The sequence below is a fragment of the Mastomys coucha genome, unplaced genomic scaffold (assembly GCF_008632895.1).
Source record: "Mastomys coucha isolate ucsf_1 unplaced genomic scaffold, UCSF_Mcou_1 pScaffold22, whole genome shotgun sequence".
NCBI classification, from domain to species: Eukaryota; Metazoa; Chordata; class Mammalia; order Rodentia; family Muridae; genus Mastomys; species Mastomys coucha.
The window spans coordinates 92,809,910-92,914,156 of NW_022196905.1; the positions used below are offsets into that span (position 1 = coordinate 92,809,910).

The window sequence follows — 104,247 nt, forward strand, 5'->3', positions numbered from 1 at the left end:
ATGAAAGCCCTATAAAAGCTGAGTATGGCAGTGTGCATGGTGGCACGTGTAGGTGGATCCTAAGAGCTCACTGGCCAAACAGCCTAGCCTATTTCTGAGTTCAGCTATAATGGTGAGCTTCCTATTTCAAAAAATAAGGTGGACAGCAAAAAGAAGATGAAATCTAACATCAGTTTCTGGCCTCCAAAAAGAACACATGTACATACTTACACACACACACACACACACACACACACACACACACACACACAGCATGGCCTAGCTAGCAGTGGCATCATGTGAAGATAATTATATAATTTCAGCAGTTGGAGAGTAAGGCTGGAGGACCAAAAGATCAAAGTTATCCTCAGCTATTACAAAATTACAAATTAAAAGCCAACCTGGGATACAGGAAATCCCAACACACACACAAAATAAAATAAAATAAAATAAAATAAAATAAAATAAAATAAAAAGAACCACTAAAACCAAAAAGAATATATTGGTGCTAGGGAGATTTCTCAGTGGGTAAAAGTGCCTGTCATTCAAACATGAGGACCTGAGTTCAAATCCACAGTCCCTTGGGAGCAGAGACAGATGGATTACCAATTGGCCAGTCAAAGCCACTTGGTGAACTTTGGGTTCTGTGAGAGGGCCCTGTCTCAAAAAGTCAGGTGGAGAGCAGTAGAGACACTAGCACTCACACTCACACACACACACACACACACACACACACACACACACACACACAGACATAGACAGAAACAGAGAGAGACAGATCAACAGAGAGACAGAGACAGACAGAGAGTTTTTAAATCTGGAAAAGAGTTTTTAACTTGGAAATGGCCAAGATACATCTTCAGAACCTGGGTTCATTTAATACCAGATACCCCTACTTCACCACTTGACCCTAGTGATACCACAGTGGTGTGTTTGAGGCACACCCATGGAGACATCTGTGCCACATCTTCCTGAACCTCCAAGATCAACCCCCCTGTATTTGCTTTCCTAAAAAAAAAAAAAAAAAGCCTGGGATGACATCACCAAGGTAAACAGTGACTGGTCAGGTCTGAAAAATACTGTGGGACCAACCATTCTAACAGGCCTGGACGGACATCATACCTTCTCAACATTCTAACAGGCCTGGACTGACATCATACCTTCTGCTTCAGCCTTCGTCATCAGAACCTCAAGGAACAACTAACAGATAGAAATAATAGAAATAAACAAAACATTCAACAGAGTTGAATTGTCACTTTTGATAAGACGGTCAGCATTATTTGCTGTCTATCCTTAGCCAGAGAATTCTCTAAGAGCAGCAGATTCTGGAGGCTTTCAAGTCTGTGGACTAGAATGCTGATGTTTGCCATCCTAGGTAATTAGAAAAGAGATCCAAAATGTTGCAGTGGAACATCCAGGTGGTTCACTACAAAGGCAAATGTTTAAAGAAAGAATGTTCAGGGGCCCGGAGAGATGGCTTAGTGGTTAAAAACACTCCAGAGGTCCTGAGTTCAATTCCCAGCAACCACATAATGGCTCACAACCATCTATAATGGGATATGATGTCCTCTTCTGGCTTGCATGTATACATGCAGATAGAGTACTCATATACATAAAATAAAGAAAGGAAGGGTGTTGGGGAAGTGCAAGAAAGAAAGAATGTGAATATGTTGAGTATGGAAAGAACCAGCTAGAGCAGGTTTAACAATTATTTCTAGAAAGAACATTGGGCATCAGGAAGCAAACTCTTTGAACTTTCTGAGTATTCAAAGAAATGACAGTAAAAACAAACACAGGAAAGCATTTGATCGTTCAAGCCTTAGTGAACTCCAAAGAATATACTCACCGGCCACTTAGTTACAGTGACTCTTAATTTCATCCAACACCATATGCTTCTACTACATCACACACACTTGGCTCCAGTGAGATCATGTGTCCTGTTTGTGATACACAAGTGTTGAGGTTTGTGCCACAACTTCATTATTCTAAAATGTTACAGGGAAAATTTCAGGAACCAGCAATCTCTAAGTTTTAAGCTGGGCACTGTATTGATGATGTCTGATGACTTCTCTAGCCGTTCTTCTCCTCACGTTTTAGGGACTGGACCAGCCTCTTTGCTCAGTGACAGGGCTGTGTGTCTGCTGCTCTTCTGGAAGTCACTTGGTAGCGCTCCTGACTATCAGATCTCAGATCTGCTATCGTTGTTGTCCTTACCTTCAGGTAATCTTTTTGTACTTAGCCATACACAGAGTGCAAAGGCCAGTCATGCTGCCCATCCTGACTTGCAAAGAAAGGTTGCTTATGTGAAAAGTGAGCTCCCAATAAGAAATGAAAATTAATCACATGGCGGTTACTAAGCTCCCTAGAAAATTAGAAACACTGAAAGTGTTGCTATGGTTGTTCTTTTATACCAGTGTGTGAATTTGAACTTCTCCATGCATGCACACGTGGAGGCTGACAGCCTTCCTACATCTGTCTCCACCTTATTTTCATGAAACCGGAAGCTTGCTCTTTCAACTAGACTGGTTGGCCAGTGAGCCCTCAGAACCTACTTGTCATTTATATGGGTGTAGGCATCCAAACTCCTTCTTCTCTTTACACACTGAACTCTCTCCCCAACCCTACATGCTGTATTTTAACAATTGATTTTGAAAGACTTACTATTTTTATTTCATGGGTATGTGTGTTTGCTTGTGTGCATTGCTGGTTGTGTACTCCTTCTGTTTGTGGGAGCTCCAGCAGGCCAGAGAATGGTATCGAATTCCCTGAAGTAGAGTTAAGGGAAGTTGTGAGCCACCATATGGATGCTAGAAATTGAACCCAGGTCCTCTGCAAGAGCAGCAAGTGCTCTTAGCCACCAAGTCATCTCTCCAGTCCCTCAAGAGGTTTTTTTTTTTTTTTTTAACATCCTGAACTTTGAGCTGATATAAAGGTGTCAAATAAAATTACAGGAGCCTATTGCTTCAGACCAAGCTCCTACTGCTGCCCAGAAAGACCAGGCTATAATTGTAAAGGGCATGACTCACATAACATACACCATCAAGCTGTTTATTTCACCTTCAGAGAAACGACAATGGAAGAGGATTTTTTTCAGTGAGCACACTGATGACGTTCCTTCAGCCTCACACTTTCACAACCACTAAGCAAAAATCCAAGATGAAACAAAACCCCAAAGTAACTTACATTAACCTAAAGTAACCTAAAGTAACTAAATTAGTTTTTGGTCCTGGTCCTGTCTGACAAAGAAAAAGGAACTGGAACAACCAGACCACCTTTCCTTTCCTTTTGAGACAGGATCTCAGTCTGTGTCCCAGACCGATCTGGAGTTCCAGATGGTCCAAGATGCATAGTCCAGGATGGCTTTAAACTCGTATGAGTCCCCTTACCCCAAGAGCCTGAGTCCTGGGACCACAGATGTGAGCCACTGTGCCACGATCACTGTTCCTTGTTCCAGTCCTTCCTTTTTTCTGCCTATATAACTTTGTCCCTCCCCTTGGAACATTTTCTTTACTTTGAGAAGTGTCTGATTCTGAAATAAAAAGTATATCCAACTGAAGATCTTCAAGTTGTTGTGATCTTATTTTTGGCAACACTGAATGGGAAGCTGAACTTTCCTCCTCAGAGAAGGCGGCTATCTTACTGCAAAGAGGGGGCACAGATATTCACATGGTGGGACGGATGGGCTGTGGGAGGGAAGGCATCTATCCTACTACAAAAAGGGGGCACAGATATTTATATGGTGGGACGGATGGGCTGTGGTAGAGACTGCCAATTCCCTTCATCCTACATTCCCTGTGTCCATCTCTTTGTCCTGCCCCTTATTCCTCTCCCTCACTCTCTGACTAGCAATTTAGTCCAGGACCCCTACACAATAGGCAAATGCCTACCACTGAGGTGTAATGTGTAACCCCAGCCTTAAAGAAAAAGATTTATTTATTTTATTTCGGTGAGTACACTAGCTGTCTTCAGACACACCAGAAGAGGGATTGGATCCCATTGCAGATGGCTGTCACCATGTAGTGACTGGGAATTGAACTCCGGACTTGTGCAAGAGTAGTCAGTGCTCTTACCGGCTGAGCCATCTCTCCAGCAACTCCTAACCCCACCTTTTTTATACTTTCTATTTTCAGACAGGTTCCACTAAGTTGTTCAGGCAGGCCTTGAGAGGCCTGTGCCCACAGATTCTGTGGACACAAAGGCTGCCCAACTGGAAAGTGAGCTTCCAGGCTCACCACTGTTAGGTATTCTTGCCAAAAGAACATGATTTGAACAGTGCGGATAACCTCTACTTTACTTTGTTTGCCTTGCTCTGTCCCCTTCCCCAAAGAGAGGACATGCCATTTGTAACATGCCAAGATGGCAAAATGCTTCAAGTTTAGTATTTGTTGTAAGTAAGTCTGCAGGAAGTTATCCTAAATATATCTAACTGGAGGGCAAAATACTAGAATTCTCCTGTTAAGTGTGATTTGGAAATATCTGCTAAAAAATTGTATGCACCTTGACTCACTTTGGGGAGTGTATTTTACTTACACACATCTTAAGCATGCACATATAAGGTCATTCACTGCACCATTGGCCGCTTTATAAAAAAAGTTCTTAATATGCCCTGTATGTTATAACATACCATCACTACTTTAAAAATAATAGTTAAAAAGGGACTGGTCTTATATGGCTAGGTCACCAGAAAAAAAGAGAAAACTTTAAAGGAGAAAAATAAGGCATGTTACTTTCTGTGAAAAGAAGAGAATACAAAAAGAAATTTTGTATGAATAAGAAATGGAACCATGCTGGGCGGTGGTGGCCCACGCCTTTAATCCCAGTGCTTGGGAGGCAGAGGCAGGTGGATTTCTGAGTTCTAGGCCAGCCTGGTCTACAGAATGAGTACCAGGACAGCCAGGACAACACAGAGAAACCTTTTCTTGAAAAACAAAACAAAACAAAAAAAACAACAACAACAAAAAAGAGGAATCACATGTAAGTGTAGAATGACCACATAACTTGTCACTAGAGTAACAGGTTCTAAATCGAAGGGCAGTATTACTAATTACTTCAGAACAATAGATAAAAAAACAGCATTGTCTGAACAAAGAGGTATGTATGGCTAATACTTTAAAAAGATACAGATGTAACAGGAAAAGGGAATACACAGATATAGTCCAAAGGTATCTGTGTATATGTGTGTGTGTACATTATATCTATACTACATCTTAGAGTTTTGTGGGACATGTCTCTAATAATCCCAGCTGGCTTCCAAGTCCATAGTAGGTTCATGTGTATAGACTTGAACTCCTGATCCCCCAGCCGCCACTTCTGGAGTGCTAGTATTATGGTGATCAGCATCAAGCCTAGCTATTTATTTGTTTATAAGGGGAATATGGCAAAAGAAGTCCACTAATATCATAAACTGTGCAGATGAGTTTCCTCACAAGTGGAGAAACGCAGACATCAGCACACCTAGATGCTAATGACTCATCCTGGGAGGATCCTATTCTTGATATATTCCCTCCCAGGTAAATTATCTGAAGAACCAGCTTGTCTCCATTGCAGACTTAGAAACCATCTTATAGTAATGACAGATTAGGTTCCTTTCTGTTTATCATTAAACCTCTGTTCCAGACAAGCTAGGTTCCTTCTTGTTTATGATTAAACCTTTGTTTGTCAAGCATTGGGTTATTCTCCACCTGTAACCTTATCTACAAAATGTTCTGCACTGCCTGTTCTAGGAATAGAAATCATGTCTTTGCATCTAGAAGTGGCTTATAGCCAACTTGCTGCCTTACCTGCTGCATAGGTTACATGACCATCAATGACTACGTTGTTATGGCTATCTGTTGTGATTACCTTGTTTTGCCCGCCGCCTAATCCAAATCCCCCATTTGGAACCCCTTACCCCTGAGCTATAAAAGCCTTGTCTTCCCTGCATCCAGGGCTGACCTATCAAATTCCACCTTAGGGGAAGGCAGCTCGTGTATACGAATAAAAAAGCTTGCTTTCATTAACTGCTTGCTTTAATTTGGCCATGATGGGTCGGTTGTATTTTTCCTCGTATCTTTGGAATTGACATCCCGTGTGTGTGTGTGTGTGTGTGTGTGTGTGTGTTATTTGGTTTTTGTTTTGTTTTCCTTCAGTGTTGGACTGTAGTGAATTGGGAATAAATCTTTATATAGGTAGTTTAGGAGATGCCTTAAAGAACAGAGCGGTAGCCGGGCAGTGGTGGCGCACGCCTTTAATTCCAGCACTTGGGAGGCAGAGGCAGGTGGATTTCTGAGTTCGAGGCCAGCCTGGTCTACAGAGTACAGAGTACGTTCCAGGACAGCCAGGGCTACACAGAGAACCCCTGTCTCAAAAATACAAAAAAAAAAAAAAAAAAAAAAAAAAAAAGAACCGAGTGGAAAACGACAATAATCAGACCCGGAACTTAGGGAAAACGAGGTCATTTGACTTGCCGGGCCCCTACTGAAGTTGCACAAAGTACACGCCTTCAAGTTCTTCAGCCAATCCCAGGTCGGAGCGTGAGGGCCTGCGTCTCTCGGGAGACGTGGGCGGCCCTTAAACCAGAGGAGAGGAGTCTTGTGTCACTCAACCCTGAGGGCGGAGCTAATTCGGGCTCCCGTATCCGGCGCTCTGGCCGACAAAGGCGCTACTCTATGGCATCTCGTGTCCCCTCTGCCTGCCTTCTGGAGGACCACACTTGTTTTCTTCTTGGCAGCGAGAGGTCCCGCAGCCGTGGCTGAGCTGGAAGAAAGATGGCGGCTGCCGTGCGACAGGATTTGGCCCAGCTCATGAATTCAAGCGGCTCTCATAAAGATCTGGCGGGCAAGTGAGTATTTCTTAGGAGTACAGAGGTAGGAAGGAAGCCACAGATTTACCTTCCTAGAGGCGACGGGCGCCCTCGAGTGTGAGGCTCGAGCTAGGCCTGACTCAGGGGGGCGGGCCTGAAGTCGGCTGTGGCGGTAAATGCTGGGAGCAGCGGAAAGCTGTAGGGACCGTGTGCTGGGGTCCTGACTGTCCTATGACCCGGGGTGACTGCCAGCTTCTTAAGTCCTTGATAACGCCCTCTGCGGGTTCTTTTGGCTTCTGGAAGCGTGGTAAGAAAGATGACGGCTCCCCCGGCGGTGGGCGCCCTCCCTAGTGTCTCTTCGGCGAGCCCAACACACCGAGTCTGACTTCTATTTGCTGCCGCCTCCGCCCTCGCCTTGTTGGAGGTAAATTTATATTCTGGACTTTGATGCAGAGTTTTATTTTGAAGAGATGGCTTTCCAAGATAGACAGGGGCTGGGAAGGTATAGATGCTGTCATGTGGTCCAGAACTTCTCAGTTCATTGCGTGTGTGGGTCCTTACTTTCTGGATACTCTCAGTCCGTCACCAGCTCTGTAGAGGGGAAACCAGGCAGAATGTCCTCGGGCTCAGGATGTCTAGAACAGTGATATTTCCAGGAGCTGCTTAGGAATTTTGTCAAAACCTAAGGGTGCTTACATCCATTCCAGGTCAAAAACCGAGACTTGTTTCAGTCCCCTCAAGCAGTTGTTGAACAGCTTTAGTCTTCTTTTTGTAGATTTCACAGTTTTGCTTTCTAATGAAAGTATGCCTTCAATTGACGCTAACATTTACACCTCACAGCTGAGAGCACGTTGATCTAATTGATGAAATATTCTTGCTCAAACCTGCACATTGAAATGGTGCATGTGTTGTGTGGTCGCTGTGCTGGCTTCTCTGTGTAGAAAATACAGTTTACTTTATTAGTGGGAAATTTAGTTGTATCCCCTGGGCTTAACTACATCATTCTTCATTTTTCTGCTTTAAAAAATGGTAGGGTAATGGTGAGACTTGGTCTTATCTGATTTCAAAATGAGCATGTGTCTGTGTACTAATTACACTTCAGTAACTGAGCACAGTCCTCGGTGTATGGAAAATGTCATAAAATTATTATTAAGCAGTCAGTAAGTACATACAACTTATTCCAGGAGTTGGAGATAGTTGACTTATGTCTTCATTGTTTGTTTGTTTTTTTTTTTTTCATGTATTAATACTTTTATAGATTTGGGTAGAAGTAAAACTAGCTTATGTAATCCCTTATATTTCCTTTGATTTTTTTTCTCTTTATTACAGAAAATGTAAGTTCATTAGTTATCAGCTAAGGTACACGTGTTAGAACTTGAAAGTTTTCTGGAACTTCAGTTACTGTTTACCTCTTTAGCTCAGAATTAGAGATGAACAGTAGCATGTCTCCAATAGGGTGTTTCTCTTGCCTATTGTAGCTAAATACACAATTTAGTAGTATAAAAGTGACCCCACTCTCACCCCCGCCCCCACTCCACAAGTGGTGGGGAGCCACCTGGGTAGGTGCTGGCAATTGAACTCAGGTCCTCTGGAAAAGCAGCACACATTCTTTTAACCACTGAGCCATCTCTAGCCTTCAGTGCTTTTTTTCCTGAGAATATTCTTAGCCTTCCCTTCAGGTATTTACCTAGTACTATCTGGTAAGAATGTGTCAGAATGTTTACTCTCATAACACAGTTCTGCAGACCACATTCTTTATGATGGACATATGTCAAGTCATCTGTTTTTTTTTTATATTGGGAACTGAGAGACAAAAGCTTCCACCTTAAGGAATTATAGAGTACAAGATTTCTAATACTGACACTTTCTGTTCCATATAGTGTGTTGTTCAAGAAATGTTGGTTAAATCAGTGAATAGCCAAGGGCTAGGGCTAGGGCTAGGGGTCATAACTTCTATTTGAAGCCAGGTTCTTTTCAAAAGCTCACTTTTAACCATCCAGACTGTATTTCTTCTCTTGTTAAAAGCTCATTTAGACATGCTTTCTGATGTTATCTAAAGTTAGTATAAGAAACTAGCCATATAAATAGGATTTTGTTGTGGTTGTTGTTGCAGATATAGACTACTTTATACACACACACACACACACACACACACACTTATATATATGTATACACACACATACAATATATAATTACATATAGGTTGAGGTTTTTGGTTTGGTTTGGTTTTTAATCTCTTATAAAGGTTTAGAAGAGCAGACTGGAGCAATAGCTTAGCTGTAAAGAACTTCTGGAGGACCTGGGTTCAGTTCCCAGCATTCACATAGTGACTCTCAAACATTTATAATTCCAGTTCCATGGGCTCCAATGCCCTTCTGACCTGAGGACACCAGACACACATGTGGTGCACAGATACACATGCAGACAAAACACACACACACATAAAAGTAATTAAATCTTTTTTCAAGAAAAGTTTTAGAAGCCAGGTGAAGGCCTTTGATTCCAGTACTTGTGAGTTGGAAGCAGGTTAGTCTCTGTGAGCTCCATACACAGACCCTGTCTCAAAAAAAAAACCAAATGGAACAAAAAGCCCCCAAATTTTTAGAAAGACTGGAGAGGGAACATGTGAAGGTAATTGTTGTGACAGCCTGTCTTGACTGTCTTGACTAAACTACTTGGTTCTTTTTTTGTTGTTGTTGTTTTATTTTGTTTTTTGAGACAGGGTTTCTCTGTGTAGCCCTGGCTGTCCTGGAATTCACTCTGTAGACCAGGCTGGCCTCGAACTCAGAAATCCGCCTGCCTCTGCCTCCCAAGTGCTGGGATTAAAGGTGTGCACCACCACCCGGTAACTACTTGTTTTTTGAACATTTGATTCAGATGTGTCTTCCTGGAAACCTGGTCCACATGCACACACACGCAGACATTCATGGCATCCTTACACTGCAGTTGGTTAGTTAGCTTCCTGTGTGCAGCTGGAGCCTATTTTCTCATGTACATAGATTAGGTCGTTTTGTCTGTTCATTTCTTCATTTCCCTGACCAGAATTCAATTTATAAAAAAAAGTTATTTCTTTGAGGGCAGATATTGGGCATGAGTTATAGGTCTTTGTTGAACCAATCTTATGGAAATACAACCTTTAAAACTTCTTCTCAGCCGGGCAGTGGTGGCGCACTCTAGTCACATAGCAGTCAACATAGCAGTTAAGCCAGGCTACAGCCCATGTCTTTAGCTCCTAACTAAATATAGCCACAGTTTTGGCCTTAATATTATTTTGACCAAACTTGGCTATGTTTTTTTGTTTGTTTGTTTGTTTTTGTTTTTAGTGTCTCATTCATACCCTAGACTGTCCTGAAACTCCTTATATAGAGTTTATAGTCATCTCAAACTCATGAGAAACTTCTTGCCTCTGTAACAGAGAATGGACTTCTTGTTTTTGACTAAAACTTGGAGATTAGCTTCCCCCAGTATTTCCCATCACCACTAAATTAGAATACAATGCTTAAAGAACAAGAGATTATTAGAGATTACTTCTCCTAAAAATTGTGTTAGCACATACTTGCTTTAATTTTGGTCACTCTCTGTGATGCATCTATGTAAATAGTAGTTAGCTTTTATTGTGAAATAAGCTGCTGAAAAAAGTCACCTAGTGACTTAAAACATAATGTATTTAGTTTACAGTTTTGGAGGTTGACAGTTTGTTTTAGGCTGAGGTAAATAATAATCTGCCCCAAATGGTCTTGGTCTCCCACATGCATCTACAGTGAGCTGCAGACCAGGTACAGGGACAGCTCTGATTCTGTGAGGTGCTTGGCTAGTGTGACAACAGGGTCCCAGAGATAATGACACATTCAAGGCCGCCTTGGTCCAGGCTCAGAAGTGACATTTCATCTCTGCTACATTTGAGTGGTCAACAAATTGAGAATGGAGGAGACATAAACTTTTTTTATGTGAAGAGTTACAAAGTCAAATTGCAGAGTGACATAGATACAGGGAGTGAAAGAAATGTGGCCGCTTGTTGAAAGTATTTGAAGTTTCTTGGCTGAGCTTGCTTGGGAAGACAATAGATAAGATTCTCTGAACAGTTCTGGGAAGTGTCTGTTGTGTTGTCTGCTTACCTGCCTGCCTCTGTTCTTGGACGTTGTCTTATTCTGTAGCTCAGACTGTACTCTTCCTGCCTCGGCCTTCTAAGTATTGCGGTTATTGGCATATGCCACCATTCCTGGTCTAAGTAACGCCTCCTCCTCTTTATGTGTGTTCTGGCTCTCGACTCCAGTGAAACTCTGTTCAGAACAACATACTGGAACTTATTACCTTCTCTCTCGGGTGTTTTCCATTTTTGTGCTTCATTCTAGTTCTTCAGACCTGCTCTCTGGGTTCGCTGTCCTTCAGCTGTTGTGTATTTAAGTTGGTTATAATATTTTTCAGTTCTGTAACTTCTGGTGGTTGATGTTCCAAGTGACACTTCACAGTTCATAAGTTTCTTGTTGAACTTCAAAGCTCGCCTTATTTCCCCAGGAATAGTTAGTTGTATTATAGTTTTGTGGCTTCAGCATCAGTTCCTAGATTGTTGCTTTGGTTGGTACTAGCTAATATCATGTGCCTTTCTAGTCTTTGTTTATTAGCATGTTATTTTTAAAGCACTTTTTAAGAGACAATTTGAAGCCTAAGACACTGTGTTTCAGACAGAATTTTCATTCCCCCTGTCAGCACCTGCTAACAGTCTAAGACAAAAGGCTTCAGGTTTTCTTTTCTAGATAACGCTTGGTATTGAATTTGTGACTTATTTCAAAGGTGCTTGTCTTTCCTGGTTTGTCATGCAGATCACATCCCTCCAGCTCTGTCAGTCTCCCAGAAACTGTGACTTAACCTTTCAGTGTTTTCAGCAGGGAGGCTTCCTCTTGTCTGTTCTGGAAGTGTCTTCATCACCCCACTTCTCCACTGCCTTTGAGGGCTAGAAATTGTCTCCAGTAAGAGGTTGTGGTTCACTTAAGTTCTTATTCTTTCCCTGCCTCCCCTGTCTTTTTATTTACTTATTTATTATATCTGTGTGTGTGCATGTGCATGTCTTCAGGTGCATGTGAGGTCAGAGGACAAATTTCAGAAGTTGTCAGTTCTCTCCTTCCATCATGGCTGTAGGGATAGAAATCAGGACATTAGCTTGTGTGGCAGGTGTTTTCCCACGGAGCTGTCTCAGTGGTGTTCTTTTTTTTTTTTTTTTTTAAAGATTTATTTATTATTATATGTAAACCCACTGTAGCTGTCTTCAGACGCACCAGAAGAGGGTATCAGATCTCATTACAGATGGTTGTGAGCCACCATGTAGTTGCTGGGAATTGAACTTGGAAACTTTGGAAGAGCAGTCAGTACTCTTAACCACTGAGCCATCTCTTCAGCCTCCTCTCATTGGTGTTCTTACAGTCTTCTCACTCCCTTTTCTGTGATGTTCCCTGAGCCTTAGAGACAGAGATAGAGAAATCCTATTTATTGATGATTATTCAACAATCATATATTCTAATCACTCTAACCAGTGGTTAACCTTTTTTGTTTGTTTTTCTTTTTTGAAACAGCATTTCTTGGTGTAGCTATGGCTGTCTGGAACTCACTCTGTAGACCAGCCTGGCCTTGAACTCAGAGATCTCTTTGCCTTTGCCTCCCAAGTGCTGGGATCAAAGTTATTTACCACCACCACCACCACCACCTGAGTGCCCAGTTGCTAGTCTTTAAAATTATCATTGCCTACTGAAAAAAAAAGAAGTTTCTCCGACCACAGCTGATGGTAGCACTATGTATAAACGTAAACATAATTATTTTAAAAGCTATTTGATGTCTGCCCATTTAGCAAAATGCCTAGAGCAGCTTCCCTATAAGGCCTGGAACTTCCCCAGCCATGGGATTTTTGACTCAGTATTTATATCAGACATGAATCCCCTCCCATGGAGCAGAAGTCAACTCCAGTCAGAAAGTGGTTGATTATCTTTTGTTGACTTGGCATTATTACACCAGTGGGCATACTTGGCTGGACAGTCCATAGTGTTGAATGCAAGATCCACAGCTAAGTAAGACTGTTGTTGAAGGTTCTTCCTTCCCAGTACTTTCTGGTACTATGAGGGTTAACCAGCAGGGAGGAAGCTTCCAGCCCAACTTGATTTTTCTGTCTTATAGTCAGAGCAGCATGTGTAATCTTCAGAAGTAGCACCTTACCACCTAATTCTAGTGGGCAAACCTCAGCAAAGGTTATCGCCTGTGTTCTTTGGCAGGTGACTGCGTCTGTGTATATATGTGTATGTGCATCAGATCTGTCGCTACTAGAGTTATATACAGATGGTTGTAAGCTGCTGTGGAGGTGCTGGGAACTGAACTTGGATCTTCTGCAAGAACTTCCAGTGCTCTTAACCACTGAGCTGTCTGATGCCTTCTTCTGGCCTTTGTGGTCTACATGCATGTCGTACACCAGACATCAATATAGGCAGAACACCCATACACAAAGTAAAAGTAAATACATTTAAAAAAAATGGTTTTTTATATTTTTTGAGTCTGGGTTTCTTTTTGTAGCCCTGGCTTACCTGGAACTCATGTAGATCTGCCTGCCTCTGCCTCCTGAATGCTAGTTCTAAAGGCATGTGCCACCACCCATAGCATCATAACTTTAGGCAGCAAATTTGTCAAATACTTATCTTAGTTTATATATTGTTAGTTTGAATATTAGTTTGTATAAAATACTCTAGGAATATGTAAATGTAAGACTTAGGTATAACCTTGATTTAATAGAATGTAATCAAATTTGAAAAATCAATCAAAATGATAAATGACCATCATTAAGTATAACCTATCTGAAATGTGTCCATATCAATAAGTAGGTAAATTTGGGCATAAGAGAAATGCTCCTTTCTGTAGCTGTATGTGTGTACATACTGTAAGTGAGGAGGCTAGAGTGGGCTACTTCAGAGGAATGAGTTCCTCATACAGTGTTACCCCTTAAAGACTCAAACTCATTCATAGGAAAAGTAACACCTTGGTCTCAAGGCTTTCTGTTCCCTTAACTGTTTTTGTCCTTTGGAATTTGCTGTTCCCTGCCAACACATCTGCTTCTGTTGTGGATTTACGGAGCTCTCTGTAACCACGACTGAGGATTTTAGATGAGTTGGGAAAGAAACTGGATGGTAGCTTTGAAGATGGGCCTTACAAAGCATGCCACTGATCTGAATGAGTTCAGGCCCTGTTTGTGCAGGCTTTACTTTTGGACTTCATTCTGGACCACTTTCTGAATAGCTGAAAGGTTGTTAGGTTAGCAGATATATTTAAGTAGTCAGTGTGATGGCTCATACCTGTAGTTCAGACTCAGGGGAAACTGAGTTCCTGACCAACTTGGACTACAAAGGGAGAACTTATCTCAGGAAACAACAAATTAAAAAAAAAATTTAATGCTTTTTAAAAAATATGTTTAAGGTAAATTAAAGAGTGATGTTGTCTAGATGGATTGTGGGTAAAGATACTTACTAGGGCACCTGGAGGCCTGGGTTTGATCCCTAGAACCCATGTATAGGTAAAGGAGGAAACCAGCTCAGCCAAGTGGTCCTATGAGCTCTATGTGCACACCATGGCATTTTTGCCCTCACCCTCAGTAATGATTTTTGTAAGTTGTTCTGTGTGTATGGACATTTTGCTTGCGTGTATGTCTGCATTGTACATGTGCCTAGTGTCCACGGAGGCCAGGAAGCAGTGTTAGATCCTGGGACCAGAGTGCATCTGTAGATGTTTGTGAGCCACCATGTGGATTTTGGGAATTAAACCTTGGTGCTATGGAAGAGTACCCAGTGTTTTTAACTGCTGAGCCATGTCTCCAGGTTCAGTGATAAATGTTTTTAAAAGAAGAGAGGGCTGGAGAGATGGGTCAGTGGTGAGAGTGCTGATCAGTTACTTCTCCAGAGGACTGGGCTTGGGATTCCAGCCATGCACATTTTGTGGCTCACAACCATCTGTAACTCCACCTCCAGGGAATCGGATTTCTTGGCCTCTGTGGGTACTCAGATTCATATGGCAGATGCTTACCCATAAATAAAAGTAATAAATCTTAAAAATTAACAAAAGGGGCTGGAGAGGTAGGTCAGTGGTTAAGAGCACTGGCTGCTCTTCCAGAGGTCTGAGTTCAATGTCCAGCAACCACACAGTAGCTCACAATCATCTGTAATGGGCTCTGATTCCCTCTTCTGGTGTGTCTGAACACAACTACAGTGTCCTCATATAAATAAAACAAATAAATCTTTAAAAAAAATTAACAGAGTGAGTTCCAGGACAGGCAGGGATATACAGAGAAACCTGTCTCGAAAAACAAAAACAAAACAAAACAAAACAAAATTTAACAAAAGATAAAAAGTAATAAAATTTAGCCCCCCTTTACTGAAATAAAATGTTACCAGTGTTAAATCATTGCTTGTTTTGTTCCATGTACTGTTTAAGACTGTGCATTTCAGTGAACAAAGCAGAAAAAAATGTCCCTGTCCTCTTTGAACTTGTGTTTTAGGAAGGAACTTAGCATTGCCTGGTAATGGTCACTGTTTATTTTTAGCATTTCTCTTACTCTTTTTATAGCGCCTGTTTGCTGTGGTGATGGATATGTGGTGGTGGAGAGCAGACCAGTTGCTAGAACTGAGTGCAGATGTCTGATAGCAGGAAGAACATTTTGTTAGTGCATTCGCTTGGTGGAATTGGTTTTGTACATGTGGAAAACATTCAGTCTTTAGTAGTGGTTCTGTTCTCTAGGCAGTATTATGCTGTGGTTGATGATCATGAAGTTGGCAAGAGGAAAAGCCAATCAATTCAAATAATGTACTTGCATGTCTGTATAACATACTGTTGAAGAAAAATGTAGCTTATTTTTGAAAAGAAATTTCAAAGGAAGTTGGAATTTTAGTTCTGGTTCAAAATGAAAGTTCTCAGGAAGGCGGCACCTTAAATTCAGTAACATAGAGTTATGCATTTACTCCTCTTCTGATGGGTTTTTAAAGTAAAAAAAAAAAAGAAAGAAAGAAAAAGAAAATTCTGGTACTCAATATTCAGTATGGTGGCACAGTCCTGTAATCCCAACACTTGGAAGGCAGAGGCAGGCAGGTCTCTGTGAGTTCGAGGCCAGCCTGGTCTACAGAGTGAGTTCCAGGGCAGCTAGGGCTACACAGAGAGACCCTGTCTCAAAAAACAAACAAGCGTACATACAAACAAACAAAATACAAACAGAATTGCAGGTTTAGTATTTATTTTAAAAATCGTTAAGATTGTATCTGTTTATATTTATTTATTCAGTTAGTTATTTGGTCTGAGAACAACTTCTGGAAAAATCACTTCCCACATTCCACTGTGTGGGTTCAGGAATGAAACTCAGAAGTCAAAATTGGCAGAAAGTGACTTTATCTGTTGAGCTATTTCACCAGTCCTGAGGCTTAGTGTTTTTTGTGATGGACTGGAACTTTTGAAAATACATTATTTTATCAATGTGCTATAAAGAAAACTGCCAACTAGAGATTAATGGAAGAGATTAGCGTAAATTGAAAAGACAGAATACATGTCAAACTTAAACTTTGGAGTTTACATTAGACAATATATGTTTTAGGTTCAGTTCTCTTGCTGCTAGGCAATACCCTGACAAGCCACTTAGAGGGAAGGGGATCTTTTAGTTCACAGTTCCAGGCTTCTATCCATCATTGCTGGGAAGTCAAGGCAGCAGGAGCTTGAAGCAGCTGCTCAGATCATAGTCAAGAGCAGAGAGAGAATAAGAGCACGCATGATTACGCATAGCTTGCTTTCTCAGTTCTTCTGTTGAGCATTCCTTGCCTGGGGAATAGTGCCGCCAACAGTGGGTAGGTCTTCACCCTTAAATTAATTGTCCAAAGGTGAATCTGATTAAGGTAGTTCTTCATGGAGCGTCTCTTCCTCAGTGATTCTAGATTGTTTCAAGGTGACAATTAGAACTAAACATTCATTATTCTTATTTGATACTGTTTTAGATATCGTCAGATTCTGGAGAAAGCCATTCAGTTATCTGGGACAGAACAACTAGAAGCATTGAAAGCTTTTGTGGAAGCGAGTGAGTAGAGTGGAAGAGCCACGCTGGATGACTGGGTAGTTCTTTAAAGCGTTGTCAGCCTGTTTTATACAATCAGTGTTAAATGTGCTTTGAGATGAACTTACTCCACACTTTTAACCACTTATAGTTGAGTTACTTTTCAATTGAATTGTCTTCAAAATTGAAATCCCAATTAAGGTTTTATATAGATACTCTGCTTTACCATTGCACAAAAATAAAGAAAAGGGAAAGTAAAATTTTCAAGGCATTTCCCCCAATCTCTTCTTAGAAAAGTTACTGTATTTTTTCCTGCTTTGCTGTAGTAAAGAAATCAGTAAAATCTAGTATAAAGAAACTAATTATGTAACATGAGAAGAATATGGAAGTCTCTGAACTGAATGTATTAAGTGGTAATTTTAAGTAAAATTTAATTGCTTAATGGAAACTTATGGATTATTGATGTTTCCTGTGTTTTGCTTTCTCACCAGTGGTGAATGAGAACGTGAGCCTTGTGATCTCACGGCAACTGCTAACAGACTTCTGCACACACCTCCCTAACCTGCCAGACAGCACCGCCAAGGAGGTCTACCATTTCACCTTGGAGAAGATCCAGCCTCGGGTCATTTCCTTTGAAGAGCAGGTAAAAGTCTAGAGCCCTAGATGTTATTGTTGTTGTTTTGTTCTGTTTTAAAAACCAGGAACTGGAAACTCCTAATTCTTAGTAATTTTTTTTTTTTTGAAGAAAGTTTTCATATAATATATTTTTATTATGTTTTGTCCTCTCCCACTTCCTCTCAGATGTTCCCCATCCACTTAGCTTTATGTTCTCTTTTCTCTCTTTAAAAAAAAAAAAGCAAACTTTGAGACACAGAGGCAGGTGGATCTACACATACACACATACACACACACAAAATAATAAATCCACAGAAATATCATTGAGTTGAGTGTGGGGCCTGCTGCCCTTGAGTGTGGCTCATAGACCAAGAAAGACTAGTCACCAATCCTGTTGTGTTAAAACAGTAGGTTTTGAGCTTAAGACAACACATTTTTATGGTCTTATGGTATTAACTCCTTAAAGAAGATAATTGCTCAGTTTCATATTTTTTATAAAACTGAATCAACAGCATTTACAATGTAAAATCAAGTAAGTATTAGGACATAGCAGCTCCAGCTGGAGCCTTAGTAAAGATTTTCTATTCAGTTTTACTTTGTGTATACAAACATGTAGCACTGTGTACAGATGGAGGTCAGAGGACAACTCTGTGGAATTAGTTCTGTTCTTTCATCTGCGTATGTGTTCTGCTGAGCAAACTCAGGTTGTAGGCTTTTGTAGCATTGTATGTTGAGCAATCTCAGTAGTCCTAGTAAGACTGTTAAAATTAAAAACTTAGGAAAACTCCAACATCAAGTATGTAGCAACACAAAAGCAAAATTTAATATTGAAAAAAATGTTGCCAAAATGTACAGTGTAGAAATGTGTTGTTTCAATTTTCTATTTTCATATTCTGTGAATACAAACTTGATAGAAGTAAAAAATGGGTGATTGTACGTAAACCTGCAGCTTAATATATTGTATGAGAGCACTGAGTAATATCTATGTCTGTCATTCTAGGTTGCTTCCATAAGACAGCATCTTGCATCTATTTATGAGAAGGAAGAAGACTGGAGAAATGCAGCCCAAGTGTTGGTGGGGATTCCTCTGGAAACAGGACAAAAGTATAGTAAATAGTGGACTTGGATGGACTTGGATGAGTGTCACTAATGTGTTTTCTTAAATCCTAACACAGGAGATACAAATATTTATATAGTGCATTAGATGGTAGTAAATGCTTCTCAAAGACTGACCGAGTTGTCTGAGGGCAGACAGCTCTTTTAGAAAGGGTGTTAAGACAAAGGTCTGCCAGGCAGTGGTGGCACACGCCTTTAATTCCAGCACTTGGGAGGCAGAGGCAGGTGGATTTCTGAGTTCGAGGCCAGCCTGGTCTACAGAGTGAGTTCCAGGACAGCCGGAGCTACACAGAGAAACCCTGTCTCAAAAAACCAACCAACCAAACAAACAAAACCAACAACAACAAAAGAAATCAGTCCTAGGGATATTGTCACTTGAGTATTGAAGCCGTTGTAAGGTCTTCAATTCAAAGAAAAGTGAGTGTCAGGCAAGGTGGTACATGTCTTTGATCCCACCACTCAAGAGTCAGAGGCGGGCAGATCTCTGTGAGTTTGAGGCCCACCTGGTCTACATAGAGAGTAACAGGTTAGCCAGTGCTACATACTTTAGACCGTGTCTCCAAGAAAAAGTGAAATGAAAGTGAGCCAGTGTGATTTTGAGCAGAGAAGTGACATGGCATGATGATGTGTTTTAAAGAACCACTGAGTACCAGGTGGGGACTCAAGTGCTGGCAGCAGCGGTAGACGTGGGTTGTACCACCACAGTTGGGGGACCTTCTCAGAGATTCAGTCTGCAGAGTTCCCATGTGAACTACAGAAAACAGCTGAGTCCTGAGGTTTTGGCCAGAGTACTTGGAAACATGGAGTTGCCCTGCCTTGTGGGGAGTAGATTTTGAGGGAGGATGAAGCGTACATTCTGGAATGTGATAAGTGAAGAGACCTAGTAGTGAGCAGCGTGTTTTGTCTGGAGGAAGTAGAGCAGTTTGGGCTACAAGGAGACATTTGGGAGCCCTTGCCTACTAGACCGGATTGACCCTTCCCAGGGGAGGAAAGGATGCAGATGGAGAAGAGGAGTGTGCGGAGTACTGGGGCAGTGCGTAAATGGGAAAGGCAGTTAATTGTAGCAAGTGGGAAGGATTGTCCATTGAGGTAAGATTGCCAGAATAAGGTGTGCTCCTCCCTAGAACCCATGTGAGGGAAAGAGCAGGGATCAGACCTGTGCTGAGGAGTGGGTAATAGTTGGCTGATTAGCATTCATGAGGTTTGGAGGCAGAGTGATCTGACAGGAGCTTTCGTGGTGAGCTGGTGAGATCTGAAGCTGACTGGAAAGAGTGAATGGAGACAGCTTGTTAGAGTTTTCATAGCACCAAAACCAAAAAAGAACCAGAGAGAGACAATAATTAGTGTAGGATAGAAACCACAGCGAAAGTTAGATGTTTATTTTATAACCCATTGGAAAGCAAACATTTTGATAATTGATGCTGGGTATAGTGGTGGTTGCCTTTAGTCCCAGCACTTGGGAGGCAGAGGTAAGTGGATCTCTGAGTTCGAGGACAGCCAGGGCTGCACAGAAAAACCCTGTCTTGAAAATCCAAATAAATAAATAAATAAATAAATAAAATATACATTTAAAAAATTCAAAGTATAATGGGAGAGTTAGTTGCCAGATTGGTCTCCAGGGAGGCTGAGCCTGGATGCAGTTCTACTATACTGTCTGATAAGCCTGAAACTTGGAACTTGTGTCTGTTTCATTTGTTTGTTTATTTGTCCTAGACAGTACAACGTAGATTATAAGCTGGAGACTTACCTGAAGATTGCAAGGCTATACCTGGAGGATGACGATCCTGTCCAGGCTGAGGCTTATATAAACCGAGCATCCTTACTTCAAAATGAATCCACAAATGAACAGTTACAGATACACTATAAGGTAACAAGTGAGCTAATTTGGAATTTTTTTTTATATACATGAGTTATATACCAAGATGTTGCAACATGTGATGAATGTTAATATGTTTCAGAAACTCTCTTTGCCTCTTTTCTTTGACCCTCCAGTTTTCCCTAATTGGAGCATTTTCCCTTGGTAGGTTTGCTATGCACGTGTCCTTGATTATAGAAGGAAATTCATTGAAGCTGCCCAAAGGTACAATGAGCTCTCTTACAAGACAATAGTCCACGAAAGTGAAAGACTAGAGGCCTTAAAGCATGCACTACACTGTACCATCTTAGCATCAGCAGGTAAGCATGTGACTTAGGCTTCAGTGAAACTCGATGTCCGCTCATAATGTTAGGTGGCAACAACTGGGATACTTAGCAAGGAACTCTTCTAGGGGTGTCTCAGTACAATTAAAGTAAATTTAAACAAAAACCAGGAATAAAATGATTTATTCTAAAGACGTAAGTGAATGTATCAGCTTGTTACCCACACATTAAGAATAGTTAAGCCGGGCGGTGGTGGCGCACGCCTTTAATCCCAGCACTTGGGAGGCAGAGGCAGATGGATTTCTGAGTTCGAGGCCAGCCTTGGTCTACAGAGTGAGTTCTAGGACAGCTGAGGCTACACAGAGAAACCCTGTCTCGAAAAACCAAAAGAAAAAAGAAAAAAAAAAAGAATAGTTGAAAGAGGTAAGTTTATTTTTAAATTTTCACAGAAAGAAAATGGTTCTTAAATGAGAACTACCGAGGAGGAAACAATGATTAAAATCTCCAGATTGGGTCAGTAAAGTACCTCATCCTGTAGAGGTGCTTGTTGCCAAGCCTGATGAGCCCATTTGACCCCCAGGACCCACGTGCTGGAAGGAGAAAAGTGATTCCTGAAAGTTGTGCCTCACCTTCACAGGTGTATCACAGCATGGGTGATTCTCTCACTACACAAAAGAAATAAGTGTTCTACCATCTTTAAAAAGATCTAAAGTATTCTGCTTTCAGAGTTTTTTTAAAACCTTTAAGCTTCAGTTTCAGACTAGCATTCATTCTTTTCCTCAGTATATATAAAGTTTTTACTAAATTCTAGCATAGAAAACACACAGCTTTTAAATAGAAAAGACCTTTGTGAAGTATTGTTAATCATAAACCATGGCCTTTCTCAATCATTCTGAAGTCCTCCAAGGTCTGTAGTCAGCTGAGAGCTCATGACATGTTTAGTACTCACACCTAACCCCTCCCCACTTTTTATTAATTTTTGGACACAGGGTCTTTTTATTTCGTCTTGGCTGTCCTGGAACTCCATATATCAATCAGGCTGGCCTCCAGTTCACAAAGCTCCTTCTGCTTCTGCCTCCAGAGTGCTGGGAATAAGGCTTGGACCACTGCTTACATTTCTTTTAACTAAGTATTATACAGGTTCGCTTTGATTTTCTGTTGTTTTACTTTATCATCCAGGCATATCCAACCTGTGGCCCATCAACTGTATGCAGCCACCATGCATAACTGATGTCCAATGTAAAACTACAAATACTCCTAAAATAAGAAGGGATTTTTTGTTTGTTTGTTTTGTTTTTTTTTTTAACTCAATTACATGGTTCTCCATTGTGAACATTGTATGTAATTGTTAAGATTATTTCAGTCTCAGAAGGTTGGACATACCTGGATGCATGGGGTTATTTATAGACATGAATTTATGTAGATGTTAAACGCCTAGGTCCAAAGATACATACTTTTAATATTTGGATAGAAAGTATACATTGCTGTAATTTTACACCACTCCAAACAAAGATGTTCTTGCTGTAGACCATGGTAACCTTGAACCCAGAGATTCTCCTACCAGCCTCTGCCTCCCAAATTATTACTCTTTTTGATGCCCACATCTTCTCAGTATGACTTGGATATTGTCCCAGCAGGGTTTCAGTATTTCTCTATAGTCTAGTGTAAAAAGATAACCTTTCTGTGCACTAGGAATACATTAGGTTCCCAGTACTGGAAAACAAAATGAAAAATATGCTAAAAATGATGTCTTAAGATGGATTTTATAAATATTCTTACTCTTTTAGTAGAATACTCTTAGGATGTTTTAAAAAGTTTTTGTTTGTTTGTTTGTTTGTTTAATGAGTCTGAGTGTTTGTGCTGCATGTGTCTGTGGACCACATGTGTGCTTGGTGCCTACAGAGGCCAGAAGAGAGTATGTGATCTCCTGGAATTGGAGTAAATAGACTTTTGTTAGCTGCCATGTAGGTGCTGAGAATGTAATCAGGGTACTCTGGAAGAGTAGCTCTTTTTTTGTTTTTTGTTTTTGTTTTTCGAGACAGGATTTCTCTGTGTAGCCCTGGCTGTCCTGGAACTCACTCTGTAAACCAGGCTGGCCTCGAACTCAGAAATCCGCCTGCCTCTGCCTCCCACGTGCAGGGACTATATGGCTAGCATCTTACTGATTTGCTTCCCATGGCTTACTCAGCTCGCTTTTTTTCTTTTTCTTTTTCTTTTCTTTTCTTTTCTTTTTTTTTTTTTTTTTTTTTTTTTTTTTTTTTTGGCTTTTTGAGACAGGGTTTCTCTGTATAGCCCTTGGCTGTCTTGGAACTCACTCTGTAGACCAGGCTGGCCTCGAACTCAGAAATGTATCTGCCTCAGCCTCCCAAGCGATGGGATGAAAGGCGTGCACCACCACCACCTGGCTTCAGCTTGCTTTCTTACATTATCTAGACCCACCAGCCCAGGGGTGGCCCCACCCACAGTGAGCTCAGCTTCCTACAGTAGTTACTATCAAGAAAAATGCTCCCCACAGGCTTGCTTGCAGGTCAGTCTAGTGCAGACATTTTCTCAGTTGAGGTTCCCTCTTCCTAAATGACTGTAGCTCTATGAGTTGGCATAAAACTAGCCAGGACACATTACCAGGATTTAGACACTGGATGTTCCCACAGCTACTAGGTGTAGGTGTCTTTGTGACAGAAGAAAGTGGCTACTGAGAGCATTGTTTCCACTCACTTGGTATTAGTTACCAGGTGTTTAAAGGCTCTAAAATGTATACATTGAGACAATAGTGTTTCTTAGCAGAGAAATATTTGATTTTGTTTTCTGTTTCTGAGACACAATCTTTTTGCTCAGTTTTGCTGGCCTACAATTTGCTGTGTAGTTCAGGCTGGCTTCAAATTGGTAAACCTCATGCTTCAGCCTTCCTGGTTCTGGAATTACAGAAGTGGATTCCATGCTCAGCATATATCTTTTTTATTAACTAAATAATGTATTAGTATAAATATACAAGAAGAAAATAGAAATCACCTGGGCTTACAACCATTTTGACCTCTATCCTGGTCCATTTTGTGAATATTCAGTTACTCTCATGTATCTATGTTAGTGAACATATCTAGTGATTAAAATTTATTTTGAACTAACCCAAACTCTCAGTTTTTTCATCATTTCCAGATATGTGCAGACTAAGTAGCAAAATGAGTTACCCAATTCCTGTCTCCAGGTGAGAGTGATCTCATAGTGCTCTGCCTCTTTATAGCCCAGCTTTTAACCTAGAAGCAAGCATTCTTTTGGGGGCTCCTTCTCCATAGTTTTGTGCCCTTTATTGGTGAGTTTGCTGTTAAAATGGTCCGCTGATGGACTGCTAGATGCTCTAGTGCTCTGTGTGTGTGTGTGTGTGTGTGTGTGTGTGTGTGTTTAGGTGTTGGTGTTCGTGAGAACTAGGGGTGGACAAAGTCTTTCTGTGTAGTCTTGGCCGACCTGTGACTCTCACTGGCTTAAATCACAGGCATGCACCACTATGCCCTATACTTAAGTGTTCATAAGTATAGACAGTCTGATGTGGATATTTTTGTGTGACCAAATAGTTTCCTGTAAGCTATATTTTGGCAGAATTGCAATGTTAGCTATGAGTTCAAAGTTAATGAATTAACCATATATGTTAAGTAAGGCTCTAAACAGAAGCACATGAAACAAAGTTGCAGATTGATTGACGTTGACAAAGAATTGATGAGGGGCTTAGAAGAACCTAATTGTGTCTTCAATAGAAGCAGCAGCTCAGCATTAACTGTGTGGTACAGTGACTTTCTAGAACATACTACAGATTATAGGACATATATATTAATGGGGATTGTCTGTATTTTAGTAAGCAAAAATGGGGTCATAGAATGTGATTCTTTTTGTCACTGAAGAAATAATTTAGAACATTTGACCCTCTGTTTCCTAGGACAGCAGCGCTCTCGGATGCTGGCTACTCTTTTTAAGGATGAAAGGTGCCAGCAGCTTGCTGCGTATGGGATCCTAGAGAAAATGTACCTGGACAGAATCATCCGAGGGAACCAGCTTCAGGAATTTGCGGCAATGCTGATGCCTCACCAAAAAGCAACGACAGCTGACGGTAATGATCATGCCTGACGTGTATGCACAGGCAGGGAGTACTCAGGTGTTCCTGATTAATAGAAAGAGGACTAATGACCGATAACATTGAACACTCACATAGGTTTGTGGTTTAATCTGAAATAATCCCTATTGGAAAGCATTTTATGAAATAGTGCATTTTTTTCTTCTTTTTTTAAAATCTTGCTTGAAACTTGTGAAAACTGAAAAAGTATAGCATATACCTATGGCACCTGGATTTTTAAAAGTTTAAGCTATCGATAAATGAAACTAAATAACAGATTGTATTAGAGCATAATTATTCATTCTTGATTAAGAATAAAATTTAGCTCAGTAGCTTGCCCAAGGTTCCTTGGGGTAAAGTGGTACAAATAAGAATAGAGTTCCTCTCATATTTTTTGGTTAAATGACATGTTTGCTTAAATCGGAATGTTTTTGCCAGGAAAATGTCTTTTTAATATTTTCTATTTCATAATAGTGACTATTTTATGTACGTTTGTCTGAGATGTTTTAAAGTCTCTTGTTAACATGACCGTGATACTAAACACAGAGGTGTGAACCATGCACAGAACAGTGTCAGCGTGCGTGCCAGCTAGGCTGGCTGCCTGGGTCACTGTCACTCTGTACCAAAGAGCAGTTAGTTGTGAGTACTCGTGTGTACTGGGCTAGCTGAAAGGTGACAATTTTACTCAGTCTTAACTTTAAGGATTTTATTTTTATTTATGTGCATAAGCGTGTGTCAGTATGAGTATGTGCTGGGTGCGTGGAGGTGTCCTGGGAGGCCAGAAGAGATGAGCCAGTGTTAGGAGCAATGCTGAGGCCCCCAGTGTGGCTGCTGGGAACCAAACTCAGGAACAGCCAGTGCTTGGAACATGCCGACATGTGTCTCTAGGCCAAGATTTTCTTTTTCATAGAATTTTCTTAAGCACCTCAGGAAAATTTTCTTTATGGTTGTAGGACTATTTCTGGTTCTTGTGAGCAATTCGTTTTTGTCTTAGTTAAACATATTTTGAGTTGATAAATTGATTCTCTTATTTTTCTTGACTTCTAGAAAAATTAAATTTGTAACCCAACTGTGAGTCAAGTATGTATGAGCTTTAATTGAAGCTAATCCTCCTGTTCTGTTTTGTTTTAACTTTAGAACTTTTAATTCTCTATAGTCTAAGCAGCCATGATTTAGAGAACAACTCTGATGTACAAATTAGTTAAAAGCTAGGTTGAAAGTTTCCAGAATTAATATAGTTGATCTTCAGATTTGACTTTGAGCTTTCTAGCCATGGGAAAAAAGTAGAAAAATCAGCTCCCTGGGTTTTCTGAAGAGAGTATGACTCAGATCTGTGTGGGGAGGAAGCTTGTCTGCTCCCCTCTCTGAACCAGCCCTGAGCTAGCAGTCCTTTTTTTGTTTTAGATCACAATCTCATTTAAAAACAAAACAAAAAACATTTCATGTATGTGAGTACACTATCACTGTCTTCAGACATACCAGAAGAGGGCATCGGATCCCATTACATATGGTTGTGAGCCACCATGTGGTTGCTGGGAATTGAACTCGGGACCTCTGGAAGAGCAGTCAGTGCTCTTAACCACTGAGCCATCTTCCTAGCCTCCTGAGTTAGCAGTTTTAAGACATGGTGTCTAGTTTGTTTTTAAATTTAGATATGTTCATTGGTTTTTACTCTGTCTCCAATCATGTAGCATTACTACTGGTACATTTCTTACTCTATAGAGTTGCCTGTTCTGGACATTCCACGTTAATGGAATCATAATGCTGTTGTTATGGCCTGTTAAAATTGGCTTCTCTCACTTAGTGTCATGGCTCATCCATGTGATTAGTATTCATTGCCAAATAACATTCTAGTATATGAATGCAAGTTCATGGACAGGATGATTGTTTCCACTTGAGGGCTGTTAATATTGCTGCTGTTTTGTGTTAAAGTTTTTACATTGTGTGTTAATGTGAGCGTGTGTACAGTCTTTCCCTTTTCCGCCATCTGTCCCTTCCTCCTCTTTTCTTTTGTGCTTGAGATTGGTTTTGTGGTCTTTAATGGCAAACATTCTACTATTGGACAAGTCTGTATCCCTATCCTTGGGCAAATCATTTTTTAATCTTCCTTCCTTCCTTTTTTTTTTTTAAGTGTGTTATAGTGGTGAGCAGTTATAAGAAAGGGTTTTGTAGAATACTTCCTTGAAGGTCTCTCTTCATGTCACAGTAACTGGTCTGTCGTTAGATACTCAACACAGTCATCACAAGAGAACTGGGTGAGGCCAGTAGTTCAGGGTGGGTCGGAGACTACTTTGTAAGGATTAGATTCCCTAGTGTACAGGAGGATTCTGTTTCTGAACTCCTGAAAAGAGTAGCTGACCTTACCTCTGGGATATGCCCCATGTTTGCCTCACAGTAAGGTGCTTATGGATGACCAAAAGAATGAGCTAAGGAGCAGTAAGAGTGTGCACTGCTCTTCCCACAGCTCCCACCTCTCACACTACCTGTAATTGAGCCACACAGAACATGATGCTCTGCATGTGCCTTGCCTACCCCAGGAATACACATAATCAGAAATCAAATGAGCCCTAGAAGATTACCATGAGGCTGCCAGAGCACGATGCGTGATTGTTGCGCTGCTGTTGCCAATATGTTTGTGTTTGAAGCAGAAAAAGGAAAGTTAGTGAATTTGTCAGCTAGAAGCAGAGCCCCAGTGCAGAGGGCTCAATCCATCCGTCCCTTAGCAATTGTTCACCAGCTACTCATTGTGTGTGTTACCTCCCGGACATAATCCCTCCCAGAAGCAGCTGGAGTCAGGTTGATTTGGCTTACAGTGTGAGAATACAGACCACCTTGGTGTGCAGGGCGTGAGGGCAGGTGTGTGAGGTGGCAGGACACACAACAATGTGGATGCTCCCTGGCTTTGCCCAGGGAATGGCATGCCCACGTCCAGGGTAGCCCTTTGCTCTTAAATTAAACCTGTCTGGGAACACCCTCACAGACACATTCAGAGGTGTGTTTCCATGGTGATTGACTATCACACTCAATTCTCTAAACACTGTATTTGATTTATCTGTATATAAATTATAATTGTAAATATAGCCTGATATATTAGTGCTTGCCTTTAATCTTAGCACCTGGAAGGTGGAGGCAAGCATATTTCAGTTTAAAGCTATTCTGGTCTACAGAGTGTGTTCGAAGATAGCCAGGGCAACCCAGAGAAACCCTGTCTGGAAACAACAACAACAACAATAATATCAAATGTAAGTTTTAGTGAAGTGTTGATTAGAGGTATAAAGCGGATTATTACATGGCTAGAAATAAAAGTAAAGGTCTTATCTTTTTAAAGTATAAAACTAGTTTCAAACATGTAATGAGTTTCTTTATGCTTATTCAAGGTTCCAGCATCTTGGACAGAGCTGTTATTGAGCATAATCTGTTGTCAGCGAGCAAATTATACAACAACATCACCTTTGAAGAACTTGGAGCTCTTTTAGAGATCCCTGCAGCTAAGGTATTTTTCTTAATTCGACACTTTACATCAGGGAAATTGAAACCCCAAACTCCTGAAGTAATGGAAAGATACATACTTGGTAATGTTCATCAGCACAACAAAAGCTACATGTTTTAAAGCCTCAAGGTAGTGGGAGGAGACTGGTTAAATACTGTTGCCATGAAATTTAATGGCTTTAGCCTTTTTTTTTGTATTTTTGAGACAGGGTTTCTCTGTGTAGCCCTGGCTGTCCTGGAACTCACTGTGTAGACAAGGCTGGCCTTGAACTCAGAAATCTGCCTGCCTCTGCCTCCCAAGTGCTGGGATTAAAGGCATGTGCCACCACCGCCCAGGTGGTTTTAGCTTTTTAAAGTGTGTTTTATGATAGTTACTTAGAATGGAAATCTTATAGAAGTACCGACTTTGTGTAGTGTCTTAAAGACACTGATTTAAGACAAAGTTCCTGGAATGTTAAATGGTGATTCATGTTGTCCTTGTTGCTCTGCCCTAGATGGACTCAAAGGTTAAATGCTCGTCTCTGACCCTAAGATGCCCTGCTGGGACTTTCTGGGTGTGGTTTAATTTAAGGAGTTGTTAACCTTCTAGGGAATCTTACTTTGTTTTTTGGATTTGGTTGGCCATACACAAATTCCAGCACAATACCAATTGCATTTACACTGTTATCACGTCTGAAACATCATCTTAATTTCAGATAATACTGAGAGTAAGCAATCAATATTTCACCTTAATTAAAGTCATATAGTTTATCTGATTATGAAATTTTAACTTAGGATTTTCCTTGTTGTTCTTCTTTTGAGACAGGCTTTCATGCACTCTAGACTGGTCTCACACTCAGTAGGAGGCTGAAGCCAAGGATGACCTTAGACTCTGGATCCTCCTGCCTCTACCTCCCAGTTGCTGAGATCACAGGTGTGTGTATACCAGGCTTAATTTAGGATTTTTGAATAATTTCATTGCATGTATACATTTAGTAAAGAGGGTGAATTGATTTGGGAACTGAGACTACAGTTGCCATTTAAAAGATGTTTTCTTAGCAAGCATGGTAGCTCACACCTATAATCTCAGCACTTTAAAGACTGGGAAGGAAGATGGCTGCAGAGTAAGAGAAATGAACCAAAAGAAGCTTTCTTCTTAGGGTTGGTGCTTAACTGCTTGTGAAGACTAAGGGACATAAATACTTTTGTTAGTAGTGGAATATAATCAGTCAGTAGGAGTGATGTAGCATTGATTTTAAAGATGTCAGTACAAGGGCTGGAGGGACGGCTCAGCAGTTAAGAGCACTGACTGCTCTTCCAAAGGTCCTAAGTTCAATTCCCAGCAACCACATGGTGGCTCACAACCATCTGTAATGGACATCCTATGCCACATTCTGGAGTGTCTGAGGACAGCAACAGTGTACCCACATACATGAAATTAATAAATCTTTAAAAAAAAAAGTATTGACTTTTTTCAGTGAGGACCTGGGTTTGATTCCTGGCACCCAAACAGCGGCTCACGAGCATCTGTAACTCCAGTTCCAGGTGATCCATTGCCCTCTCCTGGCCTCCATCAAAAGAAAGAGCAAAAAGAGAAACAACTTTTTGTTTTCCCCAAGAATCTTAAGGCAATTTATTATTTTATTTAAAGATTTTTGATTATTTCTTTATGTGTATGGATTTTTAAAAGCTTTATTATTTTTATTTATATGTATGTGGGTATGTCCTTGTGAATGTATATCTCTGTGTGTTTATGTGTGCCCAAGGAAGCCAGAAGAGGAAGTACTTCTGGTCTCCTAGGGCTAGAATTAGTCAGTTGTGAGCCATCAAGTGTGGACGCTGGGAACTGAACTCAGAACCTCTGCAGGAGAAGTGCACACGCTTGACCACTGAACTGGTTCTAACCCCATGTATTGGGTGTGCTTTGCTTGCCTGTGTGTCCATACATCACATGTGTGCCTGGTGCCTATAGAAGCCAGCAGAGGGTGTTGGATCCCTGGGACTAGAGTTATGGACAGTGGTGAGCTGCTGTGTGAGACTCAGACCCCAGTGCTATTAACCACTAAGCTCATTGAGGCACATTGCAGGGAAGCAGTGGGCAATGATAGGAACAGAGCTGTGGGCCTGAAGTTTTTCCTTCCTTCCTTCCTTCCTTCTTTCTTTCTTTCTTTCTTTCTTACTCTTTTTTTTCCAAGATTTTGTGTATATGAGTACACCATTGCTCTCTTCAGTCATACCAGAAGAGGGCATCAGATCCCATTACAGATGGTTGTGAGCCACTCAGGACTTCTGGAAGAGCAGTCTGTGCTCTTAACTGCTGACCCATCTCTCCAGCCCCCGCTTTCTTGCTTCTTCTCCTCTCCTCTCCTCTCCTCTCCTCTCCTCTCCTCTCCTCTCCTCCCCTCTCCTCCCCTCCCCTCCCCTCCCCTCTCCTCCCCTCTTTTCCCCTCTCCTCTCCTCTCCCTTCTCCTCCCCTCCCGTTTCCCCCCTTCTTTCTCTTTCTTTCTCTCTCTCTCTCCTTCCTTCTCTGCTTGCTTTCTTTCTTTCCCTCTCTCTCTCTCTCTCTCTCTCTTTCCTTCTTTCCGTCTTTCAAGATTTGGGTCCTAGTGAACTTTTGAGGCTCGTTTTGTAGCTCAGTTGGCGAGTGTCTGCTTAGCCATACTCAAGGCTCTGGAGTAAATTCCCAGGGCCACATAAACTGCACTAATGCTACACTGCTGTGATACTGGCACGTGGGTAGCAGAGACAGGAGGATCAGAAGTTCAAGATCATCCTCAGCTACATAGGGAACTTTAGGTCAGCCAGGGATACATGAGAGTCTTCATCCAAAAATAAAGTGAAATAAAATAAAATTTTAGGCAGAGGAGAAATTGGTTGGGGGGGTGCTAGATTCTTGTCTAGCCAGTCTGGCATATCTGTGTTCTTAGCACTTGGGAGAGAAAAATACAAGACATGTTCCTCAACAAGCAACAGGCAAGCATAGTAGCAGCAGGGGCTAAGCCAAAGGCTTTCACTTGGTTATACATGAATGGTTGCTAAATGTGATTTCTCAGTTCCTGAGATTGTTTTGCTTTTATTTTTAATAGGCAGAAAAGATAGCATCTCAGATGATAACGGAAGGACGCATGAATGGGTTTATTGACCAGATCGATGGAATAGTACATTTTGAAAGTAAGAGCTTTTATGCATTCTCATCAAGTGAAATGGCAGTGAACTGTTACATGATTTAAATATGTTGAATTATTGCTTTAGACCCAGAATTATATTACTTAATGAGCATATGTCCAGAGGAAATTATTTAAAATAACTTTAAAAGGCTATATTTATGAATATTTTTTTCAACATTTCTAAGCTAAGGAAACTGTAAACTCACGGCTAATTAGATGTGCAGGTAAGTGACCTCCCACTGCCTGAGACCTGCAGCTCTTGTTCCCCATTCACATCTGCGGTGGAGCACTGATCACTGTGAAGATGCTGCTCAGACCCTGGGCGTGTGCTGAGCTCACTGGTCCATTGCCATTACTCCTGCTTTCTGTTCCACTCCTCTCTTATCACAAGAGCCACTGTTTGTTCTCTTTCCCTCCTCTTCTGCTTAGGTGGTATCCAGTGATCCCTGCTCAGTTCTGTTCTCCCTGAGTCCCTAGAACAAGTTCACAGCCTCCTTTTTCATTGACTGTTGTGATATGCATATATGGATATGTACACATATATTTCTAAATACAATCTCCTCAGTCTGTGTAAGGTTACTTATCTGTGTTTTCAGGGCTGACCTTTTGGAGTTGGATAAACAATTGCTGTGTTCTTCCCTGCGAAGACTGGTTCCCCTCTCATCTTTCCTCAGTTGTCTGTGAGACAGACACTATCAGAACCTTCTGACCTTATGCACCAGCTGTGCATCCAGACCCTCCTCCTCTGTCCAGTTTCACTTAGGCTAGTCAGTGTGCTGGTGGGCAGTCAGGAACCAGACAACACTGTGAGTTCAAGATCACAGGTCCTCGTCACTCCCTGGATTCATGCTTCGTTTCTCTACACCATTCTGTTTCCTACGTAGTAGTATTCCCTTCAGATTTGAGGGTTTTTGTTTTGTTTTGTTTTTTTAACTTTTCTTTTTCTAAAGAGAAAACCGTTTCCCATTTCAAAGGTTTTTTAAAACTGTATTGATCATATTTGTGAAACCCTAAATGTGAAGTGTAGGTGGCAATGTCTTATCTTCTATCCGCCCTTTCTTTGCTCCAAGGGTCCCTTCCCTAGCCTTGCTCTTCACACGCTTGCCAAAAGGAACTGTGTTAGGAGCCCCAAGTTTGTTTGCTTTAGCTTTTTAAAATCCTGCTGACTTCTTTCTGTTGGTCTGAAGCACACATAGGTCTTTTCTTTTCTTCTAAAGTAGAGTCTCTGCCACCCACTAGCCCAGGCTGGCCCCTGATTTGGGGAGCTTCTCCCATCTCTGATTCCTGAGTGCAGAGCTCATGGGTGTGCTGGCAAGCCTGCTTTAGGCTTTATCTTGGTTTTAATAAAGCGAATATTGCTGGTCACTTGACCTTGTGTGCAAGGCACCATACCGTGGCCATCCTGATGCTGTCAAGTCTGCTGCCCTCTCCTGCCCCTGCCTTCTTTCCTGCGTGCCAGCTGTTCTTCATGTCATCTTTACGGACTCTAATGCCCTTAGATTTAATATCAGTTACTTACAGCTTAATCCCAGGCCTTTCCTGCCACCGGCATTGAGTCTCCATGGGTGATCTCTAACCCTTGATTCAGTTAGCATGTGTGGAAATGGCTGGTTTTGCTTGTCCCAGTCCCTCGTTCTCAAACCTGTAGCTTTAGTTCACACCTAAGGTGTCTATAGCAGATTGCTTAATAGGGATTTAGGATAAACACGGGCCCAAAATCTGCTAGTTAGCCATTTAAAAGCTACATCTTCACTTTTTTCCTTAATTTCTTCTTAACTCCTTCATCTTCCATGTCCTATAAGTTACAACTCCTAGTATTCCTAGGAATCCGTGTACTTTTCTTATTTTTAAAAATTCAAATGTTTATGTATGTGTGAGTGTGGGTAAGCATGTGTGGATGCCAGAGAACTCTTTGCAGCAGTCAGTCCTCTGTCTGAGTCCTAGGGCAGGATTCAGGTCATGCTCACAGGCCAGGGCTTTACCTTCTGAGCTGCCTCGCTGCCCCTTCTGTTCCTTTGTATTCTCTGTGACTTGCCTAGAATGCTGCTGTCACAGCCTGTGAATTTTCCTCTCGTCTACACTTGCTTTCTAACCTACTTTCTCCAGTATAGCCAGAGTCTTTAAAAAATGAAAACAGGGCAGAGGGAGGAGAAACACATTAGATCAAAGGGGAAACAGGGCAGAGGGAGGAGAAACACATTAGATTAAAGGGGAAACAGGATGGCTCCAGATTCTCGCAGGGGAGTCAGGTTGAGTTCTCAGCACCATCTGTAACTTGGTTACCCAGTTCTCTGGCCTCTGTAGGCACCAGGCAAGGTCCTGGTGTGTACGTACGTACACACACACACACACACACACACACACACACACACAGGTGAAACAGTCATACACAATAAATGTGGGTGGGTTTTTTTTGTTTGTTTGTTTGGGCTTTTTTTTTGTTTGTTTTTTTGAGTCTTCTTAAAATAAATGAAGTTAGGCAGTGGTGGTGCTTTAATCTGAGCCCTCGGGAGGCAGAGACAGCAGATCTCCATGAGTTTGAGGCCAGCCTGGTCTACACAGTGAGTTACAGGACAGGCTATACAGAGAAACCTTGGCCTCAAAAAAAAAAAAAAAAAAAAAAAGGTAGACTCAAGCTAGTGTTTCAAGTAGATTTGACGTTTTCTTTTCTGTTGTATTATTTTTTGGTGAGGTAGACATTCTCATGTATAATCCAGTGCTCTCCCAGTAGATGGCAGCATTGCCCCAGCAAGCCCTGAGGCCTGGCCCTTGAGTTGAGGCTGCTTTGTGGTCATCTTGCCTTGTTAGGGCTTCAGTAGCTGATTTTGTTTTCAAGGGCATTAATAATAACATTTTTATTGGGTTTGATTTTATATTTGCTGTTAGTGGTTTGTGTTCTTTTTTTGAGATAGTGCCATTGTGTAGCTCACTTTGTAGACCAGGCTAGCTGCAAACTCACAGAGAAACTGCCTACTTCTGTCTTTTGAGTGCAGAGATAAAAAACATGCTTGGCCTGATCTGAGTTCGTAATGATTGCTTAATTAACATTTTTAGCCAAGAGTTCCAGAATAAACGTCTTTTAAAAATTAGCACTGTTAGAGGCAGGCGGATTTCTGAGTTCGAGGCCAGCCTGGTCTACAGAGTGAGTTCCAGAACAGCCAAGGCTACACAGAGAAACCCTGTCTTGAAAAAGCAAAAAAAAAAAAATTAACACTGTTGTAATTTATCTTGTAGCTTTGATTTGTGAATAATTCCTATTTTTCCTATTATTTTATCCCTTCCTTAGCACGTGAAGCCCTGCCAACATGGGACAAGCAGATCCAATCACTTTGTTTCCAAGTAAATAACCTTTTGGAGAAAATTAGTCAGACAGCCCCAGAGTGGACAGCACAAGCTATGGAAGCACAGATGGCGCAGTGAGTCCTCAGCTCCGTGCGTGCTGCGTCCATGGAAGCGCAGATGGCGCAGTGAGTCCTCAGAGCTCCGTGCGCACTGCATCGTTGCCCCTTTGTGCGGATGGATTCACTGCCCCTCAAAGCATTTGCATCGTGACCTTAGACATTTCAGTCCTTTTTGCTGGATCCCACTTGAAGAAGATGCTAGAGCAAGAAGTACAGCATTTAAACATAGTAGCTCCCGTGTAATCTGGGTCTGTGTCCTGAACTAACTCAGACATTTTGAAAACTTGCTCTTTAAGTGGAAGTGAAAGATCTGAAGTTTGGGATCACTTTGTAGTCATGTAAAGCTTAAGTGCTTTGTGCCTCTCCAAATGTGGTTACTCTAATAAATGGAGCGCTGAGCCAAATAAAGGTACAGCTTGGTTTTTAGTTTGTGAAGTGCTTTATTCCTTTCCTTTGAATTTAGAAAAGTTCATTTCTATATCTTGTGCTACAAATTCAAGAATAAGTTTGGGTGCTTGCCTCCAGGTGTTCTGAGCCACAAGCTAAGGGCGTGAGGTGATACGCTTAGGGCTGCACGCCAAGGGGAGCTCATCACTCATTGTTTAGCAGGAAGCCAACAAGGAAGGCTTCTCAGATGGTGATCTCTCTTTTTTTTTTTTTTTTAAACTTGGATGTTTAAGAAACTATCTGTAGTGGTTTGAATAGATATAGCCCCTAAAGGTTCTTTTTTTAAAAGATTTTTTTATTTATTTTATGTGTATGAGTACACTATAACTGTACAGATGGCCATGAGCCATCATGTGGCTACTGGGAATTGAACTCAGGATGGGCCTGCTCACTCCAGCCCCACTTACGTAATTCACTGTAGTTGTCTTCAGACGCACCAGAAGAGGGTGTCAGATCTCATTACAGATGGTTGTGAGCCATCATGTGGTTGCTGGGATTTGAACTCAGGACCTTCGGAAGAGCAGTCAGTGCTCTTAACCACTGAGCCATCTCTCCAGCCCCCTCAGATGGTGATTTCAAATGTGGTTAGTAGAGAATATACAGAAAAGAACTTCCTTGGGGCTGGAGAGATGGCTCAATGGTTAAGAGCACTGACTGCTCTTCCGAAGGTCCTGAGTTCAAATCCCAGCAACCACATGATGGCTCACAACCATCTGTAATGAGATCTGATGCCCTCTTCTGGCGTGTTTGAATACAGCTACAGTGTACTCACATACGTTAAATAAATAAATAAATCTTTTAAAAAAAAGAGAGAAAAGAACTTCCTTTTAGGCCCAGCAATTAAAGAGCTTTAAAGGGACCCACCTACTTAAAACTTTAGGCAGGTTGAAAGTCAATGTCTTGTCTTAGATCCCTCAGAAAGATGAAGTGACAAGATGAACTGCCTCCACCCTGGACCAGTGAGCAGGATGCAGGATTGTAGTTCATTAGCTAGGAGGAGGTGATGCTGCTGAAGTCAGTACCTGCTTAGCAAGTACAACAAAACTGACCTTCCTGCAGACCAAGAAAGTTGGGCATATCCTGTTCTGTCAAAGTTTCTCTTGATTCATCACTTTGCCACTCAATTTACACATTACTTTGAAACATGGATACTTCCTTCTACAAACTAACTTTACCTTTGTTTGGAATTAAAGGTGTGTACTAAGAGTATGTCTTTGTTCCAGCTAGAGGAATTAAAGGTACTAAGGGCTGAGCCACACCTCAACTAGAAACAGGTTTTTTCAGTAAACAATACAGTTTTAGGGTTTACACTGTGATCAGATATCCTCCAACAAAGTACACCCCCTTTTTTGGAAATATACTGGAGGACAGTAGCTTACTTTGAAATAATACCCAAATTATTTTCCACAAGACAGTCTTGACTTTTAAGGGAAATTACTTTGCCTGGGCTTTATCTGACCTAGAGAATGGGTATACAATTCTAGCCTTCTTTAAATCAGTTTTCTGCAAGCCTAGGAGCAATAGACACTTCTGAAGTTCAAAGCCCAGGGATTCGGGCTAAATAAGAAGCAGACACATGGGTCCAGCAAGATGGCTTAGCTGGTAAAGGCTGCTGCCCTGCAAGCATGCTGGCCTGAGTTCAACCCCTAGGATCCACATGGAAGATGATGGCATGTGTCTCTAGCCCAAACACCACTGTGATGAGATATGTAGTGAGACACAGAAGATCTGGCCTGAATCTCAAGCCAGCTGGCCTGCAGTGTGTAGTGTGGCAAACCAAGGGAGACAGACCCTGCTGCAAAACAGGGTAGAAGCCAAAGAACAACTCAAAAACATTGTCTCCCAGGGCTGGAGAGGTGGCCCAGCAGTTAGAGCACTGGCTGCTCTTCCAGAGGTCTCTGGTTCAATTCCAAGCACCTGCCTGGTAGGTAGTTCATAGCCATTTGATATTCCAGTTTCAGGGAATCCATCCCCCTCTTCTGGCCTTTGAAGGCACCAGTGGCAGGCAAAACACATGTCCACATAAAACAAAAGATAACCACATAAAACAAAAGATAAACACCTTGAAAAAAGTTTTAAAGCTTGTCTTCTGACTTCCACACATACACAATGAATGGCACATGTATGGCCCTATTCACATATACAGCACACACAGTTAAAAACAAACAAACATCATTATAGAGTGCTTCCCAAATATTACCACAACATCAGGAATCCACTAAATTGTGACTGAGAGTGCAAGACAGATCCAAAGAAGGGACTCTGAGGGATTCCCTTTGAGAGCAACTAGGAGGAAAGTGCAGCCCTTTCCCTTTCAGCTCCAGGGAGCAACCAGCCTAGCTCCTCTTCAGGTAACCATGAAACCTCCTACCAAAAACAAGGAGCAAGAGCCTGCTGCATCATGCTGACTTCCAACAAAAATATCCCAAACACCCCATGTGATGGTTCACATATGCTCAGCCCAGGGTGTGCCATGATTAGAAGGTGTGGCCCTGTTGGAGTAGGTGTGTCACTATGGGTGTGGGCTTTAAGACCCTCATCCTAGATGCCTAGAAGTCAGTATTCTCCTAGCAGCCTTCAGATGAAGATGTAGAACTCTCAGTTCCTCCTGCACCATGCCTGCCTGGATGCTGCCATGCTCCTACCTTAATGATAATGGACTGAACCTCTGAACCTGTAAGCCAGCCCCAATTAAATGTCCTTTATAAGACTTGCCTTGGTCATGATGTCTGTTCACATCAGTAAAACCCTAATTAAGACACCCCAAAAGATAAGATAGCCATTGTAAGAGAGATGTCAGGCATTAGAACAAGACTAATATATGAGGGGGTAATTGTCAGACCAGGAATTGAAAACAATCGTGACTAACATGCTAAGGGCTATAGACAAAGAATAGATAGATAGATAAACAGAAGGTTGAAACTTAGGATTGAACTGCAAGAAATAAACACATGAGAGCACCCACCATGAGCCAGGTGTGTGTGTGTACTCGGGAGACAGGATCTCTGTGAGTTTGAAGTCAGCCTGGTCTACAGAGTGATTTCCAGGACACCTGGGGTTGCTACATAGAGAAACCCTATATTGAAGCACCAGCATAAATAAATAAATAAATAAATAAATAAATAAATAAATAAATATAGTCTTAGGGTTCCATTGCTGTGAAGAGACACCGTGACCAAGGCAACTTTTTTTTTTTGTTTTGTTTTTTCGTTTTTTTGTTTTTCGAGACAGGGTTTCTCTGTGTAGCCTTGGCTGTCCTGGAACTCACTCTGTAAACCAGGCTGGCCTCGAACTCAGAAATCCACCTGTCTCTGCCTCCCAAGTGCTGGGATTAAAGGTGTGTGCCACCATTGCCCAGCTTCCTGTATCTTTTTAAAGAAGACTTACTTTTTTGTGTATGAATGTTTTACCTGCATGTATGTATGTCTATGTTATATATATGTGTGTGTGTATGTATGTATATGTATGTATGCATGTGCATATGTATGCATGTGTATATGTATGTATGTGTGTATGTTTTAGGAAATGTGAGATTTTGAAGGCAGCAAATGCTGTGAATGGATAACATTCAGTGTAAAGGAGGAGAGTGGAGCACCGCTAGGCACCCTGCTTCACGAGCTGGAAAGGCAGGGCCAGAGTATTTACCCGTGCTCTCTATGATGTGCAGGTGCCTAGACTTTATCTCACTGAAGTTTAACAATAAATCTCGTAAGTAGGAGGTTTTACCTTCCTCCCTGTCCCTAACAAATGAAGAGGGCTCAAAAGCATTGAGTAACTATTGGAGATTCTCAAATACAATTCAGGATAGATAGGATAAAAAGGGTTTTTAAATTGTCTTACACATTTATCCATTAACCTTTAACCAAAACCAAGTCGTTGACTTTGACAATGAAAACTTTATGACTACTGTTCCAGAAATGACATGCCTTTCTAGTTAGCAGTCACTCCTTGATCTCAGGAGAGCAAGGAGAAAGCTCCTGGCTAGAGCCCAGGCTGACTTTGGCTAGCATACAGAGCTGGCCTTGAGTAGGAGACTTGACTTTTATGTACGTTAGGCTTATACAATTTACATACACTGTCATTCTTAAATCTCTTTTGTGTCCCAACTCCAGATTATACTGTGAGCAACTTAAATAGGAGCAGGGGAATGCAAATCTGGTCACTTGGAAGGCTGGGAGGTTTACATAGCAAATGAGTTACCAGAATTAGTTATCTCTGAAGTATGCCAGTGTGGTTCTGTTTTGAATAGTTGTTACCCAGGTCCAGCTTGTGCACCTGGTAGGATTATGTTTTCCTGATAGGAGCACAGAGGCCTTAATAGCAGACCAGAACCTAATGGTAGCTGTCCCTTTGAGCTGCCTGTTAGAAGTGGTTCTTTGGGGGATGGGGCTAATGGTTGATAAATCCTGGTGAATAAATGTTTATGTTCTTGTATCACAGATTTTGCTTATCGCTAGTGGGCCTGGTTAGCTTACTAGTTACCTCTGAGGTATTTTTAGTGGCATTGCTCCCTTAGCTAATTCCTATGCATTAATGTCTCCTAAGACAATCTGTTGGCAAATCCTTTATAACATCAATTTTATTTACATTTATTCTACATCACTACCTGATATTTAAAAGGATAAAAAAATACCACAAACCTCTCAAGCATTCAATAAGAAGCCATGCCTGGGATGTCCACTGCACAGCCTGCTGGGTCAGTGCGCATGCAGGCCTGGGATGCCCACTGCACAGCCTGCTGGGTCAGTGCACATGCAGGCCTGGGATGCCCACTGCACAGCCTGCTGGGTCAGTGCACATGTTGATAAGGAACAAGGAAGGACTGAAAACGTCCACTGTCTCAGAATAATTCATTATTGGTAGCTTGTAGCCTCCACATCCCACTTCAGGCTTCATGGATCAAAGTGCTGAATCACTGTTACTGACAGCCTACCATCCAGACCCTGAATCATGGGAGGAATGATGAGACTGCACCCTTAAGATTAATTGGTGACAGTGTTTGAGTGATGGCCAAGATGCATAAAGCATGGAGGATGGGCTAAAGGTGTGGCTTGCCGGGGTTGCAGTTACTTAGTGTGCATGAGGCCCTAACGTTAATCCCCAGCACCTCACATAAAACAAAACAGTCTTCTTAGCAAAATCTTTTATTTGGTTTCTACTTAAAATGTAATGTAAAAAAATTACAAGCTGGAATATTTGATAATACGGGAGCAAGGAGAAACCAAATCAAAGAGTGACATTTATTTAAAATAAATCAAAAGGCCCAATTAGAAAGATTTCACCGTTCTTTAATTAAATGCATCCATCACATCTCAGTTGCCAAAGATTTGGACTGAAGGGGTATGTGCTGAGTTCAGCTGCTTCAGCCGGAGCTCTTGCCTGCAAGGGGAGCACAAAGCAGTTTTTGAATGTCTCAATCTACTCTTTTATTATTAATAAACATTAACTTGCAGAATCCTTTTAGAAACACTGAGCAGTTACACAGATCGTACAGAGTTCTCAGACACTCTGAGCCCTGTTTCCCTGTCGGTTAGCATCAGGTGTTACTGTGGGAGTTTTATCACAGCTGCTAGCCAGCATTGGGGCATTATTAACCAGAGAGGACTTGATTCAGGGTTCCCTCAGCTTTACCAAGCTCTTGCCTGAGACTGAAGCAGACTTCTCTTGTTGGTTTATTTGTATTTTAAATTATTTTGTGTGTATGACTATTTTCTCTGCATGCCTGTTTATGTACATTCGTCCCTAGTACCCATGGCTGACAGAAGAGAACATCAAATTCCCTGGAGTTACAGATAGTGTGAGTCATCAAGTGGATGCTGGGAATTGAACCTGTGACCTCTCACTAGCCCTATGGGTGGATTTGTTTTGTATGGAAACTGAGTTTCACAAAGCCCAGGCTGGCCTCCAACTCACTCTGTAGCTGAGACTGGCTTTGAACTCCTGATCCTCCAGCTTCTACCTTACCCCTTCCCAAGTACTGGGATTACAGGTGTGAGCCTATTTTATGAAGTGTTGGGAATCAAACTCAGGGCTTTGCGCATCCTTAGCAAGCACTCTACTAACTTCTCCTTCAATCCTGTGTTCAGTTTTATTGTCGGTGAACAGAGTAGACTATCTAAGTTGGTCACCAGAAGTCAGAATCATCAAAGACATTTTACTTCAAGCCAGTTCAAAGATTCAGTGAGCTAATTTCTCTGAGATTAAAAGCTAAAGTTCAGTTGTCCTGACCCATCAGTATGTATATGTGGTTGTAAAGTTTGTTCACACTGTCCAGTGGAAACTCCTAAAAAAACCTGTGTCTGTCTGTGAACATAAACCTCCTGGGAGGGGTGAGCATCTGCAGAGATGGATGATCTCGTCAGAGTTTCAGTGTTGTGGAGACTAGAATTTTGTAGGCTCAGAAGTTAGTAACTTTGTCTTGGGCTAGTGTTAAGCCTTCTGGGAATGGCCACTCCTTGCCTCACTCTGTGTCTGTGGTAATAAATAAAAGGAGCTCGTATAAGCTATTAACTTAGCAGAACTCTGGTTACCACCAATTCACAAGCTAAGAACTTCATCAGGTAACATCTTGGGCCTGTAAGACAGCTCCTCCATCTCGTTGGCCCACCTTTCTGGTGGTACCCACCAGTGCATTTTAAAGTTGACTATCATCATTTATGATTCTTTGTCCTGTAGAACTATTAAAACACTGTACAACTGCCTCGGTGTTGGAACATGGCATTGGGGGTGACTTAGATCTGTGTTTCTGGGCTATGGCTACTCATAATGGTTCCAGAGTAAACTATCTCTCATTTCTTTCAGGAGGAGAGCTGTGTTTTTTATGTGGACAGTGTATGTATTTAATAGTGTTCCCATGTCTTTACCTCTGGCCTTTATCCTTTCCACTGAACTGTAGACTTTTATTGCTTTTCTAAAGTATGATTCTACTCACTTAAAATCTCTGATTTCCCCATGCTCACCTAGCATTAGTATCCATCGATGGCACACCAAGGCACAAACTCACCTTTAAAAAAAATTATCTATTGTTTCATTATTTCCCTACATACACTGTATGTTCCAGTCAAATTGTCCTAAGCCCATAAAGATGGATGATTTTTCCTTTAAAAACTGGTTTTGCTCCATAGTTTCACTGAAGTTGATTCGAAGCTCCCTTCTATTTTTATTCATCTGAATAACAGGTGTCCACCCCGCTGTGAGTCCCTGAGGCTGGCCTGGAAACTAGAGCCACCCTTCCCTATTCCCTCCGTTCTGCTCTGCACAAGCCCAGGAGGGAGCCTCTAGGGAGGTCAGAATGCTTTTAACTTGACCTCACCCTCAGGGTTGCCCCTAGTGAGAGGATTCCTTTGCTTTATGGGGTGCTTTCTTCACACAGCCTTCCTGAGGGATTCTGGGAATTGATGCCCCTTTCCCTGAGGCCTTAGAGGAAGTTAACAGCTGAGCGGCTCTCCACCAGGTAATTGTGGCTGTGCCACCTGACTCCATCCACAGCTGTCGCCAACCCACTCTGCTTCCTCTCACAGTCACTTCTGGCCAACTAATGACAAACTTCTCTAGAACCTAAGTCCACTGCTCTCGAGAAACTGCCGTCCACTCCCCTACAGATCCGACCTTCCTATAGCACTATGTCTAAAGGATGCATAAACCGAGCTCTTTTTAGGGGTATCTTTTGAGCAGGAAGCTGTAAGGACCAGAAACTAGTTTATCTTTGTTCACAGCAGCACCTAGCTGATCTTTTTTTTTTTTATGCAATACTAGATACATAATACATTATTTGATAAACAAATGAACATCTTTCAAGAATTAGTCAATAGCATTTGTTCTCGCCAAGAAACTGGGTTTGGTTCCCAGTACCATGTAGAGAGGCTCACAACCAAAGAGTTCCTGGCACACATGTTGTAGACACGCGCACACACACAGGCAAGACATTCACATACATGAAATAAACTTTTTTTTTAAACAGGAGGGGTAGGGGCTTGGGAGATGGCTCAGGGTTACGAGTGCTTGCCGGGCTTCCAGAGAGCAGAGTTCTTCCCAGGACTCACATCAGGTGGCTCACAAGTGTCTGTAATGCCAGCTCCGAAAGATCTAATGCCCTATTCTGGACACTGTGGGTATCTGCATACATGTGTAACACACACACACACACACACACACACACACACACACACACTATAAATATTACAGAACATGTCATTCTTGCTTTTTAATATTAGATATTTTAAATTTCTCACCTCAAAATCATTGTCTTAGCGGAAAGTGTGTTTTTGCATTCTTTTTGTATTTGTTCATCTTTTCAGTTTTTTTTGTTTTGTTTTTTTGTTTTTTTTGTTTTTTTTTTTTTTGGTTTTTCAAGCCAGGGTTTCTCTGTATAGCTCTGGCTGTCCTGGAACTCACTTTGTAGACCAGGCTAGCCTCGAACTCAGAGATCCGCCTGCTTCTGCCTCCCAAGTGCTGGGATTAAAGGCATGCGCCACCACTGCCCGGCACCTTTTCAGCTTTTTAAAATGTTTCTCTGTGTGTGTGTGTGAGTGCGTGTGTGTGTGTGTAAGAAGTCTCTGTGTGTATGTCTGTGTGTATGTGTAAGAAGTCTCTGTGTGTGTAAGAAGTCTCTGTGTGTATGTGTGTGTAAGAAGTCTGTATGTGTCTGTGTGTGTGTAAGAAGTCTGTGTGTGTGTATGTGTGTGTAAGAAGTCTGTGTGTGTGTATGTGTGTGTAAGAAGTCTCTGTGTGTATGTGTGTGTAGGAAGTCTGTATGTGTCTGTGTGTGTGTAAGAAGTCTGTGTGTGTATGTGTGTGTAAGAAGTCTGTGTGTGTGTGTGTGTGTGTAAGAAGTCTGTGTGTGTGTATGTGTGTGTAAGAAGTCTCTGTGTGTATGTGTGTGTAAGAAGTCTGTATGTGTCTGTGTGTGTGTAAGAAGTCTGTGTGTGTGTATGTGTGTGTAAGAAGTCTCTGTGTGTATGTGTGTGTAGGAAGTCTCTGTGTATATACATACAGGAATGTTCACCTATACAGGTTAACACTGAGATCTTTCCTCAGTCACTTCTCCATTTTTTTTTTAAGATTTATTTATTTTATGCATATGAGTACACCACCATTGCTCTCTTCAGACACACCAGAAGAGGGCGCCAGACCCCATTACAGATGGTTGTGAGCCACCATGTGGTTGCTGGGATTTGAACTCAGGACCTCTGGAAGAGCAGCCAGTGCTCTTAACTGCTAAGCCATCTCTCCAGCCCTCTTTTTTTTTTTTTTTTTTTTTTAATGACAGGCTCTTACTAACCTGAAGCTTGTTCTTTTGTCTACCCTTGCTTGTCAGTGGGCCCCAGAGATTCAATTATTTCAGCCCTGTATGTTGGGGTTATAAGCTGCTCTACCCAGCTTTTACACATATACACACATTCACACACACTCAAACTCATACCCACATACACACATGTATGCACATGGGCACAAACAAGTCACACATACTCTCAAATACTCATAAACTCACACTCACACACCTGCATACTCTCACACATGCAGGCAGGCAGGCACACACACACACATTGGTTCTGGGAATCCAAACTCAGGTCCTTCTGCTTAAATAGCAAGTAATTTACACAGTGAACCATTCCCCAACCCCTTGTTTAAGCTTTGAAACAGAACTTCTTATGTAGCCCTGAATAGACTGGAACTTATTTTGTAGACAACGCTGGGTTTGAGGGCAACCCTTCTTCTGTTTCCCAGGTTTAGAGGTTACAGGATGCAGCACCAAGCCCAGCTTCAACTTCTTTATCTTCTGTACTCTGTAGCTTATTTAAGTGCTAAGTGGCTTCATTAATAGACCAAAATAATTTTGTAAGTTTATAAAAATTCACCATTATTTAATAAATGTGGCTCAAACAAAGAAAAAAATCACAACCAATTATATTACATTATTATACTGAGATGGCACAGGAGACTTTAGAAACTGCCACTTCGGGACTGTTATTCCAAACAATGAATAACTTCCCCAGCCCCCATACTAACTTACCATCCAGCTCATTAGAAAGCGTTCATGGCTCTCCTCCTGTTAATGTCTCTCTTGATTTGACACACAGAGCAAACAGGACAGAAGAGGGTGACCATGTAGTCATCACAAATAGATCCCTGTGGAAGACACAGAAGACACAGGAATGACAGCCAGCACTGCTTGTGGATTTTGGGGCATTTTAAAGAGAGCCAAAACACCAATTCTTTGGATTCTGTTTACTTTATTACTTTTTATGGTTTATTTCTTTGTGTGTGTGTGTGTGTGTGCGTGTGTGTGTGTGTGTGTGTGTGTGTGTGTGTGTGCATTCACGTGCACTGAGATGGGGTTGGGGGACAGCAGGAGTCATTTCTCCCCCTCCACCCTGTGGGTCCTGGGGATTGAACTTGGGTCTTATACTTTGGCCAGAAGCACTTTTCTACCTGTTGAGCCATCTCATTTGCCCTGGATTCAGTTTAGATACCTTCAGGAAAATGTTAGCGGATTTTCCCACATAACACTTGCTTCTTCGTTCAGTACTTTATACTTTTGAGAATATAAGAGTCAATCAAACCACCAAGTCCGAGAGTACAAGAACTTAGAACGTCAGATCTCCCAGCCAGGACATGATTTGGCTCAAAGCAATTACATCACAATGAAAAGCGCTGGGCATGTGCTGCGGCAAATGGTTTGGGAAGAAATTTAGGGAAGTGGCAAAGAACTTGGGGTCAAAGTACTCCTAAGAACCAATTTAAAAAGTAAAAGTTTGGCAGGAAATGTAACCACACTCACTGTAAGATATTGACTGTGGGGCTGGAGAAATGGCTCAGTGGTTAAGAGCACTGACTGTTCTTCCAGAGGTTTTGAGTTCAATTCCCAGCAACTACATGGTGACTCACAACCATCTGTAATGGGATCTGATGGCCTCTCCTGGTGTGTCTGAAGACAGCTACAGTGTACTTATATATAATGATAAATAAATCTTTAAAAAAGATACTTATTACATTTCTCAAGTGAAAAAATAATTTCAATGAAATTAAAATAGGTTCCTAGAAAATGCTGCATGTTTGTTTGTTTCCTGTGATGGTCAAGTTTATGTCTTACCTTGTCTAGGCCATAGATGAATGATGTTTGGCTCAACATCATTCTGGATGTTTATTGAAGATATATTTGAAATAAAATTAAAGCTTAAGTCTGTTGACTTGGAATACAACAGATCACTTCACATAGATGGACCTCTCTTCCAACCAGTGAAGACCTTTTTAGTGGGACCTGAGGCTCAGTGAGACTGGCTAGGGAGCCACAGAGATCCACCTGTCCCTTCCTCCACAGTGCTGGGATTGAACTCAGGTCCTTAGGCTTGCAGAGCAAGTGATTCACCAACTGAGCTCTTTTCAGCTTTATCCTTGGCCTGTTCCTCCTAACTCCCCTTCCTTTTGACAGGGTTAGGCTGGTGTCAAATTCTCAATTTTCCTACCTCAACTTCCTAAGTCCTAAAATTTCAGGTGTGTGTGTTTTCACCCTCAACTAGCTGAAGGCCTTGATAGGAAAAAAAATGGATTTCCCTTGAAGAGAAAAAAAAACCTGCTTGTAAACTGCCTGTGGACTTGAATGTCAATTCATCCACGAATATCTATCAAGCCTGACAGCATACTCTCCAAGTTTATGACTTATGGGCTTCCATCATGGCTTTAAAATCACAAATGGGTCTCTCTCTCTGATTTTCTTTCTCTATTAATTAATTACATGTAAATTTGTACTCTACCTGCATGTACACATGTATGCCAGAAGAGGGCATCAGATCCCATTATAGATGGTTGTGAGTCACCATGTGGTTTCTTGGAATTGAACTCAGGACCTCTGGAAGAGCAGCCTTAACCCTTAATTGCTAAGCCATCTCTCCAGTCCCAGACTATCTTTTTTCTTTATCTCTGTCTCTCTTTCTACTGTAACACACAGAGGGAAGCAAATGTGTCCATATATATATGGATATGTACATATACATATATATATGAATGTGTGTATATAGAAATATGTATACATATATACATACACACTCATCTACGCACCCCATTGACTGTTTCCCCCTGTAACTCTGATTAAAAGGCTACCCCATTTCACAGAGTGTTATAAAGGTAAGTGCATGCACAGATAGTTTGGACTGGATACGCCCCTCTCTGCTACTAGGGCACGTCTCTGGGTCAAAGACTCTGGCTCTTAAATATTTTGAAGTCTTCCTTGGTAAAACATGGCAGACCCACCCCCACCCCCACCCCCGCCTCCCACAGGACACAAGCATTGGTGGAGAGTTTAGTTACCTAATGCATACATACACATTGCAAATACGAATTACTTGCTTAACAGAATGTTGAGGGACAGAAGGGAAGGATCTATTATTGCTGCATTGGCTGAATTGAAGGTTGTAGCTGCTTACAAAACTCTGGTCAATCAAATTCAGAGCTTGGATACCGTCAAATGACAGCCACTCTGACAACAGCTACGGTAAATACAGTTGCCAGCTAGAATGATACCAAAGGCAAGAGAACTCACAGGAATGCCGTATCGGGTTCGGTAGAGAGTCCTCATGGCCACAGTTGTTCCACACAAACAACACTCATTCATGTCAGCCGCCACTTGACATCCAAGACAAGTGAAGCAAAAGGTCCCGCAGAGGCCTGGAAACATGAAATCGGGTACACGTTACTTTAGTCTGCTCCCATTGGCTACACCAAGGCGAGGCCTTTCTCCTCCCTGCTGCTGCGAGTCGGGCTTCGTTGTTTGGATGGGGCTTCATTATGACCCTGCCCCATCATTTCAAGAGGGCCCCGTACATGGAAAAGGGCTGGGTCTTTTCCTGTAGTACCACTCATCTATAAATTACTGAAACCTACCCATAAAACCCTTGGTACACAATGTCCCCAACTGCATTGTCCTAGGGATACAATAGGAAAGATTAGGAGAACCAGCCTAGTATGTCCGAGGTCACTTCACAGTGGCACCTGCAAGGCCCTAACTAGGATGTACTGCTTGAGCTGAATGGTAGATCATGGTTAGAAGTGTTTTTAACGGACTAAAGGAAACAAAACTTCTTTGAGATAATTTGTCTCATCCATTCGCTGTGGCCAAGATCCTGGGATAGAAGGGGGATGAAGCTAGGGGGTAGAATAGGTGTAGGTGTGTGTGTGTGTGTGTGTGTGTGTTGATTACAAACTAGGAATACTTATGAATGCCATCAAGGCCAGGAAGAACCACCAAGTATTTTGTAAGAGATTAATTTGGTCAGATCTGCATTAAGAAAATATGCCATAGGGGCTGGAGAGATGGCTCAGTGGTTAAGAGCACTGACTGCTCTTCCAGAGGTCTGGAGTTCAAATCCCAGCAACCACATGGTGGCTCACAACCATCTGTAATGGGATCTGATGCCCTCTTCTGGTGGGTCTGAAGACAGTGGCAGTGTGTTCATGCATTAAATAAATAAATAAATCTAAAGAAAGAAAGAGAGGAAGGAAGAAAGAAAGAAAAGTAAATGAAGAGAAGAAGGAGGGAAGAAAGGAGAGAAAGAAAGTAGGAAGGAAAGAAATTTGCCCCTTAAACAATGAAGGCTGCCTTAGAACTCACTCCATCTCCCCACACAAACTTTTTTTTTTTTTTTTTTTTTTTTTTTTTTTTTTGGTTTTTTGAGACAGGGTTTCTCTGTGCAGCCCTGGCTGTCCTGACCAGGCTGGCCTCAAACTCAGAAATCCACCTGCCTCTGCCTCCCAAATGCTGGGATTAAAGGTGTGTACCACCACTGCCTGGCTAAAAATTACATTTTATTTACTATGTATGCACACAGGAGAGGGTCAGAAGATAATTTTCAGAGGTTGGTCCTCTCCTTCTACCATGTGGATCCTGGGGAATAGAACTCAGGCTGAGAGGCTAGGCCACAGTCATTTTCCCCACTGAGCCATCTTGGCAGCCCTACAGTAAAACTCACATATCCAAGTAAGTGTACATTCACATAATCGAGTAGCAACTGGGGCTGAAGGAGTAAAAGTTAGTCTTTAGGGACTTTGATGTCACAATCACGTCAATCAGTCCCCATTACCTCGTGAAGCCGTAGAAAGCTGTGGACAAACTGGGACAAACTGGCCTGCAATTCTTTTTTTTTTTTTGGTTTTTTTGAGACAGGGTTTCTCTGTGTAGCCCTGGCTATGCTGGAACTCACTCTGTAGACCAGGCTGGCCTTGAACTCAGAAATCCACCTGCCTCTGCCTCCCAAGTGCTGGGATTAAAGGCGTGCACCACCACCACCCGGCTGGCCTGCAATTCTTTGCCTCTGCTTTCTATGCAGTCATTAGCTTCCTTTGGTTCCAAGCTCCATCCCACCTCGAGTTAAAGCTTGTGTACTTCCTGGCCATTCTGAGGATAGGCTTCAAAGCAACCTCTCCTTCCTGAATTGCTGAGGGCAATTGCGGGTCCCCTTCGCCACCTACCTCAATATCTTCCTAGTTCACTCAGAGAGATCTTGCTGCATTCAGGGCAACTGCAGAGATTAAGATCTTTCTCTGAGAGTGTGCTGAGAGTGTCCTGTGACAGACTATAAAACAAGATTTAATGTATGTGCAACAAAGAAGAGATTTAATCGCTGTTGCTCTTTCTTTTTTTAAAAAAAATCAGGTTTAGGGGACTGGAGAGACAGCTCAGTGGTTAAGAGCACTGGCTTCTCTAATCTTCTAGAAGACCTGGGTTCAACTCCCCGCACCCACATAGTAGCTCACACCATCTGTAACCCCCATTTCAGGGGATTCAACACCCTCATACAGACATGTATGCAGGCAAAACACCAATGCACATGAATTAAAAGTAAATATATTTTGAAAAAGTCAGGTTTAGGCAGATGGTGGTAACTTTTAATCCTCAGCAGCAGGTGATGTCTGAATCCCAGGCCAGCCCAATCTACAGAGAGAGTCTCAGGATAGCCAAGGCTAAAGCAAAGAAACCTTATTTCAAAAAACAAAGCAAACACACAACCCCTCAGGTTTAAATAAAAATGTTTCATAAATAATCTGTTTATAATTACTAGTCCAGGCACATTCAGTTTTAGAATCATTTAAGGCTTTCAATGCTACCTTAACTCAAGAATTTATTTTTGGGGGTAACTTAATTATTATTATTATTTTTTTTGGTGGTGGTGGCTGGAGAAGAATCAGGTATAATGAGTAGACTGTCTTTGCCGGTTACTGTAATATTCTCGGATTCTCAGGAGACTGTAATGAGTTAGTAACTTAGCAACTTTCCACATAGTAAGGGAAGAATGGGGGATTTTATCAATTATAGGGACACCTTCCCATACTTACAGACTCCGCAGTCACTGAAGCAATCACACAGGCTGGTCTGCCAGTTGGAATTTTGGGGAGCACGAACAAATCCAGGTTGAGTCACGATGACTGTTGGTGCCTGAGCCATCTTCAATGCAAGATCTCAAAAAATCCAGGTCTGAAAAAGAAAATGTTGGCGTTTCAGCCTGAAGCTGCTCTTGGAAGGCACCGTGTCCTGCCCTTTAGCTAACCCTACCTGCTGTGCTCCACTGGCTAGAGACAGGAGCTGTTTGGAGAAATCAACTTGTTGATCTCTAAAGAGCATTTCAGTCTCCACCTCCAAAGGGAGAGAGGTCTCAGGGGAAAGGAATTCACTGAACTAGTAAGGGGAACAGGTGTCTCTCATGGGCGATCGAGTGCTATTTTATACAGGTCCCTGCAGTCCAGAAGACAGGAAGCAAACCATTGGCCCGGGACAGGGTAGGTAGGGCTGGGGAATGGTGGAAAACAACCTCTTCTTAAATGGAACAGCCTAGCTTAGTGCAAGCCCACTCTCTTCCCTCTCTTGCTTGGCTGCCTCGGGTTTTCACACAACTCTCCTGAATCCAAGCTGCTCCATCATTTCACGTTTACCAGAACCTGGACCTTCTATCCGTGCAGCTCTGCTCATGACTGGAGGCAGGGGCTCACAAGTCCTTATAATCACCCCAACTGCTTTCCTAGGGTTGTGTTTTTGCTGTTGAGGATACTGACTTATTTTCCTGAGTCAGCATCTCATCATGTAGCCCAGGCTAGCTTCAAGCAAGCTCTTGATTCCCCCCTCCTTCATGCCTTGCACAGGCTGGCATTACAGGTGTGTGTCACAATTCCCAGCTGAGCAAAGCCTTTATGAAGTGTATTTGTTAGGATATTCCTAATTTCTCTTCATTACGGGAGGGCCGAGGTTCAGGGGTGTGAGGTAGATTTGGAATGACATTACCTCTCCTCAGTCCCTTGACACAGGGCCTGACCAGCAAGCCCCAGCCATCCCTCCTGTCTCTGCCCTATAGAGCTGGGAGACTTGTGTGCAGGCACTCCTGGCTTTTTATTAGGGTGCTGGGGGACCCTAATAAACTCAATACCCAAACTTGAGCATCAGACACACTCACCTGCATAGCCACCCCACCCCACACCTCAGCCTCCTTCCTCTTCCAGTGTCTTTAGCAGGAAGTCGAGTGTTAGACTCACAGTAGGTGCTTTAACTTCGTTGCTGAATTAAGCACTAAGGGTGCTGGGTCGTTTAGAGACTTGGTACATATTTTTAAAGGCACAAAAGGGCTGGGAGTGGTGGCGAACATCTTTAGTTCCAGCCCGTGGGAGGCAGATGGATCTCTGTAAGTTCAAGGCTAGCCTGGTCTGCACAGTGAGTTCCATGAAGCCCTAGGATCACCTCCTAAATAGAATGCTTTTAAAGATGGACGATTTGGCTCTGTCTTTTCATATCAACTAGGCATTTTCTTCAGTCACCTTAGCTTTGTTCTCTCTAGATCTCATCACTTGCAACATCTGCTAGGTTGATAGTTTTCTTGAATGAGAAAAAGAGAGCAGTATATGACACCAAGAACAACTTTAAATGAAAGGTATGCTCAGATGTTTCTCCATGTGACCATGAGTGCTCAAAGATTCTTGAAACTTGACTAAATCTGCATGCACTTCAATATTGTTAATTATTAATCAATCCAGCCCCCAGAATCCAGCGCACAAACAATGTTTGGCTATTACAGAGGAAAATAAAATTGGTTTCGTTCTAAAAAGAGCCAAACTGGGCTCACCTTTAATACAAGCACTTGGGAGAGCAGAGGCAGACATGGCTAAGTCCCAGGCCAGCCAAGACCATATTAATGAGATGCTATCTATAGGAAAGGGGTGGGGGGGCATAGTAGGGTGGTGAGACAAAGAGGAAGGGCTTACAAAGTTCTTAAGGTTTGTATCTGTTGACCATCATCATTATATTAAGTAAATATCTCTACTGGTTCTCTTCCTACTACTGAGTGTAGTATGCAAATACTGCAGAGTTTTAAAAGAGTTAGTAAATAAAGCAAGTATAAGGAGAAAGGGTGCGAGACTTGACATTGAGAATGTTTGTTCTGTTTGTTTTTGTTTTTTGTTTTTTGTTTTTTGTTTTGAGATAGGGTTTCTCTGTATAGACCTGGCTGTCCTGGAACTCACTCTGTAGACCAGGCTGGCCTTGAACTCAGAAATCTGCCTGCCTCTGCCTCCCAAGTGCTAGGATTAAAGGCGGACATTGAAAATGTTTAAAACAACAAACAAACAAAACCATCCAGGCTGAAGAGATGGCTTAGTGATTAAGAGCACTGATGACTCTTCCATAGGTCCTGAGTTCAAATGTCAGCAACCGCATAGTGGCTGACAACTGGTGCCCTCTTCTGGCCTGCAGGAGTACATGCAAATAGAGCACTCAGACATAAATAAGTTTTATAGAACAAACAAACCAAAAAAGAAAAAGAAAAGAAAACAAAACAAAAAAGCAAGTTCCAAGGTTAGGGAAATGTTGAAAAGACAGGGTCAATTAGTTTACAAAAGAAATGAAAAAAAAAAAAAAAGAAACCTTAAATATATAAAAGACGCTCAGCCTTTCCCATCACTAAGGAAGAAGAGCTACCTGCTGGGCAACACTGAGAGCTCAGGTGTTGGTAGTGAGCCATTGGCAGCACCAGCAAGGTGTCAAGGCTGATCCTTAGCATTAAACCTTGGTCAGAGCTCTCAGGCGAGAGCAGCTGCACAGACTTGCTAGGGGTGAGTGCCTCTGGTGAGAGGAGCTTTCATATTTCTCAAGCATTCTTCGGAGTAATATGGTTGTGACAGCGTTAACTTGGAAAGTGCAAATGGGGAGGTCCCTGTGAGGATTCTGAACACACTGGAGGACTCAAAGATGAGCAAAACTTCAAACCAGGCAGCACATGCCTATAGTCCCTGGCACTTGAGGAGCCAAAGCAGGAAGATTACTAAGGCCCAGTTCTGGATCAGCCTGAGCAATGTAGTAAGGTTTTGTTTTAAAAAAAAAAACTAAAACAAACGAAAAATATCTGGGTAGGTGCCAGGACTCAGGGAACCACCAGGCAAGCAAGTTTACGAGCACACATAGATATACAGGTAGATAAGGTAGAAGTATGTGAAGATAAATTCTGATTATGTCCAAAAGGAAGGTACACCTTGTACCCAAATCTTGATTACTAAATGCCATTGTTCAATAAAAAGAGCCTGCTGACTTCAGGACTGGGAGGAGAAGGTTTAAGATGAACCTGGAACATATGGCTTCAAAAATAGTTTTTTTTTTTGTTTTGTTTTGTTTTTTCCCCTCTCCCTGGCCCCGCTCACTCCTGCCGAGCTCACTCTGGCCATATTTATTTCATATATGTGGGCACACTGTCGCTGTCTTCAGATACAGCAGAAGACAACATCAGATGCCCATTACAGATGCTTATGAACCACCATGTGGTTGCTGGGAATTGAACTCAGGACCTCTGGAAGAGCAATCGATGCTCTTAACTGTTGAGCCATCTCTCCAGCCCAAGAGTAGAGTTTATTAAATGAGACACTGCTGAGTGGGGCTGGGGGACACTTCCGAGGAAGGTTGATAGCCAAATTTAGGACAATTTGAGCAAAAAAGTTAATGTTATTATTAGATTACAATGCATAGAATAAACTGTTTGGAATTCTCTCTATGTTACCTGTGTCTTGTTTATGTGATGCTGGTATAGATAAATAACAGAATTTTAAATGGGAGAGAAAGGATGACACTTTCTTTGTTCCAGTGAGTGTTGAAGGAATAACAGGAATGTAAGACTGGCATCTGACAGACACCATAGTGACTACGTAGGCAAGACCAATGGGTGGAGTCTCTGATATTATTGTGGGTAATTTTTGTTTTTACCTATGGTCCCTAGCTTATTATTCTCTCTCCAAAACAAACCATAGAGACTGTGAATTCACTTCCTCAAAGTCAAAGAAACTAACCTTTCCCATTTTTCTGTCTTGGAGTTGGCCATAAGGACAGTTTCCTATCTCCTCCTCAGCCAATCGCACGCAATGCTAAAGGTTATGGTCAAGTGGGCTTCATGCTTCCCCACCTGGTCTATGACGCATGGTGACCAGTCGGCGGCATGCCCACCACCTGGAGAACAGAGTTTGTAGAGGGCTGGGAATGCAGTTGGTAGAGTGCTTGCTTAGCATTCAAGAAGCACTGGGTTTCATGCCAGCACCGTAAAATAGACATGGTGGTGTACACTAGTAATTCCAACACTAGATAGAGACAGGAGGATCAGAAGTTCAGAGCCATCAGCTATGTAGTGAATTCGAGGATATCTTGGGCTATAGGAGACTGTTTTATAACAACAACAGCAAAAAGTCTACTTGGGTCTGGAATAGTAGGTGGTATACACACGATCCAGGCTGAGGCAGGGGGCTTGTGACTTTGAAGCCAGTCTGTGCTGTAGGGAGACTATGGAAACCCAAAGCAAACACAACTAAGTAAGTAGCATACAAAAGCCCAATGTCAACAAACTGGTAGTTAAATTAGTAGATTTATTCCTTGCTCACAGTGGGAAATCATGGCCAGTTGGTCAGGAAGAGAGTGGATGGAAAGACTCCTTAGAGAGTGTAGGCTGCAATGGAATGGTTTCCGAAGAGGAACCAGAAGGAGAGATGCTACCAGAAGGAGAAAGTCATCTCGCGGTGACATCCTCTTTGGCTAAGGAGGGCTCGAGGAAGCAGCGGCTTTACTGACCGGGAAAGTTAAATGAACCTCCTCCTCTTCCTTTCAGCTCATGTAAACAATTCAGTAACTATGGAGGTCCCAGGGCTGGCCTGTGTATCCGTGGGTCTGAACGAGCTTTGCTGTTAACAACAGCTCCAACTGAAGCCACCCAGCAGGTTCAAGCTGGTGCAAGGCTACATTTTACTATCTTGCCCTGGAGTATCTTTTGCCTTTGGAGTATCTTTCTCTAAAGCGTGCTCTCTCTCTCTGTCTGTCTCTCTCTGTCTCTGTCTCTGTCTCTCTCTGTCGCTCTCTATCTGTTTCTTTGTGTGAATTAGTCTAATTAGGGTTACTCACAGGAGTCTGGGTAACTAGACAGTGACCACACCAGAGAAGAAAAATGTCTCTCTGTGTGTCTCCCAGCAACCTGAACAATGCCTCATGTAACCTAATGATTAACTGCAAAGTTAGCTATTCCAGGAAAGGGCTAACACCCACCACGTCATAAGGCACAATAGCTAAACTTCCTTTGGCTTTTTTGGAACCCAGAAGATCTGATGACCTATGAATAACAGCAGATGGTTGGCCAGAAAAGCAGTCCATCTGAAATTGATAACTGTCATGGGTAGCGGCGCCAGATATGTCGCCCCAGCAATTTCTCCATAAGCCTTGCCACTGTAGTTTCTAAGCAATATAGCTTTTTAAAATCTTTTCTCTTTTTGAAGGAGGCTCTCATATAGCGTAAACTCCCCACAAACTGTTTGTGGCCAAGGATAATCTTGAACTTTGGGTCCTCTTGCCCCAATGTTGGAACTTGAATCCAGGGACTCCTGCATTGATAGGAGCATCACCATATCCACCCCCACCCCCCTAAAGACTGAAGTCTTCCAACTTTTCCAAGTGTCTCACAGGAAGCCACAGCTGCTCACTAAATTTATTTAATCAGTTTCGGGAAAAGAAAGCAAAAACATTGCAATCATTCATTTTCGTTGCTGACCCTTTTCACAATTAACAAGAGCCAGCGTCTTTGAGAGCAGTGTGCTTGAATCTAGAGACTGTGTTTCAGCTGCTGGGGGCAGACCCTGAGCCCCAGCTCCCCCAGCCATGGGTGAGGTCAAGCTTCCTTCAGAACTAAGCATGGAGTCCCCCAGGGCTTCCTTCATCACAACTCCTGAGCTATAATGTCAGAAGTCGTGTTCCGAGAGAAGACCGCACTGCAGTGCCTCGGAAAGTGAAGCATTTTAGAAAACAGAAAAGCATGTGTATTCAAATATACTTTGCATGGCCTTTGCATAGTCAAAGGCCAGAAAGAATACAAGAGTGAGTAATACTGAGCAGTTACCTCAGGGTGAGCTGCTGATAATTTTTTTTCACGTTTTATCTTTCTGATTTATTATTTTTCCGATAGCGTTGAGGAAATGGTTAGGGCTAGGAGACAGATCTATGGTGGAGTACTTGTTTAGCATGTGAGAGGCCCTGGGCTGGAACCCCACTTTAGCAACAGCAACAACAAAAGAATTAGAGTTTTATTTCTTTTCTGATGAAATCTTGAGGAAACTGTGTTTTCCCTTTTAGGGGAAAAAAATCAAATAGGAGACTAGCATCTTTAAGGGGACTAAGCCAGCATCCATAGCTCTAGCTTTATTTCTGGGCTCTAGTCAGTGCCAGTACACCGATGGCATTTGATAAACCAGCCGAGTGAGTGACCGAAGGATCATCCCTCCTACCCTCTTCAAAGAAAAATTATAATCCTTCAACTCATTTCTACATTGAGATTTAAATATAAGAGTGGGCATCTGAAGGCTCCTGAGAGAAAAGTCATTGGCTCATGGTTATGTCCTTAGCCTTTCTTGGCAACCCTAACTCAGCATATCCCAGATAGCTGTGTATTTCTGTTGGGCTACGTAGACTTGACAACCACATGAGCCCTGAAGACAGTCATCTATCTGTATCTGTGACAAAGACTTGTACCCAGAATATTCCCCTGCTCATTGACAGATAATTGGTAAAAAAAAAAAAAAAAAAAAAGTCTTTTCTCTACTTGTGGTCTAAACAGTCATCAGTCATTCTAAGCTATATATGACTGGACAGACAAGGTGGCAGTGCCTGTGATCCTAGCACTTTGGAGGCAGAGGCAGGAGAAAAAAAATTATAATAATACCATAACGAAACTCATATCTTTTTCATTTGTTTAATCCAGGAGACACTTGAAGACATATATAATGTGCCCTACACATATGAAAACCATTTCCAGTCCCTTTGGTATTATAAGTTTTTTTTTCTATTTCTAATACAGGCAAAATCAAATTACAAATAAAATAATAAATCAAAAGGTTGCATGTTTCTTTCAGAATAGATGTCTTCCTCTCTCCCTTGCTCCCTCCCCGCGTGTCCCCTCTCTGGTACTGGGGGTTGAACCTAAGACTTGCTGTGTGTTAGGCAAGTGCTCTAACGCTGAACTCCACGCTCAGCTAACTTCCTCTTTTGAAGGTGGAAAACTGTGGGGTGGGCAACCGTGAGGACCACGGTGTTTCCGGAAGCAGCGAAGCCAAGCGCCGGTAGGTGGGAGTGGGAGATGGGGCCAGGGGGTGTTGAATACCAGGAGAAGCTCCTGGCCAGGAAGGACAGCATACAGCTGCAGGGGAGGGTGTTCCGGCCATCACTGTCTCGAAGTGCAGCCCTAGAGGGAACGAGCGCTCCAGGACTGCCACGTGCACCTCCAGCTCCTTCTGAAGGGGTCGTAGTCTGTCTAGGTGGGGTTTCTCATAGAATACCACCGCTGAAGAGGCAACAGGCATAGAGTAGTCCATGCTGAGCATGCGCGTGCCCACGGCCCTTGCCCTGCCCCTGATCCTCGGTATGCGGCCCACCAAAACCAACCAACAGAAGAACTAACCACAAAACACTAGGAGAAGTCTGCAAAAAACCTCACTCGGTGCACTCTTAAGGCAACCCCGTGATCCGGTCACAATCCCTCGTCTGTTGGAAGTTATAACAAAAAGATAAGATGCAATGCAAACTAGCCTAGCTAAACCCGTTTTGTTTTGTTTTGTTTTTTAATGCTTCCACCAAAAGTCTAACTTTAGTCATCTCAAATGAAAAGTCACCAGAAAGTGAAGGGGTTAAAAAAAAAAAAAGCAGCCCCAAACTGCCCTGCATCTGCCTAAAGCCTGCTGTGTTTCTAGGAATGTTTGTTCCGTGGTCCTCAGAGTTAATCCTATGTGAAGACTGGTACTGAACTTGGGGTCTGAGATTAAGGCTTGAATTGAAGGCTGGGATCTGAACAGGTAAGCACCCCGTGGCTTCAGCGGCATCCTGTAAGGTGGCCTGATGAGTTGCAGAACTCTGTGGGATCCTTTTCTGAGAGACAGGTCCCTCTGACCCGAGGCGTTTTTCCTTCTCCGGAGCAGCTTGAGATTCCTGGGAAATTCCCATTGCTTTAGGGTCTGTTGTTATATCAGTCTAACAGTAAGACTACGAAGAGACATCAGTGTCTCTTTAGAATGTCTTTATTTTGCCAGGCGCGTCTCAAAAGCATTTTGGAAAGCTTGCCAGCAAAGCAGATGCCTGGTCACTACTCTGGAAAGCTGTAATTAGCCTAGGGTCTGGGAAATTGTAACCATCAGTTTTCTGGGATGCAGCCCCTGTGTCTTGACAAAGGAAGGTGGCTGCTTTGGTGACACAGGCTGACATAGCCTCTGCCTGAGGCCCCCACAGGTCTGAAGAGCACGTGCAAACTCAGCTCAAGGTACTTATCTGCTGGTGACGCATGGCAGACCCCTTGATGATGGAGACTCCCACCCAGTGACTCGCAGACCTTGCAATCTCTGGCTCTTGGCTTTGTCTGTTACAAATAACTCCAAGTCCATTAGAAAACATGTACTGACCCAGCTGTGTGTGTGTAGAAGTCTTGCGATAGAGTTGTTATGGACCAAGGAGAAATCTGTAGTTTCCTGACGGTGGGGGCAACCCTACTCAGAGCTCTGCTGCGCGGGATGCATCTTTAAACGCACAATTAAGAAAGTAATAAAAACTGTGGTGGGGACCACTCAGGAAAAAAATGAAGGTGAGGAGACAGAAACAGGACTCTAAGTGGATGGGCTTAGAAAGGGAACATGGTAAATACCTTCCTTCTGAGCTTGCTTGGCAAGGACTGGCCCCTGCCAGGAAATCTTGTAGAATTTGGCTCACATGTTGAACATCTTAATTTTATCTATTAGTCTTAGACTCATTCTTGTGCCTATATTTCTGCCTCAGAACACACCACTCTTTAGAAGGAGAATACACTGGCTTAATAAAATTATGTTACATGACACTGGTTATATTAATAAATCTTGTTAATCTCAATAAAGCCAGGTTCTAAGCAACATATGTCTGAAGCCCTTCTAGTATACATTGATATTAAAGTTCAGTGCTCTCCAGTCTCATGTAAGAAGTGTTTCTTTGTGAGCATCAGCGTGTACCAGGATTAAACCCCCAGAGCAGTTAGATTTTTGCTTTCATAGTGAGAATTCCTAAGGATTCTCAAACTTTACAAACTAAGTCAACAAAAACCCTAAGGACTAAGCCTATGAAAATCTCCAGGTAGTTTAAACGAATACATTTTTTTTTAATGTACAAAGAAACTAGATCACTCCAGTGAGGGAAAGAGACACACACAGAAAGGGAGAGGGAGAGGGAGAGGGAGACGAAGAAGGAGAGGGAGAGGGAGAGGAAGAAGGAGAGGGAGAGGGAAGGAGAGAGAGAGAGGATCTAGTTAGGAAATCCAGCACATAAAATGCCCTCCCCACTGAAAGCGGTGTCCCAGAATGTCTCAGCTGCGATGCTTCAAAGCATGACGTTAGCTGAGGTTCACTAAAAATTATTAAATTTAAAGCAATTGGGAAAGAAAACAGTCATCTTTCAACATGATCTCAAACTATGTCAGGAATAAGAAAACTTTTAAAGGCGAGTTCTCCCTAGGTTAAAAGAAATTCTTAATAACAAATACTTACAGTTCAAAAGGTTTGGAAAGAACAGGTCCTGTGGTCTGTGGTTGAGTCTTACTACAAATGGAGAGACTTTGAGGAAGGGAGAGGAAGGAGATCAGCCGGGTGGAGGGTGGGGTAGGGGTGGTCTGTAGTACAAAGATCAAAGTCCTGTGCTCTGATTGGCTGTGGTAATCCAGGCAGAAGTGCTAAAAGCCATCTCTTACCAAATAGGGCTTTTCCTTCTTTACAATTGCGAGCTCTAATACTTTGGTGGATAGGAGAGGGTGTGGTTCCTGCCGGAGCTGATTAGTCTACCTGCCTGGCAAAGGTCACTGATTCTTTTTTTTTTTTTCCCCTGAGACAGGGTTTCACTGTGTAGCCTTGGCTGTCCTGGAACTCACTCTGTAGACCAGGCTGGCCTCGAACTCAGAAATCCGCCTGCCTCTGCCTCCCAAGTGCCCTGGCAAGCTCACTGATTTACACCTTATTTCCTCTTTTAATATAATAAATCAGAAGGCCCTAGGGGACCTGGAATTGCAGGCCTGCTCAGACTGTCCTTGTTTGTGTCTTGAAGCAGGAGTCTCTCTAGAGTCCTGGCTATCCTGGAGCTCAGTTTGTAGGATGGTCTCAAACTCTCAGAGACCATCTGCCTCTGCCTCCTGTGGCTGGGATTAAAGACACACACCACCATGCCAGCCTTCTGATCAGTCTTTTTCCTCTGTCTTTTCTTCTCCCCAACTCTTTTCCTCCCTGAGGTGTTAGGAACTGAACCCAGGTCCAGTCCAGGTGAGAGCCTATTATTGACCTACCTTCACCCCCTATATCGCTACAATGCTTTGGCTTCTGTAACAGACTGAACACTTACTATATGTTAGGTGTGATTTTTCTTATTTTATTTTTATCATCATCATCATCATCACCATCATCTTCTCCCACCCCATCATTTCCCTCTCTGTGGTGTGTGCTTGTACATGCATGTGAGCATCTGAGAGCCGCAGCAGGTATGTGGAGTTCAGAGCACAGGAGGACAGCTTTGGGAGTCTGTTCTCTCCTTCCATCTGTTGAAACCACTTTGTCTCTTGTTCCCACTGTGCTGCATAGCTATGAGCTTCCAAGCAATTCTCCCGCCTTTACCCCCCATCTCTTGTAGGAATTCTGGGATTACAGTTATAGGCCACCCTATCAGTATGTAAGTATGTATGTATGTGTATGTATGTATGTTTTTATATATGTATGTATTTTGTAGATTCCAGGGATCAAACTGAGATTGTCAGTAATTTTTTCTCTTGCCCTTTTAAAAAAATTAATTTTTATGTGTATGTGTGTTTTGCTTGTGCGTGTGCCTGTGCACCATGTACACGTGTGTCCGATGCCCACAGAGGCCAGAAGATGTTGAATCCCCTGGAACTAAAGTTATAGATGGCTATCAACCACCATGTGGGTACTGGAAATCACACTGGGCCCTCGGCAGAGCAGCTGCTAGTCCTCTTAACTGCTGGGCCATCTCTCCAGCTTAATGGTCTGGTTTTAGCTGCAAGGCCCTGGGCCTGTAGGCGTGGTTTTTAATGCTTTTTAAAATCTTTGCCTTATGATCCTGAAGGGTGGTACCCTTATTGGCTCTACTTGACTGATAGAGAAATGGAGGCACAGACTTACATGGTGGCAGCTAGACACTGGGCTGAAATGGGACCCCCCTGTCACACACTGGTGTACATCCTTACCACACAGTTTAGCACAGCCATGTCCTAGCAATCTTAGAGTGAGTGATGGGTACATTGGGAATGTTTTGTTTCTTTCTTTTCTTTTTTTAAAGATTTATTTATTTTATTTATAAGAGTACACTGAGCCGGGCAGTGGTGGCACATGTCTTTAACCCTAGCACTTGGAAAGCTGAGGCAGGCAGATATCTGAGTTTGAGGCCAGCCTGGTCTACAGAGTGAGTTCCAGGACAGCCAGGGCTATACAGAGAAACTCTGTCTCGAAAAACTAAATTAAATAAAATAAAGAAAAGAGTACACTGTAGCTGTCTTCAGACACACCAGAAGAGGGCATTGGATCTCATTACAGATGGTTGTAAGCCACCATGTGGTTGCTGGGAATTGAACTCAGGACCTCTGGAAGTGCTCTTAACTGCTGAGCCATCTCTCCAGCCCAGGGAACTTTCTATTTCTGAGCATTTTTATTAAGCAGTAAAATTTATAGGAGGCCTTTAAAAAACAAACAAACAAACAAACAAACAAACAAGAAAACTAGCCTCCTATACAACACGACTCCCCAGAAGGCCAGACCAGAATGCAGACATCCATGCTCAGTGCCACTTAACCAAAGTGAACTTGGAGGAGCCCTGTTTTCCCAACAGGGGAGACTCTAGTCAACCTGAAGAACAGCATTAGGAACATCCTCCCTCTAGTTTAGCTGTGAAGTGCAGTGTACCCCAACACTGGTGCTCCTGTGGTGTTGAAGGCTTGGTCTCCCATGCAAGAGTCAGAAGTTGGGCTGTGAGAGAGTGATTGGTTCCTGAATGACTTAATCAATGAGTTAATTCATTGGTGGGTTCATAATTTGATTATTGAGAGGTGGTGGAAACTAGGTGGTGAGATCATCTCCTTGGAAGGCCATTCAGCCCCAAGACATCACATTTGTTTTGCTTTTGGGTTATCAGAGGCCATCAGCTTCATCCGTCTGACTTCACCACCAAAATGCTCTGCGTCACCGCAGACCAGGACAACAGAGCTGGCTAACCATGGACTCAGACTTCAGAAACAACTGGGCAGTAAATCCTTCTCCTCTCTCTGGTTTCCTCAGGAAGTTGTCACTGTGAGAGCCAGCAAGTAAAGGAAACTGAAATGGTCGCTCCTTCCACTGGGCAAAAGCTCTTATTGTAGGTAAGAGAGAGTACAGGGTTGTAGAGCTGGATGTGAGTGGTTAAGAGCACTGGCTACTCTTCCAGAGGGCTCAGGTTCAATTCCCAGCATCCACATGGTGGCTCACACCTGCCTGTAACTCCACTTCCAGGGGATCCATCACCCTTACATAGACATATATGCAGGCAAAATGTCAATCATATAAAATTAGAGATGGGGGGAGGGAGATAGATAGAGAGAGAGAGAAAGAGAGAGAGAGAGAGAGAGAGAAAGAGAGAGAGAGAGAGAGAAAAAGAGAGAGAGAGAGAGAGAGAGAAGCCAGAGGCATGTGTAAGAGAAATAGACATGCCGTGGCCAGAGGAGGGAGCCTGTGAACTGAAGCAGCCTGGATGTTCAGAGTAGAGAAGGATCTGAGAAGAGCCAGGATGTTCCCTTGGGCTTTGAAATGCATAACAGGTCCCCAAGGAGCCTGGAGGCCAGCATGGGCTTTGAAATGTGACCTCAGGTACAAAGAGAAGTGGTTCTTTCGGGCAGGCAAAATCCCCCATTTCACAAGTTCCTGAGGAACGGTTTTTTTTTACTGGACATTGATGGGAAATTGGCTAATACACAGCACACTTGCATTCAACTCTACTGGGAAAGTGATTTTGAAATGTCTGATCTACTTGTTTAAAAGTTTTGTTATTTTATTATTTATTTATTTATTTGTTCATTTGTTTATTGTGCTTGAGTGTACGTGTCTCTGTATGTGTATGTCTGTGTGTGTCTGTGTGCATGTATGTGTGTGTGTGTGTCTATGTGCATGTGTGTGTTTGTGTGTATGTGTCTGTGTGCATGTGTGTGTTTGTGTGTGTGCCTGTGTGTTTGTGTGTGAGTCTGTGATGTGTGTGTGTGTGCCTGTGTGCATGTATGTGTCTGTGTGTGTGTGTGTGTGTCTTTGTGCAGGCAAGTCATGACGCTAAAGTGGGGATCAGAAGAAACTTACTAGAGTTTTCTACTTTATCACGTGTATTCCATGGATCAACCCATGTGGAAAAGCAATTTCTTAGGAACACATAGCAGAGAACATTTGATTTGGGTGAGAAAAATGTGATCTAAAGGGTCCGGAGTGAATATTTTACATACACAGGAAGTTGAGACTTAAAAGAGTGGAGCCTAATGATCTCCTGACCCTTGCTTACCGTCAACCATTGTTCACCTCTGCCTCAGTTTACCCTCTGCGTCAGTTTACACTCTGCCTCAGTTTACCCTCTGCGTCAGTTTACACTCTGCGTCAGTTTACACTCTCTGCCTCAGTTTACACTCTGCGTCAGTTTACCCTCTCTGCCTCAGTTTACACTCTCTGCCTCAGTTTACCCTCTGCCTCAGTTTACACTCTGCGTCAGTTTACACTCTCTGCCTCAGTTTACTCTCTGCCTCAGTTTACACTCTGCCTCAGTTTACCCTCTCTGCCTCAGTTTACCCTCTGCCTCAGTTTACCCTCTCTGCCTCAGTTTACTTTCTGCCTTAGAGCACACTTTCTTTTGTTTTAATTTTTTAAAATTTATTATATGTAAGTACACTGTAGCTGTCTTCAGACACCCCAGAAAAGGGTATCAGATCTCATTATGGATAGTTGTGAGCCACCATGTGATTGCTGGGATTTGAACTCAGGACCTTTGGAAGACTCAGGTTGTTAAAATTTAAGCATAAATGTTTACAAACAGGGAACTGCTGGATAACTTTAAACACATTGCTAAGAGGAAACCATTAGACATCTGAAGCTCATTCTTCAAGGAATATTTGCCGATAAGGTAGTTAACATACACACATCTATCTGTAATGTATTAAGCCCAGTTAAAGGGAAATATCCTCTTCTTTGGACGAAGCAGACACGCTTCGTATGTGTACCTTTGATAATGGTAGAGACTATGGCTATAATTTCAGAATTTTGAAAGGTGTGCTTTATCCTTTCATTTCCATTCGTGTGGAAAAGAACATTGCTTTGAAAAATTATCTGAAGTCCAACACAAATTCTATTTGAGCAACCTCAGGACCGTTCTGTACATGCTTCAGGAGTCCTGAGACACAGTGAAGGCTTCAGCTCAGGTTTTAGGAGTGATATTGCAGCTCATATGGTCTGGTCAGCCAGGGGATGTTGGTGGCGCTCACAGTGCAGGAGTGAAGGAGTGAAGTTGTCTTTTTACGAGTAATAGTGGTACACTCACCACCAACAAAAGTAATGAGAAAAAATTAATAGCCTGTCGGGTCTGATCAGTGTGACAAAAGACCTAAGTAAAATCATCACAAAGGGGCAGAGGCTCGGTCTGCCCACGGGTCAGGCCTTTAGGTCACTGGCCTTATGGCTTTAGGCAAGGCTGAAACATCATGGCTGGGAGGGTGTGCAGAGACAAACAGGTGGCTGGGTGCAGAAATAGGAGCAGGAAGGGTGGGGACCAATTGTACCTTTAAGGACACACTACCAGTAACATACTTCCTCCACCTAGTCCCTGCCTCTCAACACTCTCTTCAGCTCTGAGCCCACTGTGCATTATCCACCGATACACACTGCCACCAGTGGGGTCAAGCCTTCAACATGCAGCCATAACACCGCCCTGCCCTACCCACTCCATAACACTACCATTAGCTCACTGGCCTCAAGGCCACACTACATACAAGTTGTTCTGCTTAAATGTTATTATGTCTTTCTTTGCTTGTGTGTGTTTGTGTGTGTGTGTGTGTGTGTGTGTGTGTGTGTGTGTGTGTGGGTGTGTGTGGTGGGGGGATGACACACACACATCTGGAAGTCAGAGAACAATCCATGAGCTGGCTTTCCCTCTACCATGAGGTCTCAGGAATTGAACCCAGGCCGTCATGTTTGGCAGCAGATGCCTTTCGGCCCTTCTGCTTAAAATTTAACTAACGGCACATGATAGTCAAAACAAGAGTTCTGGAAATAATAAGTATGTGTCAGCAAATCTGTGGACCCACCCCAAGTCGGGCCCTGGCCTTAACACTGGCTTATATATTCTAGGGTCTCTGCCTGGACCACCTCTACTGTAATGCCTAAAATTACGGAGCCACCACCAGTAGCATTTTGACCATCCTCAAGCCATCGTCCATTGCATCTTTGATGAGAGTGAATGTGTTTGTGGAGGTTTTTGACCAGTAATATGAGAGTGAAAGTCAGAGAGAGATGGAGAGGGAGGGAGAGAGGGATGGGGAGAGACGGAGAAGGAAAGGGAGAGGAGGAAGAGGGAGAAGGAGGGGAGAGGGAGGGGGAGAGAGAGAGGGAGGGGGGAGAGGGAGAGAGAGAGAGAGAGAGAATACTTACATTCTTCAAAAAAGATGAACATTTACGTATAGAAAAATCTTGTATGGCTTAAATAACCAAGACTTACATGCTTAAAAGACTTTAGGGCTGGGATTGTGGTGGGCTAATGTCTACTGTGCAAATATGAAGACCCAAGTTCAGATCTCCAACGTTGACATAAAAAGTTTCTGTGGTGATGCATACCTGCGTCTCACTCAGTGCTGAGAGTCACAGCCAGGGGTTTCCCAGGGACTTGATGGCCAGTCAGTCCAACTAATCAATGAGTTCAAGATTCAGTAAGACACCCTGTGTCAGAAAATAAGGCAGAGAGTGCTGGGTAAGACATCTGACATTAACATCTGCCTTTCATATCCTACATAGGCACCCTCCCACATGTACACACACACATACACCACACCACACACATGTACACACACATACACCATACATACATAAATCCTTTTTTTTTTTTTTTTGGTTTTTCGAGACAAAAAGAGTTTCTCTCTATAGCCCTAGCTATCCTGGAACTCACTCTGTAGACCAGGCTGGCCTCGAACTCAGAAATCCGCCTGCCTCTGCCTCCCAAGTGCTGGGATTAAAGGCGTGTGCCACCACTGCCTGGCTTTCTGATGTGCTTTATTTCCTTTCCGTTTGAGATAGGTCTCAGAATATAGTCCCGGAACTTGGTATGTAAACCAGGTTGGCCTCCGCTTCACAGATCTGCCCTCCTGACACTGCATTAAAGGAATTTGCCACCAACCCCTAGTAGATTTGCTTTTTTTTTTATTGTATTTTGAACTATTTTCAGTGGATTTCTTTCTTTACTAGATTTTTTTCTCTCTCTATTGTAAATTCTTATAAAAATACAGAAAGCCAGAATACGTGTCTGTTTCTCATGTTCTAATGACTTGTTACCTACAGGGTATATGTTCTCTGCTCTTTTCTTCATATTGGGGTGCTGTATTCCACAATCCCAGAGAAGGTGATTAAGCACAAACTGGCCTCAGAATTTAATCACAGTCATGAAGTAGTCACTAGCCTAACATCCCCTGCCCCCATGGGATCCATTACAGCCTTTGTTAGGAACCTTGGTGTGCAGAGACACTCTGGCCACACCTGTCTGTTCCCATGTATTTCTCCTAGCACTTACATTTGTTCCTGAATTCAAAGGAACTTCCTCTTACAGCTTCACAATGTTCAGCCATTTCTCTGGGATGAAAACCTGGAGAAGCATAGAGACTGCCTTTTCCACAGTTGGCTGATGGTAAGGGCATCGGTGGTAAGCCATTACCAGCTAGCTCGCCCTGTCAGCTACTGTGTCTGTGGTTACAGAAGCAGCTTCCCTACCTAGTTATCTCTGCCTGATCTTGGTCCTGAATGAGCGATCCCAGCTATGGGGAGGTTAAGCCAGGAACATCATGGGCTTGAAGCCGGCATGGGATAGACTGTGCAGCTATATATGGAAAAGAAAAGGAAAGGAAAGAAGGAAGAAGAAGGAGAAGGAGAAGAAGAAGAGGAGGAAGGAAAAGGAGAAGAAAGAGAGAAGAGAAAAAGTTGGATGGGTGGGGTTGAGTGTTTATTTTACAAGGTAAGCCCCCAGTTGGTGCTTAGTGGTTGCTGTTTTTGTTGTTTTTGAAACATAGTCTCTCTACATAACCTTGAGAGACTGGAACCTTGGCTGTCCTGGAACTCACTGTGTAGATCAGTTTGGCCTTAAACTCACAGAGATCTACCTGTCTCTGAGTGTTGGGATTAAAGGTCTGTATGACCTAAGTTGGTTTTTGGCATGTCGTACAGGTCCCATGTCACACTGATGTTGATTGACTATGCTTGGCTATTTATTGCTAAATATGTAAGATGATATCATTAAAGAATGCTTTAAATCTCATCTGTAACCCGAAACAATAATGATCATACCCACACACATACACACACACAAGTAGATACCCAATTTTGATAAAATTTTACATATTTTATAGACTGGCTGATTGGTGGCAGCATTATAAGTTTGTACTGTCTTTTAAGAAGGCAGTGTTGGGGCTGGAGAGATGGCTCAGCAGTTAAGAGCACTGATTGCCCTTCCAAAGGTCCTGAGTTCAAGTCCCAGCAACCACATGGTGGCTCACAACCACCTGTAATGGGATCTGACGCCCTCTTCTGGTGAGTCTGAAGTCAGCTACAGTGTACTCATATACAACATCATGCTACCCAGAGCAGGGCACAAAGTCCATCCTCTCAAGGGATACCAGGCGCTCCTGGCGAGCAGCTCAAGATGAGGAGCTGCAACTGCTGGGAATATAGACTGGAGAGCGAGTAGTGGAAAGAGCCGGTTTTGGTTGCAAAAGGTTAGTTGGGTAAGTAGCTGAGTGAATTTTCCTTAGGAACTAGGATTTGATTGGCGATGATGCCAAGCTGGGAAAAGAGACAGTGGAGAAAAGGGGATACAGATTAGTAGACCACCAAGGTGACTTCAGCGATGACCCTCAAAGCCTTGACTTGAAATAGTTGAAACTGTTCTACTTTGCATATCTTTCAATATGTAAATATTCAAATCAGCTCACCAAGGCCGCTATGTTACTTTTGTTTGTTTGTTTTTTCAAGACAAGGTTTCTCTGTGTAGCCCTGGCTGTCCTGGAACTCACTCTATAGACAAGGCTGGCCTCGAACTCAGAAATCTGCCAGCCTCTGCCTTCCAAGTGCTGGGATTAAAGGCGTGGGCCACCACTGCCCGGCGCTATGTTCCTTATTCAACCTTTGATTTTCTTCCTCTGTTAAGGATACCGCCTCGCTTTCGGCATGTCAGCAAATAACCCCTTCCACAGAATCTACTCATCACTTTAGACTAGAGCCTAGGTCACCCTTCACTGGCCAGCCATCCTGTTGCAAGGATTGGGGGCTTTGTCTCAGATGTGTCTGCCTGCCCCGCCCACTTTCCTCCACCTCCACTGCCATACAGTCATTCCAGGAACTACTACAAACATCCCTGTATTTGCCTCCACGTTTGGTCTTCACAGCAGCCAAGACCATCGTTTAAAAATGCAAATCAAATTCTGTTATTTCCTAGCCAAGCCACTCTGGCTGCTTTCAGTGGCGCCTGCTACCCACTGAGGCAGGCTTTCTGTTGCTGAGACCAACCACTCCTCAAGGGTTTGCCTTGCCTTTCCTCCGCATTCTTACAGGTTCAGTTTGCCCAGCTATCAACCCAACTGGAAGCAGCTCCCCACTTAGCGGAGATCCCATGACTCGCGTGGGTTTGGGAAAGGACTTAATCTCAAAAGGATGTTTTTCATTTGTTTCTAGTCTGTTTAGAAGGTATCCTCAAAAAAAAAAAAAAAACTAGAAGGGAAGATTTCCCATCTTTCTCATCCTTATTGATGCTACAGTTGTGTTCCCACATTTTTTACACTCATTCATTTGTGCACTTTGTGTGTGTGTGTGAGAGAGAGAGATGCGCACACATATGCGCATGCAATGGTGCATGTGGAGGTCAGAGGGCACCTTGTGGAAGCTGGGGCTTTCCTTGCCCATAGAACCGCCTTTACCCGCTGAGCCCTCTCACCCCCACTTTACATGCTTCGGCCTCTTCTGAAATTGACCGTTTTCTTTTTTCTTTTTATTTATTTATTTATGTGGTTTTTCGAGACAGGGTTTCTCTGTGCAGCCCTGGCTGTCCTGGAACTCACTCAGTAGACCAGGCTGGCTTTGAACTCAGAAATCCACCTGCCTCTGCCTCCCAAGCGCTGGGATTAAAGGTGTTCGCCACCACCGCCCAGCGACCGTTTTCTTAAGAACGCCTCGTTTCTGTTATTTTTGGCATCATTTAGAGACCACTGTTGGGTACCAGAAGTACTCATTGCCACAGAGCTCTTTGAGGAGTTGGAGTAAGTAAACCAATAAATAAGTATTTTAAAGATAAAATTCAGCTGGGTGTGTTGCTGCACAACTGTTAGGCCAGAATTCAGGGGGCTGAGGCAAGAAGAAGGCCATCTTGAGTAGAGATGATGTAAAAAAATATATATATGTATTTCAAAGTAACACCTTGCTCAACTGTTTAAAACTCCATGGTAGCCCAGCACCTGTACAGTATCTGAAATTGCCAACTTAAAAGAGAAACAGTAGTTAGTGAACATTCCAGCATGCTTTCTGAGTATGGAAGAAGACCAGGAGTTAAGGCCATCCTCCGACACCGGAAGCTGAAGCTGGAGGGCAGCTTGGGTTGTGGGAGATCTTGCCAGAAAAAAAAAAAACGAAACAGTAAATACATAAAATAAACAAATGAGAAAAGTTTATTCTGGCTAAGTATCAGCCCAAGAGGGATTGGCCTTGCTGCTCTGGAGCCCATAGTGAGACAGCACACCAGCATAGCTCAACCCAGGGCTTGAAGAAAGAAAAAAGAAGAGACGAGGGCCCCTCAGTTCCCTTCTAGGGCATGCTCTCCACATAGGACTTCCCACTAGCCTCCATCACTAAAGGGTTTGCCGTCTCAGTAGTACGGAGCTAGGGACCAAGGCTGCCTCAGATGGGTCTTTAGGAGACAAAGCACCCCAGCGTGTATTTGTAAATTCAAGTTCTTGGTAGCAATTAACATTAGTATTTCCTCTTATTCATCAAAACGCTGAATCACAGGAAGTTTCTGTTGCTGTGTTATCAGGACTCCATGCTGCCCTCCAGTTCTCAGGACCGCTGCTTGCTAGTTACATTTTATTTGGAATTTATTCTTTTGTACAGCAGGAAGAAGAAGAGAGACAATTTTATCTTCATCTCAAGGTCATCCAGTTACAATACCACTTATCAAAAAATTCATTTTTTTTCCTTGATTGATACAGGATACCTCCCTTAATACATACCTCCACTGGGCAGTGGTGGCACATGCCTTTAATCCCCACACTTGGGAGGCAGAGACAGGCGGATTTCTGAGTTTGAGGCCAGCCTGGGCTACAGAGTGAGTTCCAGGACAGCCAGGGATACACAGAGAAACCCTGTCACCCTGTCTCAAAAAACAAACAAAAAAAAAAAGACTTCATTCCAGAGGCCCCGGGCAGAGGACACCCCAGCCATTAGCAGGCTCTCACTCTAGGTAAAAAATAAAAAGTAAATAAAATCAGAAAAGAGCTTTTTCCTTTCAATCTCTATAATTTTCAGAAATCATTTGCATTGGCTTGATTTAGGTCACATGCTCAAGTCAACCTCCAGCCTCAGAGAGGGAGGCCTGGAGTTTAGCCTCAGTCACCTATGTTTGCACTGCGGTGCCTCTCCTCAAGATCGAGCTGCCAGAGCATCTGGGAGGGCTGTAGTTAGCAGATGATTTTTGTGGTTGTTGTTTTAAAATGTATTTATTTTTATTTTATGTGTATGGGTATTTTGCCTGCATGTATGATTGAGCACCCCTTGAGTGCCTAGCGCCCAAGGGGAACAGACATTGGATCCCTTAGAGGTGGAGCTATAGACAGTTACAACATTATAGGCAGCATCCAGGGCTGCCACATGGGTGCTGGGATCTCAGCCAGTACTCTTAGCCACTGAGCCATCTCTCCAGCCCAACGGCTAGGTTTTAACTGTTGGTGTCGCATGGCTCCCTGTCCAACATCTTTTCCTCTTTTCTTCTCACAGATGTTACTCACCAACAAATGTTCACAAACCTAACTTGATCTTACTGTGTCTTTTGCTGTAAATGAGCCCAGGCATACAGCTCTCTTGAATAGCAATCATGAATTGGTCCACCAGTGTGAATAATTATCTATTAATAATCACTATCGTGATAACTCAATCCAGAATAAAGTTTTGATGCTTAATTTTTTGTGGCCCAGGAGACAGGGTGAAAACAGAACTCAATCAATACATGTTCTTCGTGGGGTTTTTTGTTTTGTTTTGTTTTACTCCCTGTCCTCACCCCCGGCCCCCAGACAAATCTACTGGGTTTTCAATAAAAGAATCTTAAAAATGGACCATGGTCAATAACATAAAGTAGTCTTGCCAGAGTCTGTCTTTTCAGTGTTTCTGTAGCCAGCCCTGGATTGCACCCTGAATTGCACTGCCATCTCTGCCTCCCCACCCCTCCCACCCCTCCCCCCGCTTTCCACAGACTGAGGCATGTGTGTTTTTCCCCTTTCTCTTGTGGTTGACATGTTTGAAGAGCGTAGGCCTGCTACTTCGAAGACATCCTTTGATTTGGTTTCTTTTGACTTCTTCTCAGATCATATCAAAGTGTAGTGACATCAGCATTTCTATGGATGCTAATGTTGACCTTGACCCCTTGGCATGTGAGAATCTCACATGAAATACTTCAGCAGAGGAAAGGGTCCTGCTTCTCTCCTCTCACCAACTAACTTTCTATTTGTTGATAGATCTCGCCTCCAATGGTGATCTTCTTCTTCTTCTTCTTCTTCTTCTTCCTCTTCTTCTTCTTCTTCTTCTTCTTCTTCTTCTTCTTCTTCTTCTTCTTCTTCTTCTCCTTCTTCTTCTTTCTTCTTCTTTTTCTCCTTCTCTTCCTCTTCCTCCTTCTTCTTTTTCTTTGCTCATTCATTCATTAGAATTCTCTCGTCCCCCATTAACCTATCATTAAGTGATTTATCTTGATACAGACTAGTTATTTATTTTACTCTATAAATTGTAACTTTGTACTATCATTTATTTTCTTGTTCCAATTTGTCCAGCTTTGGCCTTAGAGAGGTCAGGTCTTTCAGGCTGACAACCCTTTCCCCCAGTCACTCACAAAATTTTTTGTTTTCTGGCATCACAAGATATCCCAGATTCATCTTGTGTTTTCCTGTTCTCATCCCAGAATGACCTCCTCTCTGGTCCCAGCATGCCTTCTCACTAGAAGGTTATTTAGAATCCAAGCTAAGGAGCACTAGGGGTGCTCATTACTGTGGGGTTAGCATTGCTTTTAGGCCCCTTAGGTATAAATAGGAGATGTGGTTAGGTATGCATGAACATGTGTTTAGGCTCAGATACACATTTATCTACCTGTCTACTTAGGTCATGGCTTCATGACGATACCTCCAAAGCCAATCCTAGTCATGTGACTTAACAGAAAGGAGAAAGCCAGCTGAGCATAAGTTCCCACCCCGCTCTGGTTCCTGTGGACCAGTGTGGACAGCTGTCACCTCCTCTTCTGACGCTGTTTGTGTTGGGCATTCTGTCCTAGCAGCAGAGGCAAGTGGCTAACACAGACGTGGCTAACACAGACGTGGCTAACACAGACGTGGCTCTTGTTTATTGTTTACTAGATTCAGATTGGCTGGCACTGTTTATGAAAATCTGTTTTTGCTGAAGGATTTAAGATTAGCATATACTACACTATGCCTTTATAGTACGCACTTCTAAATATACCAAAGACCTAAATTTGATACACCTGGGAGAGTAGAAGAGAAATAAGTCCTGATGACAAGTTGTTTTTGTTTGTTTTGGTTTTGGTTTTATTGAGACAGGCTTTCTCTGTGTATCCCTAGCTGCCCTGGCTGTCCTGTGTAGACCAGGCTGGCCTTGAACTCAGATCCACCTGCCTCTGCCTCCCGAGTGCTGGGATCAAAGTGTGCACCATCACCACCTTTTTTTTTCCTATCAACTTTTTGGTTTCAACCCTGTGTTTGAGACTAAGATTAGGCCTCTCCTTCATTTTCATTTCTCTTCATTATCTCTTCTTCCTACCCTCTTCCCACTCTTCCTATAAAACTGCTCATTTTGATTCTGAAATCTAAGATCACTTTACAGACCTGAAGTTGGATATATCACCTGAGTGTGTGTATATGTGTTCTTTGTACTAGATTTTCTGAACAGATCATATGACCTCACTGTATATGCAAAGTGTGTATGTGTGTGTGTGTGTGTGTGTGTGTGTGTGAGAGAGAGAGAGAGAGAGAGAGAGAGAGAGAGAATGAGAGCAGAAACAAGAGAACAAGAACACTCATATTTCAGCTTGAAAACATCCTCCAAATTCTTTGATACCCCTTTCACTTAGAGAGAAGAACTTTCTCTTGAACTTAGGTTTTGTGGCTTCTTGGCCATAGAACATGGCAGCAGCCAGTCTGTCTCACTCTCTGGGCCAGGCCTTATGAAGCATGAACCTTCCCTTGAAATGCTTGCTTTTGGAGCCCAGTAGCACACTGAGAGACCCATGTGGACAGGAACCCTGAAACGCAGATCATAGCCATAAGCCAGACCAGCCCACAGTAAGAACCACCTTGCAGGTCATATTGAAGCTATCTACATGGAAATCAAAACAGAACATCAAACCACAGTTTCCTCCCAGCGCCATACAAATTACAGGGCAAAACAAGTGGTTACCGGGTGCAGCCACCAAGTTCTGGGGAGTTGTGTTTTCAGAAATAGGTAGCTGGTAAGAGACAAGGACAAACATGTAACATGGATATTGTTGCCATTATAAGAGAAACTTGACATTTGAACGTACTTCTTCTGATTGACTCTAGTTCTTCAAGAATGATAGTCTTTTATTTTTTTTAAAGATTTTTTATTCATTTATTTTGTGTATGTGAGTACACTGTAGCTGTTCAGATGGTTGTGAGCCTTCATGTGGTTGTTGGGAATTGAACTTAGGACTTCTGCTCGCTCTGGTGTCTGCTCACTTTGGTCAGCCCTGCTCGCTCTGGTTGACTCCTGCTCACTCCAGCCCAAAGATTTATTTATTAATATATATAAGCACACTGTAGCTGTCTTCTGACACAGCAGAAGAGGGCGTCAGATCTCATTATGGGTGGTTGTGAGCCACCATGTGGTTGCTGGGATTTGAACTCAGGACCTTCAGAAGAGCAATCAGTGCTCTTACCCAGTGAGCCATCTTGCCAGCCTGTCTTTTATTATTTTTTTAAGACAGAGTCTCACTATGTAGCTCTGGCTGGCCTGGAACTCTGTATGTAGATCTCACTAGCCTCAGACTCACAAAGAATCAACTGCCTTCTGAGCGCTGGGTATGTGCCACTGCTCTGAGCTAATGAATAACCATCTGAGGAGATGGCATGAAGAGACAGGGAAAATTTCTCCATTGCTGAAAAGCAGGGCTGTATTTTCTCTCCATCAGCCCTCATCTATGATCAGTATTTACAGAGAGCATTTTTGCATTACTATGAATACAATTCATCTTCTGTGTGTGTGTGTCTTTCTGTGTCTCTCTCTGTCTCTCTGTCTCTCTCTCTCTTAAATGTGTACTTGTTTTTTTTAAGCCTGAGTGTATATCTATGTACCATGTGCATATCTAGTGCCTGCAGAGGCCAGAAGGCACCAGAAACCCTGGCACTGGCATTACCAATGGTTGCTAGACACCATGTGGTTGCTGGGAATCAAATCCTAGTCCTTTGGAAGAGTAGCCAGTGCTTTAACCACAGAGTCACCTCTCCAGCCCTTTGCCTTTCTTACATTGGGTTTGGCATTCATTTGGTAGCTGGGTACCGTATTCATAGACCCTTGCTGCCTTTGGCTTATTCTTGCCTCTTCCTGTGTGAGTGAGTCTCTGTATGCACTCCTGCCTAGTCACGGCTTGCAGTGATTAAAGGTGCTCAGTAAGGATGAGTGATAAGAGAACAGAGTAAGGAAACAGCATGCTGGCCGTATGTGCCAGAAACCTTTTCATATTTCAGTTTCTCTTTTACTGTTCCTCTTCACACATTTAAGTATAAAATGTTTAATTTGGTGGTGATTATGGATCAAGACCAAGTTGACACACACAAATAAGTTCTTTAGACTGAAGTTGATTCACGGTTGCAAAGGATCACAGGGAAGATGGGAAGTGACTGGTAAGAAACATGGACTTTCTTTAGAAGGCAATGTTTGGCCTTAGGTGTATGGCGATGACTGCTGAAGCCTGTGAACACAGCAAAGCCCACCAAATTATACCTTAGATGGATGAATTTTATAATAGCTGTTTTTTAAAACACAGAGAACTAGGAGTCCTCTTCATCGGTTAACAATTAACAGCTGGGGTTCAGCTCCGTGTAGCCAATATTTTTTCAGTCAGCAAATGGAATAATAGAACCACTGTCTCTCTGAACCAAGGCACAGTTCTTGTGAAATCATCATCAATATTCTTGCAAGCAGAAAAGAACGTGTATATTTCAGCATTTCCTGATGCAAACAAGGAGAGGCCCGTTCACACTCTTCACAGGCTTGCACCAGTAAGCGGATTTAATTTCTTTTGCTTGTAATCTCAGTTTGGAAACTCGGCTAGAAACCAGGGCCATTCTTCTGGTGACCTAGCATTCTTTCTTAGACAACCATGATAGCAGCCGTGGCTTTGGTTGTTCTTGTTTTTTAGTTGGTGTAAAAATCACGATGGATCATTAAACTTCCTGGGAACAGAAGAATCGAGGTCTGCCTCCTTCAAAGGAAGGGAACAGGAGGCTCTGAGGAGAGCCGCTCAGCGCACTTGGCTGCCTAGCTTCCCTGTCTTTCAAGGAAAAGGAAACAGAAACAAACATGGGTGTCAATCTCCGGCTAGATCTTTGGCTCCTTAAAGTTTATGCCAGCAGCAGGGCAGAAGTACATCCCCGGGTCATAACAGAGAATCTGACCAGGGCAGTGGTTTATGACACGTTTCCCTGGGTAAAGTCTCTCACTACCTTCTTAACCTCTAGCGGCTGGGTAGGAGACGCCATTTCTTGGAGATGCATCGTCTCTATTCCCAGGAGCTATGGGAGTCATAGGTGGGTAGAGTTTTCCTTGTGAATCTGAAAACTCTTGTTAGAGAGGCCACCAAACAGAAACCCATAGACGGACCCTGTACTCCTCTCAGTAAACAAAACAGACAGAAGAAAAAGAGGCCCTGAGGGCAGGGATCTAAGGCGCCCTTAGAAGAGACCAGAACTCTGCACTGGGGCAGTTAAGACTTTCTGGTTCCTGGTTCTGGTCTTTTTAATTGCAAGCAGGCCTCTTCTGAAACTAAGGGAAGCCATAAAGTTCTGGGTGGACAGGTCACGGGAAATAACTGTCCTCTTTATAGAATGAAGCAAAAATGGCAAAGCCACCATCTGTCAGGGTGCCGGTGTCCCAGGGACGGGGAGAACAAGGAAGACATGGGCTTGGCCTCTTCCCTTTGTCCCTTCCTTGTTCATTGGCTTAGAGGGAATCTGGGAACTTCTGACCTCTCTGGCATCGTGCCACCCATTCTTTTGGAGTCAACTCTGGCTAGAGTCCGTGTGGTTGCCAAAAGTCTTGAATTTTCTCTCTAATATAAAGGAAGCCTCATGATTCTTTTTAGCTTCTACTTTTTCCCAACTAGGGAACAAAAGTAGGGCATATAGAGCTACTCCTGGGTAAGTGAAGAAGCTTACCTCAGCTTTAGAAAACCTTGTCATGCAGAAATGCTTTTCCTTCCTCCTCCCTCTTCCTCCTCCCCCTCCTCCTCCTCCTCCACAAACATGCACACAGGAAATAAAATGTAATTTTAAAAAGAAAGTGCTAATGCAGCCTTCATTGGTTTTGTTTTTCTTCTCTCTCTCTCTCTCTCTCTCTCTCTCTCTCTCTGGGTTTCTCTGTGTAGTTTGTAGTTCTGTCTGGAACTTGCTCTGTAGACCAAGCTGCCCTTGAACTCTCAGAGATCTGCTTGCCTCTGCCTCCCAAGCCCTAGGATTAAAAAATGCATCACAACCAACAATCTTCCCACTTTTGACATGATTTAAAAATAGATCACCAAGTATAGCAAGATGGCTCAGTGGTTAAGAGCACCGACTGCTCTTCCAAAGGTCCTGAGTTCAAATCCCAGTAACTACATGGTGACTCACAACCACCTGTAATGAGATCTGACGCCCTCTTCTGGTGCGTCTGAAGACAGCTACAGTGTACTTATTTATAATAATAAATAAATCTTTGGGCCGGAGCAAGCAGGGACTGAACAAATTGGGTTGACCGGAGTGAGCAGAGGTCCTAAATTCAATTCCCAACAATCACATGAAGGCTCATAACCATCTACAGTATACTCATATACATAAAATAAATAAATAAGTCTTTAAAAATAGATCATCAAGGCTTGAGGGCCTTTTAGGAGAATTAGTAATTTGGTATATCTAAAACTTTAAAATATTTGGAGCTCAGCATGGTGACACATACCTTTAATTCCAACACTTGAGAGAATGAGGCAGGCAGATCTGAGATCGAAGCCAGCTTGGTCTACACAGTAAGTTCCAGGTCAGCCAGGGCTACACAGAGAAATCCTGTTTAGAGGAGTAAGGGGGGATTGGGGGCTGGAGAGTATGGGTGGAGGGGTAGGGGTAGGATGGGGGTAAGGTGAAAGTGGAAGGGTGAGGGTGGGGTGGGGTGGTTTACTCATGACCTGTTAATATTTGTTCAAAATCGCAAGCTTGTATCATGAAGATGTTTGGTTTTTGTATAGGAATCTGAAGATAATGCAAATTGTTAATAATGAAAAATTAAAGTAAGCATTTAAAGCATGGTAACTGCAAGATTTCCCTCATCAAACTTGTAAATGTATGCTTTGAAAGAGTTAAATTTGAGACTTGTGCTGGCTAATGAGAAAATTACAGAAAAACACAGTGGACCAAGGTCGAATATGTCCAAATAAGCCTGGGCAAAAATAAGCAAGCTGTTAAGACATTCTGGGAACTAACAGGCCAAAAAGATATAGAAGAGAAAGCATGCAAGGACACGTCTGGGCAGACACTGAGTAGTGGGCCATCTGGTCCTCTTAGAGATGGTTTAAGGTCAGATGCTCTGTTGACTCAGATTAACACCAACCTTAAGAATTTTCCACTCTGTTCTTCACGTAATATAGTTGATATTTGAACTAGCCAATCATGTATAGCCACACTGATCCCTTTGTTCCCCCAGACCTTTTTCCTATATAAACCTCTAAACCCTGAGCCTCGTGGTCCTCTCCTCTGCCTCCTGCGCGAGATATGAGTTGTCCCGGAGCTCTGAAAATTAAACTGCCTCATGTGTCTTACATCAAGATGGTCTCTCGTGATTCCTTGGGTGTGCGTCCTCCCGAGACCTGAGTGGGGGTCTCCCCACGGGGGTCTTTCAGCTGGAGTGCTTTGCATTTCCTTCCCAAGTAATACATGGAAACGAGTGAAGTTTTCCAAACCTGCAGAAGGTTTTTTAGGAAAAGCTTGAGTCTTCTGTGTGCCTTCTCAGGCTCTCCTGCTCCAGAGAAACCATTCCCCTTTAACGGTTGGTGTTTCTGCTTATAGTCTTTCTGGGGGTCTATCTTCATATAGGTGTATAATGTGTTTACTGCTGGTTATTGGTCGGTAACTGACTAATGATTTTAGGCAGGATTTTTCACATGATCGAGGAGGATCACCCTCACTCATACGAATCTCTCTTACATTTATCTTTCAGCATAGCCATAGTAACTCCTTGTTATTGTCCATCATAGTTAATGACCTTACAGGAAAGTGCAAAACTTAGATTTCTGCTTCAGTTCAGTTTGCTTTAAACATCATCCCTTTGGTTAAAGCCAGAACCAAGATCTGAGCAGTTTACAAAGAACTTCCCTTGCCGGGCAGTGGTGGCACATGCCTTTAATCCCCTACACTTGGGAGGCAGAGGCAGGAGGATTTTGAGTTGGATTTCTGAGTTTGAGGCCAGCGTGGTCTACAGAGTGAGTTCTAGGACAGCCAGGGCTAGACAGAGAAACCCTGTCTCGAAAAACCAAAAAAGTAAAAACCATTAAAAAAAAGAAGAACTTACCCAATTATGTTTTCCTTTATAAAAAACAAACAAACCAGATTTTGTTTTAGTCCCTGTTCCAATGCTGTGGTGAAACACTATGACCAAGGCAACTTATAGAAACCAAAGCATTTGATTGGAGGCTTGCTGACAGTTTCAGAGGATGAGTCTGTGATCCGTGTGGTAAGGAGAATGTAGGCAGGCAGCCAAGCATGGCACTAGAGCTAAGAAGTTACATTCTGAATAGCAAGCAGTAAGCTGAGAGACATAAGACTGGGGTTGTTCTGGGCTCTTGAAACCTCAAAGCCCACCCTCAGTGACACCTCCAACAAGGTCACCCCCAGCCCCAACAAGGCCACACCTCCTTCAACAAAGTCACACCCTCTCCAATGAGGCTACACCTTCTCCAACAAGGCCACACTTCCTAAGGTATGAGCTTGTGGTGGCTATTCTCATTCAAACCACCACACTATTATTTAATTTTATGTGTATGGGGTTTTGCCTCTGTGTAGGTCCGAGTCTATGGAGGGCATTAGATTCTAAGGAGCTGGAGTTATAGATGGTTGTAAGCCAATATGTGGATGCTGGGAATCAAACCCAGGTTCTCTGCAAGGACACACAGTGCTCTGAACTGCTGAGCCACCTCTCCAGCCCCCTCTGCTCTTTGTGGAAGATGTGGACAGCGTGTCTTGTGTTCTTTTCATTCCTATTCTCTGACATCTGTATTTTGATTGTTTTATATAGTTACAGTTTTTTTGTATGTTTTCTAAGTTATATCTTATATCCTTATATATAAGGATAGACTTAAATCCCTAGTCATGGCTAAGCACTAGGGCTTGAATCTCAGCAGTTAAGGAAGTGACTATTCCTCTCTGGCCCCGTGGGCGATCACCACAAGAGCTCACTCAGCAAAGTTTCATTTTCTTTTATCTGTTTATTTTGGACCTTTCCAATAACTCTACAGTTATTAACTAACTTAATCCTCACAAGAGGCCCGTGAGGTCGATAACAATAAATGTAACTGGTGAGGTCAGGATTTTTCCCTTGCGTGTTTCTTAGTACGTGTTTTATCTTCTTATTGAGCGTACTTTAATGTACTTTAATCTGCTGCTCCATGCTAGCTGCAGATCTTTGGAATTCTGTTCTCCCTGCTGGCTCCTTCCTCCACGTTTTACCCTGTGACTTCTGTTTGGGTTGATTAGTCTCTGCCCCCTCCCCCACACACCTGCCTCACTGGAGGTGGAGCCTCACTGGAGGTGGAGCCTCACTGGAGGTGGAGCCTCACTGGAGGTGGAGCCTCACTGGAGGTGGAGCCTCACTGGAGGTGGAGCCTCACTGGAGGTGGAGCCTCACTGGAGGTGGAGCCGGGCGCTTTGTGCAGTACCTGTGAGTTGAACCTACAGCCACAGGATTACTGTGTAGAACTGCTGGCCTTTTGCTCCCAGGAAGCCCTTCTTCTCATTTCTCTTTGTTGTTCATCCTTTTCCCTGGTTTATCCCCTCATTTAACTGGATCGCATTCCGATGGGACTGGAGAAGGTATTTTTGAGTCCTTCATCCAAAAAGCTTTTCTTCCTTCCCTCAGACTTTTATAATTCTTATTAAAAATTCCATGTTTCAACAGATTTCTGTACAGAACTAGGAACATGGAAGGAGACACTGGAGTTGTTTGAAAGAAAGAAAGAAAGAAAGAAAAAAGACAAAGCAGAAGATAGGAAGCAGACTCCCACATCAGGGATCACATTAAACAACCCAGTCAAAGATCAGATCAGATTTAAAAATAAATCTGTCTATAGCGTCGAGATTTGTCAGTGCAGACCCTGCAGAAGCCAAAGGGGAGAGCAAGATTTACTAGGGATTACTCAGAGTGAGCTGGAGTGCCTGCATTCTATGGGGTAAATAAGAGTGTATCCCAGGACCCGTATGGAACTCAGGTGTTCACAGCAATGTAGACACACTAAAAAAAAAATACATGGATGTGCAGCCCTTCAGAGGAAAACATGTCCTATGGTGTAATTTATCAAAAAATTCAAATAACATACATTTCAGGTGTTAATATGTGATTTTTCAAACCAGAATTATATTGGCCAGCAATACATAAACAGGTGAGAAGCTGAAGGGAAAGCAAGGAAATAATTAGTGCAAAATTCAGATTTCTCCAGCTGGGGCAAAAAGGCAAAACTCCAGGCCAGGAAGCTTAGATTTGTCACAAGCGTCTGAGACATTAAATAGCTTTAGTAGGGTGGTGGCTTTGTGGATGTTCATTTTATAACTGTAAACCCACGCTCGAATGTTAGGTGGACTTTTTTCCTTTTTTAATAGAGTACAGTGGTTTTTATTTGCTGATAAAGGCGGACTTGAGGTTTCTTTAGCGTACTTGCATTTTTTTTTTTTTTTTTTTTGGTTTTTCGAGACAGGGTTTCTCTGTGTAGTCCTGGCTGTCCTGGAACTCACTCTGTAGATCAGGCTAGACCCAAACTCAAAAATCTGTCTGCCTTTGCCTCCCAAGTGCCGGGATTAAAGGCATGCGCCACCACCTCGTGGTGCATACTTGCATTTTATTAAAAGCAAAGGCCATCTAGTCCTCAGATTCTGACCCATCTTCATGTTGACTAATCTAGAAATAAGGACGCTCGTAAGCCTCTTTGTCAGATGCACCTGCACAAGCCAATCTCGGAGATTCTTCTTCGTACAGTATTCTTGGTAAGATCCTTCAAACACCCTTTGGAGAACCGCTTCTCAGAAACAACTGTGGTTTTATTCTTCAAGTATTCAATGTGATCAACATTCCCAAGATTTCCAGTTCTTCCCTTGACTTGAACCTTCTCTAGAAATTGTTCAAAACTTCCAGAATCAAGAATTCCATCTTCTAGTCAGGCAGTAGTGGCACATGCCTTTAATCCCAGCACTTGGGGGGCAGAGGCAGGCAGATTTCTGAGTTCAAGGCCAGCCTGGTCTACAGAGTGAGTTCCAGGACAGCCAGGGCTACACAGAGAAACCCTGTCTCAATAAACCAAAAAAAAAAAAAAAAAAAGAATTCCATCTTCTACTGGATGAATAAGATCCAAGTGAAACCTTCAGGCCTCACTCTTAGGGTTTCTAAGTTTTTGTAGCTGCTGTGAGGAGAGAAATGTGTCCCTGGGGATGGGCATTAAGGGTTCCAGAGCCCATGCCAGGCCGGTGTCTCCCTCCTTGCCTGAAGATAAGGATGTAACTATTAGCTTCGTGCCTGGTTCCTGCCATGACAATGGACTAACCTGCTGACACTGAGCCAGCCCCCAGTTAAATGCTTTCTTTTATAAGAGTTGCTTGTTCTCGGTGTCTCTTCACAGCCACAAGACAATATAATGTATCAAACGTGCGACATCCATACTTTGCATGTGCGGGCTCTACAGTGGGAAGCATCTCCATTTGTTTTCCTGAGACACCAAGAAGGAAGGGGAGGGTCAAGCTGGGGCAAGGCCTCGGAGTCAGAGCCTGCTGCAAAGCCAGGTCTGAGCATCTGAGTGCATGGAATACCAAACTATTTCTGATTCTGTGTAATTCCATAGCTTGATGCTTTCATCCGTATTTCAGATCCCTGTACAATGGAGGGGATATGATAGGGACCCAGGACGCACGATAAAGAAATCCCCAAGTCCCTTACAGTTTTCATCTAACATTCTGTCTCTGACAAGAGCGATAGCCATTCATCTTGTGCCTGATTTGACACAAAGGTAATGAGTGCTTTTGATGCTTAAATTCTGATACACTGAAGGCAATGGACAGGCACAGCTGTGCCCTGGGATGATTTGACAGAGAAAAGATGATAGGTATATGTAAGCATTCTGTCTAAACTCCACCCTACATTTCCCTGACAACAGCCAGGTAGGCCTGGCCCACTATAAACGGGGCTCTTGCCCTCTCCGCTCTCTCTTGCCTCTCTTTCTTGCCTCTTGCTCTTTTGATCCCTCTTGCTCCCCTGATCCCTCTTGCTCCCCTCTCTCCCTATTTCCCTCCCCATCCCCTCCATGTGCTCATGGCCATGGCTGGCCTCTACTTCTCTACTCTCTCTCTCCTGCCTTTCTTTGCCTCTACTACCCTCTTAACTCCCCTTCCCATGCCCTGAATAAATTCTATTCTATACTATACCATCTTGTGGCTGCTCCCTCAGGGGGAAGGGATGCCTCAGCATGGGTCCAATGAGACATCCCCTTCTCCCATACCTCACCACACCCCCATAGAACACATCTTATACCTCTTTGTCTTTCTATAAACACATCAGTATGGATCCCATTATTAAAAGTCACTTTTCTGGCTTCTTGACTCTGCAGTCTTTCAATAGGTTCTCGTCTGTGGGTTAATAATAGGAGAGCTCTGTATAGAAATGTGTTTTACAGGCTGGGCAGTGGTGGTGCATGCCTTTAATCCCAGCACTTGGGAGGCAGGGGGAGGAGTGGATTTCTGAGTTCAAGGCCAGTCTGGTCTACAGAGGGAGTTCCAGGACAGCCAGGGCTACACAGAGAAACCCTGTCTCAAAAATAAAAAATAAAATAAAATAAAATAAAATAAAATAAATAAATAAATAGAGAAAAGAAATTTGTTTTACACTGAGATTTGGGGCTTAGTTGACAAGATGACAGTGAGGTCATTTGCTGGGGCAAGCCAGGGAGCAAAGCTACTTCTCAGGTTAAAGTTTGTTTCTCCAGGGTGGGGCTTGAATACAAGGAACTCAGAGGGTGAGGTGTTACACTGCCTCCCAGGGATAAGCTGCTCCATTTCCTGTCTGCGCTTTGGCTACCTGCTGATAGTGAAAACCAAGTCCCATGAAAGTGCTGGAGGGCCTGGCTGCTTCCTGGGAGACCAGTATCATCAGACGGTACACTTCCTCTTCCTCCTGGTTGACACCTGTACCACCCTGCCTGCCCTTCCTGGATGGTTAATAACTTGTTGCCCTCTGGTTTCAGATGAACGTCAGCTTCCCCAGAAGACTGGCCCCAACTTTGTCCTGGCACCCCTCAGCTCTCACTCGGGGCATCGCCCCCCCCTCAAAGTCACCTTCTCCCCCTGGTACCTGGTGTCTTCTGCCAGGTCCCTTTCTTCAGCTAGCTTTGCTCTACACCCTCTGCACTGAGGCTTGCTGAATGTCGACCCTTCATCTCCTCTCAGATCTCTCCATTTCCTTTCTCTCCTAATCTTTCACCTTCTTTACTGAGAGCTGTTAGAATCGAAATGGAATCATTCCTGTTAAACCTAACCAAGTAATAATTAAATAAATGAGGCTATGAGGGGCTGGCTTTCATGTATATCTGATAAGGACCATCACAAGCAACCACCAGAACCACAGGCTCACACAAGTACTGTCTGTTTTGAAAAAAAAAAAAACCTTTTATTTATTGTTCTTTGTGTGTATGAATGTTTTGCCTACAAGCATGTCTGTGCATCCCATGTTAGTACCTATCGGATCCCTGGAACTGGAGTTATGGATGGTCTTGAGCCACCATGTAGGTGCCAGGAGTCAAACCTGGATCCTCTACAAGAGGAACAAGTCAGTGAGCCATCTCTTCAGCCTTCACACAAAATATTTTCTGTGACATCTGCCCAGTGTTCTGTCCAATCTTGGACTGACACCATCCTATGCATGTTTGGGGCCAGCTATGGTTCCACATCCTCAATTTCCTCCCTCGGGGTGTCCAGGCTGGATGCAGCAAAGTCTGGGATGGATGGTGTCTGCAAGATCACAGTGGGGCTGGGAGTTGGGAGTCAGGGATGAGTGGTGGGAGTGGGGTAGTGGGGGTAGGCGAAGGCCTTTCCCAAGGATTCTAGTGTGATGGCTCTTTCAGCTGATACTCAATGAAACACCATCTTAAGACAGTTTTCAGTGAAAAAGCTTTTGGGTATACACTTTATCTGGGATGACCAAGGGCCATATATGAACCTTGGAGAGTGGGAAGGAGTTTTCAGGGTGACTGTAAAATCATTGACTAGAGTAATCGGGAATGGCTCATTTGTAGGGAGAGGCATTCCAGGAATCCCAGGTACTCCCTGGGCAGGTTCTTTTCCGGAAATAGGAAGTTGAACTTGTAGATTTGTCAAAGGCAGTGTGACTTTTCTCAGGTAGAGGGTGTGGGGTCACCAGACAAGGTCAGAGAAAGGGAAGCCCTGCTGGAAAAGGTAGGCCTCCATTTTGCTCCAAGTTTAGAGAAGCTATCTAGACATGTCGGACTACAGCCTTAGTAGCAAGGTGCAACACTTGGCTTCTGCTCCTGGTAGTCAAAGGTCTCCAAATGAGTTCTGTAACCCTCCTCAACTTACCTTTAAATCCCCTGGTCTCCCAGGCCAGACAGATGGCTCAGTGCCTAAGAGTGCCTGCTGTCACACCTAATTTTTATCTCAGGAATTCATGTGGTGGAAGAAAAAAATCAACTCCCATGACTTCCACACACCCTGTGGCATGTGTCCCACCCATGTACTACACAAACATAAAATAATAACAAAACAGAACTCCTGTTGCCTCCTCGAGTGACACACACAATTACTACAGCACTCATGTTCCCATGGCAACGTTCATTCTCCAGAGCCTGCATGTTCTTCTGAGTCTCTTTCTCTAGTTATTCTAGGGTAGTACTTCCTTTCTGAGAATTCAAACTTCCCTGCTCTATCACCTTTCTCAGCTTCTCTTTCAGGATTTACTATGCCAGATAATATGTACTTTTTCATTTAAGGTGATAGGAAGGAGAAACGTCAGTTTGTAGAAAAATAATCCAAACTTTAAAAGACTGCATTTGACTCTGAAATGCACACTAGAAAGCAAGTCACCTGTGGAAATCATATTCTGTCCTTTGAAAATGGAATATTTACCTCTCTAAGGCATGGCTAAAAACGCCATGCAGGGTTCCGTCATGACGGTGCGTTCTCCTGTCATCTCTAAGTTCTGTGGGAAGAACTTGGCTTTGGAGAGAGTTTTGTTATTCATTGTTTTTCCACATCTTTCTTCTCAAGAGCTCCTTTTGTTCTTAAATTTTTATGTTTTCTGACATTTATTTTTAAAGCACAAACTGTATCGATATCTTAAAAGTGCAACAGTGGGCTGGAGAGATGGCTCATCGGGTAAGAGCACTGACTGCTCTTCTGAAGGTCCTGAGTTCAAATCCCAGCAACCACATGGTGGCTCACAACTACCCATAATGAGATCTGACGCCCTCTTCTGGTGTGTCTGAAAATGCCTACAATGTACTCCTAAATAAAATAGATAAATAAAATCTTAAAAAAAAAAAAGTGCAACAATCCAGTTACTGCTGTCCTCATCAGGGAAAGAGAGCTACCCTGGAGTCGGGGTCTCAGTTAGGGTGGGACTCAAAGCCATAGGTGGGTTTGTGTGACTAGGGAGCACCACAGCCATGGGACTTGAGGAGGATGATGATGTCACCATCATTTGTTGTTGTAACTCTATCTATCTATCTATCTATCTATCTATCTATCTATCTATCTATCTCTCTATCTCTCTATTGACTGTAGGCTTAGATTTTTCAAAACCTAATTAGTTTAGGATTCTTAAATGTTTCAACCTTCCATCTAGCCCACCAACCAGTGGTAGGAGAGAAAGAAGGTTAATATGAAAAGGGGTTTGCAGACCTGTTTAGAAGTAGCTCTTTGGACAATTCTACTCCTTGTCAGAACACCAGCAGTCCAGTCCAATAGCAAACACCAAACAAGAATCATCAGTAGCTGCTTGATCCAACCCAAATCAGCACCAGTCAGTGGAAGTGGCCAGAATCAGCAGTAACACCACGAGAAATTCTTTGGCGTGTTTCTCTCTACAAAGTGAAGACCAGCAAAGTTCAGCAAAGACCAGTGAAGACCAGCAAAGATCAGTGAAGACCAGCAAAGACCAGTGAAGAAGCCAAGCATTGCATGATTTAGCAATGCAAGAACATCCTCTCACTGTTTGTGAAGTTCTATTTATATTCTTTCTAACCATCATCTCAAGTGTCTATTTTCTTTTTCTCTTTTTTTTTTAAGGTTTATTTACTATATGTAAGTACACTGCAGCTACCTTAAGACACACCAGAAGAAGGAGTCAGATCTTGTTACAGATGGTTGTGAGCCATCATGTAGTTGCTGGGATTTGAACTCAGGACCTTAGGAAGAGCAGTCAGTGCTCTTAGCCACTGGGCCATCTCTCCAGCCCCTCAAGTATCTATTTTCAGCAAAACATCACATTCTCTCTCACAAGACAGCTTCCAGAAAAATATCATGTGACACACCTGAGTTGTTAAAGAAACCAGAAATTTCCACTTCTGTCTGTCCATTTGTCATGTATGTATGTATGTATGTATGTATGTATGTATGTATGTATATATCATTATCTATGTGTCATGTATGTATGTGTGTATATCATCTGTCTATGTATCTATGTATGTATGCATGTATGAATGTATGTATGTATGTATGTATGTATCTATATATGTGTTGGGACACATATGCACCCACATGCACATATCATGGTATGTCTGAGAAAGTCATAGGAGAGCTTGTAAAGAGCTGGCGTCCTCTTTCCACAATGCCAGTTCTGGGGATTAAACTCAGGTCATCAGCTTCGTGCTTTTCCTGCTAAGTGATCTCATCAGCCTGGATCTCACTTTCTTCTAAACAGTTCATGATGCATATAGATTCTGGGAACTCAATGGACAGAGGACCCATGGCAGTGGGTAAGCGCTAATTACAGGGGAGGAGTGGGGAGATCAATAAAAACTTGATGAGAACAGGAGGTGAGGTGCTTTAGAGTAAATAGAAAAATGCCAGTTTCTTTCTTGGCTAAAAGTTGGGTGTGTCCTTAAAAATGTTGTTAGCCTCGTTCTTGACAGAGACCAGAGATACCAGAAGTGCCTAAGCCAAAAGTTTGTCTGGTTTCCTCTGGCCAGAGGCTGACGATGTCATGAGATGTGGTTTTTCTTTACCTCTTTTCCCTGAAGGATTACTCCTTCTCTAGAACCCAGGCTGGGGATGTGATCAGCCCTTAAATAAAACCTGGACTGACCAGAATATCCCCTCGGCTCCCTTCCTCCATCTACTGCCACCTTATGGACTCCAAGGCAGTGAGGCTCAGTGGTTTTCTACTTCTGAGGACTCCTCCTGCTCTGTAGGAACTCTATGGCAGAGAGAATCTTGATGATACCTCAGATCAGATGTTACTATACAAGAGCTGGAGAAGAGACAAGATTTGGGGAAAGATTATAGCAGCTTTTAAGATTTTGGCAGCAGTTTCTCCAGTTTGAAGATGCTACATCCACAGCTTCCTAGGAGAAGACTCAAAATTCTTGAGCATAAAGCAGCTACTGTGTCAGAAATGAACTATGGACATTTGGGCATTTGTATGCCATGGAGAAAATGAGAGCGCTTGGGGCAAGGAGATTGGTTGAAGGAAAGAAGCAGTTGTTACAATGTGATAGTACACAGGCCATGTCCTCATAGAGACCTCAGCATTTCCAGATGCTGGAAGTAAGCAGAAATGGGGGCCACGGTGGAAGAGAGGGGATGAAAACAAGAAAAACAGAGTATTTCAGAATTTCCACTCCTTTCATTAACTCAATAGGTTATCCACAGTATAGTGGGTGCAATCCATGTCTTAATTATTGGCCTAGACTTCCTGGATCTCACCACAGACAGGAGTCAGTATGTCTGGAGGAATTAAGTGTTGTTACAAGCTCCATCCACATTTAACTTTTTTTTTTTTTTTCTGAGACAGGTTTCTCTGTGTAGCCCTGGCTGTCCTGGAACTCACTCTGTAGACCAAGGTGGCCTCGAACTCAGAAATCCACCTGCCTCTGCCTCCCACGTGCTGGGATTAAAGGCGTGAGCCACCACTGCCCAGCTCACTTTTAATTCTTTGAGCAGAGGCAAGAGGTTCTATCTGACCAGAGAGTATTGTGGGGGCGGGGAAAAATGATCCCAGGGTTTGGAGAGACAGCCCACAGGGTCTGGAGAGACGGCCCACAGGGTCTGGAGAGATAGTGGTGAAGCACCATGGGAGACAGGCATGATATATATACATACATATATACATACATACATACATACATACATACATACATATACACACATATATGTATATATATGTATATACACACACATATATAAAATATGTGAGTATGTGTATGTGTATATGTATATTTTTAAATTTTTAATTAATTAATTCATTGCATGCCTTGAAGGCCAGGCCAGGCAGAGTTCTGTCTGCCTTCTTGTTTGTAAACTTTTGACTATTACACATGTACTTTTCCTTGCTCCCAGCTTCCTTAAAGAATATGCTGATTTTTGACTGTAGCATATTCTAGCCTCAAGTAGAATTCTAGAAGGGCTTTGATTTGGAAAAAACAGCCTGGTGTGTTGGAGCCTTGAGCATTTGGAACACATAAAGTAAGGGACAATATCAAGAGAGAATGAGGCTACACTTGTAACAGTTTTCAGCTAGGTAAAAAGATTTAAAAAATTTACTTCTGATAATTTTTACATGCTCCCCCCCAATATCTTGCAGTTGTATCTTGAGCTCTAACACAACTTTCCAATGAACAATATGGAAAACATACTATATAATAGGAGATCTCCAGCCTGTCTTCCTGTCTGTTCACTCCTCACAGTGAAGTCTGCTACAGTGCTGGGGTGTCCCTCAGCTTTGTGGACAAAGCTCTGATGGGAACAAGAATTTCTGTACTTTACGCTGGCTCTGCATCCTCTAGGAAGAGCTGTGGGAGCGCAGTACTAGTAGCTTAGTACTGTGGGAGCGCAGTACTAGTAGCTCAGTACACACATTTGTTGGTGCTTTTTTCACAGCTAACCCCTGCCCAGTCCACGGCCACAGAAGAGGTTGAGATCAGCAGACACTAAGTAGCCCGAGCACTTCTAGAGGAGACTGAGGTTAGATATGTAGACGGAGAGAGGAGGCCAAGGTGACTGATAAACAGAGACCACACACGTAGACAGCAAGGCTAGCCACCTGGCCAGAGAGGGACTGTGGTAATCCCCTAAGGGACTTAGGGCACCCTCTAAGTCGTATTATTTTGTCAATAGAGTTGTTTTTCCGAGGACCAGAAAAATAGGCACAAATGGCCTCTAACTCAGAAATCTGCCTGCCTCTGCCTCCCAAGTGCTGGGATTAAAGGCGTGCGCCACCACCACCTAGCTTATATATACATATCTTGTGCAACTTTCTGGACCCTTTTTGAGGTGGTTAGGGTGGCTTGGCATCTTGGTTTTACCTTTATCGTTTCTTTTTCTGGTTTGGAAAAGTCCAGACGCCTTGTCTCAGGATAAACCTTGTTTTACCATACAAGTCTCTGATTTTATACAAAGGCCAGACGCCTTGTCTCAGGATAAACCTTGTTTTACCATTACAGATGGTTGTGAGCCACCATGTGGTTGCTGGGAACTGAATTGGGTCTTCTGGAAGAGCAATCAGTGCTCTTAAGTGCTAAGCCATTTTTCCAGCTCCCTGTTAATCAAGAATATTTTTAAATAATTGTTTAAAGACAAAGGGAAAACTGTGGATTAAAGAAACTTCACACTGGACATGATGGTACATGTTTGTAATGTCAGTACTGGGGAAGCTGGGACAAGAGTACCCTGAGTTTAAGGCTTGCCTGAGCTACATTAAGAACTTGTCTCAAAGCAACCGCAAAAATGGAGTCTGCTTGTGCCAAATGGTTCTTATGTCTGTTACAAGCTTTTGTGCTCTAACCTCAGGTCCTACTTGTGTTGTTTATAGTAGCTGTTGCAGACATAGTTCAACCAAGTCATAACTTTCTAAAATATTCCATATGATTTATTTATATATGTATATATATATATACATATATATATCAATTATATGTCAGAGAGTTTTCATTTTCTTACTGGGAAGAAACTAAGTTGACATCGACCAGGTGACACCATGCAGAATATGCCATGTGATGAAGATCTTTACATAAACAGTATAGCACTGTCCATTTGTCAAGCAAGAGACACTACACTGCTGATTTTATTTAAACATGATTTTATTTGTGACCCTGGGAAATGATAAAGGGGGAGAGGAATGGATAGAAGCACTTTTATATTCTGTTATAAAGCCCATTTGTACTTTATATAACAGATTCTGAACATGCGTGTTATTAATGCTTTAGCATGTGCATGATGCTAATGGATCCTTTGTTCTGGGTTAACCCTTAGCCACTAGCCCAGATGGTCCCCCGGGGAGGGGGGAGCATGGGGTTGGTTCTAGGAGACACTCGCCAGATTAAGATTCAAGATATGACTGAGTCCAGATGTCCAGGGAATGAGGAAAGAGTGTAAGAGAAGAAAAATGAGACAGAGCCAAGGAGGACAAGACTCTCCTGAACAGAGGGGAAGGTCCAAGCTCCAGAAAGGCTGTTTTACTGTGCACATGCTAAACGTCACTCCCTGTGAAGCATGCTGGACAGAGAGAAGAAGAAGGCAGTGTTGCTTGTTATAAAAGCCCAGGCCTACTAAACTAGCCCAAACAACGATTCCCAGAGTCAACGGACTCTTGAAGACTTAAAGAGGCATCAAATACCATTTTAGGGCTCTGAGGAAGAAAAACACATATTTTCAGGATGATGAGATAGTTTATACAGCGAGACCACACATTTCCAGGTGAAATAAAATCAGCAGTGTAGTGTCTTTCGCACGACAAATGGACAGTGCTGCTTATGGATGCTTCAAGTACACCTAAGGCAGCAAGGTAGGGCACAGACTGCCAATACTTTCATGCGGCTTTGGTAGCATTTGCTGGGCTCATTTTCTTTAAAAATAAAAAAAAAAAAATGTACTTATCGTAGGTATGTATACGTATCACTTGTGTGCATGCCTGCCAAAGTGCACATGCGGACATTAGAAGATAATTTACAGAGTTGATTTGCTCTTTTCAACCCAGGGGTTACAGGGATTGAACTCAAGGTCTCTGGCTTGGCCGCAAGAGCCTTTACCTGCTAAGTCATCCTGCTGGCCCCTTGAGTCTATTTTATTCCTTCCTTCCTTCCTTCCTTCCTTCCTTCCTTCCTTCCTTCCTTCCTTCTTTCTTTCTTTTTTTCTTTCTTTCTTTCTTTTTTGAGACAGGGCTTTTTTCTGTATAGCTCTGGCTGTCCTGGAACTCACTCTGTAGACCAGGCTGGCCTCGAACTCATAAATCCACCTGCCTCTGCCTCCCAAGTGCTGGAACTAAAGGCATGCACCACCACCGCCTGGCGAGTCTATTTTCTTAAACAAGCATTTTATACCAGTTTGTTTGTTTGTTCAAGACAGGGTTTCTCTGCAGAGCCCTGGCTGTCCTGGAACTTGCTCAGTAGACCAGGCCACACTTGAATTCAGATTAAAGGCATGTCCCACCACTCCCTGCCATTCTATAACTTCCATGAAGTGATATTTTAAAAACATAAAAGTTAAGGAAGATAATATCTAAAATAGTATTTTTACTAAGTTTTTGAAAATTTCATTCACTAAAATTTGATTATATTCATTCCTATTCTTTTCCTTAACTTTTCCAGGACCCGCCCCCACATCCCTATGTCCCAACTTTGTATTATTTTTTGTTGATTTTAATAAGTTGTAGGGTCTGATTTGTGCTATCTTTGTATTCCTGGGCGTGAGGCCATCAGTTGGAGCATAGTGACCAACCCCCAGGAGCCACAGCCTTAGAGAAACTGACTCTCCCTCCCCCAGAAACCATCAGTTGTGCATCGCTAACTCCTCAGCCTTAGAGAAACTGACTCTCCCTCCCCCAGAAACCATCAGTTGTGCATCGCTAACTCCTCAGTTAGGGATGGGGTGGGGCTGGTGAGCGCTTCCAGCCCTGTGCTGGAATGTTTATAGACTTGGTCTTGGGCAGATAGATTTCTGTAGGAACCACAGCTGCTGTGAGCTCATGAGCACAGTGGTCCTGTGGTGTCCCTCTGGCTCCCCCAGCCCTTCCACCCCTCCTCCACAATGGTCCTGAGCCTTGGGAGGGGGTGTGATATAGATTTCTCATTTGTGGCTAAGCAGCCATAGACTCTCCTTCTTCATAGTTTGACCACTTAGAAGTCTCTGTGTTAACCACCATCCACTGTGCAGAGAAACATTTCTGATGAACTCCAAGAGCTGTACTAATCTGTTGATACAAATGAAGAGGACAGTGTGATACTGTGTCCATTTAGCAATCCAGTTCTTGGCCAGATGTACAGAATCAGACATGTTGTCTCCCTTGATACAGGCCTTAGAGCCAATCAGAAAGCAAGTGGTTACTGCTACAATACTCATAGTACAGTTGCACCAATGGGCATATCTTGCCACCTTGGTCATTATTGGTCATGATGTTCAAAGCTGATAAATCTTGATGACTTTTTCCCTCCAGTAGTCTGTATAGCACCTTCTAATACTATTGTTAGATTAGGGGTGATTGAGGCAACATGAATATAAAAGAAAGAGGAGACCGATTTCAACAGAGGTAGATTGCTCTGCTAGAACAGCAAAGGCCAGTGGCTTCTCTATGGGAGTAGAGACTGTTTGCTGGGACCCAGAGGACCTGAAGGTTTTCATAAGGGAACTTTTGGGGTGGAAAGTTTTATCTGCAGATTTTTTATTTCTAGTCTCAGGGCCTAGACATGCCAAACGCTTTTATCATATATTGACCTTGTCATCAGGAATTTTCTGGCTTTTGGCTGATCGCATATTTCCTTATTATGCTGGCTTTCTTGTCAGCAGGTAGTCTTATCATGTGCTGAGTCAGGAGCTTTCAGATTTTCTGAGGAGGCCCTTTGTTTCAGGTCATTAACTCTTCAACTATGAAAGCTCTCAGGCATTGGACAAACTTCCTGATCAGTATTAACTTGATTTCTACATGTTTAATGCCAGTGAGTGGTAACTTGTGCATTGGGGTTGTCCAACAGACTGTGGCAGGAAACCAAGAACAACAGTGATAAACTGTAAAAAAACAGTGATAAACTGATAAACAGTGTAAACTGTCTCCAGGGTTCCTCTGACCAAATAAACTGATGGAGGGGTCCCACTGAGCACTGGGATATTTACTTAGTAGCCTATGGCTTATGGGATGAGTGTTGGAGATTGTTTCTAATGCTTTGATTCAATCAGGAATCTGCATGTCCAAACCCTAAAGGTCCTTGTCCCCAACTGGTTTTTGATGGATCAATAAAGATGTCAGTGGCTAATGGCTGGACAAAGGGAGATGGGGCAGGACCCTTAGAGTTGTGGGGGCTAGGACTCAGAGAGGAGAAAGAGAAAGCACGATAAAGCAGTGGGATATGGAGGGACAGAGGAGCTGTGGGAGATAAAGCCAGCCAGTCATGCGAGATTTTGGATAAATGGCCACTGGCTACTTCCCCAATTGGTCAGGTGGAGAATTAGAAGTGCCCAGCCATTGAGCTAGGCAGCATATTAAAAATAAGCTAATGTATGTGTGTATGTTTCATTTGTGGATTCAAAGATTCCCTGGGAGGATGGCTGGAAGTACAACCCTCTGGGAGTATAAAACAGAGTAGCTAAAAATACTCCCACTACAGAGGAGCAGAATCCTGTGTGTAGGACAACTCCAATAAACTTGTTTATATGAATGTGTATATATACATACATTATACATATATATGTATATAATATATATGTATATATTTATATGTGTATGTGTGTGTATACTATATATATACACATGCTATATACATTATGTATGTATGTGTGTGTGTGTATATAATCTCTCTCCCAGCCTCCAGGAAGATAATTTTTAATGACAGTCATCTTGGAGAATGGTAGTGGAAATGTCATTCCACTGGAGTCTAGCAGGGATCTTACGGCAGGTATTTATGTCCAGGCAGGAGCAGAGCTCTCAGCTGTATTAGGGGTGGGAAAGGAAGTCTTTCCCGCAGAGGCTACATATTTTTTTATTTTTTTGGCTTTTTTGTTGTTTTTTAATATTCTCTCAAGTACCTTTTCATTTTATTATTTTTTAAAAGATTTATTTATTTATTATATGTAAGTACACTATAGCTGTCTTCAGACACCCTAGAAAAAGGGGTCAGATCTCATTGTGGATGGTTGTGAGCCATCATGTGGTTGCTGGGATTTGAACTCAGGACCTTCAGAAGAGCAGTCAGCACTCTTAACCACTGAGCTATCTCTCCAGCCCTTATTATCTTTTTTTTTAAAAATTGAGTTTGTTTTGTGTTGGCTAACTACTCCTAGGCATGGGACCTCACCCGGGGTGTGGTTTATATACACAGTGACACACCATAGAGGAGACTGGTTTTCCTTTTGCCATCGGGTATCAATGTAGATGGCTCCTTGGTTAAGGGTGGAATCCTATGTTCACGTCCCTCTCTGTCGGTGCTACTGCTCCGTCTGGTTTGGATGGACCTGTGCAGGTCCCGTGATGCTACAGCAGTCTCCGAGTCACAGGTGCATCAGCCCAGCTGTGTCTGGAGGATGCTGGTTCCTTGGAGTCAGCCATCACCTCTGGCTCTTAGAATCTATCTGTCTAATCTTTTGCGGACTTTCCTGAGCCCTGGGGGAAGAGATTCGATGAAGTCATCCCATTAGGAACTGAGTGCTCCAAAGTCTCTCATTCTCTGAACACTGTCCAGTTGTGGTTCTCTGTGTTAATTCTCATTGACCATGAGAAGTTCCATGAGGGCTAAGCAGTGCTTGTATCCATGGGCATATTAGACCGTCATTAGGAGTCATTTTATTGCAATGTTCATTTAGCAAAATAATAGCATTTGTTTTTTTCCTGAGCCAGTGATCTGCGTAGTCTCACGTGCTTTGCTACACATACAGAGTAGGCTATAATGGTTATTTCCTGTCATCAACTTGACTACATCTGAAATGAACTACAATCCAGAAATGGAGGGCACACCTGTAATCCAGATCTTGAGGCTGGAAGTCATATGCTTTTGATCTGGATATTGAGGCATAAGGGCCATGAAAATCTTAGGCCCAGGTAAGGTGGTATAAGCCTTTAATCCCAGAATACAGAGGCAAGCAGATCTCTGAGTTCAAGGCCACCCTGGGACAGAGCAAGTTCCAATTAAAAAGCAGTTTAGGTCCAGGTGTGATGGTGCACACTTTTTTTTGTTTTGTTTTGTTTTTTGAGACAGGATTTTGACTGTCCTGGAACTCACTCTGTAGACCAGGCTGGCCTCGAACTCAGAAATCCACCTGCCTCTGCCTCCCAAGTGCTGGGATTAAAGGTGTGTATCACCACTGCCCAGTCTATGGTACACACCTTTAACCTAGAACACACCATACCTTCTGCGGAGGACTATGAGGAGGGAAGGCCTCCTTTGTCTTCATCTGCTTGTACTTACTGCAAGCATATCTATTGGAATTTACTTCTTCGGGGTTCCAGTTGAAGAGAGAGAGAGAGAGACAGAGAGTTAGAGAGGCTGAGAGAAGCTTAGAGAGAGAAGCTGAGAGAGAGGAAGAGAGAGAAGCTGAGAGAAAGAAGCTGAGAGAAAGAAGCTGAGAGAGAGATGGAAAGAGAGAGAGAGAGAAAGAGAGAGAGAGAGAGAGAGAGAGAGAGAGAGAGAGAGAGAGAGAGAGAGAGAGAGAGAGAGAGAGGCTGAGATTGTGTGCGTTCCCTATAGGCTCACAGGCTCATGCTCCGAATGCTTGGTCCCCAGGTGGTGATAAGACCTTGGGAGATGACCTAGCTGGAGAAAGTAGTTCGCTGGGGACTATTTCTTGCCCTGTATCACTTGGTGTTTCTTGCTCTCTGCTTGCTGTCAGGCATGAGGTGCACAGCTTCCTCTACCACCCTCTTGCCATTCTGCCTCACCTTAGCCCCAGAATCAGGGTGTTCAAGTAACCATGGACTAAGCCTTCTGAAGCATGAGCCAACATAAGCCCTTCTCCTGCTTATGTCAAGGACTCTGGTGACAATGACAAAAACCAATATGTCCTCTGTAGGCAGACACCACAGAAAATATTCATTGTTTTATTTAATAAGACTTCATTGTACCCAGGCAGTGGTGGCACATGCCTTTAACCCCAGCACTTGGGAGGCAGAGGCAGAGGCAGGTGGATTTCTGAGTTTGAGGCCAGCCTGGTCTACAGAGTGAGTTCTAGGACAGCCAGGGCTATACAGAGAAACCCTGTCTAGAAAAACAAAAACAAAAACAAATTTCATTGTAACTAGAAGTACAACACAATTTTACTACACAAAAAGTAAAGTGCATCCTTGCACAATCACAAATTTCGGTTCCCTTGTGGAGTGACTTTTAGCTGTGACTTCCCTACCAACTCATTCTATCAACACTATTCCATAGCATTTCATAGCACACTACAGGGCCTGCCATGAGTCCTTCAGAAGTCTGGCCAGTCAGTTAGTAATCACTGTTAGGTAGCCAGAGGTTTACCTATTGTCAGGTCCAGAAGAAACTCAGGACAATGGCTAACCTTGGTGCCTACTAGCATACCAAGTGCATGCTGGCCTACAGGCATTTTCACGTACAACGCGTACCTGTGGCTCCTCTCAGCTCTTCTCGCCCTGACCTCTAAACTTCTCCAACACTGGGCCAAGGCTTCTAGGGGTGGGGCTTCCTGGCTTCCAGCTTCTTTTTCCTATAACACCCTGCCATTTTGGCCATGCACTCTTAGCTCTCTCTAGAGCTCCTCCATCTTCCTTTCTTCTCTTCCCTTTTCCCTCTCTTCCCCTGGTCCATTCTACTGGCCATGTTTAGCTTCCTCCTTTCTCCCCCTGCTCTAGACTCTTCAGATGCCCCTGGGTATAGTCTCCCTCAAGTCTACAGCAAAAACCTCAAGCTCTGTACCTTGGAGAGCTCACGTCCTTTCTTTACATTCCTATGTTACTAGCAATAACATCATCAACCCCCCGAATAATCAGAGGAGAGGAAGTCCTCTGGATTACAGTTAAATATTTATCTCTGGTGGGCGGTTTTGAAAGTCATTCTTCACATGACTTTGCCATTAGATAACTTCTCAGTCTGGGTTTTTCCTCTTTGAGTCATAAAGCAAGTTCTTGATAATGAATAGTGGAGATATTTTTCAAAGGCAGTTCAAAGCTCCTTGTATTTTAAGTTCTCACAGAACTTCAACTTCTTAGATGAAAAAGAAATAAAAAGGAAAGGATACAGCTGCTCCTAGGGATGGTGAAGGAGAAGGTTTATTGTAGACAAAAGGGAGAGCATAGCCAGAGGCGGGGACATCTGGGAGAGTCCAGAGTGAACGTGACCCTGAGTCAGGCAAGTGAGGAGAGGCAGAGAGGAGAGGGGAGAAGAACCAGAGAGGACCAACTGACCAAGATGGTGGTCTGGGCCAAGAGATTGGACAAGAAGCCAGTGCCACCTCTTAGAAAGTGCACCTGCCCAGAGCCCACCCATGCTAGTAAATCAGCTTAGTTGGGCATGCCACAAAGCACTGTGCCAGAGTCCTGACTAGGGCCCTCCCTGCTAGCAGTGGGGAGGAGGGCAGGCAGGGCAGCAGAGGGACAGGGTCCTTCTTGTCACTGCTCAGGACAAGGTGTTACAAGCAGAAACCTGAGGACACAGCTCAGTCTGTAGAGTGCCTACTGCTCGGTCATGAAGCAGGGAGTTCATATCCCAGCACCCACGCAAAAGCCAGGAGCAGTAATGTGTGTCTACAATCACAACGCTGAGAAGAGGAAACAGGCAGATCCCTGGGTCTCACTGGCTACACATTCTATCCAGACTGATACATGCCAAGCTCAGTGAGAGATCCTGTCTCAAAACAGGGTGGAGAGCAATTGAGACGATGCTCAGTGCCAACCTCTGAGCTTCACATGCACACACATAGATGAGCACACACACTGAAAAACAAGTGATACAAGGAGAGGAGGGAGCAGGATTACCAGCCCAACAAAAGAGCACGGCATTGTAGTCAGCATTCAAACAGCAATGGAGACCATTCAACACCAGTCTGGAACCAAACACAACTGGAATGGTATAGCCGTCACTTGCACACATGCTGTTTCCTGGTTATTCGCCAAAATTTGGCTTCCTATGAGGTCCTGACGTTTCCTTTCAGATTCTGGCCTGACATTTTAACAAGAGAAAGTCAATCGTTCTGTTGAGAAATATAGGTCCTCTCCGGGCAGTGGTGGTGCATGCCTTTAATCCCAGCATTGGGAGGCAGAGGCAGGCGGATTTCTGAGTTCGAGGCCAGCCTGGTCTACAGAGTGACAGAGTGAGTACCAGGACAGCCAGGGCTACACAGAGAAACCCTGTCTAGAAAAACAAAAATAAAAATAAAGAAAAAATAAAGAAAAATAGGTCCTCTGTTCAAGCATTAGTGATCTGGAGGTCATGCAATGAATGCCGAGAGATGCTCTCACTGTTAGCAACGGATGAGGGAAGAAAAGTCATCATCGCTACTTGAATTTTCCTTCTGTTAGAAGTTTATACTTCTCTGGGAAGTTTTTGAGAGGCAGTAGTGGGGTTTGGTGTGTGGAGGACCCAGGTCCAGATTCCCACTCCTGTACTAAGTGACTCATCTTCTGAACATGGAAATTGGAGTTTGGTCCTTTACACTACAAGAACTTTCTTACAACAGAAGAAAGACTCTTAAGGTTCAGTTTGCCATCCCGAAAACAAACATCCTTACTTGAGTGGCACTTCCTATCTCAGGGCAACCTGAGGTACAGTTGCAACAGTGTGTGTGTGTGTCAAGTTGCTTAGAAGAGCATAATAAAGTTCCCGGTCAGTATAAACACACCACACACATAAAAGTAACATTGTTTTCGATAGGGGTTTTGCCTTGACTGCTGGTGTGAGCAAGCCTGCCGGCTTTTGTTCCTTATTTTGTTGTTGTTGTTGTAGCGGTGCTGATGGTAGTGTTTTTTGTTTTTTGTTTTTTTGGTTTTTTTTGGGGGGGGGTTTCGAGACAGAGTTTCTCTGTATAGCCCTGGCTGTCCTGAAATTCACTCTGTAGACCAGGCTGGCCTCCAACTCAGAAATCTGCCTGCCTCTGCCTCCCAAGTGCTGGGATTAAAGGCGTGCGCCACCACCGTCCGGCTCGATGACAGTGTTTTTTAGATAATCTCTTTTTATGAAATCCAGGTCTGACCTCAAATTCACTATCCTCCCACTTCAGCCCCATAGAACGGAAATTACAGACAGATGTCATCACACTGGGTATGATAAAGGGTCCCGAGGGACTTATCAATATCTTATTCTTCCTCAAACCCAACATCCATTGGAGATTCTTTCAGGAATCAACTGATAATATGACATTGATAGTCGATTTTGCATTCTGATTAGAGAATATGGCCACATATAGCACAGTATGGCGATGGAGAAGTGCTTAGAGAGAAGAAAAAGCAAGGAATGGAGTGGCTGGGTTCTAATTCTAACTAGACTTGTCCCTAAGACCTCATGGATGGAAAGAGCTAAGAGATCCAGCCAGTGTCTTATCTGGGGAAAAACTCACAGAGCAAAGGGCTAGAGATAAGGTTACATTTTGGAACATCCCAAGAAATGACAGAAAACCAGAGATGCCGGCCATCTGGAGGACTTTTTAGCTTTTCCTCTGAGTAATCTAGAAAACTATACAATGTTTAAACAAAGAAGTGGCGTGAGGAATTCCCGTGCCTGAAACCCAAGCCTCTGTCTGATTCTACTTCCACATGACAGGGTGAGCTGTTAACCTTTCTATGCTTCAAGTCTGTACCCCATGAAATGGGAATAATGGTGTCTCCTGCATGGGGTTGAGGTAAGCATCACACGAGATAATGTATTGAGAGTACTTAGCAAGTAGCTAATGGCTGCGACTGAGTTTGTTTTTAGTCCCAGAACACAACCCAACCATTTTTCCAGGTAGTTTTGTATCTAGGACCCCTAGATTCATTCCTTCCGTGTGCTGGCTCACCCAGCTGAACTCACATAGTGTTTTGACTCTGCCTGGACCAACCACCTCCTGAAACTGTGTGTAAAAGGTCTTATGGCATAGGGATGTACATGGTTGTAATGGAGAGATTCCTGGATCCCAAGGAGCTACAGAAGAACGGTGATTGTCTTGAATCTGCAGATGAAATTTGGGGAAACAATGCAGTAACTCATTCATTTTGTAACACTTGAGAATTACTTTGGCATTTAGAATTTTCACGTTTCCTGTGAGGAAGTCATGCCAAAGACACTTACAGTCACTCCTTTCGTTTCTACTTTTGAGACAGAGGTTTGCTTTGTAGCATAGGCCTACCTTGAGCTTACAACCTTCCTACTTCAACCTCTTGAATGCTGTAATCTACAGGCATTTGCCACCATTCGTGGGGCCTAAGGCCACTTCTAGGTCTGAGATTCTATAATGTACAAATTGTCCTTGGGAGATATTAAATACGCTTATTGATAGGCAACACATCTCTCTTGTCCTTCCAGAGCAAAGCCATATTCTGGGACCAGTTTGCATCATGTAGGCTCTCTGTTTTGTTGGCCTTTTATGTTTCTTACACACAGTTCTACATGGGGAGGGATTCTATCATGCAATGTCTTTGATTTACATGCCACTACTGTAATGGGCAGAGCCCAGAAAACCCAGACACTGCTGGGGGAAGGAGAAAGAACAGACCCAGTTTCTGGGAGTGTGGCTGCTGTGCCCTGGGGTGATGGGCAGAGCCCTGAAAACCCAGACACTGCTGGGGGAAGGAGAAAGAACAGACCTAGTTTCTGGGAGTGTGGTTGCTGTGGCTTGGGGTGCTGTTTTGACATGCATTTTCTATTCACGAGCTCTTTGCAGTACAGGGATTAGCATGGGGTTTATTATATCCATTTTGCAGGTGTGGATCAAGATTCAGAATGACTTATAATCACAGAATATGTTCATTGTAGAACTGGGGCTCAAATTTAGGCTAACTCCAAAGGTTTGGGTTTTACCAGGTCACTGGTGGCCTTCCTGTGTACTTGTGTATTTATTCAAGAACCAGGATCCACCCACTTTCCCACTGTATCCATAACCTAGGAGCACTATTCTAAGGAGACCTCTTTGTAAACACTGGAGACACCAATCTCCGTTAGCCAAATAGAAGGATGAGACTAGCTTCTTCATTTCCCACACCTACTTTCTGTAAAGCTCTTGTAGCCAAGGCTGGTAAAGCACTTACTAAGCTCCTACACTAAAGGCTTTGGCAAACTTCTATCTCCAAAATATTTTCATTGCAATTCGTAACAGTAGAAAAATCACAGTTATGAAATAGCAACAAAATAATTTTATGGTTTGGGGTCACCACAACACGAGAAACTTTTAAAGGGTTGCAGCATTGAGAAAGTTGAACACCTCTGCTCTAAAGATTTAGTTTACAAAGTTGGACTCAGTGTGCTCTAGAAGGGATTGAAGACTATGAATGCTCAATAAGCACCCAGAGCACACTCCTTAATGGCTACTTGTAAAGGTGAGAGGTCAAAGGCCTCCCTACGTGATGGCTTTTAAATCTAAACCTAAATCCTCTTTCCAACATCGATCACTGCAAGCCAAATGGAAAAAGGAAAAAAAAGTAGAGTTCACTCAAGAGCCTCCACCCAGTGGCTCAACTTCATTGGGTGCTGCACAGAGTCAAGAAACACAGGTGAGCCTGTCGGGACTGTGTGAGAGAAGGAAAAGTAAAGAGAACTCATTAAAGGAGAAAGAGGATGAGGAAGAGGAAGAGACAGAAGAGGAAGAGGAGGTGGGGACCAGAGTCCCATTGGCTGGGAATCTGCCATGGTGAAACTGAAGATCTGAAAACCAGAAAGATCCACACAAGACAAATACAGGCCACCAAGAAGCAATGGCTTTTAATTTCAATAAAAACAAATCCAGACTGAAATAGTGTTGGCTTGGTTGTAAATACATGATAAGTATCAGATTTAGGGCTCTGAGCGGAAGAAGTCCAAACTTATAATCTGGGAAAAAAAACTGTTTTTAATTAATTAATTAAAGATTAATTAATTAATTGACTAATTAAACCAGCAGAGGCAGACTCACTACTGTGTTCTGGAGCAGATTGGAGGGTGCTGTCCCAAGTGAAGGGGTAGAGCAGTCTAAGCAGTATGACGTACTTGGAGAGAATGCCAAGGTCACAGTTTGCAGAAGCCATGAGGAGCCAGGTGCTCCTCCTCCTCCTCCTTTCTCTTCCTCTTCCTCTTCCTCCTTCTCCTCCTCCTCCTCCTCCTCCTCCTCCTCCTCCTCTTCTTCTTCTTCTTCTTCTTCTTC

General features: G+C 43.0%; 2 protein-coding genes and 1 long non-coding RNA gene across 5 annotated transcripts; 2 read left to right on the forward strand and 1 right to left on the reverse strand.

The window, feature by feature from the left end:
* The first annotated feature begins 6,560 nt into the window (after positions 1-6,560).
* On the forward strand, positions 6,561-35,237 carry Cops4 (COP9 signalosome subunit 4). 3 transcript variants are annotated; one of them, XM_031336967.1, is made up of 10 exons: positions 6,564-6,799; positions 16,759-16,838; positions 17,306-17,457; positions 18,430-18,533; positions 20,259-20,412; positions 20,570-20,720; positions 24,610-24,780; positions 28,161-28,276; positions 31,338-31,422; positions 34,705-35,237. In XM_031336967.1, the coding sequence occupies exons 1-10, from the start codon at positions 6,726-6,728 to the stop codon at positions 34,836-34,838; spliced, it is 1,221 nt and encodes a 406-aa protein (XP_031192827.1). In that variant the 5' UTR covers positions 6,564-6,725; the 3' UTR covers positions 34,839-35,237. The 3 variants fall into 3 exon arrangements, with proteins under 3 accessions (XP_031192828.1, XP_031192829.1, XP_031192827.1); XM_031336968.1 differs by lacking the exon at positions 16,759-16,838 and having other exon boundaries at positions 6,561-6,799; XM_031336969.1 differs by lacking the exon at positions 31,338-31,422 and having other exon boundaries at positions 6,563-6,799.
* Positions 35,238-40,394: 5,157 nt separating this feature from the next.
* On the reverse strand, positions 40,395-60,424 carry Plac8 (placenta associated 8). The gene is made up of 5 exons (XM_031336970.1): positions 60,305-60,424; positions 50,594-50,732; positions 47,805-47,929; positions 45,279-45,394; positions 40,395-40,645 (listed from the first exon to the last, which is right to left on the reverse strand). Exons 2-4 carry the CDS (start codon positions 50,700-50,702, stop codon positions 45,290-45,292), a joined length of 339 nt encoding a protein of 112 aa, XP_031192830.1. The 5' UTR covers positions 50,703-50,732; positions 60,305-60,424; the 3' UTR covers positions 40,395-40,645; positions 45,279-45,289.
* LOC116067949 lies at positions 57,718-63,053 on the forward strand. Its single transcript, XR_004109371.1, has 3 exons — positions 57,718-57,868; positions 58,496-58,597; positions 62,943-63,053. It is a non-coding gene; the product is annotated as an uncharacterized LOC116067949 (long non-coding RNA).
* Positions 63,054-104,247: the final 41,194 nt, after the last annotated feature.

Excerpts from the sequence above, each read along its gene's own strand:
- Plac8 (XM_031336970.1), bottom strand. The coding sequence starts at position 50,702 with ATGGCTCAGGCACCAACAGTCATCGTGACTCAACCTGGATTTGTTCGT. Across the intron at positions 47,930-50,593 it reads CTTCAGTGACTGCGGAGTCT|GCCTCTGCGGGACCTTTTGC; the intron begins GTAAGTATGGGA and ends TCATGTTTCCAG. Across the intron at positions 45,395-47,804 it reads GAACCCGATACGGCATTCCT|GGATCTATTTGTGATGACTA; the intron begins GTGAGTTCTCTT and ends TGTCTTCCACAG.
- Cops4 (XM_031336967.1), top strand. The coding sequence starts at position 6,726 with ATGGCGGCTGCCGTGCGACAGGATTTGGCCCAGCTCATGAATTCAAGC. Across the intron at positions 16,839-17,305 it reads GAAAGCTTTTGTGGAAGCGA|TGGTGAATGAGAACGTGAGC; the intron begins GTGAGTAGAGTG and ends CTTTCTCACCAG. Across the intron at positions 31,423-34,704 it reads TGGAATAGTACATTTTGAAA|CACGTGAAGCCCTGCCAACA; the intron begins GTAAGAGCTTTT and ends TCCCTTCCTTAG.